The 133,966-nt window shown below is 49.5% G+C and overlaps 4 protein-coding genes across 11 annotated transcripts; 2 read left to right on the plus strand and 2 right to left on the minus strand.

Annotated features, from left to right (window-relative positions):
* Positions 1-14,436: 14,436 nt before the first annotated feature.
* LOC133354605 (bromodomain-containing protein 4-like) lies at positions 14,437-59,305 on the minus strand. 6 transcript variants are annotated; one of them, XM_061571581.1, is made up of 23 exons: positions 59,225-59,305; positions 55,845-56,231; positions 52,635-52,772; positions 49,752-49,890; positions 47,747-47,934; positions 45,536-46,006; positions 39,103-39,300; positions 37,131-37,517; positions 35,652-35,777; positions 33,222-33,350; positions 31,890-32,222; positions 30,849-31,075; positions 28,055-28,440; positions 27,419-27,514; positions 26,766-26,936; positions 24,658-24,734; positions 23,741-23,891; positions 21,459-23,003; positions 20,059-20,319; positions 19,776-19,906; positions 18,787-19,040; positions 17,588-17,801; positions 14,437-16,838 (listed from the first exon to the last, which is right to left on the minus strand). In XM_061571581.1, the coding sequence occupies exons 2-23, from the start codon at positions 56,073-56,075 to the stop codon at positions 16,770-16,772; spliced, it is 5,922 nt and encodes a 1,973-aa protein (XP_061427565.1). In that variant the 5' UTR covers positions 56,076-56,231; positions 59,225-59,305; the 3' UTR covers positions 14,437-16,769. The 6 variants fall into 6 exon arrangements, with proteins under 6 accessions (XP_061427565.1, XP_061427566.1, XP_061427569.1 ...); XM_061571582.1 differs by having other exon boundaries at positions 30,849-31,069; positions 39,103-39,303; XM_061571585.1 differs by having other exon boundaries at positions 24,673-24,734; positions 26,814-26,936; positions 39,103-39,303.
* A 918-nt stretch (positions 59,306-60,223) lies between these two features.
* CDK9 (cyclin dependent kinase 9) lies at positions 60,224-67,910 on the plus strand. Of its 2 annotated transcripts, none has more exons than XM_061571683.1 (7): positions 60,224-60,515; positions 63,229-63,310; positions 64,301-64,406; positions 64,557-64,723; positions 65,902-66,073; positions 66,653-66,801; positions 67,272-67,910. In XM_061571683.1, exons 1-7 carry the CDS (start codon positions 60,427-60,429, stop codon positions 67,629-67,631), a joined length of 1,125 nt encoding a protein of 374 aa, XP_061427667.1. In that variant the 5' UTR covers positions 60,224-60,426; the 3' UTR covers positions 67,632-67,910. The 2 variants fall into 2 exon arrangements, with proteins under 2 accessions (XP_061427667.1, XP_061427668.1); XM_061571684.1 differs by having other exon boundaries at positions 64,301-64,391.
* A 185-nt stretch (positions 67,911-68,095) lies between these two features.
* On the minus strand, positions 68,096-78,248 carry GTF3C5 (general transcription factor IIIC subunit 5). Its single transcript, XM_061571664.1, has 11 exons — positions 78,046-78,248; positions 75,448-75,709; positions 74,609-74,807; positions 73,919-74,117; positions 73,238-73,342; positions 72,666-72,780; positions 71,320-71,400; positions 70,354-70,454; positions 69,865-69,947; positions 69,210-69,352; positions 68,096-68,850 (listed from the first exon to the last, which is right to left on the minus strand). Exons 1-11 carry the CDS (start codon positions 78,184-78,186, stop codon positions 68,675-68,677), a joined length of 1,605 nt encoding a protein of 534 aa, XP_061427648.1. The 5' UTR covers positions 78,187-78,248; the 3' UTR covers positions 68,096-68,674.
* Positions 78,249-82,472: 4,224 nt separating this feature from the next.
* Positions 82,473-104,292, plus strand: LOC133354639 (prostaglandin G/H synthase 2-like). 2 transcript variants are annotated; one of them, XM_061571662.1, is made up of 12 exons: positions 82,473-82,605; positions 86,039-86,237; positions 89,708-89,806; positions 93,394-93,522; positions 94,564-94,707; positions 94,975-95,118; positions 96,204-96,385; positions 96,909-96,992; positions 97,590-97,836; positions 98,179-98,465; positions 100,818-100,965; positions 102,561-104,292. In XM_061571662.1, exons 2-12 carry the CDS (start codon positions 86,231-86,233, stop codon positions 102,914-102,916), a joined length of 1,827 nt encoding a protein of 608 aa, XP_061427646.1. In that variant the 5' UTR covers positions 82,473-82,605; positions 86,039-86,230; the 3' UTR covers positions 102,917-104,292. The 2 variants fall into 2 exon arrangements, with proteins under 2 accessions (XP_061427646.1, XP_061427647.1); XM_061571663.1 differs by having other exon boundaries at positions 82,501-82,560.
* Positions 104,293-133,966: the final 29,674 nt, after the last annotated feature.

Consider the following 133,966-nt stretch of genomic DNA (forward strand, 5'->3'; position numbering starts at 1 on the left):
AAATGTGCGTGAAAAAAAACCAAGTTGGAACATTTCGCAGATTAACACAGTATAGGCTTTCGCGACCAATATCATCCATCATAGAGGTTGTTTTGGGTTAGATCGCGTAAATATATAAATGTGTCGTTAAACTCGCCACCACCTGACACAGCCAGATTTGTGGACTTCACAAATCTGGCTGTCGCCTGATGAAGCTAGTTGTAATCACTGGCGAAACGTCGTACTCAGATTGTAAATGTTGTGGCTTGGCTCTCCAACACACCGGTGTGCTGTACTAGTGACGAAATGGCCACGTTCTGTTTACGTGACAACCCTTACTAAGTGGCTGTGTCGGCTGGTGGCGGGTTAAACGACACATTTATAAATGTACGCGATCTAACCCCAACAAACCTCTATTTTGGATTTCACAGATTCTTGACCAAATCCACACAGGTGAGTGAATCGTAGTTTTTCGTGGTGTAAAAAAAACGATATCTCGTTATCACGGTATGTTTATTGATTACAGAGCGTATAGATACGTTGCATCGTGTCAATACATCGCTTGAGATCGGGTTTCAAATTCAAAGAAACGGGAAAATTTGTCACCGATTTATGACCGGATCACCAAGCGGATCACCAGCCTGTAGCTAGCTATAGAAGAGTGACAAGGAGGTGAATGGCCGCTGGTGAGCGAGCGAGTGGATTAGCATCTCGCAGTGTTGAGACGCTATCTGCCTCGCCTGGTATACAGGAGGACATGGGTTCGATCCCGACCCTGACGCCTGGTATATATTTGGAGATTGCGTGTCCCCCCCCCCCCCCCCCCCGTGGTCGCGTGGATTTTTCTCCGGATACTCCGATTTTTCCGCTCTACATTTACAATCAACATCCGTTTAGAGTATTTGGCTGTGGTGCACGGGATGATAAGCCACTTCGTTGAGCGAAGTGGCCAGGTCGCTTCTGAAAGAGAGCCAAACAGCTCAGTGGGCCTTACCTGGTAAAATAAAAAAAATAGGTTTTTTTTTTTTACCGAAAGAACCAAGAATAAAAAATAGTTTTAGTTTATTCTCCAATAATGTGTGTTTATGGGCAGACCAGTACCTGCGAAAACATCGCCCAGTGTCCAACTCAATGCCATTAGATCACTCGCTACAGCTCCCATCGACGAGTGACCCTCCAACCCTGGCTGAGCAAGCTGCCAAACGCAGGCTTCCACCTCGCGTGCCTCTGAACCTGCGTTACACCAAATTAAGAAATTATTTTTTTTTTTTAAAAACAGTCCCGACATTCTCAGCTTTCACCCCGTGGTATTTATTAAATCATATAATTACTCGTTCGAGCGCGGCATTAATCACGCAACACTTGAGCCATTTCAACTGACCACATGCTGGAGTTTGATTTGCGTGATGGTTATTCATTTATAACATTAGATTTATTATTCGTTTCGCTCGCTCACGACAGCTCGGGTGGCTTTTACTTCGGCAGGGATTTTGACAAAAGTGGAAAGGGGAAGAAAAAGAAAAAAAAAACTACCTTTAAATGTAACGAGTGGAAAAATGAAAACGGCGTGAGATGTGTGTTTTGAGAAGAAGCGACGAGGGGAGAGACTGCACCCCCCACCTCCACGCCCCCCCCCCCCAACAACTCTATGAGTGCAATCGGGACATCTGGAACCTGGAACTCGCGAGACGGCTCATGCTGGATGAGCAGTGTCCAGGAGAAGTTGCACAATTCAAAAGTGTCGAGGAGGCCTCGGTGGCTCAGATGTCACAGGCGCAGAGGTCCTGGATTCGAACCCGGGTTTCAGCCGTTGTCTGTGGATAAAATAGGGTTATACTGGTAGGAACCTTCTGGTTACACCAGCCCACGGGGGATTATTGTGTCCGTTCGTCCGTCGTGCATCCAAAAATGGGAGGGGTGGGGCTGGGTGGAGAGGGGAGGGTGGGGAGGGGCTGGGTGGGGAGGGTGGGGAGGGTGGGGAGGGGCTGGGTGGGGAGGGTGGGGAGGGTGGGGAGGGTGGGGAGGGGCTGGGTGGGGAGGGGCTGGGTGGGGAGGGTGGGGCTGGGTGGGGGGTGGGAGGGGTGGGGCTGGGTGGGGAGGGGCTGGTCACCCCGTGTTGCCCTTATAAAACTCAACGTTTAACCTACTCACGCCGGCTTGTGCCCGCCCTCACAGTCGGCCATATTTGCGGAATACACCACGCCGCCGTTGACCCTGGCCATTGACCGAGCGACCCAACGTTCCTACCAGCTCCCTCCGCAGGAGGAATGTGTTCAGGTGTAGTGAGTTGATGGTCTCAGCCCTGTCACCAATGACTGACATAGCGACCCATAGACTCGCAGAGACCCATAGACTCACGTAGACTGAGTTGTGATTAAGCCGAGTTCTCAATTGTCGTGAGTTGATGGTCCCAGCCCGGTCACCAATTACTGCACGCAAAGCCTTACCACACTAAAATGTGGCTCTGTACTAAATTTTTACAAAATTCCAAATCTGCTGTGTGAACCAGGGCACTTGAAGGGACCTCAAAAGTAGTTCTGTAATATCTAATTCTGTGGGCCGTTCTCGAACACTCTCATCGTTCCATCTCCTCGATGTGCGTCCTCTCGGCCGGGTTTAATCAGTGTGGCTGCTGCTGCTGCTCCGTGATTATTCCCCACCACGGACCACCATCCCTTCTGACCCTAAACCTTATGGTCATGACCCTTACCATCATGGCCATGACCCTTACCATCATGGCCATGACCCTTACCATCATGTGCCATGACCCTTACCATCATGTGCCATGGCCCTTACCATCATGGCCATAACCCTCAACCTGCCCAAGCCCGTTTCCTGGACGTAAACGCTCGGAGTGATGTCTTGAGCCGGCGGGACATGGCTCCGTAATGAAAGGAGTCCGAGCTCTACCGAGTGTGCGTGTACGTCCGTGAGAGTCGCCGACAAGCCGCGTTCGTGAGCACCCTCTGGGAGATAAGGACGCGCAGATTATATTCTCGGGAGAAGGGCGGCGGGCAGGGGAGGGTGGCCGGGCCCCAGCTAAGTGCATAGTTTCGCGAAGCTGTATGCTCCAGGGCGTCAAGGTACAGATTACGGAGGGAAAGAACACATTTTTCATATTTAGATTATCAACATGAAAACTTTCCTGGCATTCCTTCCTCGGCACTTGTCGGGGGAAATCATGGTTAAACTCAGCGCTTAATTACAGATAATTATTTTCCCCTTCTGAGATTTTGGTTTAAAAAATATTTTTGTTTTTGTTTAAATAAGCATTGGATTTTTAAAATGGGAGGGGGGGGCGGAGGGGCTGGGGCTTTCGCCGCTGGCCTTTGAACAAATAAATACACAAGTCACTTCTGGCCGATCACACGTCTCATCGATTATTATTATAATTATTATTATTCTCCTTTTTCTTATGGAAGCACCTGCCCTGCACAAGGAAAGCCTCAGTAAGCTCCAAGAAGATTTTTTAAAAATATTAATATATTTTTTAAACATTTTTTTTACATATTTTTTTTTTACATATTTTTGTTTCCCAGGAGGTGCCCGGCTACGTTTGGCGTTGTCCCACGGGGCTCCTCGTGTTGATAGTCGGAGCACCACAAACGGGGCGGGGGGGGGGACCGAATTTGTTTTGCCATCAGCAAGGCGGTAGCTCCTCTGCTGGGAAATCGGGACATCTTCCAGGGACATTAATAACACGAATAAAAACTACAGCGCGTACACAGCGCCTCCCATAAACCCACACAATTGTTTCTAAAATGTACCAGTCTTGTTGGGTCTTTCATTGACATGCTAATTTCTCTGCCCCAACAACTGCCCCAGCAGACCCACCTCTCTCTCTGCCCACCCCACTCTCTCTATTTAAGGCCACGACACAGAGGCATTGGGTCTCTGTGTGTCTATGTTGTGTGTCTCTCTGTGTGTGTGTCTCTGTGTTGTCTCTCTCTGCTTGAGTGTCTGTCTGTGTGTCTCCGTGTCTGTGTTTTGTCTCTCAAATTGAGTTCTAGCTGATGACGGTTGCTTGTGTTGCAATCGAAACGTCGTGTTCTATTATTTAATCTATTTCCTTTCTACGTGACTTTACCGAAAGAGCCAAAGAGTACTCCCATAAACTATCAAGGCGCTTTACATGAATGGCGATTTGGGAGGGGGGAGGGGGGGTGGAGAGGGTTGGGTAAGAAATGTCTCTGAGTTACAATAGGAGACGCCTTCTGGAAAAGGGGAGAAAGTCTTTGGGCGGAAGCATTTGAAGATGCCGACAGAGCTGGACTTCCTCGCACAGCCTTCGGCAGGGGGTTCAAACAGTCCAGGCGGCTACGGAAGCGTGGTTCAGTATTGCCAAACGACTATCACAGTTGGCAGAGTTGGCAAAGCAGTAGAGGGCTGTGCAAAGACAAATACCTCCCCGTATAGCCGAAACAGACTGTTGGGGAAAAAGTGCTGTTGGTGAGTAGTACTGATGAAGGCCGGGCTGTACACACACACACACCTTACCATTGACACCCCCAAAAATGATATCGTATTGATGTTTACCGGATAAACCAGATATATATATGTGCGTGTGTTGATTGTTACTCTGCGGCCCGATGTAAAGAGCTCGACATTCTGAGACCTCCTCTCAGAAATGTTCACAGAGAGACGGGGAAAGCTGCCCCCCCCCTCCTTTATGCCCATCCAGAGGCAATATTTGCGTGCACATTCTTACGGTTTCTAGGAGCGAGTTCAAATTGTTTTTTTTTATTCCATGCAAAAAGAAATTGGTATTCCTCGATTGTAGAAAGAAAGAACAAAAAAATGAATGAAAATATCAAATACGTCCAATAACAAAGTAAGACCCCCGAAGAGGAATAACAGAATAACTTTTCAAATGTGGATGACATGGCTCGCAGCCTTGCCCAAATAATTTCCAAACCCCGTTTCAAATGAGTCCCTGCCATCAGGTTCCCGGCCAACCAGGTATTGGTGTGTTCATGTCTTTGTATGTCTTGGTGCGTTCATGTCTTTGTATGTAGAACTTCTTTCGCGCCGTACGTAGCCACCTGTGCTAATCCGAGGTATATATGAAGACATGTATATGTCATATGCAGACGTACATATGTTTTCATTTTTGTAAAATATTCTTGTGGAGAGTGGTGGGGCAGTGGTTAGCACGCCGCGCTACAAACCCCGTGACCCGCGTTCCATTCCCGCTCACGGCTAACACCAGTGACGAATATATCTGAACCGGTCGTATGGGCCTCCCCTAGGTCACCTCAGCCTCAAATGAGTACTCGGTGTGTAAGTGGAGGTCTTTACCCTAGGGCGTGATTGTCGCATCTGGTGACCCTCTCGATTCTACACTCCATGCCCCACACTCCACGCTCCACGCTCCACACACCACACTCCCTTCTCCATACTCCACACTCCACACTTCCCACTCCACACTTCACGCACCACACTTCCCACTCCCCACTCCACGATCCACACTCCCCACTCCACGCTCCACACTTTCTATTCCACGCACCACACTCCACGCTCCACACTCCATGCTCCACGCACCACACTCCACGCACCACACTTCACGCACCACACTCCACGCTCCAGGGACACCCATGGAGCCAGAACTGTTTCTCTCCACCTCCTGCTCCTCGTCCCGTGGTCAATATGAGCCCAGTGGGGCCTTTTGTACGAAATCGCGAACTTGAAGGGTCAAGAGATTTCGCCAAAATTGCACGCGGAATTTCACAGCGCTATTTAAATAAAAAATAGATTTTTATGCGGAAAATATACACGCAGTAAATTGTCCCGCTTAACTTTACTTCCCCATAAAGCGAAATTCAGGATAAAATAAACGCGGTCATTGTTGTGTCTGTAATTCGTTGGCGAGTGCGCGTGCCCGTGTGTGTCTACGTGTGTGTGCGCGTGTGTGTCTACGTGTGTGTGCGCGTGTGTGTCTACGTATGTGTGCGCGTGTGTGTCTACGTATGTGTGTGCGTGTGGGTCTACGTGTGTGCGCGCGTGTGTGTCTACGTATGTGTGCGCGTGTGTGTCTACGTATGTGTGCGCGTGTGTGTCCGCGTATGTGTGCGTGTGTGTCTACGTATGTGTGCGCGTGTGTGTCCGCGTATGTGTGTGCGTGTGTGTCTACGTATGTGTGCGCGTGTGTCTACGTATGTGTGCGTGTGTGTGTCCACGTATGTGTGCCCGTGTGTCTACGTGTGTGTGTGTGTGTGCGTGTGTGTCTACGTATGTGTGCGCGTGTGTCTACGTATGTGTGCGCGTGTGTACCTATATGTGTGTGTGTGCGTGTGTCTCTACGTGTGTGTGCGCGTGTGTGTGCACGTATGTGTGCGCGTGTGTGCACGTATGTGTGCGTGTGTGTCTCCGCATGTGTGCGCGTGTGCGTCTACGGATGTGTGTGCGTGTGTGTCTACGTATGTGTGCGCGTGTGTGTGCACGTATGTGTGCACGTGTGTGTCTACGTATATGTGCGCGTGTGTGTGCACGTATGTGTGCACGTGTGTGTCTACGTATATGTGCGCGTGTGTGTCTACGCATGTGTGCGCGTGTGTGCCTACGTGTGTGTGCGCGTGTGTGTGCACGTATGTGTGCGCGTGTGTGCACGTATGTGTGCGTGTGTGTCTCCGCATGTGTGCGCGTGTGCGTGCACGTATGTGTGCGTGTGTGTCTCCGCATGTGTGTGCGTGTGCGTCTACGGATGTGTGCGCGTGTGTGTCTACGGATGTGTGGAACGGAAGTGTATAGTGTGTAGCGCTCTGCGCTCCGAACCCGGCAGAAACCCGAGTTCGATTCCCGCTCACCACGACCACTGACACCAATGACGCATATCTGAACCAGTCCCGGGGCCTCTCCTATGTCGACTCAGCCTCAAATGAGTACCTGGTACGGTGTGCGAACATCGCCACGAGTGATACAAAGGCGGCCAGGGCGTGGTGCTATCCACCCAGCCCCCCCTCGAGTGCCGCGCCGGCCTTCATAGGGGCTTGCTAACGGCACTTGCCCCCAAAAGCTGATGAATGCTATACGGGCGATCTTTGTCTTTGTGTGCGCGTGCTGATTGTTTTTGCAGGTGAATGGGGGCGGCTGTTGAATGTAGGCCGTGAGCCAAGGCAGTTTTTTAAATTTCTACCGGTACCACCTGGGGTGACAAATGCTACTCCACCACGGGCAGTCTCCACCACGGGCAGTGTCCACCTTGGGGAGAGGGTCCACCATTGCGTGCCTCATATGAACGCGCGATCTAAGCGATTGAAAATCGCCTCGATGCTTTCAGTAATTGGTTTCCCCCGAAGTGAGACTCTACCACACACACACACAACCCGCAAGAGGCTCCTTAAACAAAACAAATTTGTAAACAAACAGCTACCGCCGCTTTGTTGCTATCATACAAAATCGTGACCTGGAGATAGACAGCTTTACAAAAATAATAGATAGCAGTTGCCACCTTGTCTGGTACCGATATTACGTGTTTGGCAAATGGCTCAAAGGGCCTCATGCTGGCTGGCGGTGGTGGCATTTGGCCCCTGGATCCGCCATAAGGGGCCAAATGCGACTGCGGAATTTTTAGATGCCGGGGGTTACGCTTGTGCACATAGCCTGGCACAGGCGACGCTTGCGGGGCGGAGTGTGTGTGTGTGCTTTGTCTGGCACGGGGGGAGAATGGAATTCAATGGAAGTAGCGAGGCGAGGGTTTCACACCGATGTTGACTTTGGACTCTCAACATGATGCGGGAGCGAGCCACGCTCCCCTGCCGTCGGAGCGGGTGTCCAACTCACGCTTGGCGCTCTCCTGGTTCATTGCAAAATATAAATTATTGTCAATGACGCGGCGTTAGTTTCTGAAATCCACACTTCGCGCCAGGTACTCATTTGAGTGCTGAGTCGCACAAGACCGGTTCAGATAATCGTCACCGGTGTTGGCCACGAACGGGAATCGAACTCGACTCGCCAGGTTCGTAGCGCAGCGCGCAAACCGCGACGACTACCGCCCCCTGCAATATTGCAATACACAGCAGCAGCAGCATCAGCAGCAACATCTCACCCTACAGCGAAACATCGGCCGTGAGGATTTCCCCGAGGAGTACACCGAGCGCAAGGGCGGTCTTAGATGGAATAGGGATGGAAAGTGATCCGAGTCGGGCTGTAGATAAGCACGGCGGCTCGGCGACACACGATGAGCAGAACAGAACTCCGCTGTGCCTCTGGATGCCCGAGTTCGATTCCCATTCACGGATCGCATCGGTGGCGAGTGATACGGTAGAACCGGTCCCGCTTCCTCTGCCTTCACCAGCCCGCATCGACCAGCGTGCTGAAAGCAGAGGTCGCAACCGGATACCCGATACCCGTACCCTACCCGACACCCGGCTACCCGTACCCGGCCGGGTACGGGTACCCGTTTGCGACCCTGGTGCGGCCGGGTACGGGTACGGGTAGGCCGTGAGTCACTGGTGAGTAACCGTTTGTCACTCATTTCGGGTAGGGTACGGGTAGGGAACGGATACCCGTACCCATACCCGGCCGGGTACGGGTACCCATTTGCGACCCTGGTGCGGCCGGGTACGGGTAAGGAATCAAAACCCGTTTGCGACCTCTGGCTGAAAGATATCCAAACAGACCCCATGGCAATACACGGGCTTCATCCAGCAGTGGATTAGTATTAACGTTTTCGACGCACCGCATACATTGACTCTGCAGCGCTCATCCCGGTTACCGTTTGTGCCTCAAAGTATTCAGTCTGTCCACCCGTGCTCGTCTTGTATCCTTCACAGACGACTGGGGCAAGTGCTGTGAGCGAGTGGCAGGCACCCTGTGAAGGCCGGCGCGGCACACGAGGGGGATGGGTGGCGAGCAAAACCGCCTTCGGTCGCATTTTTTCACACCGCACCTGGTACAAAGTCACTTGAGGTTGAGTGGACCTAGCGGAGGCCCAGGGCCCGTTCAGATTAATCGTCAGCGCTGTTGGTGGCCGCGAGGAATGGGAATCGAACCCGGGAGTCTGCCCGGTTCGTAGCGTGGCGCGCTACTCGCTGCACCACCGATTTCGCGAGTGAACACACTGACACACACGGAGACGCACTGCACAGGTAGTCACAGCTACTTGGCACCCACACACAGCGGGAACTCTACATTGGGTGAGAGTCTCGCCAAGTTGATGTGGATTGTGGGGGCCCTGTTTTACCATTCTTCACCACGCTTCATCAGTGCCGGTTGGTTAGCGGTGGGCCCAGGAAGGGTTCGGATATCAATCGACTGTTAGCCATGGTCAAGGATTGAACTCGGGTTGCGGAGTTTGTAGGGCAGTGTGCTAACTGCTGCGCCAACGTTCCAGGCCTTGAACCGAATAAAACAAACATTTAAACCGTAATTACCACCATATGGTTTACAGCCGACCCAAAATGCCATACCTATCTCGCAACGTGGAAAAGTTATGTATATTGCAACAACAAAAATAATATATAAAAAAAACCCATGCGTTTCTTCCACAGCAGTTTAGAACTCCTTCCAAAAACCCATCGGTTTTATTTTATTTTTGCGCGAACTGGTAAAGTTCATGAGCTTCGCAGAAACACTCTGGCGAAATTCGCAAGAGAGCGATCACGTTGACTTGTCGAGGCGCTCTTGGCTGGGAGGAGTGGCAACGTGGATTATCGCCCCCCCCCCAACTCCTCCTCGAGCCGCCACTCCTCTCGTTGCCATCGGTGGGTGATGTCATCGGCAAGGCTGTGGTGTTTTAAGTTCAGGAGGAAGTTGGTGGGGGGGGGGGTGGAGATTACTCGGCAAAAAAAAAGCCACCACCATCATCGTGAGCATCGAGCTGGTCAACCCACTTTTGGAGCGCCTCCTCAAACCGTCGTCTGCATTTCTCGCAATCCTACGACGTCAATAAGCCACCCAGCATTTCATCGCTCCATCTCCTTCCTTGTCGGCAACCCCCGGCGGACGCGTTCCGTGACCTTGGCTGCCCGCGCTCCCGTCGAGCCGGGGCTCTTTGCTGCAGGGGGCTTGGGGTGATGTGATGTCGGGCAAACCTCGAATCACACGCGATCCTCGTTCTGGATCCGATTGTAACCCCCCCCCCCACACACGTGCACGCATCTCTCCGCTGTGCATGTGCAACGTTAAGCAAAAAAACATTGTAATTCCCTCCTCCCCCCCCCCCAACTACAATTAGGCGCCTTGGGACATTAGTGGAAGGCGCCTTACAGAAATGTGAAGAATTATTAATTAAAAACCAAAGGGCAGTTTAATTAAATTTAGATTTCAAGCTTTCGTGACTGCAGGGATTCAGCTTCTTGGTTCTTTCGGTAAAGTCACGTAGACGGGAAATAACAAAATAAAAAAAATAAAACATTATAAAATAATTCTCACGAGAAATGCCGAAACGTTGTGAGAATTATTTTATTATGTTTTATCTTTCTTATTTTATTTCCCTTCTACGTGACTTTACCGAAAGAACCAAGAAGGGGCAGTTTAATTGTTTAACTTTTCCAGTGTGTCGCGTTCCCATTACAATTGCAGCACATGACTTGGCAAAAATGATCACAGGGACAATCTCGCTCAGTGGATGAATACGTATATTTTCGTTTTACCAACTCCATTGTATGTACGATTTACAGAAAGGGGAAGGCGGAGAGGGAGGGGAGCGATTGCGTAAACCCGATGCGAAACAAAATAACGAAACCGTGTCGTATGAATTTGTCAAACAAAAAGAAAAAACACAGGCCCCAGCACAACTGTGAATATGCCAAGTCAAAAAGAAAACGGGAGGGAAAGAGTTAGGGGAATTAAAATCACCTAAAATACCAACTACAACGTACTGCACGTCAACGCAAAGATGATGATGATGACGACGATGATGACTATACAATAATATACTGACACATCCTATAGTCAAAAAATAATTAGCGGGCAAGGGGGAGGCCGAAAAGCAAGTGGCTTGAATCAACTCTTAAAAACAGGGGAAAACGGTTTTCCAAACCATTAAAAAATAATCCATCTGTTTTTGTCACGATCCAGCGACGCAGTGAGATTATCCTGGATGCTGATGGTGGCGGTGGTGATGGTGGTGGCGGTGGTGATGATGGTGATAATGGTGGTGGTGATGATGATGAAAAGCCACGGCCATCGGTAACATTGTGGACAATGAAGGCAGTGGCGAGGAAGCGTTCCGCACAAAGCATTAGCATCACGTGCACCCCTTAACCATCCCGTGAGACTAAGCGGAGCCGCCCGCCTTCTTATGAAGCAGTAACCAGGACCTCTCCAAAAGGAGTAGAAATCACAAAGTCCCGTCTACGTTCACGTTAGCATATATAGATTGTTACCCTATAATTTAAAAGAAGTGTGTCCGATGAAAGGAGGAATAATAAATTAATCGGTGAGATAATTGGGCTTCGTGAGCGTGCGTCATTGATGAGTTAGTGCCAGTCGGGCAGCTAAAGTTTTTAACATACCGTCTGTGTGTGTATGTGCGCGAGTGTGTGTGCGCGTGTGTGCGAGTACTCATTACACCTGCTGCCACGTTGGCAGCACTCGCTTGGGCGATTAATAACGTGAAACAAGGTGAACGAAACAGCCTCGTTTATCTGCCAATACAGCAACACCAACAACAATATTTTTTGTTTAGTTAAAATAATAATCATTAAATCACTTTGGCAGGCCGCACACAGCCAGCACTTACATACACAGTACATAATATATCAAGGGCTGCTGTCTTTGTAAATGCTCGCCACGGATGGATGGACGGTAGAATGGCCGGATTAGTCAACTTATTTGTGGCGCTGCAAATCCGACCACACTGTGTAAATGATAAGCCCATCCCACCATCAGAACCAGGGGGGAGGGATGCATTCCCGGCTGTGTGCCCCGACTGCGCACAACGAGACTGAACACACGCAGAGCTGCGCGAACAGCAGCAAGGCACAACTCCCATCACACCTTGCGTTGCCATGTGACCTGCCACATTGTCCAGACCAGCAAACCCCCCCCGCCCGCACGTTTGCACCCACACACACACAGAAAGCTGTACATGTGGCCGTATTGTTTTTTGTTCGACCATGACCATTAATTCAGTGATGGGCGAAATGGTTTCTCTTGCTTTTATTTGGGAACAGTTCTTAAAAGTCCTCTGCCGTGTGCTTCATAAACGCAATGCAGCTGCGAAAACGTGGGTGTACCTGTGTTTGCGACTTAGAAAACGACTTGGGGGCGCCTTCATCCAGCAGTGGATCGATCATGACGGATGATGATAATGACGTATTATAAAAGTGACGCCAATTTACAAAGCAGCAGCTGATTTTTTTTTCTACACACGTGACGAACACGCCGGCCCGCCCCAATCCCTCCGCAATACCCATAATTATATATATACTGTACGTACATATACTTATAGTCTTAAATAGCCGGCACCAAGCCATGAAAAGGCATACTTTCTCCGTACACTCAGCAGGTTTACGAGAATTAACCTACGCACGTGTTGCTGGTGAGTGTGTGTCTGTGTGATTTGTTGAATATACTTTATACGCATTTCTCCCCTTGCAGCAAGATTCCACAAGAGCCTATTGACAATGATGCTTCCCCCACCTCCCCCTCCCCCCTTAGCTGGATACAACACCGCCGAATCGAGTGACGGGCAATGCCGACCTTAGAACTACAAATCTCGCCTGAACGTTGAAGGAATCGTAAAATTATGGCTTTTTTTGTTTGTTTTATATTAACGTTACACTCATATTAAATACTTAACGTAAAAAGGTTTAGCGGTTAAACACAGAAATATTAACGCATCTTCTACTGCATTTTGAATTAAGCATTTGTTGCTGCAACATACCCGGCATATATATACTGAGCTCAGATGTATAACAGTATTTTCTTGTATACCAACGTGCATGCGGGTCAAATGTTAGTTTTGGTTTATAGGGACAATCTTTTTATCAGGAAGGGGCAGATGCCTTAAGGGCATTCTCTTGAAATGAGCGCTTCCAAACGCAGGCATTTGGGTCTCCTGCACAGCGCTAACGGGTGGGGATGTAATAGTCCCATCGCTACCCATCTCGTACAGACGACGCCGTCTTGTGGACAGGCTGAATCGTTTGCCCCAGCCAGTTCCGAGGGACTCCGTGTGTTTTATTTTTTTGGAGCACTTCAGCCTGCGGTTGGGATCATATCCACAAGATAAGAACCCCTAACCGAGTTCTGCACCCCGACGGAGTTCAGATGGGGGTGCGCGCAACGGACCTGGTCACATCACCTGTCGGGAAATCACAGGCGTGGGAATCTTAAAAGCCACAAGAGTTGTCGACGCGTTCGTTGCTGGCCACACATTCCAATCGATTCGCCCACTTGGCCATTGCACGTCACTGCCTCCTCTTGCAATCGCATGGGAGCAGACAACAGACTTGTTTAATGGAGACATGCACACACACCCCCCCTTCCGCCCCCGATGGCGTAGATTTCTGTGCGCCGTCGCATGCAAGTTTTTTTTTAAACGTAGAAAATATACTCTGCGAATTCAAACACTGCTGGCGACTTCCGACTATTTGGTAGTGGCGGTCCAGGAGGAGAGGGGGGGGGATCAGTTAAATCGTTTCTGTCTTTTCGCGCGGGCATGTCTTCCCTCTCTCATGTAGAGACGAAACACACGCAGCAGCAGCAGCAGCCTCGCACATCCCCCCGTCGTCACGTGCAAAGACAGACCCAGTCGCTCCGTCAAACTGATTGCCGCCACGCGAATTGCGCAAAAGCCAGTCACACAGGCAAACTACTACAATGCGAGGTGCGCGTGTCTCGAGAGGCTGGATTCCGTTAGATCAAGTAGGGGGGCGGACGCGCAGTGGTCGTGGCGAGACGCGGAATAAGAGGACTGTAGCTTGGCTAGAGCCGCCGCTGCTTTGCGAGACGCGGAGGGCTCAACTTCTCACGGGACATCCCCCCCCCCCCACACGGCTCGCTCGCAACATAGACTGGAGAGGTGGCACGCGACTACAGTAGCCAAAGCCGTAGCGACGAGGTATACTGGATGTGGTGCGCCGGCTGGCGTGCGAGAATATAACATTCCGGGTTGCCGACGCGGGAACGACCCGGCTAAAAATTAAGCCCCCGATTAAATAAATACCATTTTGTGGGGGGAGACGAGCTTCCAAACACTGGAACAGATGGGGGAGCGTTCACGTGTTTCTTCTGGCCGCTGTGCCCCGAAGGCCGTGAATCGAGGGCCATGGAGCAAACCCCTTCGACGGCGCTGCTGCTCGGTCCGTCGCGACATGCAGAGGACACTAACTACGTCGCCTAACACTCAACGCCTCCCCGACGGACACTCTCTCACGAAGCCGTTAATGGGAATTATATGAAAAAAAATCGAAAAAACGTCTTTGGTTAAGACCCAGTGGTAAATGAATGATAACATTATAGAAACAAAAAAACGTGTCCGGGAATAAAAACACAAAAACGTACAGCAAAGAAAATTATATCATTTAAAATCTTAAAACTGTGAGCGAGAGAGAAACAAAAAAATACACGAAATCAATTTTCCTTCTCGGACTTCCGGCAGGGAAACCAGTCATGAACAGTAACTGAGATTTAACACCACAATCGCTGTGCCACGTAGCCAACACCTTAACGCACCGACATTAAATACGAACCGACAAGCAGGGCAGCCGCCTGCCTCCTGTTCTCGGAGGCCTGGACTGCTTCCCCCTGGCACAAGTAAAACACAGCCAAATTGTAAAACATTCCCTTTGTAAATACATACACATATATACACTTGCACGTACAATTTACTGGAAAGCCAGTCGTCTTCTGTAATTCTATATAAAAAAACAAAAATGGAAAGGGAAAAAAAAAGGATTTTTTTTAAAAACAATATAAGCCACTAGCAAGTTTTTTTTAAATGCATTACATGCCTTGGTAATTCCAAGGTTGAACACACAAAATATACACAAAATGGCAGTTTAGTCGAGTACGATGGAAATAATTTCACCCCCCCCCCCCACCCCCCCCAAAATCAACAAAATACTTTTCTTGTATGTTTTTTTTATCCCATTTCTCTAGCATAATGTCACTTGTGTTCTCGTCTTGCTTTGAACCGGGCCGAGATTGCGACGGCATAAGCTTGCCGGCAACGCAGCGTCGACAGCCAATGGCACATCAGGAAGGAGGGTTAACAGAGAGCGCTGCGGGGTACAGCACGACTTGAATGACGCTGAAACTCGGCGAGTGCGGGGAAAATAAAAACTCCGTGTTCTTGAGTAGAGCCATCACGGCGCACACCCCCCCCCCCCCTCATTTAGTTTTTTGTAGATATTTGTTTTACCTATAATCTCAATACAACGCAACATTAATCTCAGAAACTAAGCGTATATTTACATGTACAAATGCGTGAATGCACACACGACCCTTGTGCATAAGCTACCGCGTGCGCGCTTTCACAACAGGGCACGCGCGCGTGGGCACGTGCACGCACACACACACAATCCCAGCCCTCGGTGACCCAACCTACGCGGATAAAATGACAAGCTAAGCCTAAGGCAACGTTTTGCACTACATGATATACACACAGTGATGCAATGCTGACAGATTTTCTACGCCTTGTGTTGTGTTCGCGCTACCGCTGCCGCCACCACCGCCGTTTCTTCTTAGTCTTCTTCTGCCGCACACCCACCCCACTGGCAGGCACAACCGCTCTACAATAGTGTTTGCCACAAATTCACATGTGCAGGATTCAGCACCCTGCTGCAGTGGACAGCAACCGCTCCGATGCTTTCAAATACCGCAAAAATATCAAGCCGTCCCCCGTCAGTCTCTTTCCTTCTTCGGCGAACAAAAAAAAACTGTGAACCTTTCGCGCTTTATTTCTTCTATACTGTGTAAAAGGTGGACGGGGATGAGTGAATAGCTTTTTCCCTCCGCGACTAATATAGTCTATCCATTATCAACAGGTGGATGCAATAGTCCTCTCACCATAAATACCTGTTCGTGTTCACAATACAGCAACGGTGTTGTGTATTCCTTAACTGTCAGTGGCCCAACAAGTGAGATTTACATTAATGCAGGTCATCCCGGTTTTTTTTTTAATCAAAATGCAGCTCGGATAGGTAAAGTTCAAATCGTGAAGTACGCATCCGTCACGAAAGCTTACAGATTTGTTAACCTGGTCTGAAAGGAAATGTATAAATAAACTGTCATCAAATGAAATTACGGATACACAAATCATCTACCCTACAGCTATCGTGTAAAATAGCACTTGTACTGTAAAACATTCCATGCCATCCGACCCCTCCCGAGGCAAGTTCACAAATGTACACGCGAAGAACGCTTCATTTCCACCATCGCGGCGACGATTCCACTGGCCGAACAACGCCGGCGATCTCCAGCTGGCACGAAGGAGGGGGGGGGGGGCCATGACCGACCCTCCGTGTGGTTAGCGTGACCGTTTCGTAAATATTTACAAGTGTCATTCGCGCAACGTGCTCGCACGTCCGAAACAAAAACCCCCAACGAACGTGAACTCCTCTACGATGTGGAAGCATAAACTTAAGTGACGAAGCTAAACGATGACTGGACACCGGACAGCGGGTGAGAGGGGATCGGGGACGTTAAAATCACCTTGTCGTCCTGACACGGTCAAACAGAGTCCTCGCGAGCACTCAAGTTTGTTTTGTTGCGTTTAGGAAATTGCAGACCGTTAAAGGGACCCCCCTTTCCTGTTTACACGAGGTCGACACGGCGCACCGAATAGTAAAAAATAATTGTAGTCTGTCGTATAACTCTGTAGCAGTTCAGCAAGGGCTCCTTCAAAAGAGGTTCTCTTCAAAGCTGGCCATGATGTCGCTCTGAAGGTTCATATCAATGGTCCCGGTGAGCTGATGGAGGGAACACACACACACACACGAGAGCTCACGTTAGTCGAGGCAGAGGCTTCACGATCAAAAAGTGCAAAATAACAAATGTGTGAACATGCGCAAAAGCTCTGGGGGAGGGGGATAAGCGAGTTATGTAAAGTATGAACTTAAGTCAATAACACTACCGGAAAAGAGAATATCTAATACTCGACATTTCAGTTAATGGCCCTTCTTCACTGCAGAGAAATCAACTGCTGTTTACGACCGCTGTCCAACATATTGGACTGTCGTCTATGAAAGCCTTTACCTAGAAAACCGGGCGTTGTGTTACTGTAGTCTGACTAAACGTGTTGTTAAGTACGAGCAGCAGGTGGTGCGTCTGGCTGCGAAGGACACATTTCTAGGTGGCACTAATGGATGGGTGGCATGGGTGGGGGCGGAGCCGCGTGCGGCACTTCAACTGCTTCGTGACGTTATTTAAGGACCGTCGTCTGGCATTCACCACGAACATTTCTCACTCTATAAATATCGGGGGGGGGGTGGGGGGGGTTTACCGAATTCGAAAAAAAATGCCTCCTCTGTTATTTTGGTGGCCGACCTGCTGCACTATTGGAACACCTGCAGCACACACCTCATGCCAACTACGCGCGTCAAGTAAGAGCCACAGCTGGGGCTCACACAGCGAACAAGACGGACGGAACAAAGGTGAGGGGATGAACAGCGCCAGCGCGGGGAAGGGCAGCGGGCGGCGGGGGGGGGGGGGAGCTCACCGCTTCTCTCCGCCGGCGCTCCTGCTCCCGCTTGCGCGCCAGCTCGCGGTCGCGCGCCGCCTGCGCCGACTGCTGCGCCGCCTGCTCGCGGGCCACCATCTCCTGCGCCGCCTGCGCCGCCTGTGCCGCCACCTGCTCCTCGTGCTGCCTCCGAAGCAGCGCCTCCTCCTGCGCACGCTGCGCCCGCTCAAGCGCCTCCTCCTCGTCGCGCTCCCTGCGTCGAGAGGGCGCAGGCGCAAGAGGTTTTCCTTCGGCGTTAATCTCATTGGCCGCAACAGGGGGGGGGGGCGGGGGTGGACACGGGGGTGGACACAGGGGTGGACACGGGGGTGGACACGGGGGGGGCGCCGTCGTGTCTCGGAAGACGCCAGCGCCGGTTTTCTCGCAACCGAGGTGGGTTGAACGTCTTACCTTTGGTGACCGTTTCACAAATTAATTTTTTCATTGGCATACCGATCGACAACTTAGCTGGAAATGCCAGCTCCATTGGAAACAAAGTGAGTGTAACGACAAGGACAGTCGGCGTTCGTTTCTTTCTGGGTCTCGCATGCCTGTGAATTGTACAGCTCTTGGTATGCGTTTCATGCCAAGAAGCGCAAGATAACCTCTCTCTCAGTGTAGGCATACCTAAATATTTAGCTAACTAATTCCAAGATGTACGAATTACAGGCGTTTGTATATTCTCTACCCCCCGGTTCTGCACGGGTTCCATTTGCTCCCATAGCTATACAAACACATGTACAACGTAGCCGCCGGTATAAACTAAACTATTTTTATTTTAGCAGGTAAGGCCCACTGAGCTACATAATATTTTTCAGAAGCAACCTGACCACAAACAATAGCTCAACCGATATCACGTGGAAATGTATAGGAGCAGCCCAACACTCGAAACACAGGTTGCTTCTAAATGTGGAGAGAAAAACTGTTGGACCCGGAGAAAAATCCACGTGACCACGGGGAGAACACGCAAACTCGAAAAAAACAGGTGCCAGGGTCGGGATCAAACCCACGACCTCCCTGCATACCAGGCGAGGTAGTTAACATCTCGCCACTGTGGTTCATAGGTGGTACCAACTGCGTAAACCCGCACGCAAGTAACACAACCCATCGATATGGGCGCGTTTCAAATGGAACATTCAAAACGACGTACGAACGATGCGACGGGCCGGTGTTCAGTCACCACCTGTTCCACCGCTCACCTCTGCCGCTCCTGCTCGAGGCGCATCCGCTCGCGCTCCGCCTGCACCATCTGCATGCGCCGTTGCTCCTCCAGCAGCTTGAGAGCACGCTCGCGCTCCTCCTTCTCCCGCGCCGCACGCCGGAACTGCTCGAAGCTGTCGCTGCTGGTCTTGGCGCCGCCGCTGCCCGACGAGGCCGGAGCCTTGCCCAGGCTGGCCCAGGAGCCCATGTTCTTGATCCGCAGGTCCTGTTGTGGGCAGGACGGCGCTCCTCGCTTTTGTAGGATTGAAAGGAGAAACGTGGAGGGGGCGGGGGGGGGTTAATTGTCAGGGACGCACAACAGACATCGTCACGATATTGTGGATACCCCCGTCGTCATACGACCACCATCACGACCATTATCGTCATCTCCCCGCCATCAGCATACGATCACCATCACCACCATCTTCATAAGACCATCACCACCATCTTCATAAAACCATCACCACCATCTTCATATGACCATCACCACCATCTTCATACAACCACCAAAACCACCATTTTAATTTTATTTCTGACCATCATCATACAACTTCCATCCTCATCATCATCTTGTTCATCAACTGCCCCATTATGACCACCATTAACACAATGATCACAAAAAACACATGCAAAATCATCATAAAAAATCATTACTGCAACAATTCCACGCTCAACAACCTTTTGTCAAAGTAAGAGAGCGTCGTGCATATAAAGATCTCCTAGGTAAGTGTGTTTGGGTCGTATCGTGTATTTTTCTGCGTGACGTCCGACATTCGATCCACGTGCTGGGAGCTTCTTCAGGAAAACCGGGCTCCCAGGACATGGAGCGAAACGTCGGACAATGTGCCAAACAACACGTGCAACACAAGCTAAAAACACACGGGAGCGCTACGCAGTATTTGATAACGATAAAAAAAATTATTTTCTTGAGCAAGCACACGCACAAAACATTTTGATCGTGCAGGCGGCTTGTCAACCGCCAAGCCACCTTTTTTGGAGCAACGGAGATTTTGGGGTCCTGCTGTTTGGGCCGGTTCAGGTTGAGTGCCTGGGGGGGCGGCTGTCCAGGGGGCATGCTGGCAACGGGTCCCCCCCGCTCCTGCAGCTCCCGCTCGGGCTCTGCAACGCGGACACGGGCGCCCACCACACACGTGCTCATCACAAACATCCCCCGTGCAGCCTCAACCGAGGGCAAGTGCCGCTGACGAGCACCTGCGAAGGCAAGGCACGGCACACGAGGGGGTGGATGGGATCGTTTGCGTGCCCCCTACTGTGCATGCCGGGCGGCTTGTGTCCTTCGCCCCTGTCCGTGCCGCCGGGGTGCATCTGTGGCAGGTGGGCGGCGGGCGCGTCGGAGCGGAGCGCCGGCGAGCGCCGCTCCTCCTCGCCCAGGTAGGCGGCGCGCGGGGCGCCCAGCGGCTCCGGCCCGCCGGCGCGGAGGCCCCCCGGGGGCATCATGCGTTGCCCACCGGGGCTGGCGCGCACCTGGTGCGGCTGAGACAGCGGAGACTGCGCCTGTGGCGAGGGGTGGCCTGCGGGGGTCGGGGCACGGGACACACGGAAGGGGGGGGGGCGTCACACTCGGGAGCGTGACGTGGCCGTCAAACCCGGTGGCTGGATTTGCCACGGAGTAAGTTTCCACGGACACGACATTGAATTTTACGATGACGATTATCTCGATAACAGTTTCCCAAGCTTCATGATTACGCGATTCATAATGACGTTTTTTGGCGAGGCCACGTGACGATCCAACCAGATGTGTGTCGTTAAAACCGTCCGCCATCCGACACAGCCAAACAAATTAAATTGTGATGTGGACAAGCGTTTTAACGTGCCAATTGTTACTGTTTCCGCTCGACGGTAAGTTTAAGTACAATCCTTACAACTAACTTTAGCATTTGGATATGCTACGTTTGATTTGAAACTATGTCAAGCATCATGAGGACAAGATGTTGTACGACTACAGTAAATTCAACATTGTAAAAACTTATTTATTTTACCAGGTAAGGCCCACTGAGCTATCCAGCTCTTTTTCAGAAGTGCCCTGACCACAAATGATAGCAAAACGAAGTTGCATATCACGTGGAAGTGTATGGACGCCAAATATTCCTAAACGCATGTTTCTAAATGTGGAGGGAAAAGAACGGAGAACCGGAAATAAATCTACATGACCACGGGGAGAACATGCAAACCCCAAATATACAGCAGGCGTCAAGAGTTGGGATTTAACCCACGACCTCCTGTATACCAGGTGAGGTAGTTAACATCTCGCGACCGTGCTTTGGTCTCATGACCACCGACACTAACTGTGGCAGAAATTTACACACTTTATTGACGTCAGAGGGAGGCAAAACCTGCATGGCTGTGACACCATCGCCTTGGCAAAAAGCGCTGGTTTATTAGCGCCAAGTTTCAAGCGCCAGGTTTTGCTCAAACAGTTTGTTTGCCGGGTGGGTGAATACCTAACAAACAGGAACGCAACTTTACACGGTTTGTAATGGATGACCGTTACGAGAGTTATGGAAATCTCGCCACCCGTGCCGCCCGCTACCAACAGCCAGACGGACAGAGCCAACGCATTCACGCGTTCAACCCTCGCTACAACTTGCTAATCTAAATCTCGCCACGGGTGCCTCCACGTGCGTCACACGCCGTCATCCGACACACGCACCGGCCACGGACACCGGGTGGGCCGGCTTGCTGGCGGCCTGCGGCTGGTGCGGCCCCGTCTGGTGGTGCTGGATGACCTGCTGCGCCCTGGGCTGGTGGAGGAGCTGCCTCTGACCAGGAGCAGCAAACTGCGCGGCCGCCGGCACCGGCTGCGGCGGAGGCGGCGGGGGCGACTGCACCGAACGCAGCGCTGACGACACAGGCGGCTGCTGGAAATGCTGCTGCTGTTGCTGCTGCTGCGGGGAAGGTGGCATTTGCTGGTGCTGCTGCTGCTGTTGTTGCTGCTGCTGCGACCTCTGCTGTGGAGAGCGCTGAGCCCAGGCTGGTGGCGAAGGCTGAGGAGGTGACATCGGTGAAGGGTGCTGCTGATGCTGCTGCTGCTGCTGAGGCTGCTGCTGTTGAGGCGGCGGTTTGACACCGACCCCTCGCCCAGCCATCCCATGCAGGTGCTGAGCAGCTGCTTGTGGCGGCAGCTGGTACTGTGCAGGAGTTCGACCGCTCTGCTGCTGCTGCATTGGCCGCCCCTGCTGCTGTTGCTGCTGCTGCTGCTGCTGAGGCGACTGCTGCTGCATGCGCGAGTAAACGTTCTGTGGCTGCTGCTGCTGCTGCTGCAGCTGCCCTCGCTGTTGCTGTACAACGGCGTTTTGATGCTGAAGCTGTTGCTGCTGCTGTGGCGAGGGGGTGACGCGCGACTGCTGCTGCTGCTGCGAAATCGGCGACTGCTGCATGCGCGGCTGTGCCTGCGGGGAAGGGTACTGCGGCGAGAGTTCCGGCGGCGAGCCGTGCTGCGGGGACAGGTGAGGTCGATGCATCACGTGGTGGTGCTGCTGCTGCTGCTGCTGGTGGTGGTGCTGTTGCTGCTGCTGGTGATGGTGCTGCTGCTGCGAAGGAGGAGGAGGCAGAGAGTGCAGCATGTGATGCTGCGGTGAAGGCGGCCGCCCCATGTGATGGTGCCCTGGCACCTGTGTGCTGTGCGGGGCCGATGGTCTACCCACTCCGTGCTGCTGCTGCTGCTGCTGTTGCGGCGACAGGTGCGGCAGGCCTCTCTGCTGCGGTGGCGACTGCAGAGGGGTCTGGTGCGGTGACGGCATGGACTGGTGGAAGCCGTGGTGAGCGTGGCTCTGAGCGTGGAACGACATCTCCTGCATCATCGCTTGCACTCTCGCCTGCTGCTGCTGCTGCTGTTGCTGCTGCTGAGAAGAGTTCTGCATGTGGTGATGTGGCAACGAAGCAAAGGTGGGGAACATGAACTGCTGCTGCGGCTGCATTTGCGGAGGCTGCTGCTGCTGCATCTGCTGCTGCTGCTGCTGCAACAGTGAGTGCGGGAAAAGCTGTGTGGGCTGGATGATGTTGCCCGGCGAAAGGAGCTGCTGTTCTGAAGGTTGTGACAGCGACTGCCCATATACTTTCTGCTGCTGCTGTTGTTGTTGCTGCTGCTGTTGTTGCTGCTGCTGTTGCTGCTGCTGCTGCTGCTGCTGCTGCAGATGTTGCTTCATGGTCATCGGAGCATCGGCCTCCGGCTGGTGTGACAGCACCCCAGGAAAACCTGTGTGGTAGTGCCACACAAAAGAGTTACCACACACGCTGCGCAAAACGACGACAGCGGGAGGGCACTGCAGCCCCTACACCACACGTTCGACATATTAATCATTACAAATGTTTGTCACGGTTCATACACAAACTAATGAACTTATTGATCTTAGCGATAATTTTTTTAGCGTTCAGTAAATGACAATTGATTTATTACGTGCCCTATGCCCGACATTAAATACAACTGGATTGGCTCTAGCCCTAATGAATCCAGGTGCGAGCATTATTTACCAGATAACAAGAGTTTCCATTGCACTGCCACAGACCAATGAAGCACGGTTAATCCGCAGGCCGGATAAGCCGCAGACAAGTGATGAAGAGATTCAACTATTGTTGTTACTCTGCTGTAGCATTTGACAGAGGGGATTCATCTTCTTGGTTCTTTCGGTAAAGTCACGTAGAAGGGAAGTAATAAAATAATAAAAATAAAACATAATAAAATAATTCTCACGACGTTTCGGCCACAACGCAAGCAGCCGTTCAGCTGAGGACGGCTGCTTGCGTTGTGGCCGAAACGTCGTGAGAATTATTTTTATTATTTTATTACTTCCCTTCTACGTGTGACTTTACCGAAAGAACCAAGAAGATGAATCCCTGCAGTCACGAAAGCTTTAAATCGAAACAGAGGGGATTGATGCCTCCCGTCCCAGCACGCAGGCTTTCCACACCGCTGGGCTCATCCGCGCACAGTACCCGAGGGCATGGCGTCAGCGAGCGGCGATGGCAGCGGCTGCTGGATGACCGACTTGCTGAAGCTGGAAAGCCCCTCCAGGCAGCACACGTTGGGCAGCAGCGACTGCATCTGGGGAGCCGCCTCGGGTGATGGATCGCACGCCTTCAAATCCTGGAATGCACGCACGAACGCAAGGCCGCGACGGTTAACTCCGTGTGTGCACTGCTCCACCGCCATGGTAACCCCATCACCGAATGAAATTGGGATGCGCATTGTCTCGTTAATTTATCTTGTTATTTATATTCTCAACAACTTCACACTAATAATAATATCCAGGGGCCTGCCTTGGCTCCTCACACCCTCAACCAGTATATGTACAAGGACGGTTCTCTTGGAATTTCTCTTACTTGATACAGCAATCGTGCTGTGACGGTTCCACCTGAAGACGGAGGCTTGTGTTGCCTCCGAAACGTCGTGATTTTAATTTTATTTTACTTTTATTAATTTTAATTTTTTTTTACCTACGTGACTTTATCGAAAAAACCTAAGAATATTCTCACCAACCTCTGAGATTCCTTCAGAAAAGAGTGCAGCAACTTTCCCATCTCGTACCCTGCCACACAGCGTAATGCTTTTCGCGTGACAGTGAAACGCATTTAAATTCCCAGAGCTTAAAATTTTGCAAAAAATTAAGTGCGCAGAATCAAATTTCACGTGACAGATGCGTTTTGAGCGCAGTCATTGGTGGCCGTGCCAAGACCGTAAACTCGCATGCACTCGACAACACGGTTTAATAATGGCCAGTGGCTGAAATCTGGATTCGAATCCAGGATCTGAAGAGTGAGAGATCAGCGCTGTTGGCTGCGAGCCCTCCGAGCGGGCTTACCCTTTTGTGAGTGATAATGTCGCTTTGTGTTGCTTCAACGCGTCTACTCACGGCCATGTGGTTCACCTGCAACATATCCAGGTCGACGCCACCTGCCTGGATGGCCGGCATTACCTTGGCAGTCATTTCTGTTGAAGCAGAGAGGGACAGGGGATCATAGTTAAAATAAGTAAAACGTTTATATAACAAGCTGTTCTCCACAACAAAATCCTCCTTCTTCTTGGTTCTTTCGGTAAAGTCACGTAGAAGGAAAATAATAAAAATAAAACATAATAAAATAATTCTCACGACGTTTCGGCCACAACGCAAGCAGCCGTCTTCAGGTGGAGAACAGGTCTGTCAAGTAGACAGAGTCTGATTAAGTGCGCAGACCTGTTCTCCACCTGAAGACGGCTGCTTGCGTTGTGGCCGAAAAGTCGTGAGAATTATTTTATTATGTTTTATTTTTATTATTTTATTATTTTCCTTCTACGTGACTTTACCGAAATAACCAAGAAGATGAATCCCTGCAGTCACGAAAGCTTTAAATCGAAATAAAATCCTCCTTGATTCAAAGCTTCAAATCAAACATCTCAGTTGCACGATGTCCAAAAACTGTTTTCTTAATTTCCAAAACGGTTTTCCCGAGCCCTCATTACTTTGATAGTGCATTGCCTTTGAGCTGTACGCCTTTTGGCATCCTCTGGTCGAGCACCAATTGGGTAGAGGCTCAAAAGAAAGCCGTCCCTTGGTGTGGACCAATCAGTTTCAAGGACAAAGCATATATTATCATAGTGTTTTTTTTGCATTTTGACTGCAAGTATTGTGGTTAATGCAGACATGAATCCTTGTAAAAAGGTTTCAGTTTTGTTGCCAGAAAAAAGGGGAAAAACCCGATTATTAGAATCTACAGGTTGTTAAGATTTTTTCACTTTGCTTTATTTTACGTGAAGATTTTCTTTCAATACTCTACGGAAAGGATAAAAGTTAGTTTTCTCTCTCTGTGTGTCTCTGTCAAATTTCACACTTAACTTCTAATTTAGCAATCTCTGGAGAACGTAATCAACCAGGCTATGGCGTTAACTGTGTGTTAGCCGACTCTCTGCGTTGCATTACATAACATTTCCAAAAAATTGGTAAGTTTGTTTTCTCAAACTGCCTATTTATCTCTCTCAAAATTTACCAAGCTCTCATAGGTCCATTCGCTCTTGCTCTCCACCGGCCGCTTCAGGGTGGATTTCCACACAAATCTCTCTAAAATCTACCAGTCTTGCTGGGTCTTTCTCTCCCCCTGCCGCTGTGGAGTGGATTTCCACACAGCTCTCTCATTGACATGCTAATTTCTCTGCTCCAGCAGACCCACCTCTCTCTCTGCCCCCACCCCCCCTCTCTCTCTCTATTTAAGGCCACGACATTGGATCTCTGTCTGTCTGTGTTGTCTCTCTCTGCTTGCGTGTCTGTCTGTGTGTCTGTGTTTTGTCTCTCTCTCAAATTTAGTTCGACCTGATGACGATTGCTTGTGTTGAATCGAAACGTCGTATTCTATTATTTAATTTATTTTCTTTCTACGTGACTTTACCGAAAGAACCCAAAAGTACAGATTCAATGACAATTTTTTTGGGTTCCAGGACTGTTTATATCAAATTAATTTTAATAACACGGGGTGTCAAATTAAGGGAACAACAAAAAAAAAGTCCTAAGCCTCACAATTTAGGGCAACAAGTCCACCCTCTTCCCCTACCGTCAATCTTTCACGGGGTAAAAAAAAAAGCGGAGAAACTGATTAGATACAATTCACATTCTATACGATGACGCGGTAAATCTTCAAGATACTAAAGTTGCAGCCTAACGGCTCGCACACACTGCACTATGAACCTGCCAATCAAGAGTTTGCGTCAAGGTCCAAATTTGCCAAAGAATAGAAGGAACCCGCTGTGCAAAGGTTAATTGGTAAAACCACAAAGCAACATCATCCCCTCGCCGCTACTGGCAGACTACACTCGTCTGCCAAACACTGCACGCCTAGGCGATAGCCTTGCCCTACGTATGTTGAACTTCTTTCGCACCGTACGTAGCCAACCGTGCTAAATCGTTGGTGCAGGGGGAAGGAAAACAAGAGAGCGGTGCGCGAACACCACGTGTACCACCGAGGTGATTGAACCGATTGAATCGTCACGCCCCTCGGAGGAGAAACGTCATTCCGCTGCGAGTGAGGCCGTCGCAGTGACCTGTCTCGGAGTCGCTCTCCGACGAGCTGGTGCTCTCGCTGCTGCTCTCCGAGCCCGACGAGCTGCTCGAACTGCCGCTGAGCCGAGGGGCGCCGACTCCCTCCAAGCTGGGGTCCCTCCGCTCTGCCGGTGGAGAAAGCGCAACGGGCACGGCAGCACGCGTGAGATCGACTCGTACGCACACACGCACGAGCTTGGCTCGTACACACGCACGCCAGCGCGCGTGAGCTCGGCTCGAACGCAAGCAAGCACACACGCATGCCAGCGCGCGTGAGCTCGGCTCGTACGCACGCACACCGCGCCTGCCATCCAGCGCTGGAGAGGCTAAGGGCTGGTGGACCGTGTGGAATCATTAACGACTCAAACGAGGACTGTCGCGACAGACCACAGTTGGTATCGTGATTACCGTCATACACCGCAAACTGATATTGTATGGCACGGTATGAAAATGTTATCGTGGCAACCCTTTATAGTGTTATTTTCTGGAAGAAAACGATACTAATGGATTCCGTACTCACCGTGGAGAATTATCCAGTAACAAATGGTTAAATGTACAATTTCTCGAAGGCATTTTTCACTTCAAAAAGTGATGCTTGGCCAGATACCTTTTTTGGGTTTTTTCATGAAGTGCCCACTGGGGTCCAATAACCTCTTGTCTGCATCCTTCTTGTCATCGGAATCTCTCCGCTTACGTTTTTTTGCTGCAAATGACAAGAAATCAGGCAGAACTTGAAATATATGTATAAAAATCATTAGTACACCAGGTAAACAAAAAAAAAAGATTAACTTTTTTTGCATAGCCACACTTTTCAAATCTTACAAAGCCCCATGCCATTGGATTAAAGACGGAACGCCACACAAAGGTATAAAAAGCTATTGAGTATATATGTTGAACGTATTTCACGCTAATCGGAGGTGCGGGAGAAGGATAACAAACTAAACACAGACAGGTACATATGCTGTTTGTCCTGGGCTGTAGACCGGTGCCTGGGTCTACACAGCAGTGCGCTTAACCACTGCGGAGCCACCGCTCCACCCTGCCGTGTGCACGAAGCTTCATTAACGACGCTCTCGGTGACAGATGCGTAAGCACGTCTGTTTCCAAGCGGTGGGCCCCCGTGTGACCGACCGCAGGCCGCGCGAGCCAAATCCGGCCAAAGGGGCCTGTAAGTTCCCCACTGCCGCTTCCAAACCCAACCACGCGGGGATCCGTGTTCCACGCGAATAAATGAGAAACGCACAGAAGGGCTTGGGCTGCTTCTTGCGCAGGCACGACACGACGTATCTCTCGAGCTCGCGCAGCGTCGACGGCTTCAGCGTCTCGAAGTCGATCTCGATCTCGTCCGGGTTGGACTCGCGCAGTGAGGGCTCGCGCGCCTGGATGATGTGCACCACGCGGCCCAGCTTGTCGCCCGGCAGCTTGTTGATGTCCAGGCTCAGCTGCCGCTTCTCGTCGTAGGTCATGGGCCGCGAGTCCTCCACGCCGCCGACGCCAATGGCGGCGACGGCGCCGATGACGCCGCCGCTGATGACGCCGCTGCCGACGCCGCCGCCGGCATCTTCGCTCAGGGGCGCCTCCTCCTCGGATTCAAACTGCAGAGCGCCAGACTTGAGCTTCTTTGGAGGCCTGTGACAGTGCGGGCGGAGGAGGGGGCAGCAGTTTCATTGTAATTCGTCTCATCACCATCATCATTAATCCACTGCCGGATGAAAGCCACCCAAAGCTGTTGTCATCCTTCACGCTCCTGCGATGCAGCAATTATGCAGGCACCTACGCACGATGTTATTCTCCCTCACAGACCATCATTCCTTCTCTTGACGTGTTCTACCCAAGCTCACTTACATTTTTAAATGGCTAATATGACGTCTATCACTCTATGTCCGTCCTTGTGGAAGAGGTGCGTAGATGAAACGTTCGTCATCTGGCCACATGGCCGACCAGCTCTGAACCAATTCCTCAACCACATTAATTCCATACACTCAGCCATCAAATTCACCATGGAGGTGGAAAAGGATGGCAAGCTAGCATTTTTGGATGTTCTATTCGAAGAGACCAGATGGCTCAATGGGACACTGTCTACAGGAAAGCAACTTATACGGATGCCTACCTAAAACCTGACTCCCACCACCATCCATCCCAGAATTCTCTCATCAAAACTCTACACCATAGAGCTCGATGCATATCCGACCATCATCACCTAGCCAGTGAACTGAAACACGTGCACCAAGCTCTCAAGATGAATGGATATTCGGACCATACAATCCGTAAAGCTATCACCCCAACCGTTGGGAAAGAACCATCTGAGGACCCAATCAAAAACCATCACCTTGCCATACATAGCAGGGGTCACCAAAATCTTGAGCAAACACAAGATCCAGGCTCGATTTAACACAGTACATAAAATTCGTGATCTGATCTCATCTGTGAAGGATAGGATCCCTGATAGGCAATACCCCAGCGTGTCTACAAACTAAGCTGTGTCTGCGGCAATAATTACATTGGGGAAACTAAGCGACATGTCTCGGTCCGTGTTCGTGAACATAAGGCAGATCTGAAATACGGTAGGACCAATACCTCGGCCGTGCCTGATCTTTGTTTTAATGCGGTGGGCTTACACGAAATACATTTCTCTAACAACAAAGATTTGTTCATGAAGCCACCCATATATACAGACACAGACACAATTTCAACCGAGAGGATGGGTACAAACTCAGCAATCATTGGAAAGACGTTATCAACCAGTTCAAGCCTTAACTGACTGTGATGTTCCCATCCTGCCACGTTCCGATGTTAATTTATAATTTTTTCCCCGTGGCTTCGGCTCTCCGATTTCACATCAACAGGTTTAATTTCTCGCGCCAACGTGGCCACCTCTGGACGCCGGCCTCTGCGTCGCGGTGGCTCTGCTATCTTACATGAACATGCTAATTTATCATATTAACAAAGCCACCCGCGCACTCGTCGCAGAGGCCGCTCTCCGATCTTACATTAATAAGTGAGGGCTTCACCATTCTGGCGAATTGCCCGATGATGCTGGATGTAATTACCAGCGAAACGTCGTACTCAAAAACTGTAAATGTTCTGGATTCACTCTTCAACACACCGGTGGGCTAAAGTAGTGAACTATTTGTCTTTTGTCAACGTGACACTTGTGCCGATTGGCCGTGTCGGGTGGTGGAGGGTTACGACACATTTATAAATAACGCGATCTAACCCAAAAACGTTTATTATGAATAATATTGGTCGCGAAAGCCTCCGTGTTAAACCAATTTCTCACATTAACATCACTAGCCCCGCTCACTTCGTTTATGACCCTAGGACTACGCCCTATAAAACAGTCTGGATTCAGCAGCTTTCCTTCTGATGATGATCGCTTGTGTTGTGATTGAAATGTCGTACTTTTTATATTTATTATTTTTATTAATTTATACCTATCTACGTGACTTTACCGAAAGACCCGAATAATTTGTTTAAGGTCTCCAATCCATGCTTAAATCTTCCTCAGTAGAATTCCGAGCACGCGCCTAACATTAATAATAATATAACATTCAAAAACACTATTTATACACAACATGCCCAATAAATTACACTCCTCTGCCCTGGCCAACACTACACCTGGCCAATTTCATCGCCATAGTGCTAACGTTTACATACCCCAGCAGGTACTCATTTAAGGTTGCGTCGACCTACAGGAGGCTCAAGCCCGGTAGAAATATTCATCAGTGATGTCAGTCACGAGTGGTCGGGAATCAACCTTGGGTCGACAGGTTTGTAGGGCGGCGCACTAACCACTGGACTGCCGCTTCTCCATCCCCTAAAACAACAACCGCGGTCGTCATTCGCCACCGAGTGCCGATGACTTCACCACAGCACTTGTGCCAAGCTCGGTGAGCTTTCGAGGCCATCACCCGAAGCGCGGAAGAACTCGCTGGCAGGGCACCGCGACAGACCCCGACGGCGATCACAATGCGCACACGCACACACAGAGGCACCTGCGCAGGAAGCACGGCAGTGCACCAAATCGAGGGCCTTACTTGCCACTGTTGCTGTTGGGCTTTGCCACTGGCTTCTTGGGCTGACCCAGGGGTTTGTTCTTCTGCAGCTTAAGCTTCTTGTCGTCCTCTTCAGCGCCCTCCTCCTTCCTGCGGGGTTTCTCCGTGCGCTCGCGATCCTTCTCTTTCTTCTTCTTCTCTTTCTTCTTCTTGGGCTTGGAGATGGGCGCCTGGGACAGCGAGGCCAGCTGCTCGTGCAGTGCCTTCAGCTGTCACAAGACAGAGGTGATTTAACATTTAAAGATGACGGTGAATGCTGCATCGTGGGTACAAAACACTTTGTGACGATCGCACAACCGGCAGGAGAAATCAAGCGAGTCGCGTGCTTCCCAGCGACGCGCGATTGTCCTTGGAATAATTAATTTACCCAGAATGCTACACTCAAGGCCGCGATTCGGGACGACGGGTTGAAAATACTACACTCTCAGCCACGCGGGCGAGATGGCGTAACACGGCGCGTGGCGTTTGTCGAGTTCTTATCTTTGTTCACAACAACTTGGGACAGGAGGCTGCAAAGTCAGGCTAAAGCAAGATGTCATCGGGCAAACAAAAGTTGAGTACGCGTTCACTGAACAAAAGGGATTCTTTGGGGGACACGACATTAAGGTTTCTGTATGAAGAAGGCAATAATTGTAGGTGGATCAGGATCAAATTTAAGAAATATCCACTAGGCCACAGCTCCCCAAGTGATCACAACACACCGACACAAACACCCCATTTCCACTGCCACAACCGCAGTACGGTTGCTTTTCCATCGGTTATATTCGGAACAAAAAAAAGCCACCTGAATCCAAACTGGGGGCCAAGCAGGTCCAGAGTTGGGGCTAATCACACGTTCAATGTGTGCGACGTCAGTCAGCACGGCGACGCGTCCTCTCACGTGCGCGTGACGTCGACTCGCGCAGTCAAAAAAAACAAAACCTGCCGCCTCCTTGAGCCGCACTGGGCTGGCACGAGGAAGCGCCCGGCGAGGCTCGGCAGTGCAATGGAAAAAGCAATAAAGAGATAACATTGTTACAGCACCTGCTCCTGCAGCTCGGCGAGCCGATTGGCTCTCTCCTTCTCGGACTCGTCCGAGCTGTCGCTCTCCGAGGTGCTGGGGCTGCTGCTCTCGCTGGACGAGGGCACCACGACCTCGGGAGCAGGCGGCGGCGGAGGGGCGGCCGTGGGGGCGGCAGTTGCGGCGGCGGGTGCCACAGGTGCAGGAGCAGCAGGAGCAGCAACAGGAGCAGCAGCAGGGGCAGCAGCAGGGGCAGCAGCAGGAGCAGTAGCAGGAGCAGGAGCAGCAGGAGGAGGAGGCTGGGCGACCACCACCGGCTCATCGGGCATCTTAGCGAAGCGCATCTCAAACACGTCCTGCGAGCAAACATTTGAGATTAATGCGAGGAACCAGCCCTGGGTCCCAGAGACCCAGCCAGGACGATGTCTTTGGAATCATACACACACTATAAGCTCCTGCAAGACGTTATACTCAACATTTAACGTCTTATTGCATCAAGGGATGAGTCATTTTGTGAGGTAATATATATTATTGCTTGTAGAGTGTTGTGCGCTTGCATCCTCACGTTAAACATGGTCCAATGTGAGCTTGAATGGTCAATCATTATAATGGTGGTAAATGATAAGTTAACATTTGTCACAGGTATTTCATTTTCATGAAGGACCATTATTATTAGAACCCTCTTGTACACTAGATGTTCATTGTACACATATATTCATATATAACGAAGAGAGGGGAATGCTATTTATCATTGCAAATATAGAAACATAAAATCACTATCTTTGCAATGTTGTTTGTTTGGATAAGCACTGCTGATTCAATTAAACATTAGTTTAAAAACCAATAGGCTAAAAAACATCACAGCCAGCTAAATAAATGTATTGGTCCTATATAGTTTAGGTTATTCAATGAGGTGCATGTAGGACAGAGTGAAGAAGGATAAGTAATCCGCACGTGATGAAGTCCACTCAGTCACACAGAGAGCTCTCAATCAGGACGCCCAAGCTTGGTGGTGTTTCATTCTTCACCTGAGGACGGCTGCTTGCGTTGTAGCCGAAACGTCGTGAGAATTATTTTATAATGTTTCATTTTTATTATTTATTATTTCCCTTCTACGTGACTTTACCGAAAGAACCAAGAAAATGAATCCCTGCAGTCACGAAAGCTTTAAATCGAAATTCAGGACGCCCTTGTCAAAACATAGCTTCAATGGCACCATGGTCCTGTTTAAGAACGCATCTCGCTAGATGGGAAAGCCAGCCTCTGTTTACTAGCCAGGAACAACCGCAACAGATGATCCGCGACTACACAAGACACACGGCGTGCCGTGCCGAGCGTGGGAGGTGGGCCGTTACCTGCAGCTTGCGCGCCATAGCCACCACCTCGTGGTCAGGGGGGTTGTACTTGTAGCAGTTGGAGAACATGAGCCTCATGTCGTCTGCAAACTCGTGGGCCGCGGCGTATTCCCGATTGTCCAGCTTCACCTGAGCACGGGGGCATTTGCGGGAACAAAACGCAACGCGTCTTCGTCGACACCGCTAAGCCTCCGCGTGAAGCGGTACATCTCGCGGGTGCCGGAACACGTGGGGGTATTTAAACACATTCTTGCGGAGGGAGCTGGTAGGAACGTTGGGTTGCTCGGTCAATGGCCAGGGTCAACGGCGGCGTGGTGTATTCCGCAAATATGCCCGACTGTGAGGGCGGGCACAAGCCGGCGTGAGTAGGTTAAACGTTGAGTTTTATAAGGGCATCACGGGGTGACCAGCCCCTCCCTAACCAGCCCCACCCCTCCCACCCCCCACCCAGCCCCTCCCCACCCTCCCCTCCTAGCTCCTCCCCACCCTCCCCACACAGTCCCTCCCCACCCTCCAGTCTCCAATTTGTGCAGGAGCATCACAGCTACATGACTGACATTATAAATACGTATCTTCTAGATAATTTCCAGCAAAAAGTGCAGCTTGCAGAACAGAGGAGTGGCTCAATCGTTTTGTTGCATTTTAAGATGGGACTCACCACGCGACATTTTAGACACTTTGCAGCCAGTGGCTAATTGGCCTGTGGAGAGTGGCGTCCCAAATGCACGTACAGGCAGTCCCCTACTTACGACGGAGATGCGTTACGACGACCCCATCGTAAGTCGAAAATATCATAAGTCGAAGATGGCCTAGCCTACCCAGGAATCTTAAAGAATGGTGATAATTGAGCAAAACAGAGCAATTTACAGTACCGTACTGTATAAACTATATACTGTATACTGTATTGCACGGTAAAATGTAAAGTAAAAAAGTAAAAAAACCAAGGTAAATTCTTAGCCTACCTATATGAACTGCAATGTATAGAAAGTTTTTTCAGGAAACAATCCTATCTGCTATAAAAACTTTTGAACGTATCGAATCGTGGTAACCTTAAAATGAAATCGTAACGTTTCATATTGTACTGTACTCACCAAGATGCTGTCCGTCGTCGGCATACTTGAATCACGTTAGGTTGTTGATGGCAATTTTGTCGTATCGCTATCACCATCGTAAGATCGAAATATCGTAAGTCGGACCATCGTAACTCAGGGACTACCTGTATTTGTAGGAGGGCAATGTATTGGAGCCAGCTGTCAAAACTCTGCATTTGAGCCTCGGCAGAAAGAGTCTCTCACTTGCTACCAGATTTCTTGCCATCAATGCCCAACAACAACAACCACCATTCGCCACTAAGTGCCGGTAACGTCACCAGGGCGCTTGTGCCAGGCTGTGTGCACGTTAAGGCCACGTGAAGTGTCGAACTCCCGCTGGTAGGTCACGGGACAGACCCAGGTGCCGTGGGTCGACTGACTAAGAGGACTGGCCGATGCACCACCTGTGCCCCACAAGTTTAGCTGGATATTTTTCCCGTGGCTTTCTGGTAATTAATTGAAGTTGGAGGGGTTACCAGCCCCTCGCACCCATCCAGAGCCCCCATCAATGCCCACACACACACACAAAAAAAATCCCCATTGTTAAAAAGCAGTAACTTTAGCTAAGCCTATCTCAATAAATTACCAAATGTGTCAACCGCATCGGCTTTGGAGAGAGTTCCCCCCCCCCCCCCCCCATCACATCCGCAGCCTCGTGCCCTCACGTAAATCCTAGATCCCCCCCCTCCTAATCGCCGATTATGGGCGACGCGGATTTGGCGGTGACACAGCCGCACAATAGCCGGCTCTTGTTAAAATTGCACAGAGGATGTGTAACCTTGGCGAGGAGCAAAAGGAATGGCTTTGTTTGGCATCGCCCACGGATGAAGGGTCGATTCATGACAAAATACCGATGGCATTTGGACGAGCTTTAGATTTACAAAGTGCGCGCGCACACTTTCCTTACGCCCATTCAATAACAGATTTACAACTTGTGACAACATTGGATTTTTGTTTGAGCTACAAATAAACAACATCTCAAGCTTGTCGCCATTAGAGGGTGCTCAAAAAAGCGCCTCCCCCAAAAAGGTGGTTTTGGCCTACTCTTCCACACTGGCCAGACATCTAGGCACAGGTGGTAAAAATACCCACATTATACACCACCACACGCAACCTGCCAATTCACCGTGTTGTACCCATTCGTAATCCTGGGCAGACAGAAGCGGTGAGGATTTAAGAAATGTGCCCAGATTTTAACCGCCTCGCCGGAAGACGGAATCAAACCGGCGACCTCTGGAAGGCAAGTCCAGCGTGATGACCATCAGCATCCCTGTGAAAAATGTGCGCGCTGGCCGTTATTCTAGCTACGTGCCAGCGACAGGGTCCCAACTGCGCTTACCTTAACGGTGCTCAGGTCCATGGGGTGCTTGATAATGTCGTGGTAGTCGTGAAGACCGAGGGACTCAGCGTCGACCGGCTTGTAAAAGGGCCACGCGTATGCCGCATGCTTTTTCGCAAGCATTTCCTGCAGAGCAAAACACGGTCCACAGGGAATATCGACCGTCACGAACCTCGTGCCATGCATTCCACTGTGGTAACGTTGGGTCAATGAGATTCTATATCCAAGCGGATCCGGTTACAGATATCCTACCGACTTCGAATGATCCCTCTTAATGATTAGAATGTTGTTCGCGAATCAGACGAGCTATGTTCGATAAAGCATATCGGTCAAGTGTTCAAAGATGTAGCGAGTGCATTGAGATTGGTGGCAGACATGCAGATGCTTTTAAAGACAAAATGTTACTTTCCCCATTGTTTTCCCCCATTATTTGAGCGGGGTATTTATAAACGGACCACTCTGCATTTCAGCCAAGGAATGTTTAAAGCTCGGCAATCGTCCACAAAAAGCCAACCCCTGGCAATTTAGCGACTTAGGCTAAACCTTTTGCATGTAGGCGTGAAGCTCAACAACAATGGCCTACTGTGGAGAAAAATCTAATTGGAATAATAAAGACTGCGAAAGAGACGACTTTTTTGTCGTTAAAAACATGCGTCGTCGATGGATTAACTGGGAACAATGATGACCGTCGTGTAATTCACACTCGTGCTTGTTTAAAATGTGTTGCGTGTTAGTTGATCCCGATTTGTGTTATAGTACTAACAGAAACACTGTCACATTACTCTCTCAAAACTAAGTGCCTGTAACACTCAATGAGGCATGAAAGTAAAGCAAATTTTACTCCTAACCCACCCAGCCCCTGGGCCCATGAGACATGTGGCTTGCTTGGTACCACCTGGGCTGAAATATACTCCTAATGTCCAACCGAGAGAATTGTCCACCACAGGCAGACAGAAACACCATATGTTTCCCATACACACTTCATATGTCATACTCCGTTGTGTGTTTCATATCATGTGATTTTTTTTCCTCTCAAAAAACGATCATTTCCATCAAACGAAAAAGAAGCACCCTTCTTTTAACAAAAAATTTCTGATAAAAAGATGATACCATGCTGACCTTGTTATCAGACATATTTCTGATCCAAACATAAAACAAAATTCAAGGAAATAATTGTTAGCATAAGCAGCCCCATGTGGTACCGTTAAATCATTTTTGGCCCAATGCCTCAAGGGAACCAACCGTGCACGTTAGAGATGCTCAGCCGGTACGCCTTCAAGAGGCTGATATTATCTCTTGGCCTACACCGGTCACTGCTCAGCGACGCAGTGCGATCCTGGCGTCAACCAAGCGGGTGTCCGACATCGGGGGTCATTTGAACATCGAGGTCGCGCAAAGGTGGCATCAACGTCGTTGACAGCAAGCGTGGTCAACGTCGGCCCAGCCCTTACTGCCCTACACGCACCCCCCTTCTCCCACCTTGATGATGGAGCTGCAGTGCTTGAGCTGTTCCGACATCTGCCGCACGCGTCTGCCGGGCCCCGGCTGCTGCGGCGTCTGCTGCGGCGTCGCGTTGGCGGGGGAGGCCACCGTCGCTGTTGGCGTGGTGGTGGTCATTGTCATGGTTTTCGTGGAAGCCGCCTGCTGCTGCTGCTGCACCGCAACCACCTGCTGGGGAGGAGGCGGCTGCGGCTGCTGCTGCTGCACCTGTTGCGAGTCGGGGAGGTCTTTGGGCAGCGTCTTGGCGGGGCGCGCGCTCTCGCGTCGAGCCAGCACCCTGGGCGGCGTGGGCTCTTCGCTGTCTGCCAGTGCCAAGGGCACCGGCGTGGTGGTGTCTGCTTTCCTCTTGACGCCTTTGCGCTGCGCCTGCCCAATTGGTACCACGGGGCGAAAGCGAGATCGTTAAGGGAAAGGCGACACGCTGAACAACAGGGCTCTTATGCTACGGGAGCTGCGGTGCTGTAAATTGGTTAACACGCTGGACTTGTAATCCAAAGATCGCCGGTTCAATTTAATCTCTCCGGAGGGGAAGATGAAACGATGGGGCAGCTCTCTTAAATATCCCTCTGCCCCTGTCCATCCAGCAGCAGCAGCAGTATATATGGGTTCAACAAGATCAGCCGATCTGAAGGTAGCACGTGGTGAGGTAAAGTGTGGGTGCTCCATGTTTTCCAGGATGCCTGGCTGGCGTGGAAGAGTAGGCTGAAGGCCCTCTGATGGGGCTCTCTAGAGCTCGGAGCCTTCCTCCAGCAATGATGTGAGCAAGTAATTAAAAGAGGACGTGGAACACCGAGCGCCATGTGAAAAACAAGCGTGAAAAGCGAGCTTGAAATGAGAGATACAGGTTTAACAGGTTATGCAATGTTTGACAATGAACACGTTGATATGCAAAGTTGTCTGACTGCACTCTGGACACAACTTATGTTATGAACCAACCTTCCTCTAAGTCAGACGTAATGATAACATGTGCCAGGGTCTCCTCAATACCAACAGCGAGTCATCGTTTGCCTATTTCATTGAGATATTAATCTGGCCCCAAGTGTTATTAATGTGAAGTCATCTCTGTTTTGTATGGCATGCCATTTATATCGGGAGTTTGTATAGTGTTAGGGGCACCTGTGAGACAAGCAAAACACACACAAAACAGGGGGAGAATAAAGCTGTTTTTTTGGTTTCAATAATCACGGTTACGGATTACAGGCCAAAAAAAACGACAAACGCCCAGCACCAAACAGCACGAATAAAAATGTAAAACATAAGAATGAAAGCGTGTCGTAAATTGAGCAAGGTTATCAGAACTTAGTAAAAGACATTTAGAGGGAACTCCAAATTCACAGTGATTTCCAAGACTGAATTTCCTCATCTCTTCTGATTTGTGCACAGCCAAGCACTAAATGTATTCTCTACAACTACACAATTACAATTAGAATGTTGCACATCACCTACCTATATGGAGTGAATTATTCCAGGCTCTTAGGAGCAGCCAAGGAGAATGAGCGACCACCCACCAGTGCAGAGTTTGGATGAGGGTGAGATTACAGTCCAAGAAACACTTCTCTAATTGAGTCGCAACTTCGACAAACTGAGGGCCACAGCAGAGGTCGCAAACGGATTTTGATTCCTTACCCGTACCCGGCCGCACCAGGGTCACAAATGGGTACCCGTACCCGGCCGGGTTAGGGCCGGGTACGGGTACCCGTTCCCTACCCGTACCCTACCCGAAATGAGTGACAATCGGTTACTCACCAGTGACTCACGGCCTACCCGTACCCGGCCGCACCAGGGTCGCAAACGGCTATCCGTACCCAGCCGGGTACGGGTAGCCGGGTATCGGGTAGGGTACGGGTATCAGGTACCCGGTTGCGACCTCTGGGCTACAGTCGGCAAGTACAACATAATCACGGAAACGGAGGGGCCCGAGAGGGGGGGGGGGGTGGGCAAGCCGCCTCACCTTGGTCGCTGGCGGTGTGGCGACAGACGGCACCGGCTGCGGCAAGGCTTGGATATTGAGCGGCGTGAGCGACACCATGGGCTGCGACATGAGCTGCGTCTGCGAGGCCGGCTGACTGGACACGGCGCTCGCCACCACGGCGCTGCCCACGCCGGCAGGCACACTGGGGCCCCTCGGTCCGGCCGGCTGGTGCTGCTGCTGCTAGCGCCGCATACACGCAGGATGGAGCCGCGAGCAACGGTTACGAGCGCGCCACCGCTTCGCGCGATCGGTTTTCAGCTCTCGTCTTGCTCACGTAACGCAGCGGTACGCCGGACTATAGGTGTGGTGAGTGACCAGACTCCTGAAACAACCCTGAAATGCAACTGTGTTATCTCCTTCTGTTAATGTTTAAAAATGGTATTTGTGCAGTTTGCCTGTCTGGGAAAGCCTCATTCTCAATACACTTATTGTCAGTAAAGTCCTGCATTGGGATTTTTATCCAATTCCTTTTCAAGGCGTCTTATGCATGTGGGAGGGAACTGGAATGCCCAGACTACACCGGCGTTCATTTCAAAGCGTTCAGACGTCTCAATACACACCTCCGATTAGCATGTGACTAGGTACTTTGTGACAGAAGTTCAACATACATACATGTAATACACAAATTCATTCTTGTAATGCTCTCCTCTGTAAGGCACGGAGGAGCCATACCTTTCATAATATTCAATCAGCTGCTGAGAAATCATATGGTCGTTAAAATCAGTGGGGTTATCGATAAATGGGTCACCCTGCACCCTGTGATGGGAAAACTCTCAAGGTCAGCACAGACAGGTCCATGAACCCATTAGTGCCGAGTTACAGGTTAGTGCCACCATAGCCGACAAACATTTTAGTCACCCAAGACATCATCATCATGATCATCATCATGATCATCATCATGATCATCATCAGCCATAGTCAATCCACTGCTGGATGAATGTCTCCCCAAGCCAGCGCAGTCTTTCCCGATCCCGGGATGTAATAATCCACCTAGTACCTGCACATGAACGGGTTTATCGCTCCATCTCCTCGGTGGATCTCCTCTTCGACACGTCCCATTACGAAACCCCAGAAATCAGTTGTTTAATTAAAAGATAAAGGCATTAAAAACATGTATTTCTTTCAGTAAGGTGTCCTGAATACTGTGACTGCCACTAGCAAAACACCCGGTAACTCTACACCATATAGACCTTAATCCTAATGTCATATCTTATGCCGAACGTTACACATGCATTAGGTTATTACAGCACAACAAATGTTCGGCATAAAAACAAATGTCTGTACGTATGTTGAAGTTGTTTCGCACCGTATGTAGCCAACCGTGCTAAACGGTGGTACGGAAAGCTGTCTTTAAAGCTGCAGCTGATGAGAATCACTCAACGAATGACACGATTTAAATCCTCCCAAAATTATGTTTCGAGTGCTCATGATATGTCAGGGCAAACCCCCCCCCTTCCCCCGCGCATTTGTCAACCTGATCATTCCAAATTAAAAAAATTTGGCCACGTGGCCAAAGTATTGCGGTGAGAAGCATGAACATTAAAAAACACACGGAACACTTGGTGCTGGCAAGCAACGCACTTATTATTACCACAAGCAGAGATGTTTAACATCCAGCTAATGAGACACCTAGCTCAGTTGTGATACAAATGTTCTCTGTGTAGAGCGAAGGGAACACGGAAATAAGGGCGTGGGCCATGTTATTAACCCCACCAAGCAAACCTGATCCTCCACAAGATGCACCACCCAAGTTTAATCGTTATATTTTCTTTTAAACAGAGTTGCCGAACAAAGGCCCAGACGGCCAAAACATCGAGCAGTCAGCAACAATCAACACAATCAAACTTTCAACAGATCAATAGTTAACAAGTTTCTTGCATTGGGCAAGGTAATACGAGCTTGAGAAAGATTAACTATGGGAGGGAATTCCAAAGTGGAGCAAGTGCTTAGGAAGAAGCAGAAATAGGTACTGTGACTTACAGTTTGGCGAGTGGGTGGTGGGTGGTTGAGTGTGTTGTTGTGACTTGCAGTGTAGTGGTTAAACAACACAATGTGGGCGAGACAAAACGGTCGGTCTGGTAGACAGTCCTCAACATGGGTGTAGGAATCAATGAGTGGAGTTGATGGGGACAGTAGCCATGGCAGTAATGATAGAAGAGTGATACGTTATCGATATACGATGTAATAAAGTCAATTTCGGTCCTAGTTGTAGCGTTACGACAAATGATTGTCTTGCAACTAAAACATATTATAGCTAAAAAGTCTATTCGATCTCCGAATTTCAAAAAAGTAAAACATTAATCAGCCTCTTGGATTTCCATACCAATATTGACGTGCAACAGAATTTGTTTAAACAAGCAAACGCTGGGCCGGTTTCAACCTTCCAGGTCTAATCAGCCGAGTCAAGCTTATTATTGGCAAGAGCACGGCGTATAAAATCCGAGAGCCCGTAGACCATTATCGAAAATGTATAAAAACAAAGACATAAGGCATAGAAGCTTTAAAATACTTTTATCGGCCAGGGTAAGAGTGTTCGTACTGGGAGAACTATTCGAGGCATGCGTAGTAAAAACATAACCCAAAAGTAACCAGTCCCAGCTTGAGTCATAACAGTATAATGCACATTTGTAATGACAGTGCTTTAAAAAAAAACAGCTAAACAGGAAGAGCAAGACTGACAGAAGCTAATACATTACATCACTATTATTATCAGTCAGAACCACTTAATGTAATATTAAACTTCCCAAACATCAGTGTTATTGCAGAGTGAAAACCCCAATGCCAAGTTCAGATTGCTTATCAGCACGTGCGCTTGCCGATTTGTGATATACCATTGTCAGAGATGCGTTAAACAAGCACTGGTCATCACTTACTTGCTCACACTTACAAGACCTGTTTCCTTACACGCGATCCAAGAGCTTAGCAATTGAGTCACTGAAATATTCCCTGAAAGCAGAATATCACGGTGACGAGTCATCACCCCAAAGAGTGTAGACGTGGCTCATGGAAGTCCTGCAGCAGATGACTCACTTCTTCTCTATGCTTGACGTAGATGACATGTCAAGAAAATATCCAATAAACCTGTGACTCATGCGGTTATTACGGCAGCGATCCATACTACTGATGAACAGAGAACAGTCCGTGGGACCGAACCCACACATCAATTATGAATCAGAACTGTGGCTACAGAACCTGAATAACAAAACAATTCTTCGATGACCAATACTGTAATGTATCTACAATAATAATTTACGATGAATCGAAAACTAAAACGAAACAAATTTTTGTTTCTATTTAAAGCTTTCGTGACTGCAAGGATTAATATTATTGATTCTCTCGGTTAAGTCACGTAGAAGGTCCGTGGTGCTGACGTTAAGAAAAAAACGCAACTTTTTTCCAAATTTTCTTGGTGTGGTTTTCACACCTGATGATGATTACTTGTGTTGCAATTGAAACGTCGTGAGAATTGTATTGTTTTATTTTTTCCCTTCTACGTGACTTTACCGAAAGAACCAATAATATAAACAAATTTTATTTTACCAGGTTCGACCCCCTGAGCTATGTAGCTCTTTTTCAGAAGTCACTTGGCCACAAATGTTCGCTCAATGAAATGGCTCATCATGTTGAAATGTATAGAAGGCAAATACTCGAAAACGCATGTTTCTAAATGTAAAAGGAATAAACGGAGGACCCAGAGAGAAATCCACGTCACCTGGGGGAGAATGTGCAAACTCCCAATATATACTCTTTGGTTCTTTCGGTAAAGTCACGATGGTAGAAAATTAATAGATCACGACGTTTCGATCGCAACGCAAGCAACCGTCATCAGGTGAAACAAACACGGCAGGAAAACTACTGACGTAGGATAGAAAGAGCTGCTGCAACAAGAGTTTATACAGGTAGTCCCCGACTTACGATGGAGATGCGTTACGACGACCTCATCGTAAGTCGAAAATATCGTAAGTTTAAAATGGCCTCGCCTACCCAGGAGTCTTAAAGAATGGTGATAATTTAGAAAAACAGCAATTTACAGTACCGTACTGTATAAACTATATACTGTGTGTATTTATTAATTACAATACTGTATTGCACAGTAAAATTATAAGTAAAAAACAAGGTAAATTCTTAGCCTACCTATATGACCTGCAATTTCATTGAAAGTTTTTTCAGAAAACACTCCTATCTGCTATCAAAACTTTTAACATGCATTGAACACCGAGACAACTTAATTCCGTCGACCGCTGGTGAGAGTGAGAGGCATCACCACGCAAGGCGGGAGATGCGTACAGTACATCCCGGCAGCGTCCCAACGTACAGTATCGTACCTCGTACGCTGCTGCGTTTGCCTGCCGCGCGAAATGTAAAATATTTTACAATTTTGTCATATCGCTATCGCCATCGTAAGATCGAAATATCGTAAGTTGGACCACCGTAAGTCGGGGACTACCTGTATAGGATTTTGGTGGGCCCAACCCAAGGGTAAGTGGGCGGAGCTAGAGAAGGAATTTGAACGTAAATGTGAGAGATTAGCATGTCAATGTGAGATGGCCCAGCAACCGGAGGTGTCCCAATATATAGGCAGAGTCGAGATCGATCCCACAATCTCCTGCATACCAGGCGAGGTAGTTTCCATCTTGCCACCGTGGCACCCCAATCCCAAATGAAGGCTTTCCCACACCAATCATGGGGGGCTGTTTGATAAAAAATTATCCATGCTGGTCAATGTGGGAATGTGTTTGAAGCTTATTATATTTAACCTGGTGAGAACTCGAGAGACCAGGATAGTCCAAGTCACAATTGTGACTTGCTTCACCAGAATAATCAAAGAAAACAAACAAAACAAAGGAGAACTGGGCGAGATAGAAACAGTTTGGATATCACTCGCCTCTGTTGTTAGCCGTGGCTGGGAATCGAACTCATGTCGCCAGGTTCCCAGCAGTGTGCTAACCACTGCGCCACTGCTCCACCCCAACATCTCTACACTTTTATACGTGATGAAAGCATAAGACAACATATGGTTTGACAAAAGGCAAATACTACTCGGCTATGCACGTTGAACTTCTTTCGCACCGTACATAGCCAACCATGCTAAACGGAGGTGTGGGGAAACTAAACGTACGCTGCCGCTCCAGTCCATCAATGTACTTACTGATGCACATGTGCATCCCCCCCCCTTCCCTTCAACGGTGACCTGCAAGGACACTCGAAACCGCTAATAAGAACCCACCGCACAGCTTTTAAAATGCTTAATGGAAGGTGAATCCAGTGCGATGACCTCAACCCTTTCCGCATCTGAGAAGCCACCTGCCTTTCCTTCTGTCCATTGTAACAGAAAGCATGAAAGGACATCAAGGTTTGTGTGAGATTTATAGTCTAACCGAAAAATCTTGGCTTTTGGTTCAGTCAAAAGCACAATAATCCACATGATGAAATGCGCCTTACAAATGTACATTATTATTTTATTACTGCTGCTGTGTCTATTTCACATGCCATTGCATCGTAGTGGTTACACTGTGCCTTACAATAAGGGTCTTCAGTTTGGTCCTGGGCTCGGCTGCCTTCACGTAAAGGGGGTTTTTGTCCATTCTCTTCCCCGGTTCTCCTATGGGTTTCCTCTGGGTTTGCTAGTGTGTCTCAGAAGATTGAAGCAGCATACAATGTAACTGGTATTGAACATCCCAAAGCGAAAAAAAAATCACTCCCATGGGATTACACAACAACAACATCACCCTCTACTGTGAAACACCTCGCTAGACCCTCCTGAAAAATTATTGAGACTCGGTGAGGCTTTCTTGGATAAACAAGCGTCATGATAATAATGGGTATGCATCTGTTATGTAATGCGCATACCATATAATTAACGCGAGAGCACGCATTGCCTCTCAATGCAATGCAACACTGCATCTGCCCAGCTACTGACAGTACAAAAGCCAGTATCAGGTTTCACACAGTAGTTGGTGGGACCTTTTTGGGACCACGACTAGCCCGTCACCCTCACCCTATTCGTATGGAGAACTCACATTCTCTTGCAAATTATAACATGGATATATAATACACATACTAGGAGTGGCCAACACAAATGCACATGAAAAGCAGGACACGCACACATACAACAAACCTGTACATACACATGACTAATGTGTACACACAATATTAACAAATACACGTGTACACACAGAAGCACAATACATTTTAGACACACAGACACACACATAACTACCATGTAAACACACAGCTACACCACACAGACACCTGTCACTCACACATACACAGCTTCCCTGCCACAATAACAGCCGCCATTCGCCACGAAGTGGCGGTGACTTCACCACGGCGCTCGTGTCTGCACACACAGACACACACAGAGCTAGCCGGACACACATACTCGGTTACACCACCCACACACAGCGCTAACCTGAACAGGCTGGAAGTTGGGATGAGTCTGTATCAGCGGGGCTGGATGCCTTATTGGTGGGACGCCTTGTCGGGGCGGCACAGGTTGCCGGGGTCCCGGAGCAGGCTGACGGATCGGCGCGGCTTGCCGGATCGGCGCAGCCTGCCTTGGCGGGCCCGGTTGCCTCGGCGGCGCCGGTTGACGGGCCACCCCCGGGGCGGGCTGGCGCAGCGGCGCCAGTTGCCTCGGGGGCACCTGCTGCCGTGGCGGCGTGGCCGGCCTCGGCGGCGCGGGCTGCCGAGGAGGGGGCGCGACCTGCCGAGGAGGAGGAGGGGGGGCGAGCGGCGGGGCGATCGCTTGCCGCGGCGTGGCCGGCTGCCGCGGAGGAGCCGGCTGCCGCGGAGGGGCGGGCTGGCGCGGCGGGGTGGCGGCCGGTGGGATGGCGGGGGTGGGGGGAGCGACGGGACGGGCCGGCGTCGAGCGCTGCACCACCTGCGGGAGGGACCGACACGCGACAACCATTACCGCCAACTCGCGACGCGGCAAGCTGGTGTCAAGAAAGTAAGGTACTTGGCGGAAGGGCCTTTGTTAGAGGGCCCCTCAGAAGAGTAATTTTGGCCTATGCTTCCACGCTAGCCAGATGTCTTGGAATAGATGGGAGTGCCCACACTTTACCCCACCACATGCCACCTGCCGACGAGTGGTAGAGGCGAGAGGATTCAAGAAACTCGCACATTCTTTCAAATGCCGTGCCGGGAGGTCGATCGAACCGGTGACCCCTAGATTGCAAATCCAGTTTTGGCGAAGGCAAATTAGCTCAACGTTGCACTGAAACTAGTACGTTGGAGGATGGAATAGAGAAGATTTTTGGGGGAAAAAAAATATAAATTTTGGAGGGATGCCACAACCATGGGAACTGAAACAAAATAATATTCTACACACAAGAAACGTACGAACAAACCCCGACTAATCCATTAATGTGATTTTACACGTTTCACATTCATGTTGGTGAGCCTAGGCCGCTAGTTACAAGTTGAACCCATGAAAATATTTATGTAAATTTTTTTGTCTTGTGCTTTGAGTAATTTAGCATGTAAAGGCACATTTCACGTCGACTTTCCTGACTGCAGGGATTCATATTCTTGGCTCTTTCGATAAAGTCACGTAGAACCAAGAATACAACAGCTTTATTTAAAATTTGTAAATGGCATACTGACTTTGTCAGAAGCCTCTTTCGGATAAACTGGGAGCACTGGTAATGTAAATTACTCGTATCTTCACCTGCATTTCACTTCGTTTTAGTGAAAAAAATATCCATGGCATTCTAAACCCACAGCAAACCTCAGTGTGTTAAAGAAATAATCTACCGCAGTTGGATAGTATGTTTATATGGGGTATTGATTCGTTTTAGATCGGCCATCAATTGTAATCCATTTTAATATGCAATGGTGCTGTCACATGGGATATTAAAACTCATTACACTTCTGGTGAAAGTAAACCATAAATTGATGGCAAAAATTATACAAATTTTACGACTCAAATGTAGACCATTACCCATCCGCCCAACTCAAGTCCAGATTTTTGTTACATCATCCACCCCTTCCATAAAGTACTGAATAATACATTTTGCATCTGATGAGCAGGATTGGTGAAGACCATGGTGCGTGACCAATTGGGGATAACAAGGACAGGACTTGATATAGGCCCGACTCAGGATGTGATACTGCGTACACACAAAAAAATGCGAGTCAAAGATGCACTATAAAGGATTTAACTGCTGTGAAATGTGATGTTAGCGAGCACCTATTAAGGCTGGCAAGGCGCAAGAGGACGTTGTGTGGCCGGCAACCATGCGTGGCCACCTTTGGCTTCCCAGTACTGATGTTTACACAAAACACCATGCAGTGTTGACCTAGGGGAGGCTGAGGATCGGTTCAGACATCACTCGTCACCAACGCTGGCTATGGCCTAGAACTCAACTGAGGCTACTGGATTAATAAGTGCGTGAACGACTACGCCGTCGCTCCACCTCCCACAAAAACAAAGATCACCTCCCGTGTAGCCTACATTGCTTATTGGGCCAATCGCTGTTGGCGAGCACCTATCGAGTTCAACATGGCGCACGAGGGGGGCGATGTAGCCAGCACCATGCCAGCCGACATACGCACCTCCACACAAATATGCACACGCGCGCGCACACACACACACAATCGACCCCTGGGAGGGACCTACATGAGGGGGAGAGTATCCAGACGGGGGCGAGTCTGCGTTGGAGACTTGCTGAGCGCTGGCTGCCGCTGCCGCCAGTGCGGCTGCCCTGGGAGGCCGCTGGGGCGTTGTCTGGCCCGGCAACCGCGTCCCCGCCACTCCGCCCGCCGGCACCGCCTGCTGCTGGCCTAGCCCGCCCGGCGACATGGCGGCTGGGAGGGCGCGAGGGAAAGGTACGTGTTGTTGACAAGCGCTCACGGCTAGTAGGAGTACAAGACACGGCGCTCCCGCTCGTTAATGAAAGTCCGCACAGGGGGAGTCGTTTTCCAATGCCTCAGTTTTTATTTGCCTTAAGCACAGCGACACACAATAGCGACACGAATACACTTGCGCGTTGCAATACCGAGTAAGCCTACACACTACGGCCGAGTAGGTTTTCGCGGGCTGCGCTGTATAGACCTCCGATGTGTTTCCGGACTACAGAGCGTGTCGTTCGGCAAGACGTCCGGCGTTTCGAACCCACGTCAAGGCATCGTGACAAAAAAAGCTCCCAGCACGTGGAGCAAAACGTCAGACATTGTGTCGAAGAACGTGCGGTACAATCCAAACAGACACCAGAGATCTAAGCCTACAGATGGATTTTCTCTTAACTGCATGAGAAAGTTAAGAATAGAACCAACTAAAAGAGGTACGTTTCTAAAGATAGAAGCACCTATGTTTACAACACTATAGAATCAGTATCAAGTGACAATTACACGCACCTGACAATTCTGTAAGCTACGTTACGTGCAGGAATATAGCTATAAAGATTTAAAAGTTAAGCGTAAAAAAAAACATCATCCCAGGTTTGCCTGGGTCTGTCACAAAAGTCCTACACTCGAAATTAGAGCTGGGCTATTCAGCCAAAAAGTAGAAATTTATAGATCTGGACAACAACACTGAGTGGTTTTGACGGAGCTATGTGGTCAGGGTCAAGGTACATTTTGCTGTCAGTGTCAATTTAAACATCGTTTTGTGTGCGATGCTAATACACGGAGTGACAGTGTCTCAGTATAACGCAACTGAGAATCAATGCCAAACAGGTAAACTTTCAACAATATCCTAAAGTATTAAATTGTACAATATGAATATACATGTGTTTTGAGCTATTTTAACAATTATACTTTGGGTGTATTTTCAAACACGCTAATGCCGTGCACATGATTGTTTGACAGTTTACATAAAAAAAGGACGGTTAATTCTTTATTTTGTTTAACTACATATTTCTTGCTTCTATCGACCAAACATGTTTTCATACGTTTGGATTTTGTTTAACCATGCTTTGAATCATTACATTATTATTATTCTCTAAAATGATTACAATTGCTGCAATTTATCAATCTAAAGTTTCTACTTATTTAACCCAGATCTCGTTTCAAAAAGTAGATGTTCAATCTCAATAGGCTGCCGGTTACATGTAAAGCCCTTTTTTTTATTAATCCATAAGCATTTGTGCCCCCGAAGCATTTAATTAGTAGTGACAGTAACGTTCCCTCCCGAGCCAGATGGAGATGACGTCACAACGTCACATACCGTGCATCGTCCAGAGATGGCGTCACACGTCATGAAGCCGTGGACAAGCGAGGACAGAACATAGCGTGTGACATCAACGCCTTGGCTGAAAGGGCTTAACCATTCAGCGCCGCGTTTATCTTTTGACCGCCAAATTTTGGGGAAGCCTTTGATCAATAGGGCGGTCCCTAATAGCAACACAACTTTACACAAACATTTTGAGTTGCGTTGGATCATCTTTATGAGAGGTACCGTGACCCCATGTTAGAGGCAGGCAGACAGACAGCGCTAATGAATTAATGCTGTCAACCTTAATTGTAAAAAAGCATTAAAAGGGAAATATATGCGTGCGTTTGTGTGTACGTGTGTGTTTGTATGCCCAGCGCAGCTCTGACTGGGCAGTAGGGTATCTTGTGTGCCCAGTGTGTGCTGAAAGGGTGGGGAATAGTGGGTGGAGGAGACCATCACGGGGTTTTACCTGTCGACTTGCGACCCCGGCCTCTGGGCCCGCGTGGCACGGGCTGCGCCAGCTCTATCTCCTCCACGGGCATCTCGGCCACCTTCTGCAGGAAGAACTTCTCCAGCGTCTGCGCCATGAGCACGATGTCGTCGTTGGGCTGTGGGGCACACGCGCGCGCAAGAAACGCTGCGTGCGTGAGATGCGCGGATATCGCAGAAGCAACGTGTCGGTTCATTGCTGGTGGTAACAGCTGCAGCGAAGGCGCAGCAAACCCAAAGGAAGCACTGTGACAATGCACTGCTGGTGAAACACGTGACAGTTAATCTGGTCAAGTGTGAATTTTTTTGCAAATATGCTGCTAGGAAAGGTGAACCTATAACACACTGGAGGAATAAACGATGTCTTTTAACTATGTAATCAATTGCTCTTCACATGCGTTTTGTACAGTATCTTGAGATGCAGTTGCAATCGGATGCTACATACATCAAAATGATATTGTATCACGATTGCAGTGATTAATTACATTACTTATTTTTTTTTACAAATTCACTTTCAAATAATTGTGAAGTATCATACATGGGCAGAAAGTATGTCAGTATATGCAAACATTGCTTTTGCCAGTAGTTAAAAAGTAAATATTGCTACGAGGTGAGGAACACAAAGATGCACCGATTAATCCAGGAAATGTGTTTTTGAGATAAATTATTTGGCCACTGGAGCTAATCCCGCCATATAAGAGATATAATAAAATCTAAATGGTAAATAACAAAAACATAAATGTTCCTTGAATGGAATCCAGATACATAATTGTGATAATGTAACAAATTCTAGATCTAAAGCTTTCGTTCCTGCATGGATTCATACTCTTTGGTAAAGTCACGTAGGTAAAACAATTAATAAACTAAAATAAGGCAACACAAGCCTCCCTCATGAGGGACGCTTGTGTTGCCTCAGAAACGTTGTGATTTAATTTAGTTGTTTTCATTTATTTATTTATTTGATTTATTGTTTTACCTACGTGACTTTACCAAAAAAACCAAAGAGAATGTACCAAATATCCGTGAATGAAAAAACGAGTAACTCATTACATTCTGAATAGCTATTATCGCTTTGAAAAGATGCTAAGGGATCTGCCAGTCTATACGTTTTCATACATTTCAATTAATTGTATCAAATGAAACGTTGTGCTTAAAATACAACCTGGAGCAGCAGTACACTACTAGCATGGCATTTCAGTGATTTGGAGAACATTGCAAGCTGCAGGCACTTGTTCACTGCAATTCAGCAAAACAACTTTCTCGCAGCCAGCAAACGGCACAAAAACAATGTTCTCAGCAGAACGTTATTTTCACGAATAAAAATTTCAAGTGTTTTTGCGGCACACCATTATTTTTTCTCAACAACTGCATTTCACCCCAACACAAACAAATGCCAAATTTAATTCCAGTCAGCGGCAAGCTCCGACGGGAGAAATAATCATGCCGCGTGTGATGTCACGCACCCACGGCCACAAGCACACACGCGCCCCAATGTTCTCTCGACTGCTGTCGACAAACACGCGAAGCTAAAATATTTTCAAGAGGGCCACGAGAAGCTGTCTGGAGCGGCAAAAATGCGGGTTTGCTAAAAAAAAAGATACAAATCGCCGAGTGATCCACGGAAAACGTTTCCAAAAGCTGTCGGGAAGCATGACTCGCGCTCTCATTTGAAGGCCCAATGCATACCAAGCCTTATCGTGTGTGAAAGGCATCACAACAGTCATGCATAACCATTTACTGCAAAGATCGCAAGGTAATAACACAGCCTCTTAGGACACCCAAGTTCTCAAACTTATCTTATATATATGTCCTCACTTGTTTGGCAAATGGTGAGTAATGTTTTCTCTAACGGAACCTTACTGCGAGTGTTTTAAAAGTAATGTTTTACGAACTCAACTTGTGTTCCAGAACATTTAATTTAATTTAAGTTGATACACATCATTCGTGAAGAATTTTGTATTTCTCATTCGATTTTGTTTTTATTTTCCTTGCTCAATTTTGTTTCAGCAATTTGTCATTCTGGAGACACAGGTCATTCTTGCGAAAAAAACTCCTATCATGGAAGAGTCCTGTCTCTCTTCCATTCCCACCTGGTTAAACACAGAAATCTAAACCACAGACTAAATGCAATCGACCGATTCTAAACCCATGAAAGGACTGAGCTGATGCAACTTCAAACTGCTAGATCGGCCACTTGATTTTGCTGGAATTGTTCACCATCTATGATGTTTACATCTCAGTGACCAACAAATAAAGTATAATCCATAATAGAGGTTTTGGGGTTATACCACGTAAATATATAAATGTGTCGTTAAACCTGGAATAAATGAAATACATGTAACTGAGATATTTCATATTTAATTTGGATTTTAATGTCAATTATGTGACCAGGAAAGCCTCAATTTCCAGACATGTTCGTTCAGGAGGGTCCTGCATTGATATATTTGGCCAATTCCATTTTAACGAGCATCCAAACACTGAAATCTCCCAGCACGTGGGGGAACTACGTAAACCATCGTGATGAACACAGCTTGGTGCAAAATGCAAAAAAAAATCACCGAGTTATTTTACAGCAGAACAATTTGGGAATATCTACATGGTAGTATTTGTACATTGAGTAAACTAGAACACAGGGAAGGCCCAATCCTAGGAATGGCAAAAACGCAGATGCTAACACAGGTGATCAAACCCACTTTCTGTACTACGATCTGCCAAGCCATGTTGGGGCGTTTTACCCCCCTCCGTGACCCACCTATCCCTTCAAGGCAGTGGATTACAGGAGTGTACATCAAAGCCTGGCAAAGCAACTTCAAGCGGCCCGTAAGTCAATGAAAGGCGTGAAGCTGCACCATGCCCCACTGACCCGATTGTAGATGTAGCAGTTTGTGAACATGGTGCTGAAGTCCTGGATGCACTCCACAGCTGTGAAGTAAAAGTTTGACTCCAGTCTCTTCTTGATGGTTCCCATGTCCATCGGGTTCTTGATAATGTTGTAGTAATCCTTTAAAAATAGAAAACAGTTGCTTGTTAAACAAGTAACAACAACACTTGTTCTGTGACATGAAAGCTCGCAACTCAGTTTAGCTCAACTAATCGTATCCAATATGTGCAGTAAACAGAAGTTTAAGTGCAAAATAGTATTTTTCAATTCGATAAAAAAAAACAATAATGTAAGGCCCTTTGTCAATTCCGCTGCTGGATCAATGCCTCCACGTGCTTTTCCGTCACGGGGGTTCTGTGACTATATTTTACTATGCTGGTCAGTGCTCATTGTATGTATGTTGAAGTTGTTTCGCACCCTGTGTAGCCAATCGTGCGAATCGGAGGTGTGGGAGGAGAACAAACAAAACTAGTGAGGGGTGCAAACATCAAATATCATTAACCAACGAACTGGGTTCATGGCAGTGCGCTAACCAATCTGCAACTGCTGCACCATTTTACATGGATTAAATAATCACAATCAACTATGACCATTCCACTGCTAGATTAAGGCCTACAACAAAGCTCATGTCATGAACAAATTATATTTACTATCCTAATAGCCGATACATGTTTTCGTAAACATACGTAACATTACAAATTTTCATGATACTAGCGCTTCTGGTTTGATAAACATTATCTCAATATACGCATTCTAATCACCTTACAGTGGTACACTGAACATTTCAAGTGTACCGAGAGCACAGCTAATCCAAGCCCATTAGACAGAGGTTAGCGTGTAAATTATTTAGGAGCTACAGTATCTTTCAATACCCATCGGACAGTGGCACACGAGCCGAGGGAAGTGACACATGTAATCACGCCTCGAACTTTTAACGCAACATCGGATCACGCGGAGAACATTGCAGCCTAGGAGGGGGGCAGGCAGGCGGGGGTTAGAACCAGACATGGCTGTTTGCACACAATCACTGGCAGATAATGGAGAATTAGGTAACAGGAGGTCGTGTAAGCTGCCTGCGCACTCTAACGACCCTGGGAAAAGCGTCGGCAGTGGAGGCGGTGTGTTGTCTGCGCACAGGACAAGGTCACTGGCAGAGCAAACGAGGCTGGCCACATCCCCAAGTTGTTTTTCTCTGCACCGGTTACACTATTTTACAGAGTGGCTGTTAAGCGAGCTATAAAACACCCGACTATCCGAGCCGCTGCAAAACGGGCCGTAGGTGTGTACGTGCACCTGTTGCCTCCCTGAAAGATACAGCTCATGACGGGGCGCTCGTCAATGCGCACGAGACATAGCTTGCCGTGAAGCAGCGTTCAAATTATATAACCGGGCTGCATTATATGACACATCCGAGTCGCTTTGTCAAATTGTAAGTAAATATACATGAAGTGTGTCGTCCGCTTTATGAAGCAGAGCGTGACACCCTCAAATTGTTTAAAAAGAATAATCGGAAAGTGATGCTGTTGCTGTCGAGAGTGTAACTTTCACCGGGTCCAAAGAGCACTGGCCAATGTTCTGAGGAAAGCCTGTCATTATTTTACGCCGGCTGCACCCAGGGAAATGTTGTTAAGAGTTGAACATGCCAGGTTTTGTAACACTTCGATTTTGGCAGCAAACGAGTAACAATTCTCCACACAAAGTGAGGGAACATTCCTACGCAGAGGGGGTAAAAATTTGGCAAAGCGCACTTGGCACATCCGCACGACAAGCTTGGCAAAATATTCTAAGTTGGTGAATGCTAATATTATGGGGCTGAGAGAGGTGAGCTAAGGGGCACCCCTCTTTCGTGCTGCACGATGTGGAGTGCGTCAAGGAAGCTTAGCAACCTGTCCAGTGTCCCATTTACAGAGGGGCACAAACGATCACAATGGAAGCTTGCTATTGTGTGCAATCAATTTTGATTTAGAACAGGGCAACAACATATTCCCCTGATCATTGCAAAATGACAGAGCTGAGCAAAGCCACACCTCTCACTCGGTAAATCACATTGTCTATCGGATAAACTGTTAGCCCAACTCAAATTGTACGTTTTTAGAGCACCAATGTAAAGTGTGATATTCAACTTTAATTCAGTCAATCTGTGCCCTCTCTCTTCTAAAAGGACACTTGCCTGGAATATCAGTATATTGTATTAATATTTGTGTGTACTCTATTTTAAGGCAATGTTATTGGCAGCAGAGAACAGTGGAACAAAACCCTCTGTTGCGCTGTAATTCTATGCTTCCTTCAATCCATCCGCATTGACCAAGGGAGTAGTGCGTGGTAAAACAACCCCCACAACTTACAGGAGTAGTTTACAAAAGAGGTGCACATATACATAATGCAATGTTAGTGATGGATCTCATGTACATCTGCCAAACCAGTACTTTGATATTTATTTTGATAAATGTTGTCTATTACTGTAGCAGATAAACACACATGATAGCAAGGCTGGAGCATGTTTTACAATAAACACACAACACTATGTACCAATGTGCACTACCCTCATTCCATTCCTTACCTAATTGGTCAGGATAGATATGTAACGGTCAGATGTGTGATATTGTACTATATACAATGCTAACTTGTCGCACCTCCGATTAGCACGGTTGGTTACTTACGGTGCGAAAGAAGTTCAACATACATACATAGTCAAATACTCATTCCTGGCTGCCCTGCGATATATCTGGAGTGGTGTATCCAGTCCTTATCTCACGGTGCTTGATAGAATGCGCCATAAGGCAGTCACAGGGTGATTGATGATCCAGCACTCTGGTCACTCGCTCACTCCAGTTCGTTGCCTCATTTATTCCTCGATCGCTATCATTACTATTTTCGTGAGCTTCACTCTCCCATTCCGCACCCCATGTTGAGGACTTTCTACCAGAATAACAGTTGTGTAGTGTGTTCAGCCACCACACTGCGGGTCAAAACAATTATCTTTCTGCTTCATGCCTTGCACCGCTCGCCTTTGGAATTCCCTTCATCATCTATTTTCCAAAGCTTTTTCAACCTTGCTCAATTCAAGAAATGCGTCAACTCTTATCTATTACAACCATGATTGTGCTGCTTGTTGCTTGTTATTTTACATTTTGGCCTTTTGCTCAGCAAAACAGAGACACTCGGTGAACAGAGTAATACTCAGTAGCTTACCGGCAGGTTGAGCTTGGCAGCATCGACGGGATGATGGAAGGGCCAGGCAAACTGATGCTTCCACAAGGCCTTCATGACCACCTTCTGCAGGTACTGCAGCTGATTGGTGAGCCGGCCTGGCTTGACAGGGCTGGATGTCTCGGGGGGAGACGGGTTGACACTCTGGCTGGCGGCGGTGGCCGCTGCGGTGGCAGGCTGAGCGCCCTGCGGCGCGGCTGGTATCGCAGACATGCTCTCCTGAGTGTCAGTCAGCCTCTCTCTGGCGCCCGTGCCGTTCAGATGAAGAGCCAGCTGAAAGGTTCACTCACGCCTTGTAGAGATCGACACTTGGTATCCTTGTTATTTTTGTAACTCCGCGGCTTGGATTACATTATCACCAACCTCCCCCTGATGGACAAGAAAAAACAACACAAGGTGCGCAGGTTAGAGTTACAGGTGGTGAAGGTGCAGCCCTTTTTCCACTGCTGAATCAAGAACCTCTACTGGAGGGAGCTCTAGAGGACCCCTCTCGAGGGTATTTTGGCCTACTCATATTTAAGGTGGTGGTGGATACCAACACTTTACCCCTCCACACTCGACCTGCCTGTCGACTGATGTACCCAATGATATCCCTGGATGGACAGAGGTGGGGGCGGGGATTTAAGAAATATGCATAATTAAGAAGCATACATCACTACCGCGCCGTTAGATCGAACCGGCGACCTCTGGATTGCAGGTCCAGTGTACTAATCCATTGCAAAGCGGCAGCATTCCACAGTGACATCACTGCACTATTGTTATTATTACACAAGCTGCGTGTAGCAATGTTGAAATCATGTTGCTAAGGTAGCAAGCCATTCAACAAGGAACCTATTTACTTCACAATATGAACGTAAATAATAATAAAAACAGACCCAGCGACGAATGTGATTTCCTATAATATAAGATACGTGGAAAAGCACTCGTGCAACTTAAATAGCTTAAACAGAATTCACCACTGTGGAAGGCTATAACCATCGCGTCAAGCATGCTTTCCAAGTCCCCTCTGTAACTGACCGATCTTGTCAATTGTGCAAATGCAATCTATATGTATCACTTCTGTTGTCCCTCTCGACAACAAGATAGCAATAAAGCAATAACGCGTTATGTAGCAGTAAACACTGGATCGCGCAAAACAACACGACGGCACGGCAACTCTGCCCTGCGAGTTTCTCTCCTCGTGTAGTACGTTTATAACACGTGCGCGCTTACAAACACAACCGCTGCTGCACCCCATAACAAACCCTGCCACCGCAGGCGAACACAAAACACTCCACCGGACCACCAACACGTGCACTGCCACCAACCACAAGCGAACACCCCAACGATCAGGAAACCTACTTAGGAGACTGTCTGGCGCGTGTGTGCGGGCGTCAGTGTATGTCTGTGTGTGTTCAAGTATGTGACAACACTTGCCAAAACAAAATATGTAAGCTATACCGGTGGGATCTTTGCCTTCATAGGTGCTCGGTAACAGCTCTCGCTACAATAGTTTAAGCAATACAGGCGACGCGTGTTTGGATGTGCGCGTATGCATGCGTATCCAAACGTTTGTTATGTCTGTCAAAATGTGATTATATTGAAAGTATATATGCGTGCATGCTTATGCGAACATTCCATTTGATTGCTCTGTGGGTTTTCTGTTTTTGGAGGCAAAAGACGTGGCTGGGTATGTCCCGTTACCTGCTAGCAAACCTTCGACTTTTTACGTGGCCTCAAAGGGCACCTAGACTGGCACAAGTGCTGTGGTGCCGTCCCGCCACTTAGTGACGACTGGCGGCTGTTTTGTTGTGTGCTTATTTATGTGATTAGGAACACGTGTTTGTGTCTGTCCTGTGTTTCAGCATGTGTGATTATATGTGTACATCTAAGTACGTACAGTATATGTATTGTGTCCATTCGTTTGTGTACATCAGCTTAGACGTGTATAAGTTAATGTTTGTGTTTATATGCACGTGTATATGTTTTTTTTGTTAGTGTTTGTGATTATACAATATTAAGGTGCATGTATTTGTGTATATGTGCATGTTTGTACGTAAGTGTATGAATGTTGAACTTATTTCGCCCCGTACGTAGCCAACCGTGCTAATCGGAGGTGCAGGAAAAAGACAAACTAAAACATAAAACGCAGTTTTGTTTATATGTGTTCGTGTGGATGTTTTTTGTAAGCATGTGAATGCACAGTGCGTGTGCATGTGAGCGCGTGGGTTTGTGTGCATTGGAAGCGTTTGTGTAAGCACGGCAACTCCCGCGCGTGTCGGAAATGTTACGTCTCTGTCGAGACTTGCCGTTTCCTCGCTTGCCATGTTTACGACAAGTACCTATAGGCTATTCATGCTTGGAGACGAGCAGTACTGGTCGAGGAAGACAGACACACTTACATGCACTTTATTTACAACAGCCTATTTTTTAAAAAGTTTATTTTAGAGACACTTGATTTGAATATGGATGCGCTTCGGTTTGTTCAATTTTAAAGATAGCGGTTTTATTAAGAGTTCAAGTAAGACCCGAGATGCAATGTCTTAAATGTTGAATATTTGTTACAATTGCAAGCGGTAACAGCTTGCGTTATGTGCAATCGTAACAGTGAAAGGCGCTCCCAATGCCTATACACGAGTCATAAATACTACAAATACAGAACATAGCGTCAATGCATATGCACAACAAACAAAAGTGTACATATAAAGTAACATATCAGCCACGTTAAATCCACTGCTGGATGAAGGCCTCACTTAAAATGTGCAATATAGGCATAACACATGTTCAAAGCACGTACACCGATACATGGAAATATTACAAGCTAGGAAATACTGATGTACGCTGTGCATGCGTGAATGCTTGTGCACAGCACCAATTTCTTTTAGTATAAATGCGGATAGGGCGCTAAGTTTACATCTCGGGCCGGATAACGGGAGTCAGAACGAGGACGCGGATACCCTTCTCGGCTCAGCCGGGGCTGGGGCGTACCTTAACCGGCAGTAAAACCAGGCAAACAGCAAGGCTTTGGCCTAGATGCGGGCCTGCGCCCAATAGCAGCGAGCGTCGGCTTCGCGGCATCATGCGCTCCCATCTACCACCTCGACTAACAATTAAACCACCCAGTCACCCAACGACGACAAGGGTTACACATCAACATCGGCGCGAAAACGGGACGGACAAAACCCGCCTTTGCGTTGAGCCGTGCCGATTAAAATGGCGGGCGCGCTGTGGCCCCCGCCAAACCGACGTCGGCCTCGACCCCCCTCACCCCGCGCGCGGCAGCCTCCCCGCGGCCCAACAACCGCAACAAACGCGCGCAAGCAACGGCGCGAACGACGCGAAAGAAAAGGCTGCGCGCCGAAGGGAAACGCGGCGCCACTTACGCCGCCTCGGACTCCCGAACAACGGGGCTGAACCAGTGCTCTCCCTCCCGTGCGCAGCGCCCACCTGATTGGCCCTGGCGGCATCACGTGGTGGTGCTTCGTCAACGCGTACGGGGGAGGCTGCGTCATCGCGTATGTGCGTCTTGACGTCATCACGCACGGAATGGTTCCGCCCCTTACGTCAGAGAATCTCGCGCAATTCTGCGGGCGCGGAGTGATACGACGTCATCACGCATGTAGTCTGACGTCATCGCGCAAGTGGCGTCGGCACACGCGCGAGTGGCTGCGTCATCACGCACGGCACGTGGTCTCCGCCGTCCGAGAAACGAGGATGTCTGTGGAAAAATGACGTCACGGCGTAAGCTGGAAGACTTCAACGCGTATGCGCTGACGTCATCGCGTTAGATGCACACTTAATTAGCGTACATCAATACGCACGCTTGGTTCATGTGGAGCGATGCAGCCAGTCAGGTCTGGAAATATAAAAGGTCGAAACCGGTACGGAGTTTGCTTTCTTAAAGGAACGTTGTTGCATAACTTTGGCGTGGAAAGCCGATATAGACCGATGGACTAAATATTTGTTTTTGGAGATAGAACGGAGTAAAAATGTGTTTGCAGATGGCGCTTAACAATAGGTCGTTCATATTCTTGGTTCTTTCGAAATAGGTCGTTCCTTTAACTTAAAATTGTATCCCCCCACCCAAATCGTCCGTGCTCTCGACTCTGTGCTCCAGCTCAGCTCCAGGTGCATCACTGGAAGCCAGCTGCATCAATCTGGCCTTGGGCGCGGTGAATTAACCACGTGGTGTGCAGACCTGTGCGTCGTGACGTCATCGCGCAAACTCACCTCCCCCACGCCTACTCGTTACGTATGACGTCATGACCTCGCTTTTGCGGGCTGACGTCACAACGGCATTGACCAATCTGAGCGGGGATGGCGTCACTCACGCAACGACTGCGCGCGAATGAAGAAGGGGAGGGGCTAGTGACGTATGACGTTCCGTGCGTGGTGACGTATGACGTTCTGTGCGTGGTGACGTATGACGTTCTGTGCGTGGTGACGTCACTTCTCGTGGCCGGGGAAGAAGGGGGAGAGAAGCCGAGTTCGGACTGCGCGCCTTCTCCGCCCTCCGTTGTTTGGTTATCGAGGCTGAGAAAAGAACAACAACAACAACTCTTCACACACGCGGCGTGGTGGGAGAATGGCGCGCTACGAGAACTTGGATTTCCCTTACTGCGACGAGGTGTCCAAGTATGAGAAGCTGGCGAAGATTGGCCAGGGAACGTTTGGGTAAGCCGGGTGGTGGTGGTGGTGGTGGAGGCGGCCATTGCTTCGTGTGAGACTGTGAACGCGGCGAATTTTCGTCACGAACTTCGCGGAGGTTTTGTTTGTTTGTTTCCCCCGTGGTGTATTGTGACTGTGGTGACGGCTACGGTTTAACGCGAGCACCATGAGGGCCAGCAGTGATCGGCGTTGTTGAAGGCGGCGGGCCCCTGGTGCGTTGACAAAATGGCTGGGCAGTTAGGAACATATTCTTAGGTTTTTGTCGGTAAAGTCACGTAGGTAAAACATCAAAATTAATAAAATAATGATGTTTTACCTACGTGACTTTACCGAAAAACCTAAGAATATGAATCCTTGCAGTCACGAAAGCTTCAAGTCTAGAATCAGTTAGGAACAGTGGAGTGTAGATTAATGAATGTACTGTACGTGAACTACACGTGTTGACTCCCGGGGTTGTGTTGTAAAACATACAGTCACGCGAGTGAACACATAGCTATAACTTAACCATGTGCTCGTTTAACAATTTAATGTAATGTAGAATCGTGATGTTTCTTGCGATAGGCATTGTTTTCATATTTGATATTGTCTTGTGCAGCGTTGTTGAGATGCACTTTTGCATGAGCGATGTTATTTAAACAAAAGTACAAATACGTGATTAATGTTATCCGCACCAACCAGGCTAGTGAAGTATAGCTTAAATAAATAACCTCCAGCCCACGTGGCGTGCTAAGGCTCTCATCGAGTGGTGGATTGACAAAAAATCGGCCGTGGGATAATGTCTTGGTTTAACAAACACTTATAGATTTGAAGCTTTCGTGACTGCAAGGATTCATACTCGTAGGTTTTTTTCGGTAAAGTCACGTCGGTGAAAATAAATAATAAAAATAAAAGAAATTATAGAAATAAAATAATAAATCACGACGTTTCGGAGGCAACACAAGTCTCCGTCATCAGGTGGGACCGTCACAGCTAAATTTACTCACTTGATACATTAAATTTGGCTTTAACAAACACGACGAATTACAATCCACCATCGATTCTATTGCCGGCAAGCTGCCCCGATACATTACAGCAGCGGTCGGGAACCTATGGCTCGCGAGCCATATATGGCTCTTCTGGTGACGGCATATGGCTCCCAGACAATTTTGAGTTGAAAAAAAAATTCAAAAATCAGTTTGGAACTGATTTTAAAATACTTGTGATATTGCTTAATAATACTGTGTCATTTTAAAGTAAACAGAAATTAGTTTTGAAGATACATTTCACGGGTCACGGGGCCTCAACGCCTGCATGAAGCTCAACCTCACCACGTACGAACCAGACTACAAGGTCATCAGCAAAACCATGCAGCACCAGAAGTCGCATTAAAAGTGATACATATTTAATTTATTATACGTTAAAAATACTATATGGCTCTCAATGCAATATTTTATAAATATTTGGCTTTTATGCCTCTCCCAGTCAAAAAGGTTCCCGACCCCTGCATTACCGTAACAACCTCCCACTACCACGTGGCCGGCATAATCGGCCATTGTGAATCAGCTGCATGGGTCAGGACAAAAGGTCATTTGCGAGGCGTCGCCATCTCGCAAGCAAAATCGTGATCCCACGATCTCCGTGTGTGGCCAAGCTCAAGGGGTCGGTGGGTCGCGGGAGGTCTGCGGCCTTTCGGCCTCTTGAAGGACCGCTTCGCGACGTTTATCGACGAGCGGTCTCGTATTCGCGAGCAAATTGCGGCTCTTGGAACGTTGAATTGGGGGTTTTTTTCTCCCCTTACCGATATCGTAAGGCGGTGGGGGGGGGGGTAGCTCTTGTGATTTTGATTGCCGGAAATCATGCCCCCCCCCCCGCTCTAGCATCCAGAACGCGAGCCGGGTTTAAATCTCTGCATCTCCCTCGTCGACGTCCTCGTGTTTTGGTTTTGATCAGTGCTGTGCATAACCACACCGTCCGATCGTCTCTTGAGCATTCTCCCTCTCCCCCCCATGTGTTGCTAAATATGCGTTCGCAATTAAAATACGAACCGTCCGCTGCTGCTGCACAATGGATGTTAAAGATCCCGTAACGTAATTTGTAAGAGTATGGCGTTGTGTACTATCGCCTAGTATGCAGGAGGGTTCGGTGCTGACCCTGACGCTTCTATATTTGGAGTTTGAATGTTTTCCCCGTGATAGCGTGGATTTTTATTTTCTCCGGGTCCTCCCAGTGATTTCCTCCATTTAGAAACGTGCGTTGCTATTAGATTAATTTGCTATACATGTCCAAATGATAGGCCAAATTTGTTGTTGGGCTATCGTTTGTGGCCAGGTCGCTTATGGAAAATAAGTTACCATATCTCTGGGCTTTGCCTGATAGGATGAGGGTGGTTTAGTATTATTTGTATGTGTTTGAGTGATTTATTTACGTTTCTTGTACCTCACACTCCTTTCATTTTTGAAACGTTCTTACTCGCTTCTACTAGACATTTGTGAAAAAGAGCTTTAGAGCACATCGGATTCCGCCAGTATAAATATTCTTATATCCCCCCGTCCTGCAAACACATTTCGTGGCGGGGGAGGGGGGGCTCATGAAAACGACTAACGAGGCTTGCCTGTGTAAATGGTAACGTCAACCTATATAGATAGCATGGCAAATGCACTGGACGTGCTGATACAGTGGGCGGGAAATGTCAACGACCTCGTGCGTGATTATTGCGCTGTGTGTGTGCGCCGCTCTCCAGGGAGGTGTTCAAAGCTCGACACAGAGTGACGGGCAAGAAGGTGGCTCTGAAGAAAGTGCTCATGGAGAACGAGAAAGAAGGGGTGAGCGAGAAAAGAGGCCATTTGCACGCCCCAGCGTTGCGTTGTTCATGTATAGTCCGTGTTAGGTGGGCGGTGTGGCCAGACGATCTACCAACAACGACATTTGAGCGGTATCGGCCGAGCACTTAATCGTTCACCAGAGAGGAATCGGGTCTGCCTTTGCAACACCCCTGCTCTCACTAACTTTGAACTCAAGTCTTTTTCAACGGCTTTACTTGACTCCTATGTTTGTCGTGGTCAAATCTTGTAATCAAAATGTAACCTTACTTCCTGTTGTCCAATCAATTACAAATTCTGCACACGGACTCAGATCCGGTGACGATGCATGCTTGTATCAAAATCGGCATCGATTAATTGGCTCTTTTAAAGCAATTAACATTTTGTATGAACGGCTTATTAATTAAATATTTATTCGGGTAGGTCAAAAACGCCTGCGGTCGCCCAAGAAGCAGGCACCACGTGTCTCTTGTGATCAAGATATCGTCCACTTGCCGTTGTCCAATCGAGTTATTTACTTTGTAGTGCACTTTAAAACAAAACCGTTGTTTAAAAAACAAATTAGGGAGTTTATATTTATCTATCCTGGAGGAATATTGATGAGCTGCGTTTTCACAGACGGTCCAGTGTCGCTGTGCTAAATGTGACTTGTACATTTGTTTTCGTGAGTATTCGATAATGCCTAAGGTGGGTGTTCACGTGATATTGTCCAACAGTTGTATTGAAAGTTATATTCGGACCTCCAGAAGCAAAAGGTTGTACACAGGATATAATGAAGCCAAGCCATTTCATTTCTATAAACTAGTGAATGTGGAAGCACAATTAAAGTTTCGGCACTAATCCCAGCTTTACTGCTTGCGCGTTTTTTGTCAAATGTGGACATCGCTGTATGTTCAATTAAATATCTTTGACGAATGTGACCTGATTGTGAAGGTGTCGGGGCATGGTTACCATTGTTTTTTTTAAAGCCACCGATCTTGTCCCCTCTCTCAGTTCCCCATTACAGCGTTAAGGGAGATCAAAATTCTCCAGCTTCTCAAGCATGAAAATGTTGTTAACCTCATTGAGATTTGCCGCACTAAAGGTGAGCAAGAAACAGGTCTGTTGTCTTTATTTTTCTGCCACAGTCTATTTTTAAAACTGCACTCGGGATTTTAATTGAATTTATCAGCAAATGCACTTTTTTCTTACATGGTGTTTGAACTTCCCATATTGCGTCTAAATCAATTGTTTATTTTCTTCCATGCAGCGACACAATACAACCGCTACAAGGGAAGCATCTACTTGGTCTTTGATTTCTGCGAGCATGACCTTGCCGGGCTTTTGAGCAATGCCAATGTGAAATTTACACTGTCGGAAATCAAGAAAGTCATGCAGCAATTGCTTAATGGCTTGTACTACATCCACAGGAACAAGGTATGTAAATGGACGTTCATATTCGCAACCTGCCCCCACCACCACCCCACCCCCTTAGCCGATGAGCCCAGAGGGTCGTTCACTACAACTTGGGGTGACAAACGCTACTCTTGTCCACCGTGGGTGGAAGGCTTTGCATATACTGTGTGCTTTAGAGACTCCTCGTCTTTTCTCGTATTCCATAGATGTCTCGTGTCGCATTTTAGTCCAAGGCGATATTCTGCCAAATATACTGTGGTACCTATTTCATCATAATTTTTTATTATTGTTAAAGCTACCACGGTAACCCTGGTTTGTGTACTACTGAGCCAGTTTTGGATTAACGGTTCAAGGGACCCATTGTGAAAAAGGTGCACTCAACTTGTATTAGAATCCTTTAATTTTAGGGCCGTTGGCCACTGCATTGCTTACAAAGTACCACACCGTGGCGCAGGTTAATCAATGGCCATAGTTACATGAGCGAAAGTGTTTTTCAGTGCAAACATTTTACTGAAATTTTGATGAGCATAAACTACTTTGTTTACGTAGGCTTATTTGTGAAAGTAAATTGCACAAATTAAATTTTCTTTCATGGAATAATGGCGAGTATCAAACGTGTGACCAATTTGTAATGCATGAGGTGTTAGTATTCTATACATGGTTAACCGTATTACACTTCAACAGAGTGGTTAGTATTAGATGAGCACCCAGGTAAATGCAATTGCCTCTGGTTAGGCAGATCTTGCAGCTGTATGCAATCCGTATGCATCTTTGTGCGAATAACTCCTCCACCCCCCTACCAATTTGAAATGGACGAGGCGTCATTTGAAAGCGTATATATAAGGTGTGTTAAATACGCATGAGATCCTAATGAAATAATCCTTTAATTTGGCTAATCTCATGATCCGAGCTCCAATTCAAATCGCACAATGTGTTGGCGTGCGACTGGAGAGGATTGGTGTGCGGGGTGGAGTGGGAGCTGTTGAATCTCAGAAGTCTTACCAATATTGTGGTGAGTCGGCTGAGTTGATGAGGGTCAAGTGACGATGCGTGGTGAGTGGCTGGTGTTAGATGAGTGGCGCATGTCAGACGAGGGGGTCAGGTGAGTGTCGCATCACCTCGTCTGTAGGACGGGCCTGCCCGCTATATACGACTATAGAACGGCGTAAGGAAAAAGGTCCTGGCATATTTGCGTGCAGATCCTGCACAGAGACATGAAAGCTGCGAACATCCTGATTACACGCGATGGTGTACTCAAACTGGCCGACTTTGGGCTGGCGCGAGCCTTCAGCATCGCCAAGAACGGCCAGAGCAACCGCTACACCAACCGCGTGGTGACGCTGTGGTACCGCCCGCCGGAGCTGCTGCTGGGTAACGCTGCGCTCACAGCAAAGCCTCCAGCACAGAGGCACATGATGCGTTCAAAACCTCGTCTGTATGCACATCAGCCATCGGCTGTTTGCGAGTCGGCTAGAAAAATTATAAAGGGCTGAAACTGCCCAGCCAGGTCAATCTTGGGAAAAACATCTTTGTGAAAACCCATTGAAGCTTGAGTTAGTCTTCTCAAGCATATCTCTGCATGCATTCAAATGTATGTTTCAACTCTTAGAACGTACAAATGTGCAAGGGTTATCTTTCGACTAGTTGCAAAGGGGAACCCTCTCGCAGCACGAGTGTGAATAGATGAGGTTTTATTGTATCTACGAAACATCTACTATCCCTCTAACATGTGCAGTGTGCATAACCCGTGTACATAAAGTAACTGCATAACTGATATGATGAGTCGCAAAGGTGTTGGTGTTATTCAGCTATGTATTTGAAAATCCTTGTCAGATCTTCGCCGACTGGTAAGCGTTGACGTTAGTCTTTTTTAAACGGTGCACGATATGAACTAAACCCGACCTGTGAAGAAAACCGAGTTTAAGCCGTCGTCCCGTTTCTTTGTTGCAGGAGAGCGAGACTATGGGCCCCCCATAGACATGTGGGGAGCCGGGTGCATCATGGCGGAGATGTGGACTCGAAGCCCGATCATGCAGGGCAACACCGAGCAGCACCAGCTCACGCTCATCAGCCAGCTGTGTGGGTCCATCAATCCCGAGGTGCGTTCCATGCAGTCACACATGTTTGCGCGTTTGTGTACACGCGCGAAGATTCAAAACGCTCTGAGTGGCTTAGTCACTGAGCCGGCACAGTTCGGATATCGGGACCGTAATGTTTCACCTGCACATGATTATACCGCAAATTATCATGTCGAGTGAGTTGGTGGTTTCGGACCAATCACCAATGACTTGTTGTATGGAGACTCCCACAATTGCCTATCTCGCTCTCCTGAGTTGTGATCAAACTGGGACCTGAACTATCATTAGCTGATGGTCTTCAGTCCAGTCACCAAGGCTGCTGAAATAACTAAAAAAATTAAATTTGTATCTGCGCTTAATGTGCCAAAATGTTCACCCCTGAGTTACTCTGCCACATCTGGAAACTGAAAGAATGAAAAGCGACGACTTTCATGAGAAACGAATTTAACTCCGCCCCCACCCCCACTGTCTTGCGATCTGTCCTCCGTCAGGTGTGGGCCGGCGTCGACCGCTACGAACTCTTCCAGAAGCTTGAGCTGCCCAAGGGCCAGAAGCGTAAGGTAAAGGAGCGGCTCAAGGCCTACGTGAAGGACCCATACGCCCTGGACCTCATCGACCGCCTGCTGTGCCTCGACCCGGCGCACCGCACAGACAGCGACGACGCCCTCAACCACGACTTTTTCTGGACCGACCCCATGCCCTCTGACCTCAAGTCCATGCTGTCGGCGCACAACACCTCCATGTTTGAGTACCTGGCACCGCCGCGCCGTCGCGGGCAGGTGCCACAGCAGGGCGCCAACGCTGGGCGCAACCCCGCGGCCATCCAGTCCGAGTTCGACAGAGTCTTCTGAAACGTCGTCATACAAGTTGCCGTGGGGGTTTTCTTTCGGGAACTGCGTCTCTTTTGTTTTACCTGAAGATTCAAGAGCTACTCTTCAAATGCGCCACCGTGGAATTCGCGATGGACGATTGGAATCCGTTGCAACCCGGATTTACGTATGCTGAGCGTATTGGCGGACTGACTGTTCAAGTTTAACATACGTTCCGGCTTGCTTTTGCCTCGATTTATATTTTTGCGCACACCAATGTAAGTATGGTTAGTAATAAATATGGATGTTTGCTCACCTCAATCCTGGGGTTCTCACTAACAAGGATTTGCGGTCTGTTTTGAATGTGCTGCAAGAGTGTAAAAGAGGGCAGCATGAGGTATGCTTAAGCAGGAGCCATCTTTATTCAGCCAGCACAGGAATACAACATTGGCAAGGAGCTGTTAACCAGGCTTTTTACTCTTTCCCTGCCCCCCCCCCACCCCCCACCCTTTGTCAACCTACCTACCAATCCCCTTCACCAAACCTCAACCTCTGGCGCGCTCCCCCTTTCGGCTACCTGTTGTGGTTCAACCAGAGTTGTGCCCTGCAGCAGACAACATCTGCTGATGAGGCTTGGGAGTTACAGCCTGTCCAAGGTTTGCTGCCAAGATAGGGGCTCTTATTCTGTTCCATGGCTTTTAGTAATGGGCAATCCAATCCTGAAAGTGATTACAGAAAAAAACATTGACAACATAACCCATTGCTGTGAACTGGCCTGCTAATTGATTGTGATACTGTCCCTTTTCAGTTACTCGGGGGGCCCTTTAATATGGCAGCCACAACTTGGTCAAGACAGGATGCACCCTACAACTGGCAGCTGGAGATGCTGATGTGGTTGGCATCACGGAGCCACCACATGCAGACGTTTCCCCAACTTTCCATTACAGCCCCATTCCAGATGTGGTTGAGATGGCCTCTGTAGGGGCATAGAGCAGTGATGAACAACCCCCTGGGGGCTTGTGGGCTACTGTTTAATTTATCAGTGCATGGGGGAGGCTCCCAGTTCCATGTACGTGCAAAATCCATCACAGGTAGTCCAGGATCTCCGTCTCCATCTCGTTCTCGCTTGCTTCTGACACCGCCTCCTCTTCCCCAATCACTTCCTCCTCTTCATCTTCCTCTTCATCCTCCTCTTCCTCCCCCTCATCAGGCCAAGCAAAGTCCTTCTTGTGCCTTCGGTGTGGGCTGTCCAGCACCAGACCTGCACGCACAGGCAGTTTACCACACTTTAATACATGGTTGCCCATCCAGGCTTAAAGCTGCTTATCTTTTGTAGATCCGACGTGATCAGGTGCATTGCCGCTGAACTGGTAATATGTAGCAGGGATGAGAAACATTCTTGAACCTGGATTTTAGTAGGGATGGGGAGGCGACAGGTGGGTGGGTGGGGGGACTGAACAGACTGCCAGGTGATGGGGGGGATACTAAAGTCCATTTATAACGCAAAAGCTCACGGTGGGGGCAGCAGAGGAGAAAGCGCAACCTCTCATAATGCTTGGCTCACACAGGCCTCGGACATGCAGGTCTCAAGACACGCATTGCACAGGCACACACACACACCGGGACTCCGCTGGCGGATGTGGTCGCGCACAATGTTCGACATGATGTTCCGCAGCCGGTCGCATGTCCTGGGCAGGCACCAGCCGTCCTTCTCCGTGCACACCGTCTCCTTGCCATCGTTGCGATGAACTATCTCCTGGAGGCTTCCCAGGAAACACAAGAGGGGGGGGGGGGGTTGTACATCAGGGGTCCCCAACTCCTGGACGGGTACCTGTCCGTGGCCTGTTAGGAACAGGGCCGCACAGCAGGAGGTGAGAGCTGTGAATCTGTGGCCCGCCCATTATTTTATTATTTACCACTTCCGTCCGTGCCTCTTTCCCACACTGCAAACTTCTCTCAGTAACAGTTGTGGTGAATCCACAAGCTGCTCACTCTGAGCCACAACGAGTAAACAACAAACGTTGCTGGAGAGCTTATTTGAAAAGGGGGAAAGACCCAATGATGACCCCCCCCCCCCATCCGTGAAAAAATAGTTTTCCACGAAAACGGTCCCTGGTGCCAAAAAGGTTGGGGACCTCTTGGTGTACATACCCTCACAACAGGCACTCGTACAACTTCCTTGGTCTATCCACTGCTGGATGCGTTGTTTAACCGTACCTGACCCTCCCCGGCCAAGTTTAAAGAGCGGTTGCAAAAACGAGCATGGTGGCCTCACCAGTCGACGTGCAGGTCGCACAGCTGGTAGAACATCTGGCGGTACGGCGGCAGCTGGCCCCGCTGGAAGATGAACGCGGTCGCCTGCAAGGACAAGCGGCGACACTCAGCCGGGCTGTGAGGACGTGGCCCTCTGCCACCGGCACCACAACCAGCCAGCGCCCGAAAGACTCCCAGCAGAATTTACTTGCCCACGCTCAGTCGCTTTTTTTTCGTTTTCCAACAAAAAATAAAAGCGCTAAAACATTAAACACCGTCTGTTTGTCCTGCCGACCAGCCATCAATCTATCTGTCCAGGAGAAAGAACGATTATCTGCATCGGTCCCGGGCCTCCCCTAGGTCGACTCAGCCTCAAATGAGTACCCTATGTGATGTTGGCCACCCACATCGTGTACCAGCCTTCCTAGGTGCTACTCACTAACAACACTTATCGCCTGTTAAGGCTAAATGGGGAATGTTTGTCTTTGCTGGATGCTGTGGTGGTGGTCACCTCCAGCTTGTGCTTGGCAGTCGCCGCTGCGGTCCGCCCGTCGGAGGACAGCTCCGCGCTGGAGGAGTCGGCGAGCTGCTGCATGTTCGCTGCGTGCGGGTCTGAGCGACGGAGCAGCGTCACGCACACACACACGCCCCATATCGCACACGCGTGTCAACACACGACACTTCGTGTCAAATGCAATAGCAACAGCTGCCATTTGCCGGCAAGTGGCGGTGAAGTCGCCACAGCACTTGTGCCAGGCTAGGTGCACTGAGGTCACGAAGTTAGGAAGGCCCACTGCTGGCAGTTCATCACGGGACAGACCCAGGTGCCGTGGGTTGACTGAGCGACCTTCAAGATCCCTTCAGGTGACCTGATTCACGCATAAGGGGGGCCCAGCACTTTTCCAGCTGCCGATTTTTTTAATTCTCAAAGAGCTAGAATTTATACTGGTAGGAACCAACTGGTTCCACCAGCCCACGGGATTATTGTGTCCGTCCGTCGTGCATCCAAAATGGGAGGGGTGGGGCTGGGTGAGGGATGGGAGGGGTGGGGAGGGGCTGGGTGGGGAGGGTGGGGCTGGGTGAGGGGTGGGGCTGGGTGGGGAGAGGCTGGTCACCCCGTGGTGCCCTTATAAAACTCAACGTTTAACCTACTCACGCCGGCTTGTGCCCGCCCTCACAGTCGGGCATATTTGCGGAATACACCACGCCGCCGTTGACCCTGGCCATTGACCGAGCAACGCAACGTTCCTACCAGCTCCCTCCGCAGGAATGTGTTCTAAATGAAGTGTAGAACGTTTTTTTAAATATTCTGTGCAGTCATTGTTCTCTGGGCTGAGACCATCAACTCGCTTCGCTTGAGAAGTCTGTTCATTCAGAGGCTGACAAGGGGATTGAAACTGCCGCCCACAACCGGATCCCAGCGGTGTCAGCGCAGCGCCTAGAACCACCCGCGGGGAGAAGAGGCCGAGTTACGCACTCGGCTTGCTGATGGTGTTGGGGAGGCTGTAATTGAAGGTGCTTCTCTTGGATTTCACGGGAAGGTTTTTGTTGACGAAGCCTGCAGAGAGAGAGAGTGGGAGGGAAGGAGATGGGCAGACGTCACGCACGTCCACACCGTCCTTGCTCAACCATCATCAATCTAGTGCATGTGTGCACGTGTCTATGCATGTGTGCATGCAAATGTGTGCGTACACGTGTGTGTGTGTGTGGAGCGGTAGTGTAGTGGTTAGCGTGCTGCGCTACGAACCCAGTGACCCGAGTTCGATTCCCGCACAAGGTCAACACCAGTGACGATTATCTGAACTGGTCCTAGGCCTCCCCGAAGGTCGACTCGGCCTCAAATGAGTACCTGGTGCAATGTGTAAACATCACCACTAGGGAGACAAAGGCGGCCGGGTCATGATGTTGGCCACCCAATCCCTCGTGTGCTGTGCCGGCCTTCATAAGTGCTGTTTGCTAACAGCACTTGCCCCAACAGTCTGTTAAGGCTACACGGGGGGTCTTTGTCTTTGTGTGCGTGTGGTAGCTTAGTGGTTGGCACACTGCTCTACGAACCCGGCTTCCCGAGTTTGAATCCCGCTCAGGCCAACATCGGTGACGAAATTTCGATTTAAAGCTTTCGTGACTGCAGGGATTCATCTTCTTGGTTCTTTCGGTAAGAAGATCGGTGACGAACACACTATGTAACACAAGTTTTGTTCCTGGGTAGTAAGTGTTATTTCGTAATTTCTTATGCCTAAAAAGTATAGAAAATGGCTATTATTCCCCACAAACTTTGCTTTTGTGACCAGGACAGTGATATTTTTAAATTTACCTATTTTCCACATTCCAGATAGATTCAGTGCTGAGTAAACTTGGAGTAACTTCTAGAACATTCTAGAACTTACCAGTAATATAAATAGTATAAATACAGGGGCCTTAAGCCCACCAGTTCACTTTAGTTTCAGCTGCCTAAGTGGATACATATCTGCATTTTTCTGAGATGGCATCAAGAGGCTGCAAGCATCCGGCAGAGACGCATTTTGCTATGTCTGCGGCCAATTTATCAAGACAAGAGTGAAAAAGTACTCTATGGAAGCATCTGCTAAGATGTGCGATATCGGAACCGGTCTTGGACTTAAAATGAGTACCTAGTGTGGTGGGTAAACATCGTCACTGGGGAGACTAAGGTGGCCGGGTGTGGTTCTGGTCACCCACCCCCTCGTGCGCCGGTGTCAGCCTTCATAGCTGCTTGCTAGCAGAACTTGCCCCAACAGTCTGTTAAGGCTACACGGGGAGGGGGGGGGGGCTTTGTCTTTTGTGTGTGCATGCGCCGCCACTCGCCGTATTTGATGCCACAGCGCAGGCGGAAGTCCAGCATCTGGTAAACCTTGGAGGAGGCGTCCTTGCGGGGATCGAATCCGAACAGCACCCACAGGCTCCGCCACGGCCCGGTGAGCTGGTGCCGCGGCACACGGCGAAGCGGGGGACGCACGGGGAGCGAGCGGTGAAACCAAGGCGGGCGCAGAAATCGCAGCACAGGGCCAGCTGCCGCTGGGGGTGCCCGTTTACTCTGCCCGGAAGCGTTTCCGAGTCGTGCCGAACAACGCTCGGCACGAGGTTCGACGTTTCGCTCCACTCCGTGGCAGCTCCTGGAACCAAAGCGGCTCCCAGGACAAAGCCGAAAACACATTGGAGTAGAGGCCGACCGAAACTGAACTTTCGGCCGAAACCGAAAGTTTAACTACACTTTCGACCGAGACCGAAACAGAAATGTATATAACCGAAGTTACCGAAGACAAGATTTGAAGTGGAGCGGGGCCAGGAGACCTGAAGTGGGGCTAGGAGGCCGAGGGGCAGGGCCAGAAAGATCGTGGGGCGGGGCCAGGAGACTGGGTAGGGTGACGCCTCCTCACCGTGTAGTAGGCGACAGTCGGCAGCAGAACCTTGAGCTTCTCTGGGTGCAGGTTGAGCTTTGCCTTGATCGCGTTCTTAGACCACACTGGCCTCTCCTGGAACAGCTGCACAACAAGCCCCTCGCTCAGAGCCGGTGGCCCCTCATCCCCCACTTCTCTAACAATTACTCAGGCGATAGATTGCTCTACGGATTACTCAAGGAATCAATTACTGTTAGAATTTCTTGAATAATTGAGAAGAGCGGTGGGCGAGTGCGAGGGGAGAGCAGTGGACGAGTGGGAGGGAGAGCAAGGAGAGAGCGGTAGACGAGTGAAAGGGGAGAGCGGTGGGTGAGTGAGAGGGGAGAGCGGTGGGCGAGTGAGAGGGGAGAACGGTGGACGAGTGAGAGGGGAGAGCGGTGGACGAGTTGGAGGGGAGAGCAAGGAGAGAGCGATGGACGAGCGGGAGGGGAGAGCGGTGGGCGAGTGAGAGGGGAGAGCGGTGGACGAGTGAGAGGGGAGAGCGGTGGATGAGTGAGAGGGGAGAGCGGTGGACGAGTTGGAGGGGAGAGCAAGGAGAGAGCGGTGGACGAGTGGGAGGAGAGAGCGGTGGGTGAGTGAGAGGGGAGAGCGGTGGGCGAGTGAGAGGGGAGAGCGGTGGACGAGTGGGAGGGGAGAGCGGTGGAGGAGCGCGTGCCGTGCCTTCCTCAGCTCCGTCTCCGAGTCGCGCTCGCCCGCCTGCAGGTTCAGCTTGCGCCAGTTCTCCACGGCGGCGTCCAGTGGCTGTGCGGGCGCACAGGGCTCCTCGAAGGTCATGAAGATGGCGTTGTGCGGGCGCCGCGCGCGCCCGTGTCCGATCAGGTTCTCGCTCGACAGCTTCGGGGGATGCTTGTACCCTTCCCTGGAAATGTTTGCAAACAACCTCGTCGTCATTTTTCGTCTAATTTGATCCCGCTCGTGATTTCGAGACGAACGATCCGTTCCAACATTTTTAGGAAGCTGCGGTGGTGGCGGCGGCATCTGTGAATCACGCTTGGAGTAAGCTCGAGTGGAGCGTGGTTCCGAGCCGGCAGAGCCAAGCCCGATCCGAGGCCTGACTAAGAACAGGGACCAGATTGCCACGCATCACAGTTCCGTGGCCATTCCTCCACCGCCCGCCCGCACGGCCCGCAAACGTCTAGGCCAGTGTTCTTCATTGCAAGGCCCATGGGCCACTGGCAACCCCTGGTGGCCTTTCGTGCGGCCCCCAGGCTGTGTGGCGGCCCTCACACTGATGTTTTATTCAGTGGAAGCGGCCCCACCTCCGAAAATTGGTGAAGAACACTGCTCTAGGCGGTTGTCAAACGCCCTCGTGACCTCCACGGCCGCCTCGCGTGCGAGCGCGCCTCGGACCTGTGCTGCACCTCCGGGCGGTAGTAGTAGTCGATGGGGTTGTCGAGCCGCGAGAAGATCGGCGGAGGGAGGAAGAGCGGCGCGTCGCGCAGGAAAAACTCGGGGCTCTCCATGTTGCGCAGCAGAACCTGGTCGTAGAGCGACACGCAAGCGCCGTCCGGGCCCGACCGCGTCGCCAGGTACTGGAAATCGGCCATGCCTGCGCGCCGCGGGGACAGACAACGCACAAAATGCTCCACCGTGTAGCCTACACATGGCTGTTGGGGCAAGTGCTTGTTTGGTAAAGTCTTTCTGCGTTGCTGCTCCACGTTTTCGGAATCCCCTTGTCACCCATCTACAACTTGGTTCCCTCCCTTTCCCAGAGCTCACTTGCACCTGTACCTAACTATTTTCTGGCACCTCTTGCTTTTACAAAGGGCGACGGATTAAAACGAATCATAGAAAATGCAATGCCCATAGCTAACATGAGGACAACCAGATGCCCAGACTGTAACAGAAAACGGAAATCCTTTAGTCTACGTGTTCTCAACGTCAGTCGATAGGCATTCGTTTTTCTGTAATTAGTTTTAGCCCGAGCCATTATAGGTGCTTGCTGGAATTTAAACAAATTAAGTGCAAAAACAAATTTGACGTGATAATTTTTTGCACGGTCATTGGTGACGGGACCATCAAGCCACTCACTACGGGCGAGATCTCGGTTTGGATCGGAGGCAGTGGCTGTAAACAGGATGCGAACCCAGGCTGGCTTTCTCAGCGCTACCAGGCTCAGCAGTGTCTCCGAACCACCCGGCCACCTCCGGTTCGCGGCCACTGCCAAAGACAATGCGACGCGTCGTTACCCTGGAACTTGTAGGTCGTGTTGATGATGCCCAGCGCCTCGCTGTCGTACTTCACTTCCTCGGGGGGGGCGGCGGCGCTCGCCGACGAGGAGCCGTCTTCGTCGCTCCCCGCAGTCGTCCCCCTCGCCCGCCGGCGCCGGCAGCAACGCCGGATGCGAATCAGCAGCCCCGTGGCGGGGAGGCGGTCGCCGCACACCGGGTGGCAGAACGGGTCCCCGGGGCGGAAGCACAGCTCCAGGCGGCGCGTCGGCTCCGCGTACGTCTGTGCGGTGCACAGCAACCGCTGCAGAGTTCAACATGCCGGAGCTCCCGGCACGGCTGCTGCGTTACCAATCTGGCTAAGGAGGCGACGGGGAAGCTCGGGTTTTCCGTTCCGTGCCAATGCCTCGTCAACTCGGAGCAATCGCCACCGCCGCTGCTGCTGCTGTTGTTGCAGAGAGCAAAATTATTCTTGCTGCTGTACACGACAGATTTGGCGTAAGTTGGAACCCTGCTGCTGCTGCTGCGGTAGTCACGTCCGCGGTGGAGGACCTAGCTCCTACCTCACTGCACCACACTATGGGACCACATAGCAACCCACACTATGGAACCACATGGTAACTCACCCAGGTCTACGCTCCTTCAATGGAGAATATCAAAACCACACGAACTTTCTCCTAAAGCCATCTCGCCGTGGCTCGCATCATAACCTCGATTTCCCGCACCTCCGATTAACACGGGTGGCCACGAGCGGTGCGCAAGAAGTTAAACATACATCGACATGAGCAATTAGCTCCTGAAGTTGTTTATCACACGCAATAGAAGAGTCCGTGGGCAATGTTAGTCGAGTCCAGGGTTCTTCACCGTCAGGCCCGCGGGCCTCTGGCGGCCCCTGGTGGCCTTTAGCGCGGCCCCCGCAAAACACAATGAGTGAGACCCCCCGCAGCGACTACCAAGATCTGACATTAGATTAGATTGTGACAGTCACACAGACCTACAGACTTACACAAAGACCATAGATTCCCGCAGGGACCCATTGACTCACAGTTAAGTCCATAGACTCGCACAGAGACACATCCAAACAGAGACCCAGACTCACACAGAGACCCACAGACTCACACAGAGACCCATAGACTCCCGCAGAGACCCACAGACTCGCACAGAGACCCACAGACTCCCGCAGAGACCCATAGACGCTCGCGGAGACCCATAGACTCACAGTGAAGTCCATAGACTCGCACAGAGACACATCCACACAGAGACCCATAGACTCACACAGAGACCCATAGACTCCCGCAGAGACCCATAGACTCCCGCAGAGACCCACAGACTCACACAGAGACCCACAGACTCCCGCAGAGACCCATAGACGCTCGCAGAGACCCATAGACTCACAGTGAAGTCCATAGACTCGCACAGAGGCACATCCACACAGAGACCCATAGACTCACACAGAGACCCATAGACTCCCGCAGAGACCCATAGACTCCCACAGAGACCCACAGACTCACACAGAGACCCACAGACTCCCGCAGAGACCCATAGACGCTCGCAGAGACCCATAGACTCACAGTGAAGTCCATAGACTCGCACAGAGGCACATCCACACAGAGACCCACAGACTCACACATCATCGTGCTGCTGTCAAAACAAGCAATGGTTTCAAATGTGTGGCGGCCCTCACACACATTGGCGATGTCTTCCCGGCGCAAGTGGCCTTCTGAAAATGAGTGAAGGGCACTGGTACAGCCTTCTGGACAAAGTTGGTCTGTGGGTAATGGGCCGTACAGGTAAACCACTGCAAGTCTGCAAAACGAGACGAACGCTCGCTGAATTTTCGATGTAAAGCTTTCGTGACTGCAGGGATTCATCTTCTTGGTTCTTTCGGTAAAGTCACGTAGAATGGAAATAATAATAAAATAATAAAAATAAAACATAGTAAAATAATTTTCACGACGTTTCGGCCACAACGGCTGCTTGCGTTGTGGCCGAAACGTCGTGAGAATTATTTTTTTATGTTTTTATTTTTATTATTTTATTATTTCCCTTCTACGTGACTTTACCGAAAGAACCAAGAAGATGAACTCTCACTGCTGAAGCCGTCTCGTCGGGGCCGGCGGCAGAGACATCGACATTGTGCAATACGTATAACCAGTAGAAACAAAGTTTTTCACTATAAATCCTTTATATGCGTGGCGGCTAGAGTCCTCTCGTCCTCTGGCTTGAGATGGCTGCCACCTATGGGTCAGATGATTGCATTGCACCATTAAGCAATTGGTAATTAAATATAATGTTTGTCCTAAAAAGTGTACAATTTAGAGAAAAAAAATTCACGAACATTAATTGTCACGCACAACGAGTCTGTGTGCAAAATGTCAGCTCGGTTGGATCACGGGAAGTGGGTTAAAAAACGACCGAAAGATTTGCACGGTCCTAAGCAAGCATGCAAGCAAGCGAACTTAATATAAAGGATTTAAAAACGACCGAAAGATTTGCACGGTCCTAAGCAAGCAAGCGAACTTAATATAAAGGATTTAAGAAGCAAGTGCCGCGCAAAGCCGCGCGGCACTTGCGGCGGACAGGCCGCAACGCCCCCCCCCCCTCCCCCTCCAGCGTCACCTTTGAAAGGCTCTCGAGGCCGCCCAGCGTGGCGAGCATCGCGTCCGGGTTGCTCACGACGCCCGGGTACTCGACGCACACGAAGGCCGAGCCCTGCTCGAAGCGCTTCGAGCCCGAGGGGGGACCCTCTGACTCCGCCATGCCGGAACGCAACAGCGCCCGGGTACCTCCTGTGGATTGCCACGTGGGTGTCGCACTCACTCGGCGTCCGGGCGGAAACCAATCGGTGAGCGGTTGTTGTTTTTGTTTTGAGTTCCGGCCTGCCTCCACCAGTCTGTGAGTATAGCAGCCCCTCCCTCCCCACCCAGCCCCTCTCTGCACGACGGACGGACACAATAATCCCCTGTGGGCTGGTGTAACCAGGAGGTTTCTACCAGTATAAACTGGCTGACTTGCAGTGCCAATAACTGGTTTTGTAAACCAGCGCCAGCCTCGAATGAGATACTGAGCGTGACCGCCAGAGGGCAGTGCACGGCAGGGCTGTGCGATGTTAAGCAGTAATAAAAGATGCAACGTTAAGCAGTCACAGCAAGAAAGTTTGTCAGTGATTAAGCAGTGTGTCATGGTTTGGTTGATTGTGAATTTACACAGGTGTTCATACTGGATACAACTCGAATACTTGTCAAGTGAAAACACGTGTGGAGCCTAGTACCTAAACGTTACGCTGCAATGTGGGTATTAATTTTATATAATCATGCATACGTATCCGTAGCTTTATCACCAATTTTTTTTTACATCATCTATCCACTGCTGGGATGAAGGGCTTCCCAAACTATGTTGGTTATGAGAGGTTGTTTGACCATACTCTATGGGGTTTTTTTCGGAAAAGTCACGTAGGTAAAAAAATAATTAAAATGAAAACGAATAAATTAAATCACGACGTTTCGGAGGCAACACAAGCTTCCGAAACGTCATGATTAAATTTATTTGCTTTCATTTTAATTAATTTTTTACTTACGTGACTTTACCGAAGAGAAAAAAAACAAAGAGTATGGATCCTTGCAGTCACAAAAACTTCAAATCTAGAATGTTTGACCATACTTCACCACAAATCGCCACTGCGGGATGTTGCAAGGGTCGCCCCAGCCGTGAGGTCGGGATCCGAACTCATGTCGCCGCGGTCGAAGCGCAGTGCACTACCCACTGCGCCCACATCTGATGCCCAAATTAAAACGTGCACGTGAATAATTAAACGTCCCAGCCACTTAAACCGATCAATAATCCCTTTGTAGTCTATGAACCAGAGCATATTTTGCTTACCACTAAAATTAGCAAATCTTTAATAGTATCGATGTATTTATTAAATGCGCATGGCTGGTGGGATATCTAATTCTAGATTTGAAGCTTTCATGACTGCAATGATTCATAATCTTAGGTTTTCTTCGGTAAAGTCACATAGGTAAAAAAATTAAAATTAAAATTAATAAAAGTAAAATAAAAATAAAAATCACGACGTTTCGGAGGCAACACAAGCTTCCGTCTTCAGGTGGAACCGTCAAAGCAAGATTATGGTGGGATATCCTTCCCCATACTTCCCGTGTTTGGCTTGCAGTTAATATTTGACCCGCGGTGCCATGCCAGCACTCATCCTGACGGTAAAACAATTCAACAGTCACAGTACAAATCTCTCCAGGGCAGCTCGCGACTTTGGCAACGCGTGCGGTGTGAGGGAGGGCAGGAGGGCCGACGGTAACCATACCCAGGGGGTTGGAGTGGCGTCCAGCGAACCAAGGGAACGACCTAAGGCCATATGCTGGGAAACTTGTCAAAATCGACCTATCGATCTCTGTGCGAGTCGATTAGCACGCAGCCGACCGTGGTAATCGCACCTCCGATGAGCATGGTTGACTACGCACGGAGCGAAATGAATTCAACATACAAACGTGTCTGTGAGAGGCTACGGATCTGTGAATCTCTGGACTTCTCCGAGTCATTAGTTGTCTGTGTGAGTCTATGGAAATATGTGTCGATGGGTCTCTGTGTGAGTCTGTGGGTCTCTGTGTGGATGTGTCTCTGTGCGAGTCTATGGATTTCACTGTGAGTCTATGGGTTTCTGCGGGAGTCTATGGGTCTCTCGGGGAGTCTATGGGTCTCTGTGTGAGTCTGTGGGTCTCTGTGTGGATGTGTCTCTGTGCGAGTCTATGGATTTCACTGTGAGTCTATGGGTTTCTGCGGGAGTCTATGGGTCTCTGTGTGAGTCTCTGGGTCTCTGTGTGAATCTGTGGGTCTCTGTGTGGATGTGTCTCTGTGCGAGTCTATGGATTTCACTGTGAATCTATGGGTTTCTGCGGGAGTCTATGGGTCTCTCGGGGAGTCTATGGGTCTCTGTGTGAGTGTGGGTCTCTGTGGGAGTCTATGGGTCTCTGTGGGAGTCTATGGGTCTCTGCGGGAGTCTATGGGTCTGTGTGAGTCTGTGGGTCTCTGTGTGGATGTGCCTCTGTGCGAGTCTATGGACTTCACTGTGAGTCTATGGGTCTCTGTGTGAGTCTGTGGGTCTCTGTGTAAGTCTGTAGGTCTGTGTGACTGTCACAATCTAATCTAATGTCAGATTGTGGGAGACTGTCAGATCTTGGTAGTCGCTGCGGTGTCCTGTGCAGCAGCAGCAGCAGCTGTGTCATCTGCCGGAGGGAAGTGAGGAAGTGCAGTCTTAGCCAAGATGACTTCTGGACTCTTTTTTAACGTGAAGAGATAAGAACATCCTGTCGCACACACAACATTGACGTTGGAATTTCGAAAATGTGTCACTTGGCAATGCAAAAGGTGTGTTTTAGATTTATGCACGCAAAAAAAACGCCGTGGTTTTTGTTATTCATAATTTGTTTCAGTGATAATGATATTATTATAATACACACCGCCATATCCTGCCATTATAATCACGCTTTATTTCCATATTCAATAAAATTTTCAGTAAAGCGTTAAGCTCCTCGTGCTGTTTTGGGAAACGCAGATTCAAATAAGAATGGCTTCACCGTATCTGTAAGAGGCTAGAACTGGCTATTTTCGAGGTGACCATCAGATGGCAGTACAGCCATAGATTGCGAAGTTTTGAGGACTTGGTAGCTCTTCGCGTGTGTAATCTTTCTCCGGGTTCTCCGGATTACATTTCAGTTTCATGTATTAGGTATAGCCCTGTGAGCCATTTGGCTCTTGAATCGGGTGCAACCGCAACAAACAAAAAACAAAAACATGAACAAGAAAACATCTTAATGTGACTATGTGACTATGTGTAAACAGAAAATCCAAGAAAAAACAGCAAAATATTGCCGAAAAAGCACCGTACACCAACGCTGTGTGCAAAAATCCCAGTGGGATGCAAGTCAAACAACAACAACCACAAGACAACTTAGATTAAGGCCATCAGTCTAACTCCGTACTACAACAAACACACATGGCCGAACCAAAAAACTTTTCGAAAATCACCAAAATAAAGCCATCCGCGTGCGTGTGAAGCCAAACTCGATGCAATTGACCAAACATGCCAATGTACCAAGGACCATCCTGCAAACCGAGTTTCGGGACTCAGCCGCGCTTTGGAAGTTGGGGATGTTCTGGTCATTGGTTAAATAATTACGCCGCGGATACTCGGGAGACCGTTTGGTTGTAATAGCCCTGCAGTGGTGATATTTGACCGCTGTGTATCGCATCAACCGAACCGCTGACCGCTGTGACTCGGCACTGAGAAAACTATGATTTTTGTCCAAAATTGTGTGGATGACTCTTTGCCAGATCTACACCCGCTGTGGGTGACTCTTTACTATGGGTGACTGCAGTGGTGGATCTTTGCTTTGGGTGACTCTTTGCTGTGGGTGGATCTTTGCTTTGGGTGACTGTGCTGTTGGTGACTGCCGTGGGTGACTGCTGTGGGTGATTGTGCTGTGGATGGATCTTTGTTTTGGGTGACTCTTTGCTGTGGGTGACTGATGTGGATCACTCGTCGCTGTGGGTGCCTCGTCGCTGTGGGTTACTATTTGGACACATCTAAAAATGTTGGGGGTGACTGGACAAAGACACACACCCAGGTGCCATGTGTTGACCGACATGACCGACAGATGCACCGACTGCGCACCCCAACTGTGTCAATTCGCTGCGTTGTAATCGCCCGGCGCTCCACTCGTTGTTGTGAGCGTTGCTCCTTCGACCTCTGGTTGTTGCTGGAGGACGACTGCCTCGAAACCGCCCAGGAACAGCGTCCTTTACGAGCCTCCTCCTCCTCCACAGAGGCCGATCTTGACACCGCTGAATTCTAGTGGGGGCGGGGTAGGGTTAATGATTCGTGGAGGGAATTTTCGTCTCCCAGACGATGGCTATAAGTTCCGGGCTCTTTCCACGTGGTGTATAAAGCAGAACAATGCAAAGTGCGTGACGGCGCGGGGGGTGGAGTTGGATGGGGGTGGGGTGCTCTTTACGACATTTTATGGTAACGGAAACTCCCAATGCCTGGCCCCCGAAACGTCGACTCAGCGTGACTCAACTCCCAATCCTGGAAGCAACGATCGTAAACTGCAAGCCTGGAATGTAAGGCGAGGGATTATTATCATCGTACAACTTTCATCGCACCGGGTAAACGCTGTGTGTGTGTGCGAAATCTCGCGTTGTTGGGGAGCGGTTGTGTTGTGGTTAGCGCGCTGCGGGCAGAACGCGGCGACCCGGGTTCTGTATCCCGCTCACGGCCACCCACCGGTGACGATTATCTGAACCGGTCCTGGGCCTCCCCTGGTTCTACTCAGCCTCAAATTAGTACCTGGTGCGGTGTGTAAACATCGCCACTGGGGAGACAAAGGCGGTCGGACGTGGTGCGGTGCTGGCCACCCACCCCCTCGTGTGCCGTGCCGGCCTTCATAGGTGCTCGCTAACAGCACTTGCCCCAACAGTTTGCTACAGGCTATACGGGGGTGTCTTTGTGCCGTGCGTGACACCGTCGCAGTTAACTTTCAAACCTTGAACGCTGTTGAGGTTTTCAATGGGAATTGCTTTGCGGCGGAGCGCAGCGCATTCCTGCGGACGGTTTTATTGGCAAGTGTGGCAATGTGCAATCCTTCCTGTGGCAATCCACCGCTGGATGAAAGCCACCAAAGCCACCACCATCAGACCCGCAGCTGCACGCGATGCTGTAGCTCCCATCTCCGCGGACTTTGTCCCACGCCTTTAGCTGCCGTTCCGGTGCCCGCCTCGACCGCCCATCCCCTTTTATTATCGTGTTGTGATGATGCAATCACGCAACCTGGCACAAAGTCCCAACCCGTACGGTTTAACACCGTATCCTTCTTGCACAATGTCTATTTTGTTCGTGATGGGACTTTGTAGCATGAACGTTGGGATTTCTAAGGGTACGGGGTGACCAATAATGTTGGAATTTGTCTGTAATAAGGTAGGGCACTGATAAGGGGTTGACAGGTATGTAAAAGTGTAGCATATAGTGTAATGTATAGTTTAGTGTATAGCAGTGTCGTGTAGAGTGTATAGTAGTGTATAGTAGCATGCATGTCAAACCCATACGGTGTACTCGCATTATTGTACAGGGAAATTGAGTTTTCAGGTCCATACGGCGTAAAGGCTGTTTCAATACGGGCGAAACATTGTTGTTGTCTATTTGTGTTTCTCCCTTGTGATGGGACTTTGTAGGATGAACATTGAGATTTTTAAGGGAACGAAAAATACGGATTAATTGTAACAAATCAGCTTCATAATCCGAGTCATACCTGGCATTATTTTTTTTATTTATATTGTAGAAGCTACGTAGATAGATCAAATAATAACAAAAATAACAATAATAACTAACACTTTTTTTTATAATTTGATCTGTCTACCTGGCTTTTCCGAAAGACCTAAAGAATATGAATCCCTGCAGTCACGAAAGCTTTAAGTCAATGTTTATATTGTAGAACTTTAGAATATAGTGTAGTGCATCAAGACATTGAACATCTTAACGCCTGCACTCTTGCCAGAAAGCGTGACGTCCTTTTTGTATACATATATTATTCAATCTACGTTGTGTCGTCGTCGTCAAATTGTACACACATATCTCGTCTTCATATTCTTAGGTTTTTTCGGTAAAGTCACGTAGGTAAAAAATAAAAATTAACAAAAGTAAAATAAAATAAAAAAATCACGACGTTTCGGAGGCAACACAAGCTTCCGTCTTCAGGTGGAACCGTCACAGCCCGACAGCTGTATCAAATAAATGAGAGATTACAAGAGATACCACTCCGTATATATAATGGTTGAGGGGGGAGGGAAGGGCCAGGAATGGCCCACTTTTTATTATTATGGTAAGGTGCGGCTTGAGACTATGAATAGACTGCATAACAAAAGACTGAGCCTTTATTATTCATGGTTGACAAAATATCTCTGCGGAGCTCCGTAAGGAATCGTCACCGACCCATCGAGCGCCACGTGCCCACAAGTTGCGGATGAGACGCACGTGTGAATGCCGTCTGAGCGGCAAGCCTTGCAGCGGGCATTGTTCACCCCGTTTATGTAAATTCTATACGCACTATTCTTTGGGTTCAATCGTGATTTGAAGATTCTAGATTTGAAGCTTTCGCGACTGCAAGGATTCATATTCTTAGGGTTTTTTTCGGTAAAGTCACGTAGGTAAAAAAAATAATAAAAGTAAAATAAAAAATAAAATAAAAATCACGACGTTTCAGAGGCAACACAAGCTTCCGTCTTCAGGTGGAACCATCACAGCACGATAGCTGTATCAAGTGTTGATACAGCTATACGTGATTTGAAGCTTTCGTGACTGCAGGAATCCATACTCGTTGGTTCTTTCGGTAAAGTCACGTAGGTAAAAATCAAATAAATCACGACGTTTCGGGCGCGACCTGACGATGGACGCTTGTGTTGCGCCCGAAACGTCGTGATTTATTTTATTTTATACCTACGTGACTTCACCGAAAGACCCAAAGAATACTCTTTGCTTCTAGATAGGTTCAAAGAAAATAGTCCTCGATTTGTCTACGTAGCCCGAGTCTCTTCCCGTTGCAGGCACCCGGCATCTCATCCCATTGCTGCATCATCACCAACGCTCATTGCTCCACGTCGCCGTCCCGAAATTAGCCTCTCACAAATTGAGCGTGATTTTCATGATTGCTGAGCTTAGTGCGTTACGCGTGTGTGTCGATCAAACATATCCGTGCGCCGAGCAGGGAATTATCGGCTAGCCGCAACACAAATGACGACTCGTCGGTGCTTAAAATAACTTCACATTACCCGAGCCTTGAGTCTCAATGGGTTTATCGCATCTCTTTGTTGAATCAAGGATAACCGAGGTGTGTATATACACCGACTGGTGTACTGGCTACCGTGCTGCGCTTGCAAACGCAAAGAGGTCGCCCTTTCACTCGATCTCCCGGCACGGCAGCTTTAATAACGGTGTGAGATTTAAATTTCGATTTAACGCTTTCGTGACTGCAGGGATTCATCTTCTTGGTTCTGTCGGTAAAGTCACGTAGAAGGAACATAATAAAAGAATAAAAATAAAACATAATAAAATGATATTTTTATTATTTTATTATTTTCCTTCCACGTGACTTTACCGAAAGAACCAAGAAGATGGTGTGAGATTTATTCCACCCCCTGCCACCACCACCTCCTCCTCCTCCACAGTCCCACCGCTTCTGTTCACCCAGCTGTGTCAATGTGCAACAAGCACGCAGCACGCGTGGTGGTGGTGGGGTAACACGAACCTCGTCCGGTGTTTAAGGCCAAGCCTCCACCAGCACTCGAATCTTCGCTTCGGTCAGGAGGAGCCCCCCCCCTCCCCATTTCTCGGCTGACAGTCGCGCAAGCCCAGCAATTGCAGGGTTGCGCCTACACCCCCCCCCCCTTTCGGGCACGCGTGAGGATTGGGGAGAGTTGAAGGGGAGGAGTTGAAGGGAGTTGAACATCGCCTCCCTCTTCCTACGCCTCCGTCGCCGCCTCCTCCTCCTCCGTCCGTCTCCCTTTCGTGTGTGTCGTTATTTGTTGGCGTACACCTCGTGTTGTGCAGGCGAGGCGAGGCCAACAATCCCAGGTGTATAAATACCTCGACTCGCTCCCACGCGCGGGGTCTTGGGCGAGGGGACAGACCTGCAGGGCTTGCAGTAGCAGCGGCGTCTACTCAAGGTTTCTATCTCTCTCGGCGATCCTCGCAACGCACCTGGAACAGCTTCCTCGGCCGGGTCTCACACATCGACAAGTCATGACAGGTGAGCCCACGGCTACTCCGCAGGCTCCTTCGCTCACTCACACACCCACCTGCTCACACACCTACTGAGAGATTTACACTCACTCACCTGCTCACACACCTGCCTATAGACTTACACTCACTCACCTGCTCACACACCTGCCTACAGACTTACTCACTCACCTGCTCACACACCTGCCTACAGACTTACTCACTCACCTGCTCACACACCTGCCTACAGACTTACTCACTCACCTGCTCACACACCTGCCTACAGACTTACTCACCTGCTCACACACCTGCCTACAGACTTACACTCACTCACCTGCTCGCTCGCCTACCTATAGACCTACACTCACTCACCTGTTCACACACCTGCCTACAGACTTACACTCACTCACCTGTTCACACACCTACCTACAGACTTACACTCACTCACCTGTTCACACACCTACCTACAGACTTACACTCACTCACCTGCTCACACACCTGCCTACAGACACTTTACATTCACCTATTTACTCACCTGATCACACACCTCCCTACAGACTTACAGTCACACTCACTCACCTGCTCGCTCACCTGTTCGCACACCTACCGATAGACTTACGCTCACTCACCTGCTCACACACCTACCTACAGACACTTACATACACCTATTCACTCACCTGCTCACACACCTACCTACAGACACTTACACGCACTCGCATACTCATACACTCACCGACCCGCAAACCTATCGACACACCCAGCTACCAACCAATACAGACTCGCACACCCACTCACCTGCTCACCTACTCACACACCTACTCAGACACCTACTCACACACCTGCTCACCTACTCACACACCTACTCACACACCTACTCACTCACCTGCTCACCTACTCACACACCTACTCACACACCTACTCACACACCTACTCACACGCCCCTGCCTGCCGACGGGTTCCTTTCACTTTGCGGCTGTCTCCTCTGGCACCGATGGATAATTACAGACGAGCCACACAGCGCCGCTGCTGCTGCTGCCACCAAACTCAACTGCATCGTCCTCACTTAGGGCTCTGTGGGGTCTCTGTGAGTTTGTGGGGGTCCCTTTGACTCTACGGGGTTCTGTGTGAATCTGTGGGGTCTCTGAGTCTGTGGGGTCTCTGTGAGTCTATAGGATTATGTGTGAGTCTGTGGGGTTCTGTGTGAGTCTGTGGGGTTCTGTGTGAATCTGTGGGGGTCTCTTTGACTCTACGGGGTTCTGTGTGAATCGCACGCTGACCAGCGTGGTGAAGCGGCTGGGCGGTTAGTGGCGCAGTGGTGACACGCGCCTCGCAAGCCAGAAGCGCCTGGGTTCGATTGCCCACTCTGGCTTCTGTCTGTGTAGAGTTTGTATGTTCTCTGGCCCCTGTTCTGCATGGGTTTACTGCGGGTTCTCCGATTTCCTCCCAAAGCTCAACGCCCGCACGAGCTACTTAACCGGTATCGACCAAACTACATCACAATGCTGAAAACATATGTAACTGCAAATCAAATTAAACACGTAGGCTTTCGCGACCAATATTATTCATAATATAAGTTTTTGGGTCAGATCGCGTTAACTGCAAATCGTTCGATTGGATTTACAAATGTCAATATTGCACCCAAGTGCAGACCTTTGGCAGGTCCGCCCTGAAAAAGAGTCTTGAGACTCAGTGAGGCATTCCTGGGCAAACAAGTTGAACCATTAGAATAATTATATTATCAGAACAACTTTATGTATCATGGGAACAAAATCGCTATGCGGTGGTGGGGTGTGACATTGGGACACATAACGATCCTCTAGCTCGGGGGCACGGGCTTCCTCGATGCTTCTAGTACGAGCCACGCTTGTGCCAGCGAGTCTCGCACACAAAGACAAAGGCGCGCACACACACACACCGCTGACACCGCTGCAATCCCTATCCGTGCTGTGCCGCTGGCGGTTGGCACACGTGAGTGGTTCTCACGCTCGCTCGGCACCACCGTTGATGCTGCTGCTGCTGCTGCTGCCACGACTACGGCGACGATGATGCAGAGGTCCTAACATTAATGCCGCAAATAATTTTGCGCGTTCCGTGTTCGCCGCCAGTTTCACAGGTGCGGGGGGCTAATCGCGAATGATGGCGCTGCGTTTCACAGACAGGTTTGGTGCGCCAGTAGCGAGTGTAGTGTGGGATACACCGTTAATTGTAGTGCGTTAACGGAGCGGTGTTACTCTGCGTGATCCCAATTGAGTAATTTACGGATGATTTTTCGAACTTGGAAGCCAAACCGCACGTAGTTGTACGGTTAATACTCGCACCGCAGGAATAACCAGGGCGACCTGCCGGATCTGAGCCGAGTTACCACCGACACCGCACCACCGGCGCAAGCTTCCGGGCATAGAGTAAAGACCCCTTGGTGTTTACTTCGAAAGCGTACACCTCTGTGCGTTCCCACAACCAGGCACGGGCTCGGATATTGCTCGCCCGCCACCGATGTTAGCCGCGGCCGGGGATTCGAACTCGGGTTCACAAAAACGACGGCGGATCGCAGTGCATTGACGGTGGCGTTGCTGCTGAGAGGAGGGAAAGGTCAACGCTCCCGAGTGACCCAGGAAGAGCCACGTGAGCTGCTGTACGACGCAGTGGGCACGTGACGCGTCACAGCGGATGCTGCCCCTCGGTCGGTAGAGGAGGCCTGGAGGCTGTGGCTGGCAGTTGGTGACCTGTAGAAAGTCAGTTGCTACTACGACTGCCGTACAGCTATTTATAACCCAGGCTGTCTGTACACGGTGTGTGTGTGTGGACGTGATTGCCACTACATAGCTACGAGCCATTGCCCATTATTCCACAGGTACGTGAGCTTGCCCGATCAGAGTCTGGTACAGTGGTGGCAGTGGTAACAGCCGTGCTTCACGGCATGAAGGGCCCGGGTTCGAATCCCGATTCGGGCATCTCTGTGTGTGCAGTTTGTAAGTTCTCCCCCTGCTTTGCATGGGTTTCCTCCGGGTTCCTCCCAGAGCTAAAAACAGTCAATGTTACCGGTATTGGCCCAAATATCGCAATTCTGTATATGCTGAAAACTTGGCGGGAATCTCCCGAAAACGAGTCTTGAGCATCAATTAAGTTTTCCTGAGTAAACAAGCATCGTAATAACATAAACAACAACAACAACAACCCTCTCTCTGTACCCAGCTCATGTTTAAGCATGGCAATACCGAGCAGGCTGTTCCACACAATCGCCACGCTCCTTTTGCCAATCCACCGCTGGATGTACGTACGTTAAACTTCATTCGCACCACGCTTAGCCGGCCGTGCCCATGCCATACTTCACCACGCTGGTGAGTGCGGGTCGGTGAAGAGGGGGTACACAGGACCGGTTCGGGTACCGCTCGCCACCGATGTTTGCCGCTGGCCAGGCATCGCAGCTCGGCTGAAAGGAAGCCCCGAGCGCCGTACCGATGCAAGCGCGGGCTCATTGTCCTCTTAACGTCTTCTCCACAGAGAGGAGGAGGAGGAGAAGCCCCACGAGTCGCCACCTCGCGCCGTGGCTCCTGCTGGCGCTGTGCGCGGTGCTGTGCGGCGCCACCACCGCCGCCGAAGGTAGGCCCCCGAGCGACGGCGCCCTCGCGTTTACCGCACGGCGCAAGTCCAGCGTCCGTTTGTTTCGCGCTCCGCCGACACGATTTTGGGTCGTACCGCACGGTGTTCCGCGCGTCGTTTGACTTCAGTAACTTGAGGAAGCCACCCCCCCCTGGTACCTGCAGTGAAACGTCGGACATAATTTCAAAAAACGCACGGTACAACCCCGGTAATAACATCGCGCAGAAAGCTGTATGAGCAGCGCAACTGTGAAAAAGCCCTGCGCAGTTGTCGATAGTGAAGAAGCTCCCGGCACGTGGAGCGAAACGTCGGACACCGTGCGGAACATCACACGAGCGCTAAATCGTGCGCGAGAGAGCAGCGTCGTGCCCGCTGCGGGGTTTCACCCCGATGACCCTTGGCGAGTGCAGACAATGGGCGGCTGTTCACGCGGACGTCGGCAAAACATCCCCTCTCGCTGGCCCTCCTGGGGTCTGGCGGCTCGCCCGGCCGTCGCGCGCTCGACGCTCGGCACGGGCCTGGCGGGTCGTCGCCCACACTTTGCGTGCATGTGTGTGCGCGTGCGTGCGCGTTTGTGCCCGTGCGTGCGTGTACTAGGACGAAGAGACCTTTCCTATCTATGGCGACGGCGGTGCGTTCCGTTTTGCGCGTTCCTCTAGCCACCATCGATCTTTTCCACAAACAGCTGGTTTATACAGACTCGATGCCTTGCGGTGATAATGGGTTTGTGTCTATTTGGTGTGTGAACATCTTAACACCCCCTGTGCTCTTGGCGGAAATGATGATTGCAATAATAAGTGGAAACCGTACAGATTTGCTTTGGCCAAAAGCAGAATTGCGATTGAGTAAAAAAAAAAGGTTTGAAGCTTTCGTGACTGCAAGGATTCATACTCTTAGTTCTTTCGGTAAAGTCACGTAGGTAAAAAATGAAATTAAAATTAATAAAAAAAAAATTTTATTTCATTTTTTACCTACGTGACTTTACCAAAAGAACTAGGAGTATTAAAAAAAGCTCCGATGTTCTTCTGGAAGCGTGGCGCCAGTCAACCGACAGCGGGAGCAACGGCGCGTGGCCGTGGTGGGCGACGGCTGGAAACGCTCGCGCTCAATTTCACGCAACGGTCTGGCGGCAAGGGGACGCCACGCAGGGCTGGAGGGGCGCGGCGCGCAAGGAAACGACGTGACGTCGCGTGGTGTCCCTTGGACAAAACCGAACGGAGCGGGATCTTCAAAACGCCACTTTGGGTTACGGCGGCAGTTTAAAAACAACAAAAAAGCCCCACGCCGCGATGCTGCTTCATCCCAGTGGGGACAGGTGGTGCTGGCAAGTTAACCTTCTTTTACGAGAGCCCAAATTACGGTGGGAAACGTATTAGTTTTTATAGGCCACGCCGGTTAATAATGAGAAACTGGTTGCTTGTTTTGAATGCACCACACCCCATTCGTGGTGCTAATTAAACTTTCTCTCGGGCACCGATTGTGGCCAAAAATAGGCAGCCTTGCTTTACCCTGTATAGCCTAGGGTTGCCACTCCTAGTGTACCCAGGATCATCCTTAAGGCAGCAATACATTACAAATCACGGCTTTGGTTTGTTGCGTAATAACAATAATAGCATTGTCAATAGCAACCTTTTGTATTACATCGACAAATGTTCCCCCCTGTAACCTTATACTTTTTGGGGCAAGTGCTGTTAGCGAGCACCTAATGAAGGGTTGTATGGCACACGGAGGGGTAGGTGGTCAGCACCACACCCCAGCCGCCTTTCTCTCCTGAGTGGGTATGTTTACACACTGCACCAGGCACTCATTGAAGGCTCGGTCAACCTAGGGGAGGCCCAGGACCGGTTCAGATAATTGTCACCGGTGTTGGCCGTCACACACACACACACCTTGTGACCTTCGCTGAGCTATAGGCAACAGAATAAATAAACATACCAATTCGCCTCCTTTCCACCTTTGTTTTTCCTGCTTAAATAAACGTATTTTACAGATACCATCGGCCACACAACGCCTTTCGGAAGTGCGTTTTCAGCAGCACGGCTCGAACACAAGCAGAACTGGGATGCTTAGAGTCTCATTAGCATGGTGAGGCTCGCTTCAAACAATGCCAATGAACTATCGGACGTCACTAGGCCGTTTCGTGTCAGGGGCAAGAGGATCGCCAAACTGAACGCGCCCGCTGACAGACAATACGTTGCCACCAACCATCGGTGCATTCCTATCGTGGAACCGGATCCCTGGACCGCCATGGGGTGTGGACGCCTTGCCGTGGCACGCGCCAATGATTGCGGAGAATGTTTGGTTGACTGCGTGCTTTGCCTACTGCGTGGCAGGTCGCCGTGCACTTTCAGGGTCGTGCCGCGACCACGTCCGACGTTTCGCCCCGCGTGCCGGCGAGATTCGAATTCGGTTCGTGAAGATGCTCCCGTAATACGCTGCTGTTATTTGGCCACCAAAATATATATATTTTTTAATGTGCATTTAATCCGTTGACCATAGAAAACATGAGCAGCCTTAGACGTGTACCGTCCGGCCTAAATGAAAGTGAAGTTTGATTTGTCCATCGGTTCCTGAGGAACCCAATCCACCCATCCTGGGCATAAACACACGGCGGGGATGTCACTTTTAAGTTTTTTACAACGCTGTGCACAGAGCAAAGACACAGTGGTGAGCGCTCTGTGCTATGAACCCCAGAAACCTGGGTTCAATTCCTGTCCATGGCTGCCAATGAGACCCAAAAGGCTTAAACCGGCCCAGAGGTTGCTTGTTTAAACATATACTTATGGATAACGTTGGTCTGAAAAGCCAACTGCCCTTTGGTCTCAAGCATATTTGCATTTTTATGTGGAGACACAGAACAGAGTTGTGCTTATATTTGCTTTCAACCGAACACTTACAGTTCAAATCCCGGTTGGGGTTAGACACAGCCCATCAGGCCCCCAGGGGCCAATGAAATGCATTCCACTCTGTGAGAATGCCAACTGTGGTTGTCCAACATGTAGACCAAATTCCACACATGGGGCACGTGGAATTTCCACCACCTCCTCCTTCTCACTCGTCTATCGCTACTATCGCGGTTGTCGTTCGCGTGAAACTCACTCATTCATTGCTGAAGTGTACGTATGCATGTTGAACTTTTTTCGCGCCGTACGTAGCCAACCACGCTAATCGGAGGTGCGGTGTATGGTGGTGCCTGCGTGTGTGCGTATGTGCACACGTGTTCCAGAATGGTGTGTGTGGGGAGCGGTGGCGCAGAGGTTAGCGCACTGCATTACAAACCCGGAGACCCGAGTTCAACTCCTGCACACGGCCAACACAAGTGACGAGTATCTGAACTGTTACTCGGCCTCTCCTAGGTCGACTCGGCATTAAACGAGTACCGGTTTCCAGCATGTAAACATCAGCACTGCTGAAACAGAGGCGGCCGGGCGTGGTGCTGGCCACCTACCCCCGATTGCCCCGTTCCAGCATTCATAGGTGCCCAAACACTCTGTTAGTGCCGTGCCGGCCTTCATAGGTGCTACTCGCGAACAACACTTGCCCCAACAGTCCGTCGAGGCTACACGGATCTCTGCATTTTGTTCCAGTTGGAGAGACGGCGAATCCCTGCTGTTCCTTCCCGTGCCGGAACAAGGGCGTCTGCACGGAGTACGAGCACGGACGCTACGATTGCGACTGCACCTACACGGGATACCACGGAAAAAACTGCACCATACGTGAGCAAGCCGCGCCCGTCACACGCGCACACGCCGCTCATCGCCCCGTCACCACCGCGCCCCGCTTTGTCCGGGGCGTGCCACGCCACCCCCATTGAATTTCGATTTATAGCTTTCGTGACTGCAGGGATTCGTCTTCTTGGTTCTTTTCGGTAAAGTCACGTAACCGGCAGGGGGCCCGGTCAGAATTTGTCGTCCGTTCGGCACCTCGGTAGCCTTGCATTAAGCACGGTTGACATTAAGTCGTCATGGAAGGGGGGGGGGGTCCCAATTTAAAATGAGTGACGTCAAAGTTCTGTGGGCTCAAACCGGGACGCCGCACGGCTCAGCTGGCAGCTGCCCCCTCCATTAGCTCCGCCCACTTTTACATAAGCACAACCACTGGGCCACTAGCTCCGCCCACTCGGCCACTAGCTCCACCCACTGGGTCACTGGCTCCGCCCACTCGGCCACTAGCTCCGCCCACTCGGCAACTAGCTCCGCCCACTCGGCCACTAGCTCCGCCCACTCGGTCACTAGCTCCGCCCACTCGGCCACTAGCTCCACCCACTTATCAGGTAGCCCAGCCCTCTGCCCACATTTAAACTAAAACTGTTTTTTATTGTACCAGGTAAGACCGACTGAGCTATAATAGCCCTTTTTCAGTAGAGACCTGGTTACAACAAATGATTGCTCGGCGAAATGGCGTATAAATACTCTCAACGCATGTTTCTAAATGTGGAGGGGAAAACCGGAGGACCCGGAGGAAAAACCCACGCAACTACGGGGAGAAAATACAACCTCCAAATATACAACAGGCATCAGAGTCAGGATCGAACCCACGACCTCCTCCATACCGAGCGAGACAGTTAAAATCTCGCCACTGCCACAAACACGAAGCCAGCACATATTAAACCGGTAAGAAAATTAAACATGTTTATGAACGTTACAGGGCATCTGGTGAGACTTCCTAAAACCAACTGACACTGTCACAGCCAAACCAGACGCTGGGTCAAATGTCTCAATCACATCCCCACCATTTGTGTTCCCCTGCTCGTACAGCGGAGCTGCGCACGGCCATCGTAAGGCTGCTGAAGCCGAGCCCAGACACGGTGCACTGGATCCTAACCAACTTCCCCGCCGTCTGGGACGTCGTCAACAGCATCTCCTTCCTGCGTGACGCCATCATGCGCTACGTCCTTGTGTGTGCGTCTTGCCTCACTTCCTACAACTTCCCACACGGCGGTGGTGGTGGTGGTGATGGTGGCGATGATGGAGGTTGTGGTGGCGATGATGGTGGTTGTGGTGGCGATGATGGTGGCGTTAGTGGTGGTCGTGATGTGAGCGAGCAAGTTGCAGGGTTGCGCATTTCCCTTACGCATCACCTGAATGCGTCTACAAGCTCGAATGCTTCCTCCCATCGTTAGCGTTCACGCGGCTTTACACGTCTGTCCGCGTGTGTGTCTCTGTCAGCGCGCTCGGACCTGATCGACAGCCCACCGACCTACAACTCGGTGTACGGATACAAGTCGTGGGAGGCGTACTCCAACCTGTCGTACTTCACACGGATCCTGCCGCCCGTGCCGCGGGACTGCCCCACGCCCATGGGCATCGCAGGTAGCCGACCGAGCATTGCCTTGTGGCGGATTGGTCTCGCTGTAATATTCTAACCCGTGTTCGTGACCCTCACAAACATTTTAGATGTATTTTATGAGGTAAACTGAGGTAAATAGTGGCATTTTATGATATAAACTGAGGTAAATAGTGGTATTTTATGATATAAACTGAGGTAAATAGTAGTATTTTATGATATAAACTGAGGTAAATAGTAGTATTTTATGATGTAAACTGAGGTAAATAGTAGTATTTTATGATATAAACTGAGGTAAATAGTAGTATTTTATTATATAAACTGAGGTAAATAGTAGTTTTTTATTATATAAACTGAGGTAAATAGTGGTATTTTATTATATAAGCTGAGGTAAATAGTGGCATTTTATGATATAAACTGAGGTAAATAGTAGTATTTTACGAGGTAAATCGTGAGGTGGAAACGGAGAGTAGGCTTTTCACGTTATCTAATTAGTTGATTAGTGGACCTGATAATCGATACTTCTTTGATCGAATACTCAAAATAATGCAATAGTTAACATATGCGAGGAATTCAATTGGGCAGGCGGCAACTCCAATGTCAGGGCGCCCGGTGGAAGTTGCACCGCCTGCACACTCGGGCGATGGCTACCGCTGTCGGCGTTTGCGGTTGAGCCCGCAGAACGATGGCAGAGACCGTGGCTGCACGCGGAAATGTCACGCGCGTGAATTACAGAACGCTGACGGACATTGTTCAATCACCGCCATTGTGTGTGTGGTTTTTGTTGTTATTGCTGCTGTCGCCGTGTGTGTGGGGAGCGGTAGCTCAGCGGTCAGTGCGCAGCGCTACGAACCCGGCGACCTGAGTTCGATTCCCGCTCACGGCCAACACCAGTGACGATTATCCTAACCGGTCATGCGCCTACCCTAGGTCAACTCGGCCTCAAATGAGTACCTGGTGCAGTATGTAAATATTGCCACCAGGGATACAAAGGCTGCTGGGCATGGTGCCGGCTACCCACCCCCTCGTGTGCCGTGCCGGCCTTCATAAGTGCTTGCTACAGTCTGTTAAGGATACACGGGGGGATCTTTGTTGTCTTGGTGTGCGGCAGGCAAGCCCCAGCTGCCCGGCGCCAAGCTCGTGGCCGAGCGGCTGCTGCTTCGCCGGCAGTTCAAGGCCAACCCGCACGGCTCCAACCTCATGTTCGCCTTCTTCGCACAGCACTTCACTCACCAGTTCTTCAACACGGACCCCGTGCGGGGCCCCGCCTTCACGCGCGCGCTGGGCCATGGGGTAAGCGGCACGGAACGCGCACGCACGCACACACGTACGCACGCACACACAAAGAAAAAGACAAAGAACCCTCATATCGCCTTCATATACTGTTGTGGCAAGTGCTGTTAGCCAGCATCTATTAATGGCGGGAACGGCACACGAGGGGGTGGGTGGCCAGCACCACGCCCGGCCGCCTTTATCTCCCCGGTGGCGATGTATTTAACGCACCGCACCAGGTACTCATTTGACCTAGTGGAGGCCCAGGACCGGTTCAGATAATCGTCACCGGTGTTGGCCGTGAGCGGGAATCGAACTCTGGTCGCCAGGTTCGTAGCGCAGCGCGCTAACCGCTACACTACCAGCCACACACATACACACGCACACGCACGCATGCATACATCTAGAGGGTGTGGGGGCGTGGGTAGAAGGCATTCCTAAAATGCCAAGTTTTTTTAATTATCTACATAGATGCATGGATATTGCTGCTGTTCTCCGCACAATTCGTTTGAGCGAGAGGCGCGTGTGACGTGACGATTTCCAGGTCGACCTGAACCACATCTACGGAGGAACGCTGGAGAGACAACACCAGCTGCGGCTCTTCAAAGAAGGGAAATTAAAATTCCAGGTTGGCACCGCCCTCTCCCCCCCCTTGGCTGTTCCTCACCACGCTCGCTGCTCACCCTCACAAAAAGAGAAATATAAGGATTGGTTTTAACCATTCCAGCAATAAAACATTCGTGTTAAAATGTTACAACAACAAACAGAAATCTTTTGCAAGGAATCATACCTGCATTAACCACATAAACTATCAGAGCATGTTTTTTTGCGTGTGCATGTTCGCCACAAATATATGTGGTTAATGCAGACATGATTCCTTGCAAAAGGCTTCTGTTTGGTGTTGTAACAACCAGAAAGGGTAAAAAATTTTGATACTGGCAAAGGAGGTCCCAGAGTAAGATAATTGTTGTGACCTGGGGTGTGGTGGTGGTTGAACACAGGCTCGTGGTAGTGGTTGCACACCGGGTGGTGGTGGTGATTCGGACGACGCAGTGGTAGATGAGATGACGCAGTGGTGGATGAGATGACGCAGTCCGTGCCTGGTACCGAGCCCTCAACACGGGCATCGCAATCAACGAGCGGAGCTCACGGGGGGCACGGTAGCCGTCGTAGTGGCGCGTGAATAGAGCGTCGACCGATGACGCTCCGATGACGCCGTCCCCAGCTGATCGACGGAGAGGCGTACCCTCCGCTGGTGCGCGACGCGCCGGTGCACATGGTGTACCCGGAGCACGTGCCGGCGTCGCTGCGCTTCGCCGTGGGCCACGAGGTGTACGGCCTGCTGCCGGGCCTCCTCGTCTACGCCACGGTGTGGCTGCGCGAGCACAACCGCGTGTGTGATGTCCTGCGCGCTCAGCACCCGCGCTGGGACGACGAGCGGCTCTTCCAGACGGCGCGCCTCATCCTCACCGGTGAGGGGCCGGCGGTGGTGGTTGGTGGTCGTGGTGCTGATGGTGGTAGTGGTCGTAGTGGTGGTGGTGGTGGTGGCGGTGATGGTGGTCGTGGTGGTGGCGGTGGTGGTCGTGGTGGTGGTGGCGGTGGTGATGGTGGTCATAGTGGTGGCGGTGCTGACGATGACGACGACGATGACGGTTGCAGGACTCTCCTGAAAAAACAATCGTGTGACTCTCTGAAGCCTTCCCGGGTAAACGAGCACAACAATAACCGTAACAACAACCACGACAACAACAACAACAACAAAGTACCGATACCCGCCGCGTGTGTGGCAAACGCCCCTCCCCGCGTGAGCGCAGGCGAGACGATAAAGATCGTGATCGAGGAATACGTGCAGCACCTCAGCGGCTACAACTTCCACCTCAAGTTCGACCCCACGTTGCTGTTTGGCGTCAACTTCCAGTACAGCAACCGCATGTCGCTCGAGTTCAACCACCTCTACCACTGGCACCCGCTCATGCCGGACTCGCTGCACATCGACGGGCGCAACTACAGCTACAACGAGTTCCTCTTCAACCCCGGGCTGCTCGCCGAGAAGAAGCTCATGCCGCTTGTGCGGAATTTCATGCGCCAGCGAGCCGGCACGGTGAGGAAGGGGGAATAGATCAAATAGATGTATGTGTAGTGCTGAACTTTACGCGGACAACTTCTTCCTTTTCTGTCGTCACTTTATTTGATCAAACTCGGCACATTTCGCCGGCCTTGCTCGCTCTGATCCTCCCTCTCTCTCTCCGTCTCTCCCTCCGTCTCTCCCGACTCCCCTCTCTGCTTCTCCGTCCCACTCCAGCCGTCGCTCTCTCTCGGCTTCTCCGTCTCACTCCAACTGTCTCTCTCGTTCCCGTTCCACCGCTACCCTATTCTACCTCTCGTATCGTCCTCGTCTCCATCTCTACTGCTACCCTATACTTCTTCTACTCCACTGCTACCCTATACTTCTTCTTCTTCTCCACTGCTACTCTATACTTTTTCTCCTACTCTACTGCTACTCTATACTTCTTCTACTCCACTGCTTCTCTATACTTCTTCTCGTATCTTCATCTTCTGCTCCGACCATCTCCGTCCAGCTCCCAGCACAACTCCCCGTCTCCCTCTGACGCTCCCGTATTTATCCCTGTCCCTATTAATTTCCAATTAATAACTGGCATCCCCCCAACGCCCCGGGCCCCCGGCCCCGCCACCACCTGTCCCCATTCCCAGACTTAAAGGCGCCACCTTGCCTCTGACAACAACAACCGGCCAATCACTGCCCTGCATCCATAATTGCCTAACGGGCCGTCTCCGTCTCACCCGTTGTCCCCCAGCAACAGCCGCATGTCCCGATACGACCCCACTGTTCCTAACCCGCACGTGTTTACAATTACCCCACTTGGCGCGCGTTAAACCACTACATATGTATAGGCGTGTGTGTGTGCGATGAGACCTCCCTTGCCAATATCCAAATATAAGAATAGGTTTTATTGCCAGAATGGGTAAAATCTATCCTTATATTTGGATAATTGGCAGGGGAGGTCCCATGATGTAGCTGCTCACCCCGAGCTCTCAATGTCCTGACGGTGGCGTTGTCTTTGTGCTGTTCGCCTTTTGGCGTCCTCTGGTCCAACGCTGTTTGAGATGAGGCTCTAAAGAAAGCCGTCTCTGGTGTGGACCAATCAGTTTCAAAGACAATGCACCATCATATACTACCAGAGCATGTTTTTTTGTTTGCATGTTCACCACAAGTATATGTGGTTAATGTAGACATGATTCCTTGCAAAAGGTTTCAGTTTGGTGTTTTAACATCTTAACACCTGTTTTATTGCCAGAAAGGGTAAAACCTAGCCTTATATGCGTGTGTGTGGGGAGCGGTGGTGTAGTGGTTAGCGCGCTGCGCTACGAACCCGGCAGCCCGTGTTCGATTCCCGCTAACGGCCAACAACAGTAGCGATTATCGGAATCGATCCTGGGCCTCCCCTAGGTCGACTCAGCCCTAAAATTAGTACCTGGTGCAGTGGGTAAACATCGCCACAGGGGAGACAAAGGCGGCCGGGCGTGGTGCTGGCCACCCACCCCCTCGTGCGCCGTACCGGCTTTCATAAGTGCTCGCTAACAGCACTTGCCCCAACAGTCTGTTAAGGCTATGCGGGGGATCTTTGGCTTTGTTACATGTAAACAACCTGGAGTGCATGTGACACTGCACAGCTCTATCCAATGTGTGTTTGACATCAGGAAAGGTATTGGGGTGTTTGTGGGGGCGGGATGCGGGGGGGGCGTGGGCTGTTTGGTGAGGTCAGGGTGCGGTTTTCAGGCTTTAAGGCACGGCTGGGTCCATTCGCAGGAGGCCGGGGAGGAGAACCAGCCAAACAAACTTACACGCTTGCCCGTCACAGGATGATCGATGGCCCTGTTTGCTACGCTCACTTTTGCTTTGCCCGTGGCCACGGCCGCCCGGAATGCGCCTGGTCTCGTCGGAGCTCGGGAGCCGAGCAGGAGAGAGCCTGCGTAGGGCCTGAGATGGACGGGGCCGGCGCCGCGTGGCTAACGGGCGTTACAGCGCTGCGGCGCTACGATGCTGACTGGTGCGGTGAGGCGTGGTCAGGACAACCCCCGTGACCGACACGCCATGGGGAGGAAGCCTCAATCCAGCATTCGATTGGCAAACGGCAGGAGGGTCTTCTTCGTAACAATCTGTTGTATAACAGCCAGAGTCTCCCTGTCAAAACCAGTGTGGGGCACGCTCATTAATAAATAATTATATTTTCCAGTCTCTCCATATGCAAACGAACGTTCACTTTCCACAGAGTGGTACGTATTTTATCAGCCCCTGTTTGTAATTTGGTTTATTCCGGCTCTGGAACGCACAGCGTGGGGGGAGGCCGTCGTCCGGCAGTGGGTTGATTGACCGGGTTCTGTGCTGTGCGGACACGCGCACGCGTGTTTGTGTCCGCGTTGCCGTGGCCAGGTGTCGGGCGGTCGAAACGTCAACAAGAACCTCCTGCACGTGGCGATGAGCATCATCGAGCACGGGCGCACGCTGGGCCTGCAGTCGCTCAACCAGTACCGCCACCGCTTCAACATGCGGCCCTTCACCTCCTTCCTGGAGCTCGCAGGTGCTGCCCTCGCCCATCTCGCAACACTCACCTTGACTCCAACTTCAACCCTGACCCCAGACCTGACCTAACCCCATCCCTGACCCCCAACCCCGACCCCGACTCCCAACCTGACCCCAACCCCCAACCTCCAACCCCGACTCTGACCCAGACACCGACCCCGAGGCCAACTCTAACCCCCGACCCCAACCCTGACCCCCAACTCCGACCCTGACCCCGACCCTGACTCTGAGGCCAACCCTGACCTCAATCCTGACCCCAAGCCCCTACGACTCACCTTCCCATACTGACCACGACACTCCCCTCGACACTCGCACCTCTGCTGAGCTGCCGGCCTACCGGAGGCGGTGATAATTGCCGCGTTGTGGAACAATGCGGGGGTGGTGCCTCCTCTTCCTGCCACCACCAAACGGAGCCACGAGCCGCACTGTCATCCCGCTCCCAACGGAGACGACGCGCCCGGCGTGCCGGCTCCACTCCATCCCTCGCTCTCTCTCCCTCGCTCTCTCTCGCTCTCTCACGCTCTCTCACACTCTCTCTCCCTCTCTCACGCTCTCTCACACTCTCTCACACTCTCTCACACTCTCTCACACTCTCTCACGCTCTCTCACACTCTCTCTCAGGGGCAGGGGGGTGAATGGAACTCCACGGCACACAATTTGGCTATGTGGATATTCGATTTGGCTATTTGGATATTCGACGCAATTACCTCGCTCGTTCATCTATCCAGTAGTCCGTAGAGGGATGGCAGTGAAACTTGCATTTGTGTCGTGCAAACCTCCACAGCATCAACGAAACGTCTCGGTTTTTATTTTAGCCTAATGGCAGCTCATCATCATCACAATTTGGCGGTGGCACCGGCAGTCATGGCGCGTTCGCCATTTGTCACGGAGGGTTCGAATCCGGTAGGCCGCGCTGGTTATCACTGCGGGTGCAATAACCGTGAATAACATTGCGCGACGTTTGCTTCACGGCGGACGTTAGAGATCCCGTGACGTCCATTAGCAAGGGTAGAGCCACCGTGTGCCACCAGCGTCGTGGTCCAAATTAGCCCAAGTCGAAAATGACGCCCCGAAAATGACTCGATCAGGACTATACTCACAGCGACCATCATGTATGTACCTACGTTGAACTTCTTTCGCACCGTACGCAGCCAACCGTGCTAACCATGGCCCCTACTGGCAGCAGACCGATGCCCCCAGGTCACTGTTGAAAACGAGGCTCCTCTATCCGGCTCGTTCCAACAAAATCACCCTGTCTTCTTGGTTCTTTCGGTAAAGTCACGTAGAAGGGAAATAATAAAAATAAAACATAATAAAATAATTCTCACGACGTTTCGGCTACAACGCAAGCAGCCGTCCTTTCTTCACCTGAGGACTGCTGCTTGCGTTGTAGCCGAAACGTCGTGAGAATAATTGTATTATGTTTTATTTGTATTATTTATTATTTCCCTTCTACGTGACTTTTACCGAAAGAACCAAGAAGATGAATCCCTGCAGTCACGAAAGCTTTAAATCGAAAAATCACCCTGATGAACCTTGACCCCGTCCTTCTCTCCCCCGCCCACCGTCCCCCGTCCGGTGGTACGCCGGCAGGCGACGAGGAGATGGCAGCCGAGATGGAGGAACTGTACGGCGACGTGGACGCCGTGGAGTTCTACGTGGGCCTCCTGGCCGAGAAGTCGCGCCAGGGCTCCATGTTCGGCGAGAGCATGGTGGAGATTGGGGCGCCGTTCTCGCTCAAGGGTCTCATGAGCAACCCCGTGTGCTCGCCGCTCTACTGGAAGCCGAGCACCTTCGGCGGCGACGTGGGCTTCGACATCGTGAACACGGCGTCGCTGCGCAAGCTCGTGTGCCAGAACGTCGTGGGGCCGTGCCCCCGCATCTCCTTCGCCGTGCCCGAGGCCGAAGCGGGGCACCTGTGCGGCGAGGGGGTTCACTGTGAGCTGTGATGAGCGAGTGTGTGTCGTGTCGTGTGTGTGTCGTGCGTCATGTGTGTGTCATGTGTGTAATGTGTCAGGCGGGTCGAGGTTAGAGCATGGAGCTACAAACCCGGTGGCGCAAGTTCAAATTATATCATAACTGATCCCGGTCCTCCCCTAGGTTGACTCAGCCTTAAATGAGTACCTGGTGCTCAAAGGCGGCCAAAGATGGTGCTGGCCCCACCACCCCTTTGTGTGTTCTACTGAGGTCTCATCGACTCGCATAGACACTCACTCACAGACCTAGATAGAGAGCCACAGACTTGCACAGACCCATACACCCGCATAGAGACCCACACGCTCGCGGTGGAGACCCACACTCAGAAATGGCCTCGTGATAGCCCAATACTGGTGCAGCAAAATCATCATCACCCATTGGCTTTGTGTTCCAATTCACAAAGCTGCGCATACCACACACTACGCGTACCACACGCATCGTCATCCAGCTTCGAGGATATTAACTGCACCCTCCCGGCTTGTCCCTTCCAACCAGCACTGGCCCAGTGTCATTACAGCACTGTTATGAATTCTGAAGGAGGGGGGGGGGGGTTCTCGAGACCTTTGTTTGTTGAACTTGGACGGTGTACGCCGACCGTGGGAATCTGCTGGAGAAAACTGGAATGCCCTTGCCATGCCACATCGTGTTGCTCGATTCGCCGAACGTCCCTCCAGCGTTCAGGTTTCGTAGCCCGAGGGCCTTAAATTATTTATCCGACGGCGGTTACGCAATGCGCAGGGAGCTGGCCAACGGCCGACTGCGCGTCGTGTCGCGCGCGCGAGCTGTGAATGCGACGACGCGACGAGAGCGCGGTAATAACTTATTGGCGCCGCGTGTTCGTAGACGATTATTTAAGCGTTTCTGTCATCGTACATCGCCAAGAGCTGCGGGTGCAGCTCGCTGTAGTGGCGACTCACCCCTGTTATTAATCGGTGACCTGCCCCAAGCAGTCCACCGCTCTGCGGATTCGGTGAACATCCGGCAAGACTCGAGGTCACGAACCACGCCGGGCGGATTCTCTCTTCCCTCGAACTGCCGCGCGGAAGGCAGCTCGTTTGCGGCGGTGATTGGTCGCCGCCCGCGAGATGCACTGGGTGACGGACGCACGCGCGTGAGCGAGCGTCCTGACGGACGGACAAACGGACGGAAGGACAGACAACTGGCCAAAGAGGTGGGGAGTGATGGACAGATGGATGGACGGAGAGACGGTGGGCCAGATAGGACAGACATAGACACAGATGGACAAAGAGATGCTGCCTCTTTCATAGGGTGATATAATAATAATGATGATGAGGGCATTATGCATGGACGAGCTGGATTTTAAATCGAAACACGTGGGGGGAGGGGGGGAGGGGGGAAAAAATTCAGAACACTGGAATGGATTTAAATTACATGCGAATTACATACGACGCTTTTGTATTTATTTGATATGTGTAAATAAAGTTGGGATGTTGACACCTGCCTGCGAACGTCGCCGTCGTCTCCTTGAGTAGAACGCGCAAGCCGCTCGCCGCGTGCAAACGTGTGCGCGTGCAAACGTGTGCGCGTGCGAACGTACGAACGTGTGCGCGTGCAAACGTACGAACGTGTGCACGTGCGAACGTACGAACGTGTGCGCGTGCAAACGTGTGCACGTGCAAACGTGTGCAAACGTACGAACGTGTGCACGTGCAAACGTACGAACGTGTGCGCGTGCAAACGTGTGCGCGTGCAAACGTGTGCAAACGTACGAACGTGTGCACGTGCGAACGTGTGCGCGTGCAAACGTACGAACGTGTGCGCGTGCAAACGTGTGCAAACGTACGAACGTGTGCGCGTGCAAACGTACGAACGTGTGCGCGTGCAAACGTGTGCACGTGCGTCGCTGGGGAGTGGTTGTGTAGTAAAAATAAACGGGAGTACCCGGTGGCAGGAAACGCTCACGCAAGCAAATGTCACGTGTGCACGAGCCAATGTGTATCTATCGTGGGCAGTCATTTAAACTGAACCATTTTTTTTAACCAGCTGAAGGCCCACCGAGCTTATTGGAGCTCTTTTTGCAGCAGAAGCGACCTGGCCACAAATGATAGCTCAACGAAGTGGCTTATCAATGTGGAAATGTGTAGCGGCCAAACACTCTAAATGAGTGTTGGTGATTCTAAATGTGGAGGGGGGGGAACTGTTACCGGAGGGCCCGGAGAAAATCCACGCGACCACGGGGAGAAGACGCAGAGTCCAAATATGCAGCAGGCATCAGGGTCGGGATCGAACCCACGACCTCCTGTGTACCAGGCGAGGTAGTTAACATCCCCTTGCCACCGTACTCGTCAGCACTCACGGTCTCTGACACCAGCGACGATTTTCTGAACCGGTCCCGGGCCTCCCACTAAGTCGGCTCAGCCTCAAACATCGCCACCGGGGAGACAAAGGCGGTGGGGCGTGGGCGCTGGTCACCCACCCCTCGTGTGCCGTGCGCGGCATTCATCGAGGTGCTACTCGCGAACAGGACTTGCCCTAACAGTCTGTTAAGGTTCGAGGTGGGGGATGTTTTTGTCGTCGTGTGCATAGACACGCGATCCGCATCTCGCGTCCTTGAGAACACAGCGGCATTCTGCGGTGAGGCGACGCACGCGGCTCCACTTTTTGGCAGATTGGCAGTGCGCAAATAGAAGTGCCCTCGGCACTGCCATTCGTGCAGCGTGACGAGTATTCATCATTGCGATCAGATGGGCATCTGCTTCGCGCACCAAAAATAAAACGAGATGGAAAGAGAATCCACGCGTACCTTTTTTTACGTAACGTACTACGTCATTCGAACAGTTGAACACGTAGGAGGCTTTCGCGAACTAATATCCATAATGCAGGTTTTTTTGGGTTAGATCGCGTAAATATATAAATGTGTCGTTAAACCCGCCACTATCCGACACGGGTTGTCACGTAAACAGAACGTGCCAATTCGTCACTAGTACAGCACACCGGTGTGTTGGAGAGCAAAGCCACAACATTTACAATCCGTGCTGTACTCGTGACGAATTGGCATGTTCTGTTTACGTGACAACCCTTACTAAATGGCTGTGTCGGGTGGTGGTGGGATTAACGACACATTTAGATATTTACGCGATCTAACCCAAAAAAAACTCTACTATGGCCGTTCAAACACTTTACACATCCACAATGGTTTCCTTACCATCTCCCCGCCGTTTGGTCGCGTAACAAAATTGAGAAGTCACTCGTGCCAAGCCCGCGATGAAGAGTGAATGAGTAATGATGAACAGTGCAGTGGGTGAACGCTCGTGCCACTGGCAGCCAGAAGCACACCCGGGTTCGACTCCTGACCCGGGCGTTTGTACACTCTCTCCTCCCTGCCTTGCGTGGGTTTCCTGCGCGGTCTCTCCGGCTTGCACCAATTAGGCACTGGCCAAACATCCAAATGGCAGGAGGGCCCTCTTAAATAAATAAAAAATTAACCCGTAAAAACAAAGTTTTCCCTATAAATCCTTTATATGCGTGGCGGCTAGAGTCCTCTCGTCCTCTGGCTTGAGATGGCTGCCACCTATGGGTCAGATGATTGCCTGCCACCATTAAGCCATTGGTAATTAAATATTATTTAATTTTCCCTAAAAAGTGTAAAATTTTGGAGAAAAAAAATTCACGAAAATAAATTGTCACGCACAACGAGTCTGTGTGCAAAATGTCAGCTCGATTGGATCACGGGAAGTGGGTTAAAAAACGACCGAAAGATTTGCACGGTCGTAAGCGCGCAAGCAAGCAAGCAAGTGAACTTAATATAAAGGATTTTAAAAAAGAAAGAGTCCTCGGATTCAGTGCGGGGTTATCCGTGGGTCAATAGGGCGATTCGAGATCAATATTGAGTTTCACCAGGTGAGACGCCGGGTGTATACGCGGCAGATCATTGGCGTATGCCACGGATGAGACCACAGCCCTGCAAACTGGCACCGCCACCACGCGCGATCTTGGGGCGAGTTCGAAATGGCTTTGGCGATGTTGCCCCAATTCACCCGTGGGGTTTCCGTGGGGTTCCCGTGGGGTTCCCGTGGGACTCCGCCGTAGCGCGGCGTTCGGGGCAGGGCGGGTTTTGGAGTGGAGGTGCATCTCCTGATACGATCGCATTCTTTCAAAAATCGTCCACGGCGCAAGTGGGGGGTTGTTTTGCCCCAGGCGATGAAGACCACAGATAGGCGGTTACTTCCCCATCACGGTAACTCGAGTGAAACAAGAGCACGAAAAATTGTTACTCTGAAGTGCCAAATGCACCGTGCTACACGGGAGCCGCGATGCACCTAGCACGCGAATGATGAGTAGTAAGTTCAAGCGGCGAACAAGAAGAACCAGTGGCATCTACATCTACATGAGACTATGCAACTTTGAAAGCCATTCCCCGTGTTTGGTGTGCATGCCGTAAAACACGTTTGGAATCGACAGGAGTAAAGTTGAACTTAAGAACAAATCGACTTACGAACAGACCTCTGGAACGTAACTCGTTCTTAAGTAAAAGAGTCCCCTGTATCTGTTAAATATTGTAGCAATAAAACATCATAGCTGTCAACCCATACCGTTCACCCGTATTCTTGCACAGGGAAATTGAGTTTTCAGGTCAATACGGCGTGCAGACGTTTCAATACGGGCACAAAATTAGTCGATGTGTTTGTGTTTCTCCCCTGTGATGGGACTTTGTAGGATGAACGTTGAGATTTATAAGGACACGGGATGACCAATAAGGTCTGAATTTGTCTGCAATAAGGTAGGCAGTGGTAAGGAGTTGACAGGTATGTAGTTGTGTAGTGTATAGTGGAGTGTATAGTTTATTGTATAGGATGAACGTTGATATTTATAAGCGCACGGGGTGGCCAAATCGGTGTGAATTGATCTGCAATAATGTAGGGCACTTAAAAGGAGTTGACAGGTATGTAACATTCTGAAGCCATCAAACATGTATTTTCCTGCGTAAAATTCACAAAAAAACCGTACTCCACTCAAAGCGATGTCATCACGACACTAATTTCTCTCAAGCACATTTTCTTGTGGTTTTTGTGTTGTTGTTCATCGCTCTTCCCCGAGCTTCAGCCGCATGGCCGCGTGGGGTACAACCGACACGACCCCCCCCTTCCCTTCCGCCGCCCCCCACCCAATCCATCGGGGAGTTGCTCAACACTCCTCGGTTGGCAATGATGCAGCCACAAAACAAAACGTATGGTCGGTCTGACCCAGCTGTCCCGACGTACCCGGAAAACTAAACACGCCGCCCACTTAAAAAGGGGATGTGGGCAGTGCGGGATTATCCTCGTAGCAAAAGTCGCATATGCTGCGGACTCCGCGCTAAATGCTTTCAAGCTATCAATTCCGGTTCATCTTCTTGGTTCTTTCGGTAAAGTCACGTAGAAGGGAAGTAATAAAAAAAACATAATAAAATTATTTTATTATGTTTTTTTTACCGAAAGAACCAAGAAGACGAATCCCTGCAGTCACGAAAGCTTTAAATCAAAATTCCGGTTCAGTGATTCTGCACTTGCTCTGTTACTATAGTACTATACCGCCTTCAACGACTGGGTGTTTAAGGTTAACGATTTGTCGTATTATCTGTCTGTATAGCAAATAAAAAAAATACAATTACTTTACAATACAAGTTAAAAAAAATGTGTTTTAACATTTACGTGGGTTTTATTTTTACATTTAGGGCCCCTTTATAACAGCCCCCACCACTAGCTTTAATCCGGCACTGGGTGTGGGGCAGCCCTGCCATCATTGCCAGGCAACGCGCGCATAACACTCTTTTTGCCGAACTCTCGTTAAGTCACGCGCGCCGTAACCCGATAGAGGCGAGGGCGTTGCGCGCACGAGCAGGGCGAGCGGGCGAGTGACGGGAGGGCCGCAACGATTAATGTCGCTCGCTTCAGGGCTTCTCCCATTGTCTGCTCTGGGCGATGACGGCGCGAATTGAGACGATGAAGAGAGTCGCTTGCTGCTCACGCCGTGACGATCGAGCCCAGGGCGGCGCCCGCGGTCTTACGCGGAGTTCGTGACTCACGATCGCCGTGGGTTGCGAGTTCACGTGCTGGAAGGGGGTTTTGCTCAGCCCATCATCCGTCCCGGGAGGGGGGGATAAATCGAGTACCGCTTTGCGGAGAAATCGGATTTTATTTCACGTGAAGAAAAATGCGTTCTGATCTCGCGTGGAGCAATGCGACCCTGGGTGGGAGAGAAGCGGCCCGCTGGAGTAGATTTCACGGAGATACATCTGAGATCCCTCCAAGTGACCTCTGGTTTGTAAAGAAGTCATATAGGCAGATTGGTTCCCGTCATATAAATGTGGAATTTGTACCACAGGCTCAGGCCCACTCGTGGCAATACATCGCTAAACTGCGTTTGTGCAGGAAGACTTTGGCTTTACCATGTGACAGATGAAGCACAATAATAATTTACAGCCCAATCTTCTTGGTTCTTTCGGTAAAGTCACGTAGAAGGGAAGTAATAAAATAATAAAAATAAAACATAATAAAATAATTCTCACGACGTTTCGGCCACAACGCAAGCAGCCGTCCTCAGGTGAAAACCAGGTCTGCTGAGGACGGCTGCTTGCGTTGTGGCCGAAACGTCGTGAGAATTATTTTATTATGTTTTATTTTTATTATTTTATTACTTCCCTTCTACGTGACTTTACCGAAAGAACCAATAAGATGAATCCCTGCAGTCACGAAAGCTTTAAATCGAAATTTACAGCCCGATGTCAATCCACTGCTGGATGAAGGACTCCCAACGCCGTGTAAACCCGCGGTGTTATTTGACCATACTTCACCGGGCTGGTCAGTGCGGTTTGGTAAAGAGGGCGAGACGGGTTTCCCCTCCACATTTAGAATTCTGCGTTTAGAGGATTTGGCTGCTATACATGTCCACGTGATGATAAGACACTTCGTTGAGCTGTAATTTGTGGCCAGGTCACTTCTGAAAAAAATCTCGAGAGCTCAGTGGGCCTTACTTGGCAAAATAAAAATTTGATATCACTCACAACTGATGTTTGCCATGGCCGGGAATTGTACTCAAGTTGTGAATCGTACAACGTGCTAACCAAACATCCCAGTGCGACAGGGCCCTCCTGAAAAAAAGGACTATTTTAACACTCACCGAGGCTTCTCTGGGCAAATGATTGGCTTTGGTTATATTATTATCGGTTGTATTGTTATTATTGGTTGTGTAATTATACGTAATTATATCAAGCAAACACCTACGCTGTGCAATCAACTTCATGTGGAGACATTGTTGATGTCAGGTTTGTCATAACAAGCTGTGGCTTGGTATTACAGTATCTTGTAATCTCATGTCACTTATATCAATATTTTCCTCCGTATTAGATCATTTATCTTTCCGTCGTCCGCGATGGGTGGGACACGCGGTGTATATTTTACTTCGCAAGGCAGGATGAGGGTTTTGTGTGTTTTACGTTTTTCAAAATAAGTTTACTTTCTTAAGGTTTTTTTTTTCTTTCTGAGAGATGCCAACGGTATGAAGAGAAATCAAACAATCGGGCCGACACCAGCACACAGCTTTCTCAAAGCATTTAATATGTTGGTGAGAATTCTAGATTTGAAGCTTTCGTGACTGCAAGGATTCATATTCTTAGGTTTTTTTCGGTAAAGTCACGTAGGTAAAAAATTAAAATTAATAAAAGTAAAATAAAAATAAAATAAAAATCACGACGTTTCGGAGGCAACACAAGCTTCCGTCTTCAGGTGGAAACGTCACAGCACGATAGCTGTATCAAGTGAGAGAAATTCCAAGAACACAGTATCTATATATATAAAATCGTTCATGTCTGTCTGTCTGTGTGTGTGTGTGTGGACTTTGGCCCATACGCACTTTCATTGGACGGCGGTTGCCCCTGGCAACGGCTAGCCACGCCTTCGCCGCTTTCATTGGACCTGGCAACGGCTAGCCACGCCTTCGCCAAGGGCTGCAGTTTCATTCGACGGCGGTTGCCCCTGCCAACGGCTAGCCACGCCTTCGCCACTTTCATAAGCTCCGTATTTAATTAAATAATAGCCATTACACAGTATTGTTGGAGCGCTAGGGGGGGGGAAGGAACGCCACCCGTACCCTGCCTCTTCCAAGCCGACAATTTTAGGCGAGGCCGCAGGCTTTGCACGCTACTAGGCCTCGACACCCACCACGCCACTCTGAGGTAAATTCATCAAAGTTTTTCCTACTCTTCACTACACCCCCACCACAATGTGTGCTATTAATATTACTTTTAAACCCAACGCGCCAACAATCGATTACTTTAATGTTCACTGTACAAATACTCATTAAGCTGGGTGAGCGTACTGCCAGTCTATCATGTACACTGTAGCCTGCTTATTAAGCTCGGTGAGCGTACTGCCACTCTATCATGTACACTCTAGCCTGCTTATGAAGCTGAGTGCGTGTACTGGCAGTCTATAATGTGGACTCTTGCCTGGTTATTATAATCGATTCTTTATATGTTCTTTGTACAAACAGTCATTAAGCTGCTTGAGCGACCCCAGTTCGATTCCAACTCACGCCCACCACCGCTGACGATTATTTGAAACGGACCTGGCCCTCCCCTAGGTCCACTCAGCCTCAAAAGCGTAACTGCTGTCGTGTGTGAACATCGTCACTGGGGAGACAAAGGCGGCGGGGCATCGTGGATCCAAGTCCCGGGCGAAGCCGGGTCATGTGTATGTGTGTTTGTGTTTATGTGTATGTCTGTGTGTCTCTATGTATGTGTGTATGTATGTGTATGTATGTGTTTGTGTGTATGTGTGTGTGTATGTATGTGGGTTTTTTTTATGTCTTTATGTGTATGTCTGCGTGTCTCTATGTATGTGTGTATGTACGTGTGTGTTTGTGTGTATGTATGTGTGTGTCTATGTATGTGTGTGTATGTGTTTTTGTGTATGTATGTGTGTGTATGTATGTGTGTTATGTGTCTGTCTGTGTCTGCATGTATGTGTGTGCATGTATGTGTGTGTTTGTGTGTATGTCTGTGTGTATGTATGTGTGTGTATGTGTGTGTATGTGTGTATGTGTTTGTGTGTATGTGTGTGTATGTATGTGTTTGTGTGTTTACGCTCGCATTACACAAATGTGTTGCAGGTCTAAGGCGTTCCTCGCGCAGCATTGCCGCTTTATTATTGCAGTCGTTTACTGCCGTGCGCACCCTCAAAGTCGTGTGTGTCTGCAGCAAGCGCGTGTATGTGTTCCTATGGACGCGCGCGCTTGTGTTGTGTAGGGGGAACGGTAGTGTAGTGCTTAGCGTGCTGTCTGTGTCTGTGTGTGTGTGTCTGTGTGTGTGTCTGTGTGTGTGCGTGTGTGGTGTGTGGGGAGCGATAGTGTAGTGCTTAGCGTGCTGTCTGTGTGTCTGTGTGTGTGTGTGTCTGTCTGTGTCTGTCTGTGTGTGTCTGCGTGTGTCTGTGTGTGTGTGTGTGTCTGTGCGTGTGTGGTGTGTGAGGAGCGGTGGGTGTAGTGCTTAACGCTACGCTGCGCTACCAACCCGGCGAACCGAGTTCGATTCCCGCTCACGGCCACCACCGGTGACGATTATTTGAACCTCCCCTAGGTCGACTCAGCCTCAAACGAGTAACTGGTGTTGCGTATTAACATCGGCACTGGGGAGACAAAGGCGGCCGGGCGTGGTGGATCCAAGTCCCGGGCGAAGCCGGGTCATGTGTATGTGTGTATGTGTTTATGTGTATGTCTGTGTGTCTGTATGCATGTGTGTATGTATGTGTGTGCATGTGTTTGTGTGTATGTATGTGTGTGTGTATGTATGTGGGTTTTTTTGTATGTGTTTATGTGTATGTCTGCATGCCTGTATGTGTGTATGTACGTCTGTGGATGTGTTTGTGTGTATGTATGTGTGTGTCTATGTATGTGTGTATGTGTTTCTGTGTTTGTATGTGTGTGTATGTATGTGTGTTATGTGTCTGTCTGTGTGTCTGCATGTATGTGTGTGTGTATTGTGTATGTGTTTGTGTGTTTACGCTCGCATTACACAAATGTGTAATGCGGCTCTAAGGCGTTCCTTACACAGCATTGCCGCTTTATTATTTCAGTCGTTTACTGCCGTACGCACCCTGAAAGTCGTGTGTGTCTGCAGCAAGCACGTGTATGTGTACCTATGGACGCGCGCGCGTGTGTTGTGTAGGGGGAACGGTAGTGTAGTGCTTGGCGTGCTGCCTGTGTCTGTGTGTGTGTGTCTGTGTGTGTGTGTCTGTGTGTGTGTCTGTGTGTGTGTCTGTGTGTGTGCGTGTGTGGTGTGTGGGGAGCGGTAGTGTAGTGGTTAGCGTGCTGTCTGTGTGTGTGTGTGTCTGTCTGTGTGTGTCTGCGTGTGTCTGTGTGTGTCTGTGTGTGTGTCTGTGTGTGTGTCTGTGCGTGTGTGGTGTGTGAGGAGCAGTGGGTGTAGTGCTTAACGCTACGCTGCGCTACCAACCCGGCGAACCCAGTTCGATTCCCGCTCACGGCCACCACCGGTGACGATTATTTGAACCTCCCCTAGGTCGACTCTGCCTCAAACGAGTAACTGCTGTAGCGTATTAACATCGCCACTGGGGAGAGAAAGGCGGCCGGCCGTGGTAGATACAAGTCCCGGGCGAAGCCGGGTAGTACAGCTAGTTTGTATATATACTGCTTGAGGGTGGGAGGAGCCAAGTGAGGTTCGGTGCGGCTGAAGTACGCTGTTAGGAATGAGCCTTTGTTGTGCAAACTAGGTGAGAATGATGGTGAGAATTACCACCCTGAGCGCCTAAAATAATCACGTGGGTCCCCCCTCATTCACGCTCTGACACAAAGGAAATATGAGAGGCGAATACTGCAAGCGGTGTCTCGTCAGCAGAGTCAGCCTCGTCTAAACCAACGCGAGTTTAGCACATTTGGCTACGTACGGTGCGAAAGAAGTTATCGTACGTACGTGGGGATCTGGCAGAGTCGTACAGGCAAGGGCCCCTCTCTCTTAGATGTGGGCCCGAGGTCGACACAAAACTCGACGTAAATAAACAGCACAGGCCGCTGCTTGAGTGCTTGAGCCGGTCAATCATTCGGCTCTCGAGTCTCGGATAACGCCACAATGGTTTCCATTTCCAGCCTTTACAAATCCCATCCCGTGCCACACAATGCAATCGTATGACGTAGGCCCACTGCATTTCCTGTCACTGGATCTGTTACTCTTAACAAAGCGTAAACCTTCTTGGTTCTTTCGGTAAAGTCACGTGGAAGGGAAGTAATAAAATAATAAAAATAAAACATAATAAAATAATTCTCACGACGTTTCGGCCACAACGCAAGCAGCCGTCCTCAGGTGAAAACCAGGTCTGTCGAGGCGACAGCGTCTGAATGAAACAGCACACGAGCTTGGAGCATATATATAAGCTGGTTTTCACCTGAGGACGGCTGCTTGCGTTATGGCCGAAACGTCGTGAGAATTATTTTATTATGTTTAATTTTTATTATTTTATTACTTCCCTTCTACGTGACTTTACCGAAAGAACCAAGAAGATGAATCCCTGCAGTCACGAAAGCTTTTAATCGAAAAAAGCGTAAACCCTTTCGGCTGGAACTGTGGAGCAGCGGCTAGCGCACGCACGGCGCTGTGAAACCACGTGTTCGATTCCCGGTCACGACTTACACCGGTAGTGGGTGAAATCTGAACCAGCCTTGTTGAGTGCGTGGGTTGGTGAGTAGGTGGGTGGATGGAGTGAGTGGTCGAGTGGGTGGGTGTATGGGTGAGTGGGTGGGTGTATGGGTGAGTGGGTGAGTCAGTAGGTGAGTGGGTGGATGAAGTGAGTGGGCGAATGAGTGGGTGTATGGGTGAGTGGGTGAGTGGGTAAGTGGGTGGACGAGTGGGTGAGTGGATGAAGTGAATGGACGAGTGAGTGGGTGAGTTAGTGGGTGGATGAAGTGAGTGGGCGAGTGAGTGGGCGTATGTGTGAGTGGGTGAGTGACTGGGTGGGTGAAATGAGTGGGTGTATGTGTGAGTGGGTGAGTGGCTGAAGTGAGTGGGCGGATGGGTGTATGGGTGAGCGGATGAGTGTGGAGGCAAGTGAGTGGGTGAATGGGTGAGTGAATGAGTGAATCGACTCTTGGTGTGGCCAGGCGTAGTGCTGGCCACACACCCCCTCGTGTGCCATTCCGGACTTCATAGGTGCTCGCGAACAGCACTCGCCCCAACAGTCTGTTCAAGGCTATACGGGGGCTCGTGATCTTTGTTTGGATGAGTGAGTGGGTAGGCAAGTGAGTGGGTGGGAGGACCTGCAATTTGACTCTCAGACGAAGTAAATTGAGTGACTAAACCGCGTACGAGCGAATCTCTTGCTCGTGGATCTCCATGGGTCCGTGCGAAAGGAGGAGGTGGAAGAGAGAGAGCATTGACGAAAGTGCCGTGGATAAGGCTGCAGTGTGAGAGCCTCGAATCTCGCCTACAAATCATCCCACGCCCTCCGCGTGAGTCACCTGCGAGGATTCCTCAAGCGGCCGTGGTGTTGGACAACTACGTGCATCGTTGTGGTCGTCATCAGTCAGGCTCCCCTGCGCTTGCTGGAAACGTGCTCGCACACGCAGGGAAAGTTTGTTGTTGTTTCCCTCATACACCTCCGATTAGCACGGTTGGCTACGTACGGTGCGAAAGAAGTTCAACGTGCATGCATACATACACTCGTCACAATCCTAACATTTCCGAGAAAGAAAACACTCAACATTTCCGAGAGAAGAAAAAAAACACTCTTTTTTTGTTTTCCCGAAAGTCCACCACTCTGCCATCAACGTTACCATATTATCTGAATTATAAAACGCAGTGATTCTCTGGGGAGGAGAGGCAGGGGAGGGAGGGAGTAAGAGGGAGTGGGGCTGTACACGGAAGATGAGCACCGATGCCTCGACACTCATCCGAGCGGCGGAAAATCTCTGCGAATTTGACTTTTAAAGTTTGTTTAAAAAAACATTCACTGAGCCGTGCCCCCCCCTCCCCGCGTCGCACCCACCCGCTCCCCGCCCTGAGTGTCTGTGGGCCCCCCCACCCCCCCACCCCCACCCCCCACCCCCACCCCCCTTTTAAAAAGGTCACGCTATGGAATTGCGCATCTAACCCCACACGAGCCGAGCCACCCGTGTCGACACATTTTCCACTTAAGAGCTCACAGATTCGAGCGTGACATTTAAACTTGTTTTGCCGTCTTCCCCAGACGCACCACCCCACGCCCCCCGTCTTCAACAACGCACCCCCCCCCCCCCACGTGTTCTCATCTTCGCGCGCGCGCGGCAATTTTAACAGTCATCGTGAAAACCTTCGCGTCATATAAATCTCATTTCAGATATGATGAAACTACCCGACAGACCGTGTCTGTGTCTTCGCCACGAATCGCTTGCGTGGGTAGGTTTGCAAAAGCGGTTTGGATCTTGACCAATGTGTCACGAACGCACGGGTCACGGGATAGGGCAATGAACCCTGACCCCCTCTAACACACAATGCTGGTCAGAATTCACTGCAAGTTCGCCGGGCTTAGACAAAAGGTCGTGATTCCTTGCACGCATTCTCCCGGGCACGAATGCATCCGTGCGTTTTCATTGCAGGTCAAAAGAGATCGAGCGAGAGAGGGAGACGGAGGGAGGGGGTGGGGAAGAGACAAAGAGTCTCAGCGTGTCCTACACGGACTGCTGTGAGAGGCAACTCCTCTTAGCGGGCAGCAAGAGAGGCACGAGCGCGCCACACAAAGACGACACAATTTACTTCCGCGCCATTAAAGGGACAGCACTGATGTGACGTGATGCGAAGTCTCCACAACAGAGGTCGCAACCGGGTACCCGATACCCGTACCCTACCCGATACCCGGCCGGGTACGGGCACCCGTTTGCGACCCTGGTGCGGCCGGGTACGGGTAGGCCGTGAGTCACTGGTGAGTCACCGTTTGTCACTCATTTCCCAACGTCTTGTCTCTTCTCACAATTCAAGTTCCTCGAATCAACCCACCCGCGCCTGCAACATGGCTTCATCCCAGAGGTCGCAATCGAGTACCCGATACCCGTACCCTACCCGGCCGGGTACGGGTAGGGTACGGGTACGGCGGGTACGGGTACCCGTTTGCGACCCTGGTGCGCCCGGGTACGGGTAAGGAATCAAAACCCGTTTGCGACCTCTGCTCCACAAGCAGGGCGGGGCAGGGGGGATTGGTGATCCCGTGCCGCCTGAGGCCCCGGCAAGTTTTCCTTCTCTTCCTCGGTGTCCCCCCTCGCCTGTGTGGGAGGAGAGCGGCGCTTTCCCCGAGGGCGCAGAGGCTGCTAGCCGGGGGCTTTCCCCCTTACGCCTTCCTCGAGCTTGGCTCTCTGCACGGTCGTTGCACCAGGCCTTGCCTGGTCTGGCCCTGATAAAGAGGGAATCAATCTTGATTTGAAACCTTTGGTGACTGCAGGAATCTATACTCTTTCGTTATTTTGGTAAAGTCACGTAGGTATAAAATAAAAAAATAAATCACGACGTTTTCAGTTTTCATTTATTTGGTATAGCCCTGTGAGCCATTCGGCTCTTGAATCGGGTGCAACCGCAACAAACAAAAAACAAAAACATGAACAAGAAAACATCTTAAAGTGACTATGTGATTATGTGCAAACAGAACATCCCAGAAAAGGCAGCAAAATATTGCAGAAAAAGCACCGTACACCAACGCTGTGTGCAAAAATCCCAGTGGGATGCAAGTCAAACAACAATCACAAGACAATTAAGGCCATCAGTCTAACTCTGTACCACAACAAACAAACATGGCCAAACCAAAAAACTTTTCGAAATCACCAAAATAAAGCCATAAAAGCAATGAAACAGTGATCATTGGAACTGTGACCGAATTTTCAAAATAAACGACACAAACAACATGTACCACGAAACCCTGCAGCCATAGTTGGCTGCATGAGTCACTCCACAACAGCAGGAGCATAAAACATTTTTATTGCTGTGGTTTTCCACCTGATGATGATTGCTTGTGTTACGATCAAAACGTCGTGATTTATTTTTTATTTTCTACCTACGTGACTTTACCGAAAGAACCAAAGAGTAGGGAGGGAATCGCTTCATGATATCGTTCACCCTGCGGTGGTCCATCTCAGCCCTGTGTGAACACGACCTAAAGCCAGCCCCCCTTAGCTCCACACAAACCCCAATAACCCCCTCCACCCGAGCCACGTGGCTTTCCCACGGCTCAGCGAGGTGGTTCCTCGGCATGAAAGCCCCCCCCCCCCCCCCCCATGCACGCCTCGCTGGCGGCAAGGGAAGGTTTTTTTAAATCCTTTATATTAAGTTCGCTTGCTTGCTTGCGTTCCTGCGTGCTTGCTTGCTTGCTTACGACCGTGCAAATCTTTCGGTCGTTTTTTAACCCACTTCCCGTGATCCAATCGAGCTGACATATGGCACACGGACTCGTTGTGCGAGACAATTAATGTTCGTGAAAATTTTTTTTCCAAAATTTTACACTGTTTAGGGAAAACAAATTAAATATTTAATTACCAATTGCTTAATACTGGCAGACAATCATCTGACCCATAGGTGGCAGCCATCTCAAGCCAGAGGACGAGAGGACTTGAGCCGCCACGCATATAACGGATTTAGAGTGAAAAACTTTGTTTTTACGGGTTATACTTATTTTTTATTAAACTGAGGGCATCACCGTTCGGCCCGATCTCTCTCGAAGAGTTTGCTACCTGCCTATAACATCATCACTCCCATCTTCTTGGTTCTTTCGGTAAAGTCACGTAGAAGGGAAGTAATAAAATAATAAAAATAAAACATAATAAAATAATTCTCACGACGTTTCGGCCACAACGCAAGCAGCCGTCCTTCAGACGCTGTCTCCCCGACAGACCTGGTCTTCACCTGAGGACGGCTGCTTGCGTTGTGGCCGAAACGTCGTGAGAATTATTTTATTATGTTTTATTTGTATTATTTTATTACTTCCCTTCTACGTGACTTTACCGAAAGAACCAAGAAGATGAATCCCTGCAGTCACGAAAGCTTTAAATCGAAATCATCACTCCCCTCGCACACCCACAACGCATTTATATATTTACGCGACCTGACCTAAAAAAAAACCGTATTGTGTAACTTTTATTTTCACTTCTCGGCTTTGGCTGGGCTTAGGGGACGTCCATAAATGACGTCACGCGATTTTGGACGATTTTTTACCCCCCCCCCCTTCGTCACACGACGTCACAAAAAGTCAGACCCCCCCCTCGAATATGACGTCACAAAGCTCTGCCCCCCCCCCCTCCCCAAAAAAACATGCTTCAAATCGCTTTAGACTATTGTCATTGTACTGAGTATTTAATGTGGCGCTGCACTCTGATGTTGTAGGAGAAAACATTTATACAGGGAGGAACAATGTTCCACACTGCCCACCAGGGATTATTTAGCTGTCTGTCTGACTGTCTGTTTGTCTGTCGTACATAATATATAATACACACAGCTCTTTGATTGGTGGAGACCTTACAAACAGCTCTTTGATTGGTGGAGACCTACTGCCGGGTACGGAGAGGGGAGGTGCCTAAGGGAGGAGGGTCAGGGGAGGGGCCTAAGGAAGGGGGGAGTCAGGAGAGGGGCCTGAGGGGGGGGGGGGTCAGGGGAGGGGCCTGAGGGGGGGGGTCAGCGGAGGGGCCTGAGGGAGGGGGGGTCAGGGGAGGGGCTTAAGGATATGGGGGGGGGTGCTCAGGGGAGGGGCCTAACAGAAGGGGGGTTAGGGGAGGGGCCTAAGGGAAGGGGGGTCAGGGGAGGGGCCTGAGGATATTGGGGGGGTGGTCAGGGTAGGGGCCTAAGGGAAAGGGGGTCAGGGGAGGGGCCTAAGGGGGGAGGGGCCTAAGGGAGGGGGGGAGGGGCCTAAGGGAGGGGGGGGGGCGATAGTTCAGGGGGCTGTCTGCCTGGCTACCTAAAGTCAAGCTATCTTGTATACATACAGGTAGGAACAACAGGTTCCACACTGCCCACCAGGGATTATTTGTCTGTCTGTCGTGCACGAATGCGCTGTCCAACCAAGTTCCTACCTGCCCACTCCGAAGGAACGTGTTTAAAAAGTCAATTTAATTAAGTAGAACGTGTTGTCTATATTTATTTAAAGTTGCACATGTTGATGTGACGTCACATTTCTCAATAATGTAGACTGTAGCCTGGTTATTAAGTTTGGTGAGTGTACTGGCAATCTATAATGTAGATTGTAGCAATGGTTATTCAGCTCGGTGAGCGTACTGACAGTCTACAATGTAGACTGCAGCCTGGTTCTAACCACAGCAAGACAAACCGCCACTTTTTTCAAATTTTCTTGCTGTGGATTTCACACCTGATGATGATTGCTTGTGTTGCAGTCAAAACGTCGTGAGAATTTTTATTGTTTTATATTTGTCTTATTTTATTATTTCCCTTCTATGTGACTTTACCGAAAGAACCAAGAATACAGTGTTGTTGTTGTCGTTGTTGTATCCTAAAATCTTTTACCCACTTCCCAATGTGCTATCGATTGCAATGAGGTTAACAATCGCCCCACACTCTCAGGGATTACATAATTCATCACGTGATCGATATAATAACACGAACTAAAAAAGTGTTCCTGGGTAGTAAGTGTTATTTCCTCATTGGTTATGCCTCAAAAGTACAAAAAATTCATATTATTCCCCACCAACATTGCTTGTGTGACCAGGACAATGATATTTTGTAATGCGTCTATTTTCAATTAGAAAACGTGTGCATTTGTGTCTTTCGTTCAATAAAGTCCTGCTCACAAAAGCAAAGTTTGTGGGGAATAATAGCAATTTTTTGTACTTTTGAGGCATGAGCAAGTAAAAAATAACACTTAGTACTCAGGAACAAAAATAGTGTTACATAGTGTCTTATCGATTATTCTCTTTGGCCTCGTGTTCCTCGCCTGCCTCGTCCCGTTTGTAAAGTTCTGCTCTCTGCCTTTGGCAACCCCCCCCCCAAAAAAACAATCATCATTAGCATAAAATTTGCATATCATTTGCATGTATGCAAATGAGCTTGCCATGGGCGCGCTGCATAAACACCACGACCTCCACGCGAAAGGGGAGCGCGTGTCTAAGTGGGCAGACGTTTCGGGCAACGACCCCCCTGCTCTTACCAGGGTTTACCAAGGAAAGGAAAAGCCTCGCCAAGTCTCTCGCTACTTTTGCTCAGCAGGGTATTGTGTCAGTGACTGCAGTGAGTGGGTGATGGTTACTTTGTCATTTTATTTTTGCACGCTTTTATTTAACTCACTGTGAATGTCGTTATTGTCATATCCTCAAATCTTGTAACTCAATTTTAACCCAATTACCAATGTGGTATCGACTGCAAACTTGGTATACTTATGTCATACTGATGACAATACTATGTTCTATCATTAAAAAAACATATATTTTAAAACATTATTTTTTTACACGCTTTTAATTAACTCTGTCTGTTGTCGTATGATCAAATCTTGTAAGTCAATTTTAACCCACTTCCCAATGTCGTATCGACTGCAAACTTGGTATACTTATGTCATACTGATGACAATACTATGTTCTATCATTAAAAAAAACATATTTTAAAACATTATTTTTACACTTATGTTCCGGCTTGGGTCTAATTGTCCACGCTCAACTCACGTTGGCTGTAAATTACGATGGCCCCTTACGCTGTGGCAAGCTTCGGGACCACTTCCTCCAGTTCTGCACTGTTGTCATAACGACAGTACATTCATCTTGACGATGTGACGATACATCTACTGCTGAATGGCTAAACACGCTTTTAGGTAATGTACGAAAAAGTTTAAAATATTTTTTGATATATGCTCTGTTTTGCCTACGGTGTGATTGCCGATGTTCAACTCATGTTGCCTGTAATTGTTACGTAATGGCAAGTCTTGTTTTCAGCATTTCTACACACTTATTTGACATCATACATTTTCGACGTTCAATAATGCCTTTCACTTTCATTGATCATTTACTGTTCTTAATGATCCATGTCCAATCATTTGATAACATTACATATTTAAAAAATGCACATATACTAAAAAAAACTGATATTAATCGCTAGCACACCATTAGACACTAATGATGACTCTCTATTCTTTGTTGACACGCTGTTTATTTGTTGACTGCACGTTTGATTTATGAGGTCATGAGTACTGTAGTTGAACTGTACTGCTATCATATGCACATGCATCTTTTAGTTTTTGTTAAACAATGTATATGTACGATATCATTGTGTTGCTCACGGGAAAGAAACTCTGCAACACTGCTGCCCTAGAAGAAATGGGCCGAAGGAGAAAGTACGACCCAGATCAAGAGAACAATTAGCCTACATCAAAATGCTTTAATACTTATAAATGTTTCGATTTAAAGCTTTCGTGACTGCAGGGATTCATCTTCTTGGTTCTCTCGGTAAAGTCACGTAGAAGGGAAATAATATAATGTTATATAATATTATATAATATTATTTAATATTATTTCATATTATATTTAATATTATATTTAATATTATATTTAATATTATATAATATTATTTAATATTATTTTATTTCCCTTCTACGTGACTTTACCGAAAGAACCAAGAAGAAGACTTATACATGTTGTAACTTTTGTACATAATTCATCAAATATCATTTGGTAACAATATTTGATGCCAGTAAAAAGTACTAAGTAAAATATATATTTTTTTAAACTTTTTTTTAAACACGCTTTTATGAAATGTACTGAAACGTTTAACGTGAATATTTTCTGTTCAAGTACTTTGCATTATATATGTTTCATATACTATTGTTGTAACTGACTCTAAATAAAATAATGGGGCACTCATATTAACACCTTTAAAACTTTCGGTAACAATTACAACATGAGTAGTTTCTTCCCATTGTCAATCCACATATTTACTAAACAAACCGCCTTAAACACTTAACCTTGTAATTAGAACATATTAACAACATATGCGCAGTTACTTTACATTGCCATTTCAGACATTAACAAATATATACGGCTTACAAACTTAACATTTCAATTACAACGTATTAACAAACATATCACCAGTTTAATTTTCATTGTCAGTGCACACGTATTCATACAAATAAACGTCTTTAAAACAAAACATTTTAATTATAATATTAACAACATACTCTTTGGTCACCTGATGACGGACGCTTGTGTTGCGCCCGAAACGTCGAGATTTATTTAATTTTCTACCCACGTGACTTTACCGAAATAACCAAAGAGTATGGATTCCCGCAGTCACGAAAGCTTCAAATCAAGATATTAAAAACATATGACCAGTTACTTTCCATTGCCAATGCAGACATTAGCAAACAAAAACGCAATACAAACTTACAGTTAGAATTACAACATTAACTACATATGGACAGTTACTTTGCATTGGCAATTCAGACACCTTACAAAAATAAACGCCATAAACACATAACGTTTATATTTGAACATATTAACAAAATATCAGCAGTTACTTTGCATTGGCAATGCAGACATTCACAAACATAAACGGCTGAAATGCTAAACTTTCAAATTATAACATATTAATATATGACAGTTCTTCTTGGTTCTTAATTTATTATGTTTTATTTTTATTATTTTATTATTTCCCTTCTACGTGACTTTACCGAAAAAACCAAGAAGATGAATCCCTGCAGTCACGAAAGCTTTAAATCGAAATTTATATGACAGTTACTTTGGCAATGCAGGCATCTTCACGTAAATAAACGCCATACAAATTTGACGTTTAGATTAAAACATATAACGAACATATGAGCAGTTACTTTCCATTGTAAATGCACACATATTCACACACATAAACGGCTTTAAAACTTACACGTTTACATTACAACACATTACCAACATATCACCAGTAACTTGCGATTGTCATTCGAGACATATTCACGAACATCAACACGTGAAAAGCTGTACGTTACAATAATAAGATATTCACCGAACAGTTAATTTACATTCTCAATGCAGACATTCCCAAAAATAAACGGCTTCAAACCTTTACGTTCAAATGACAACATATTAACAAGATATGAACACTTACTTCCCATTGTGAATACAGACACATTTGCTCAAAAATAGTACGCTATAACCCCACGCTTTTATTTAGAGTCAGTTTCAACAAGAGTATATGAAACATATATAATGAAAAGTATTTTAACAGAAAATATTTATTTTAAACTTTTTAGTACATTTCATAAAAGCGTGTTTAAAAAAAAGTTTTTTTTTTATCTTTTATTTACACGTAGGCTTTCGCGGCCAATATCATCCATCCACAATAGAGGCTTTTTGGGTTACACGATCTAACCCCCAAAAAAACTCTATTATAAACGTTCCTTTGTTCGTTTGTGTTCCCGCGTGCTTATCTGCATTTGCATGGCTACGTTGGCACATGCGGGTGTTTGACGATGATCTTAATGTGAGAGCTGCCCTGCTGACATCAGCAGGTACACGTGCAGGCTTTAGCACAGGGCACGGCCACGAGGTCTATTGATTCACACGGACATGGAACATGCGCAGGGAAACGCACGTCACCGAACGGTCCCTTGGCACTGACCGTGCGATGGTGTAACACGGAACGAGTCAGGAAAATGAATCAGTGCGCAAAGAAAACACGAAAAAAAAACACTAAGTGTATTCTTACAAAGCCCACTCTGTCCGGGAGTTACGTATCCTTTGATTTGCTTAAAATATAATAATTGTTGTTGTTCGACCAGCGCACAACGGCGCCGTGGGTCTCTGACACGGGACATTAGCGCGGCACTAAAGGTTAAAACATATAACGAACATGCACTTGTGCAGAGGTAGATAACGGATCAGGCTCTGGTATGCGGCAGAGCGAACCGAGATTGCGCGGTGCCACAATAACATTCGCAGCTTCATATTCTTTGGGTCTTTTGGTAAAGTCACGTAGAAGGGAAATATAAAAATAAACATAATAAAATGAAATTCTCACGACGTTTCGGCCACAACGCAAGCAGCCGTTGAAGAAACAGGTGAAGACACACCTGAGGACGGCTGCTTGCGTTGTGGCCGAAACGTCGTAAGAATTTAATTGTATTATGTTTTATTTTTATTATTTTATTATTTCCCTTCTTTACTTTACCGAAAGAACCAAGAATATGAATCCCTGCAGTCACGAAAGCTTTATATAAAAATTCTTTGGGTATCTCGGTAAAGCCACGTAGATAGAAAAAAACATAATAAAATTATCACGAAGTTTCGATCGCAACACAAGCAATCGACATCAGGTGAAAAAATTGTGTATGTTCTCCTGCCTCGGCAGCTCTCTCGCTATGTTTTTTTCACCTGATGACGATTGCTTGTGTTACGATCGAAACGTCGTGATAAATTTATAATTTTCCTACCTACGTGGCTTGACCGAAAGACCCAAAGAATGTGGATTCCTGCAGCCACGAAAGCTTCAAGTGAAGATTCGCAGCTTCGTTGAACGCCGAATCTCCGGGGAGACACGTGGACACGGTGGTCACGGGCTCGACGCACGGACTATACGGACAACTTAGGAGGGGGGGCAGACGCATGCTTGGAATTGCACAGAGAAGACGGAGACAGGAACGCACGCAGGTGAATGCCATCGTCATCATCATCCAACTGGCAAATGAGGTTCCAATGGTGTAAATGCTTACCCCGAGCTCTCATACTCTGATGGTGCATTGTCTTTGAGTTGTGCGCATTTTGGCGTCATCTGGTCCAACACCATGTGAGACTAGGCTCTAAGGAAAGCTGTCTCGGGTGTGGACCAATCAACTTCAAGGACAGTGCACATTATCGGAGTTGTGTTTTTTGTTTGTATTATGACTGCAGGTATTGTGGTCTATGCAAACATGACTCCTTGTAAAAAGGTGTCAGTTTTGTTGCCAGATAGAAGGGTACAAAAACAATTATTATCATCCACACTGTTAAGAGACCACGTGAGTGGGGCTTGGGCAGGAGGTGTTGTGGCCAGAAGGGGACTATGGCCGGTGGGCGGAATTATTTTAGCTGCGGAGCACCAACAGGCAGACGGCGGTGGCTGTTGCGCCGCACGTGGCTGCCTGTGATCCAGCGCTCTGGAGGCAGGAGCAGCAGCGGGGGGGGGGGGGGGGTCATGGAATGTCGCGTTAACGTCGTGAAAATGCCCTCCCAGTGGCAGGCGTCGAGGAAAAGTCGTACTTTGGCTCGCCAGGAGAAGGCGCTAACAGCTAAATGTCGACTCATCTCTCAATCTTCTTGGTTCTTTCGGTAAAATCACGTAGAAGGGAAGTAATACAATAATTAAAATAAAACATAATAAAATACAATTCTCACGACGTTTCGGCACAACGCAAGCAGCCGTCCTCAGGTGAAGAACAGGGCTGTCGGAAAGACAGCGTCTGAAGAAGAGGGCTGTCGGAAAGGCAGCGTCTTTCAGACAGCCCAGATTTCACCTGAGTACGGCTGCTTGCGTTGTGGTCGAAACTTCGTGAGCATTTTATTTTATTATGTTTTATTTTTATTACTTTATTATTTCCCTTCTACGTGACTTTACCGAAAGAACCAAGAAGATGAATCCCTGCAGTCACGAAAGCTTTAAATCATCTCTCAATGTTTTGGGGATAGAGTTATTGCCCACTCTCTCACTTGTCTGGCTATATAACTGCCCCGCAATAATAATGATAATTGTCGTCACAATAACAATGAACATTTGGTTTCATTGCCCCACGTTGCACTGGGAGGAGATTTCGTTGCGAGAAGGAGTCATTACACTCGGAGACGCATCCAAGGCCCTCTGCTTACATCTCGCCCAACTGAATAATCGCGTTTCTCCAATCGGAAAATCGGTACGCCGAGCTTCACAAGTTAAGCCGAAACTCAATAACCCAATCCCCTCCGCCTGTTTGTGTCGTCGAAACTTACAGGATCGTGAATTACAAAAAATACGGATTTTTTTTTATTTTCCCCAGAGTTCTGCAGCAGTGAACGACCGACATTTCACAGCCACATTTTTTTTACAAATGACGCGAATGTTGCCGCCAAGTGGCTCCCAAACGCTCCTCAAGTACACAAACAAGTGTTCTCTGAATTCCACATTCCTATGACGGGGGTCAGGCTGTGTGTACAAAATCCACCGTTTTAAGTCTCGCCAACCAAACAGTACTCATTGTTTCCTGTCAATCAGGGCCCAACTCAGCCAATCGGACTCTCGGTCGTTGTTTTACACATCCCCATGACGTGCGGGATATTTGACCATACTTCACCACGCGGGTCACTGCGGGTTGGTGAAAGCGGGAAGCATAGAAAGTACAGTACAACTAACTACTATTTAACTTTTATTTTTACAGGTAAGGCCCACTATTGTGCACAGCTCTTTTTTCAGAAGCGACCAGCTCACAAATGATGGCTTAATGAAGTGGCTTACCGCATGGAAATTTATTGCAGCTAAATAATCTGCACGCAAATTTTAAAAAATATGGAGGAAAAAAACTGGAGTACTCTGGAGAAAAATCCACGCGATCACGGGGAGAACATTTTTTTGTTCCATCTGTACGGGTATAGAGCGTTGCTCCCTCTCACAAGGCGTGGGTTTTCTCCAGCTGCTTCGGTTTCCTGCTGCCCACGTGAATAATAAACACGACTCGTCATTGTCTGAAGCAAGTCACAAAAAAAAAACAATGCAAGCAGTAACCTCCTGAACAAAAGGCCCTGGAATCAGTGTGGCTCAACATTTCCAAGGAAATTATCTGACGAGAGCGGGCACATTCTGGGGAATTTGTCCAAATACAATGGAGGGATTGTTACTGCATTCTCCAGATGAAAAGGTGCACCGCTAACTTTTTCTTGAAAACGTGTCTCACAATCCGGAGATTATCTGCGTTTTATAACTCAAGAGTATACCGTAATCTTGATGGCAGAGTGGTGGGCGTTCGGGGAATGTAAAAATAGTGTTTTCTTTCTCAGAAATGTTAAGGTTGTGATGAATGTATGCACGCGTGTTGAACTTATTTCGCACCGTATGTAGCCAGCCATGCTAATCGGAGGTGTAGGAGGGAAGGACAACAAACTAGACACGAAAATCAGTGACCCCAGAAGAGGAAATGGCGATGGGAAGTCCCACAGAGACGCATTTACAAAACGTGCAGTCGGCCACGTGTCGCACGAAGTGCTGCAAGTGCAGCTATGGCTGCAAAGTTTTGGTGGTACATGTTGTTTATGCCATTTATTGTGAAAACTCCGTCAGTTCCTATGATTGCTTTTTCATTGCTTTCATGGCTTTATTTTGGTGATTTCGAAAAGTGTATTGGTTTATCCATGTTTGTTGTAGTACAGAGTTAGACTGATGGCCTTAATCTAAGTTGTCTTATGGTTGTTGTTGTTGTTGTTTGACTTGCATCCCACTGGAATTTTTGCACACAGCGTTGGTGTACGGTGTTTTTTTTCTGCTATATTTTGCTGTCTTTTCTTGGATTTTCTGTTTGCACTTAGTCACATATTCACTTTAAGATGTTTTTTGTTCATGTTTTTGTTTGTTGCGGTTGCACCCGATTCAAGAGCCGAATGGCTCACAGGGCTATACCTAATAAATGAACTTGAACTTGAACTTGACTAACAACGGTGGCCCGGTGGCTCAGAGGTCAGAGCCGGCACCCCAGAGGACCTGGGTTCGAATCCGGGTGGTTCTCAAGTACAGTGAGTTGATGGTGTCAGCCAGGCCACCATAGACTTCCACATAGAGACACATAGACTTCCACATAGAGACCCATAGACTTCCACATAGACACCCATAGACTTCCACATAGACACCCATAGACTTCCACATAGACACCCATAGACTTCCACATAGACACCCATAGACTTCCACATAGACACCCATAGACTTCCACATAGACACCCATAGACTTCCACATAGAGACACATAGACTTCCACATAGACACCCATAGACTTCCACATAGAGACACATAGACTTCCACATAGACACCCATAGACTTCCACATAGACACCCATAGACTTCCACATAGAGACACATAGACTTCCACATAGAGACACATAGACTTCCACATAGAGACCCATAGACTTCCACATAGACACCCATAGAATTCCACATAGACACCCATAGACTTCCACATAGACACCCATAGACTTCCACATAGACACCCATAGACTTCCACATAGACACCCATAGACTTCCACATAGACACCCATAGACTTCCACATAGAGACACATAGACTTCCACATAGACACCCATAGACTTCCACATAGAGACACATAGACTTCCACATAGACACCCATAGACTTCCACATAGACACCCATAGACTTCCACATAGAGACACATAGACTTCCACATAGAGACACATAGACTTCCACATAGAGACACATAGACTTCCACATAGAGACACATAGACTTCCACATAGAGACACATAGACTTCCACATAGAGACACATAGACTTCCACATAGACACCCATAGACTTCCACATGGAGTCACTTAGATATCCATAGCCTCACCTGACTTGAGTTGTGATTAAACTGGGTTCTCAAGTGTCACGAGTTGTTTGTCCCGGGCCGGTCACCAATGACTTACTACCAGTGCCGGATTAAGTTAGTGCGGGGCCTGTCGCATATGGCCCTAAAACATGAATATTAGAACCTAATTTTTTTTACTTGCATAGTAAAGTTGATAATTGTTTTTTTACCCTTGTATTTGGCAACAAAACGGACGCCTTTTTTTACAAGGAGTCATGTTTGCATTGACAACAATACCTGCGGTCGGAATGCAAACAAAAAAAACAACTCCGGTAATGTATGTGTAGTGTTGTACAGACGGACTCTTCGACGTCTTTTAGTAGCACACACTTTTATTTGTGAATACAGTCCCTATGCACTGAGGGGTATACGGTCCCCTCACCCGTTACACTCCGAACGTACAAGCCTACAGGCTACTCATACCCCGCTCCTTCAGTGTCCTCTGACTGGACCTAGGGAGATGTCTCCCTGACCACTGGTTACTCTGAACCCTAGCCCTTATAAGGGCTGGAGGGCTTGGTCCAGGGTCCTATGCTTCTTCCGCCGTCTTGGGTCTTCGTGTCGTCGAACTCCCCGAGAGCTCTGAGCGCTCTGGCTTTATACTTGTTCGTGGCCGGGTTGTCCAATCCCCGGCCACCTTGTGGAACCCTGTGATTGGTCGTTCCCAATCTGCTTTTCGATCCCAATTCACCCTATCTGACCCTGACCGTTAGGTCGCGCGGGAAAACCTTGCTTACGGTCAGCTCTCACAACTTGTGAGACCCTGACCGTTAGTTTGAGCGGGAAAACCTTGTCAACGATTAGCTCTCCCAGTTTGTGAATATCGAGTGGGTAACTCTACTACATATGCACTGTCCTTGAAATTGATTGGTCCACACCCGAGACAGCTTTTCTTAGAGCCTAGTCTCACATGGTGTTGGACCAGATGACGCCAAAAGGCGCATTTGCTATACATCCAGATAATACGACAAATCGCTAACCTTACACACCCAGTCGTTTAAAAAATTTTAAGGCGGTATAGTACTATAGTAATAGAGCAAGTGCAGAATCACTGAACCGGAATTGATAGCTTGAAAGCATTTAGCGCGGGGCCCTTGAAAGTGCGGGGCCCGTAGCATTATGTAGCTACTTGTGCTACTAGGATCATCCGGCACTGCTTAACTACCAGCAACCACGACAGTAGCGATAACAGAGTGATGATGGGGCGACTGACCGCCGGTGAGCGAATGACTGCATGGAGTGACTCAGCGAGTGATGTATCCTCGAAGTGATCGTGACTGAAACAACAACAACAACAAAATAGTTCAGGGTTCGTTGCGAACGCTCAGCGTTCACGGGCATCCCTACAGGAGCGACACTGTCAAATGTGACACCGCCGGCTGATCCATCAGCCTCTGCGTCCGCATGTCCCCGTACTCTTGAACATGCGGGGGGAGATGTGGGAGAGGGAGGGAGGCTGCGTTTCCCTTCGGATGAATCGCCTCGACCGCTCCCTTCCCTTTCCCGCACGTGTCGCTCTACCCGCCCGCCTCTCTCCAGGTCACCGCCGCTTGACCTCGCCTCGGGCACCCCGCGTTAGCGCGGCAGCCGCCCCGTGGCTTGGCAGCAGCATCGAACGGATAACGTCGCCACTCTCGGTGTTTGTTTACCACCATAGGAAGCAGAAGCCAGTTTTATATGGCGCCATTCACACACGGACTCAACAAGCGCCTTACAACAGAGTCCCAGTACGTATATATGTTTGTTTAAACCACCTTAATATTAAAACTAAGAGGAAAACAACCCCGCACAGACGGGATACGCAAGAGGAAATAAACGTGGTTTTCGGACGTGCCCCTAAAACAAACCTCGACTAACGGAGCGTCCCTAACGGACTGGGGTGCAAGGCGTTCCACAAGCGAGGCGCCTGACTACTGAGCGCTCGATCAGCACCCACTGAACGCGGACTTTTGTTTTCCATGGCACGCTCAGGGTGCCCGGCTTTGATGGATCCAAGTTGCCCGACAGGGGCATGCGGTTTCAGCAGATCATCGAGATGTGATGGAGTTAAACCCCTCCGTGAGCCTTGAGCGTCAATAAAATTACTTTAAAAATATTCGATCGGGAACGAAGAATCTGTGTGGCGTGCTCGTATTTCTCCACTCCACACAAAACCCGGGCAGCAGAGTTTTGGACAAGCTGCCATCGATTTAGAACATTCCGTGTTGTGCCACTAATCAGGGCATTGCAGGAATACAATCTTAACATTAAAGCATGCACCACCAATCTCTAAGCATGCGGCATTGAGATAATTAAATGCTAAAACATGTTTTTTTATGTTATCAGGTAAGGCTCACTGAGCTGTACAGATCTTTTTCAGAAGTGACCTGGCGACTACAAATGATAGCTCAACGAAGTGGCTTATCGTCGTGCGTGAATTTATAGCAGCCAAATACACTGCTACTCGGGAAAGCTTCACTGAATCTCAAGATCATTTCAGGAGGGTCCCTGGTACGTGGGAATATTTTGACCCAATTCCATCTTTGTCAGAGTGTGGCTTCTTGTGCGAGGAAACTGGAGAACCCCGAGAGAGAGAGAGAGAACCCCAATCACGCGTACGAGATGCCAGCACTCTAAGCTCCGCACAGATAGATTAACCAGCCAACCCCCCCTAGCTGAGCTACCATCTACTGGTCAGCCACAACGCCCGGAATTGCCAAACACTCGCCAACGAGCCAGGCTCCCATTCAACGAGCCCCCTCGACCCCCGGGATGCCGACACGAGGTGGCACGCGTGAGATGAACCCGATGATTCTGGCGCGATTGAACGCAAAAGGCCGAGGGCTCAAGAGGGGTCCCGGGAGGGTGGGGAGGGGACGAGCGCCGTTGAGGTTCATCCCGAGGCGCGCGTCACGCGGACGCACTGACTCTCCCGGCTTCTTAATCCACGAAACACTTCATCGGATGAACCGACAATCGGCGGTGGCGGCGGCGGCTTCCGCTCCCGACGCTTCTGCGTCGACTGCGACGAGCGAACGATCGGCTGGCGGCTGAGTCGCGTGTGACCGGCGGCGGCAGGGGGGGGAGAGGTGGAATAAAAACAAAAATAAAACCTGATGCGCGAAACGTGAACGTCACGCGCGTCCTCGGCGCGCGTCGCTAAAGGTGACGGCTCGAGCCAGTCGACACGTTATCCCTGCGAACGGCGATAACCTTTCGGGGTGAAAGGGAGATTTATTGGCAGCTGCTCTGGGGGTGGGGGGGGGGGTTTGCCGTGAGAAGTCGCCGCCAGTGCGGTCGCACGAGGGTGACGGCGGTGCCGAGAGCTTCTGCCGGATTCTCCCCCCCAACCTCCACCCCCCCACAACCTCCACCCCCCCAAACCTCCACCCCCCCCAACTTCCACCCCCAACCTCCCCCCCCCCAACCTCCACCCCCCCCAACCTCCACCCCCCCCAACCTCCACCCTCCCCAACCTCCACCCCCCCCAGCCTCCGCCCCCCCAACCTCCACCCTCCCCAACCTCCACCCCCCCAACCTCCACCCTCCCCAACCTCCACCCCCCCAGCCTCCACCCCCCCCAACCTCCACCCCCCCAACCTCCACCCTCCCCAACCTCCACCCCCCCCAACCTCCACCCCCCAACCTCCACCCCCCCAACCTCCACCCCCCCCAACTTCCACCCCCCCCCCAACTTCCACCCCCCCCCCCAACCTCCACCCCCCCAACCTCCACCCTCCCCAACCTCCACCCCCCCCAACCTCCACCCTCCCAACCTCCCCCCCCCAACCTCCACCCCCCAACCTCCACCCCGCCCCCAACCTCCACCCCCCCCAACCTCCACCCCCCCCAACCTCCACCCCCCCCAACCTCCACCCCCCCCAACCTCCCCCCCCCAACTTCCACCCCCCCCAACCTCCACCCCCCCAACCTCCACCCTCCCCAACCTCCACCCCCCCCCAACCTCCACCCCCCCAACCTCCACCCCCACCAACCTCCACCCTCCCAACCTCCACCCCCCCCCAACCTCCACCCCCCAAACCTCCACCCCCCCCAACTTCCACCCCCAACCTCCCCCCCCCCAACCTCCACCCCCCCCCAACCTCCACCCCCAACCTCCACCCCCCCCCAACCTCCACCCCCCCAACCTCCACCCCCCCCAACCTCCACCCCCCCCAACTTCCACCCCCAACCTCCCCCCCCCAACCTCCACCCCCCAACCTCCCCCCCCCCAACCTCCACCCCCCCCAACCTCCACCCCCCCCAACCTCCACCCCCCCCCAACCTCCACCCCCCCCACCTCCACCCCCCCCCAACCTCCACCCCCCCAACCTCCACCCCCCCCAACCTCCACCCCCCCAACTCCCCCACCCAACCTCCACCCCCAACCTCCACCCCCCCCCAACCTCCACCCCCCCCAACCTCCACCCCCAACCTCCACCCCCAACCTCCCCCCCCCAACCTCCACCCCCCCAACCTCCCCCCCCCCCACCCTCCACCCCCCCCCAACCTCCACCCCCCAACCTCCCCCCCCCCCAAACC

Source organism: Lethenteron reissneri, chromosome 48 (assembly GCF_015708825.2).
Source record: "Lethenteron reissneri isolate LAM-NWPU_2019-01 chromosome 48, ASM1570882v1, whole genome shotgun sequence".
Taxonomy (NCBI): domain Eukaryota; kingdom Metazoa; phylum Chordata; class Hyperoartia; order Petromyzontiformes; family Petromyzontidae; genus Lethenteron; species Lethenteron reissneri.

Excerpts from the sequence above, each read along its gene's own strand:
- LOC133354639 (XM_061571662.1), top strand. Across the intron at positions 96,386-96,908 it reads CGCGCGCGCTGGGCCATGGG|GTCGACCTGAACCACATCTA; the intron begins GTAAGCGGCACG and ends GACGATTTCCAG. Across the intron at positions 96,993-97,589 it reads AAGGGAAATTAAAATTCCAG|CTGATCGACGGAGAGGCGTA; the intron begins GTTGGCACCGCC and ends CGCCGTCCCCAG.
- CDK9 (XM_061571683.1), top strand. The coding sequence starts at position 60,427 with ATGGCGCGCTACGAGAACTTGGATTTCCCTTACTGCGACGAGGTGTCC. Across the intron at positions 63,311-64,300 it reads TGGAGAACGAGAAAGAAGGG|TTCCCCATTACAGCGTTAAG; the intron begins GTGAGCGAGAAA and ends CCCCTCTCTCAG. Across the intron at positions 64,407-64,556 it reads TAAAGGTGAGCAAGAAACAG|CGACACAATACAACCGCTAC; the intron begins GTCTGTTGTCTT and ends TCTTCCATGCAG.
- LOC133354605 (XM_061571580.1), bottom strand. The coding sequence starts at position 56,075 with ATGTCTGCGATACCAGCCGCGCCGCAGGGCGCTCAGCCTGCCACCGCA. Across the intron at positions 49,891-52,634 it reads ACTGCTACATCTACAATCGG|CCCAACGACGACATCGTGCT; the intron begins GTCAGTGGGGCA and ends TGTGCCCCACAG. Across the intron at positions 32,223-33,221 it reads CTATGGCGCGCAAGCTGCAG|GACGTGTTTGAGATGCGCTT; the intron begins GTAACGGCCCAC and ends GTTTGCTCGCAG.
- GTF3C5 (XM_061571664.1), bottom strand. The coding sequence starts at position 78,186 with ATGGCGGAGTCAGAGGGTCCCCCCTCGGGCTCGAAGCGCTTCGAGCAG. Across the intron at positions 72,781-73,237 it reads CGACTGTCGCCTACTACACG|CTCACCGGGCCGTGGCGGAG; the intron begins GTGAGGAGGCGT and ends CCGCGGCACCAG. Across the intron at positions 68,851-69,209 it reads CATCCGCCAGCGGAGTCCCG|GTCTGGTGCTGGACAGCCCA; the intron begins GTGTGTGTGTGT and ends CTGTGCGTGCAG.